The 144,179-nt window shown below is 45.3% G+C and overlaps 3 protein-coding genes and 2 long non-coding RNA genes across 16 annotated transcripts; 3 read left to right on the top strand and 2 right to left on the bottom strand.

The window, feature by feature from the left end:
- The first annotated feature begins 21,062 nt into the window (after window positions 1–21,062).
- Window positions 21,063–22,034, top strand: LOC123057802 (uncharacterized). Its single transcript, XR_006426968.1, has 2 exons — window positions 21,063–21,210; window positions 21,331–22,034. It is a non-coding gene; the product is annotated as an uncharacterized lncRNA (long non-coding RNA).
- Window positions 22,035–59,325: 37,291 nt separating this feature from the next.
- On the top strand, window positions 59,326–60,147 carry LOC123057801 (uncharacterized). The gene is made up of 2 exons (XR_006426966.1): window positions 59,326–59,633; window positions 59,906–60,147. It is a non-coding gene; the product is annotated as an uncharacterized lncRNA (long non-coding RNA).
- A 14,627-nt stretch (window positions 60,148–74,774) lies between these two features.
- LOC123060112 (probable chromatin-remodeling complex ATPase chain) lies at window positions 74,775–82,916 on the bottom strand. Its single transcript, XM_044482679.1, has 26 exons — window positions 82,578–82,916; window positions 81,982–82,113; window positions 81,753–81,856; window positions 80,902–81,017; window positions 79,872–79,969; window positions 79,561–79,740; window positions 79,258–79,479; window positions 78,991–79,125; window positions 78,627–78,909; window positions 78,464–78,537; window positions 78,095–78,315; window positions 77,928–78,015; window positions 77,758–77,851; window positions 77,475–77,663; window positions 77,355–77,386; window positions 77,186–77,265; window positions 77,023–77,112; window positions 76,849–76,918; window positions 76,665–76,707; window positions 76,517–76,575; window positions 76,267–76,432; window positions 75,920–76,098; window positions 75,629–75,844; window positions 75,404–75,541; window positions 75,199–75,312; window positions 74,775–75,093 (listed from the first exon to the last, which is right to left on the bottom strand). Exons 1-26 carry the CDS (start codon window positions 82,818–82,820, stop codon window positions 75,073–75,075), a joined length of 3,387 nt encoding a protein of 1,128 aa, XP_044338614.1. The 5' UTR covers window positions 82,821–82,916; the 3' UTR covers window positions 74,775–75,072.
- Window positions 82,917–85,825: 2,909 nt separating this feature from the next.
- LOC123060110 (putative disease resistance protein RGA4) lies at window positions 85,826–92,095 on the bottom strand. 12 transcript variants are annotated; one of them, XR_006427786.1, is made up of 8 exons: window positions 91,744–92,093; window positions 91,188–91,263; window positions 90,975–91,091; window positions 90,693–90,888; window positions 88,598–90,281; window positions 87,163–88,351; window positions 86,712–86,774; window positions 85,826–86,399 (listed from the first exon to the last, which is right to left on the bottom strand). XR_006427786.1 is itself a non-coding variant. In XM_044482678.1 (6 exons), exon 5 carries the CDS (start codon window positions 90,230–90,232, stop codon window positions 87,182–87,184), a length of 3,051 nt encoding a protein of 1,016 aa, XP_044338613.1. In that variant the 5' UTR covers window positions 90,233–90,281; window positions 90,693–90,888; window positions 90,975–91,091; window positions 91,188–91,263; window positions 91,744–92,092; the 3' UTR covers window positions 85,826–86,399; window positions 87,163–87,181. The 12 variants fall into 12 exon arrangements, 1 of the variants encoding a protein (XP_044338613.1); XR_006427785.1 differs by having other exon boundaries at window positions 87,163–89,625; window positions 89,719–90,281; window positions 91,744–92,092; XR_006427780.1 differs by having other exon boundaries at window positions 87,163–90,281; window positions 90,693–90,902; window positions 91,744–92,092.
- A 16,361-nt stretch (window positions 92,096–108,456) lies between these two features.
- LOC123057800 (adenylyl-sulfate kinase 3) lies at window positions 108,457–116,791 on the top strand. Its single transcript, XM_044480689.1, has 7 exons — window positions 108,457–108,745; window positions 115,415–115,555; window positions 115,643–115,792; window positions 115,886–116,004; window positions 116,095–116,179; window positions 116,248–116,294; window positions 116,439–116,791. The coding sequence occupies exons 1-7, from the start codon at window positions 108,541–108,543 to the stop codon at window positions 116,535–116,537; spliced, it is 846 nt and encodes a 281-aa protein (XP_044336624.1). The 5' UTR covers window positions 108,457–108,540; the 3' UTR covers window positions 116,538–116,791.
- Window positions 116,792–144,179: the final 27,388 nt, after the last annotated feature.

The following is a 144,179-nucleotide window of genomic DNA, read 5'->3' as shown; positions in this document are numbered from 1 at the left end:
GACACCTCCTAGTGGCACTTGGATGAAACCGTCAACGCGTGGTAGCAAAAAAGAACCGACGATAGTATTCCTAACCGAAACGCAATGGTCTCCCTCGCCATGCTCGTTTCTTGGGCCATTTGAAACGAGAGAAACGCTCATATTTTCCGCCACAAAAGCACGCTGCCGACGATTCTTCTTACCAACATTTTAGAAGATGCAAAACTTTAGGTGGCCGCCGGCGCAAAGAAACTAAGGAACATCATAGTGTTCAAGTAATTGCCATGTCGCATTTGTGAGTGCGTTGTAAAAATCTCTAAACTATTATCTCCCTTATTTAATTGAAGAGGCAAAACTTTTGTCTTCGTTTCAAAGAAAAAACCCGGTGATTTTGTCCCTCTACATATGAACGGTGTTTCTACGTAAAAGGTGATGTAATATGATGGTGGATTGTGTGAACAGAACAGTGGACCGTTTGTGCCTCGGTGGATCGAATCTATAGCGACTAGGATTTCATTTACCTTGCTACGTTATTCTTAACAGCGTTGCGTACAGGAATTAACAGCCCAAAGAAAGCTACTGCCATTTGGGTCAACGGGTGACTAAGGACGATGCACTGCTGACTACCCGACGATAATGACTAGTCTTGTGTACTTCCCCGTCCATAATGTTTTTTTTAGGGAATTCCCCGTCCATAATGAGGTGAGCATTGGTTTTGCGAAACTTTTAACAAAGTTTATGTAAAAAATGACCACATCTATAATACCAAGTACGTATATACTATTAACTTCGTTCTGGTTTATTCGTTCTCTTCGTATTTTGTATCAAAATTTAACCATATGTTAATGCATGTCATAAAAAATTATATCATTAGATTAATATTTGAACATAGTTTTCAATGACTATTTTTTGTGATATGCATTAATATTTTATTAATTAAATTCATTGTCAAAATTTGGCACAAAATACTAAACGGGCCAATAAACCAGGACGAATATATGAAAATGATATCCTTTAAAAATACTATGCTTTAATTTAAAAAGTACATAGTATACCCATAAAAAAGTACATAGTATATAAAAATGTATTTCATGTTGATAAAGTTTTCTATAAATATTTCAAGAGATTTCCGCCCAGCTTTATATATATAGCCCTAATGACCGAAGCATGAAAGGTGGTAGGAAAATCCCAGACAAGCAAGTCAAACGGCAAATACGACAACTGAACGAACGGCGAGAACGCCACCGACCTAGTTCAGGGGTTGGACATGGGTCCTCCTGGCCGGGGCTGGTTGCTTCTCGTGCATGCTCCGAGCCAGCTCCGACCATGTCGAGGCAGAGTTTCGTTGGTTGGTTGGGGTGGCATCCACGTGTTATGGTGTCGGTGATCGCTTTATCTTTGAATGCCGGGGCGGTGGCCCTAGACGGTGCGCTAGCTACCCGGTAGGCTCTTCGATGGGCTCCGTGATGGAGATGATGGCTTCACCTCTTGGCCGTGCGGGCGACAAGGAAAGTAGTGGTGGTGGCATCACCTGTCGTGTAAACTTGATCAAAGTTTATTAAATTTAACTTATTTTTTTAACACTACAGGGACATGGCTGAGGGTAGCGGCGGATGCCAGCACACAGGTGGGCAGGTAGACCAGATGGAGCAAGAAGGTGGACATTCTGCTGAAGGGGACCCCGCATCACCCATCTTGTTCAATATTATGGCTGATATGCTAGCTACTCTCATTGAGAGGGCCAAGTCAGTTGGTCAAATCACCGGGGTCATTCCTCATTTAGTAGAAGGAGGCCTATTAATTTTACAGTACGCGAACGACACTATTTTGTTTTTGGACCGCGACTTAGAAAAGGCTAGAAACCTCAAATTGCTGTTATGTGCTTTTAAGGATCTTTCCGGACTTAAGATTAATTTTCACAAGAGTGAACTCTTCTGCTTTGGCGAGGCCGCAGAAAACTCACAAGATTATGCTGAAATCTTTGGCTGTCAACTCGGACATTTTCCGATTCGCTATCTAGGTATCCCTATTCATTATCGGCGATTGACAATTGCTGAATGGAAGCATGTTGAAGAGAGACTGGAGAAACGGTTGGCTAGCTGGAAGGCCAAACTCTTGTCCTATGGGGGCCGATTAGTTTTGATCAACTCGGTCCTTACCAATATGGTTCTTTTCATGATATCATTCTTTCATCTGCCAAAAGGAGTGCTCCAATGTCTTGATTACTTTAGATCAAGATTTTTTTTGGCAGAGTGATAATGAAACCAAGAAATATCGTTTGGCTAGGTGGAATATATTATGCCGTCCTAAAAGCCAAGGGGGCCTTGGAATCCAGGATCTTGAGATCAAAAACATTGCATTGCTCAGCAAATGGGTATACAAATTACTCACTGAGAATGGTGTTTGGCAGGAAATCATTCATAATAAATACGTGGGCTCCAAAGCAATTTCCCAAGTCTACTGGAAACCGGGCGATTCACATTATTGGAGTGGGGTAATGAAAGCTAAAGAATTCTTTTTCCAATTTGGAATGTTCTTGGTTAGGGACAACTCCCAAATACGTTTCCGGGAAGACAACTGGCTCGGGACCACCCCATTAAACGTGCAATACCCAAACTTATATCGGATAGTTAGACATAAGTTTGTCACGATTAAGCAGGTGCTGGCAGTGGCGGAGCCAGGATTGGACCAAGCCCCGGGCCCAAAAAAAACGTTGCAAGGGAAAATCTTAACGTCCATAAGGCTTTTAGCTACCTCAAAAGATACCCCATATAAATTCTGGCTCTGTGCATGAAAATTTTATAATTTAAACTCGATGCTTAACAATACAACAAAATAGATAAAAACATGGTAAAAACTTCAAAGAATAGTACATGATAAAAGAGTACCAAATCAATGGTTTGCTTCATCAGTGCCTCGCATAACCTCATCAATGGTGGAAGAAGAGTCAAACACCTTCAAGGCATCGAAAGCAAAATATCATAAGAGAAGGCATAAACATCATGTGAAACAAACAATTACCGTTGATACATATTTAAAAACTTACCACTTTGACGAGGCATAAACATCAGTTGTTCCTGTTTATGGTGTTGATTCAGTTCCCTCGGCCGCTTGATGCCCTCCATCTGAAATAATAGGTCTAGACAGCCCCGTTGCAGACACCGGTGAAAAAAATATCTTCATCTTCTTTTTCTATAACTAGCAAAAGGGCCCGTGCGTTGCAATGGATATAAAATAAATAAAATTTGAATTGTTAGCACCTCCCTTCACTGTTGTGTAAAGTAAATCATCGACTTGCCGCTTGGGCCAGGATTGGAACACCCCTCTTTTTTTCTCCCGCATGAATGCTCACGAATTTCCTCAAAAGATGGTTCTGTCAGTTCAGTCATGACTGGCGAACCTTGGCGGCGCGGATCATACATTGCCTCGCCTCCTTCGGGGTCGCCTCCGACTCAATCTGTCCTGTGATAAGAAGCGGTAGAAAAGAAACATTATATGCTTAAGTTGCTCCGAATTCTTAAGTAGCTCTCAGGCATGTGACGAAAAATGGGATCTCTACCTCTACAAGCATGGCAGGAAGTTAAGTGCTAAAGCTCCACACTGCAGCTTGAACACAATACTAATTAAATCAAATCTAAGCTAGCTTTGTTGTCATACGCGCACTTGCAAAATTATGTACTTTATCAAAGAAACAAAATATACAACATGCAATGAGACTTGCATTATTATCAGATGTCATGCAATGACAGTGTACACATATACATACTATGTGTACGATCAAACTCGAAATTATTTTTTTGAAGAAAATAAAATAAGTACGTGTATTATATACACATACAAATATGATTAGGAGCTGCCTCAGGTGTTGCCACAAGCCAGTGGCCTCAGTTCGCACCATGCGTGGTCGTGCACCCGTTCCCAAATAGGTTGCATCGTGCGTCGCCACTCAGGCTGCCGTCCATGTACGTATGAACTAGGGGCGGAGCCAGAAATTTTGTGAAGCCCGGGCAAGTTTAAGCCTAAGTGTATAATCTGGAAATTTTGGGTGTTTGGCTCAAGTATTTTTTTTTCTTGATGCCGAGTTTTCTGTACGAGGCGAAAGAACCGGTTTTTGAAAATTCTCGATTTTTTGGCTTTTTTGCCTAAAAGCATTTAAATAAACTTTAAAACTCAAATTTATTTATAAGCGAAATATATAATATTTAACCATTTTTATACACAAATCTCTTTGCATTCTAGTGGTCAACACACGTCAATCCTTTCCCTAATACGTGGGTTTGACACCTCCGTAATCCTTTCCCTAATGCGCGGGCGTATGCTGGCAAGACGGGTAATTGATCATGCGACCTCGAAAGCACCTCCATCAGCCTAGGGGTTATTTTGTGTTAAGAGATGCATACGGATTTTATTTCACAGTACCTAAATGTGTAGCAAAAAAATCAGGTTCCAAAGAAATTTCAGGTAATCCATTGGTTTCCAAAAAATTTGACCAGTAAAAATAAACCTTGATTTGATTACAGAACATATAAAATAGCACCAAAATCCCATACCAATTCTAAACGAAGTGAAATTATGGACATAGTTATCATACAAATGTAATTTTCAATTGAAATAATATATAACCTCAATGACGAACTCCGCACGCTCTAACCTCAAAATTTAAATCCTAATACCAACCTCCAAAAGTTATCAATCTTACCTAATGAGTAATCATGAAGAAACAGACAAGCAGCCACTGGCCGATGATCTAACAAGCCGTTCCTGTGATGGATCAGCTCCGGCTCAGCCCATCGCCGGCCACACGCCCAGCCCAGGCTAGCCTCCATACGGCGCCATTCCGTCTCGGATCGAACCAGGGTGCCGCCGTCTCGAACAGAGGAACATGCAGGGTCGCGGGGAGGTGGAGCGATCGACCAACCATCCTCTTTTTTTTCCTAAGAAAAAGATCGTGGACCTTTTAGTCTGGAGTAAACAACAGCCGAACGGACTGCTTACTAGGCCATGGCCCAGTACGCCTCCCACGTCCGAGATGCCAAGTCTCGCATAATTACGGAAGAAAAAGAAGCCCATTAGCTGATCAGAAAACCAGCCCAACTGCCCGGGTAAAAGCACGATGCGTTGACGAGTTTTGCCAACGTAGCGGGGCCATCGTAGCCGGAGCGTACAGAGCGAGCCCGGGCAAGTGCCCAGCGTCGCCGGGCGCTGGCTCCGCCACTGGTATGAACCGTGCTGAGTGCATGCACACTGTGCTTTGCCTCCATGTATGGCCGTGCTCGTCCGCGCCATTGCTGGTTTTAGCCTCGCGGCCTGATGCCGCCGCCCACTATGTTGCTGGCTACCAATGGTCGCTGGCCTCTTCCGCGAGCTTCGGCGCCAACCTGGCCATCGCACATAGCAGTTTTTTTCCTTCATGATTCTTGCCCACAATTCCTTTTCTCTTAATTAGAGTACTGGATCATGCCATGCATGTTATTCCTTGGTTTCCACCATTGCTTACTGATACTTGCCCACTATCCCGGCCGTTTGATGTGATTTCAACTGTACGTTCCCTCCTTAACATGCATGGTTCCCGCAAAAAAAAACATGCATGGTATGTCCCACAATCTTTGTTGATTCCCAAGCTACTTGTTGGGACTATTTTATGCGAACCATATGAATTGGTGGAATTCAATGCAAAAAAGTGAGGTGGGAAATCGCTAAATTTACTCATCGAGATGCACCATGCAATTTCATAGTCGCAAATGAAATATAAATTTCTATAACTTGTTTAACGGAAGATAATCGGTCGCCCCAACATTTTTCACACACAAAAAATATATTTACCGTCTAATATATGAAAAATAAACATTGTAATATACTACAACACCGATTTGAAATCTTCTCATTTTAATCTCTGTCTTTTCTGCAACAGGTTGTTCCTCTGGTATCTATTTTATTCTAAATGGTAAACTCATTGAAGGTGATGAACATTCTGTATATATTATCAGTATGTACTGGTAAGAAAATTGTGTTTGGCACCTTCCCGTTCATCTCTATTCTATTCAAGGAGCGTGTGGCCTAGTCCTGAGCATACCTACTGTTTTCTAATAAATAAGAGCTACTATAAATGTGCATATAGCTAATTTGTATCCTACGGGTAAAGGCAAGACAAAGCAGGAAACAGCCTAGCTGACCTAACTAAGCAATCCTTCTGACAGCTTCAGGAGCTCGTTGGAGTTCACTCTATTCCCGTTTTACACGCAGAAGAATTCAGCGGAGCAAGCCAACCCCCACCTTGTTTCTTTTGTTCAGTGGTGGAGTTGTTGTACAGGAGGGAGGTGAAGAAGAGGGTCTTGGCCATGTAGTTAGCCACATATAAGTGCTCTGCCAGGATGATCCGGAAGGCATCAGTCAGAGGATGGGGAGGTGAAGATGTTGAGTGCTCTGCCAGGATGATCCGGAAGGCATGAGTCAGAGGATGGGGAGGTGAAGATGTTGAGGAAGTTGAGGTTGCCGTCCCCGACCGTAGCAAAAAAATCAGGTTCCAAAGAAATTTCAGGTAATCCATTGGTTTCCAAAAAATTTGACCAGTAAAAATAAACCTTGATTTGATTACAGAACATATAAAATAGCACCAAAATCCCATACCAATTCTAAACGAAGTGAAATTATGGACATAGTTATCATACAAATGTAATTTTCAATTGAAGTAATATATAACCTCAATGACGAACTCCGCACGCTCTAACCTCAAAGTTTAAATCCTAATACCAACCTCCAAAAGTTATCAATTTTACCTATGAGTAATCATGAAGAAACAGACAAGCAGCCACTGGCCGATGATCTAACAAGCCGTTCCTGTGATGGATCAGCTCCGGCTCAGCCCATCGCCGGCCACACGCCCAGCCCAGGCTAGCCTCCATACGCCGCCATTCCGTCTCTGATCGAACCAGGGTGCCGCCGTCTCGAACAGAGGAACATGCAGGGTCGCGGGGAGGTGGAGCGATCGACCAACCATCCTCTTTTTTTTCTAAGAAAAAGATCGTGGACCTTTTCGTCTCGAGTAAACAACAGCCGAACGGACTGCTTACTAGGCCATCGCCCAGTACGCCACCCACGTCCGAGATGACAAGTCTCGCATAATTACGGAAGAAAAAGAAGCCCATTAGCTGATCAGAAAACCAGCCCAACTGCCCGGGTAAAAGCATGATGCGTTGACGAGTTTTGCCAACGCAGCGGGGCCATCGTAGCTGGAGCGTATAGAGCGAGCCCGGGCAAGTGCCCAGCGTCGCCGGGCGCTGGCTCCGCCACTGGTATGAACCGTGCTGAGTGCATGCACACTGTGCTTTGCCTCCATGTATGGCCGTGCTCGTCCGCGCCGTTGCTGGTTTTAGCCTCGCGGCCTGATGCCGCCGCCCACTATGTTGCCGGCTACCAATGGTCGCTGGCCTCTTCCGCGAGCTTCGGCGCCAACCTGGCCATCGCACATAGCAGTTTTTTTTCCTTCATGATTCTTGCCCACAATTCCTTTTCTCTTAATTAGAGTACTGGATCATGCCATGCATGTTATTCCTTGGTTTCCACCATTGCTTACTGATACTTGCCCACTATCCCGGCCGTTTGATGTGATTTCAACTGTACGTTCCCTCCTTAACATGCATGGTTCCCGCAAAAAAAAACATGCATGGTATGTCCCACAATCTTTGTTGATTCCCAAGCTACTTGTTGGGACTATTTTATGCGAACCATATGAATTGGTGGAATTCAATGCAAAAAAGTGAGGTGGGAAATCACTAAATTTACTCATTGAGATGCACGATGCAATTTCATAGTCGCAAATGAAATATAAATTTCTATAACTTGTTTAACGGAAGATAATCGGTCGCCCCAACATTTTTCACACAAAAAATATATATTTACCGTCTAATATATGAAAAATAAACATTGTAATATACTACAACACCAATTTGAAATCTTCTCATTTTAATCTCTGTCTTTTCTGCAACAGGTTGTTCCTCTGGTATCTATTTTATTCTAAATGGTAAACTCATTGAAGGTGATGAACATTCTGTATATATTATCAGTATGTACTGGTATGAACATTGTGTTTGGCACCTTCCCGTTCATCTCTATTCTATTCAAGGAGCGTGTGGCCTAGTCCTGAGCATACCTACTGTTTTCTACTGTACCGACCGGACCGTGTACTGTAACAACACGAACAAGGCAAAGTAGAGTTTTTTTAAAAGCTCCAAATCTTTCTTTTAAAATGTGAACATTTCTCCAAAACACAAATCAAATTTCGATTTTCAAACATTTTTTAAAAAAGACAAACAAAAATTAGAAACCACAAAAGTATTTCGAATTTGTGAACGTTTTTTTTCGAAAAAGGGAACATTTTTTAAATTCCGAACAAATTTTGGAAGCCTGAACATTATTTGAAACTCCCCGAACAATTTTTGAACTTGTGAACAAATTTTGAAAACAAGAATTTTTTTAAAAATTGAAACCACAAACATTTTTTGAAATTGTAAACATTTTTGGAATTAGTGAACAAATTTCAAAATGAGAACATTTTTTGAAATTCTGAACGATATTTCTAATTTTCAAAAAAGTTCAAAAAGAAAAATTAAATTGAAAAAGAAAAAGAGAAAAGTGAAAAAGAAAACTAAAAACAAAAAAATTCGGAAATTCATTAACGTTATTTTGGAAATATCTAGAAAAGAAGCGAATACTTTTTAAAATTTCTGAACAAAATTTGAAAGCTGGAACGGTTTCAAAAAATAAGGAACATTTTTTGAAATTTCCAAACAAATTTGAAATGCGAACATTTTTTGAACGTAGGAACAAAATTTGAAAACAGGAACATTTTCCAAAATTTGAACTTTTTTTAGAATCTTGAATATTTCTGGAAAAAGAAAAATTAAATTGAAAAAAGAAAACGGAAAAAGAAAAAGGAAAAGAAAAACATGACTACAAAGAAATAGAAAAAAAGAAAAGAAAAGAAAAAACCATAGAAAGAAACAAAAAACCGGGTCAGGAAACCTTCTGGAAGGTTCCCAAAACCGGATGGGGTAGTGCCAACGCGATCTACTTAGATGGGCCGGCCCAGTCGTGTCGGTCGGCCGCTCGCCTGTGCGTTGCCCCGGCAACTTGCCTCAGCGAGCGGCAAATAGAAAATTCCCTGTTGCCGTACGTGCGTGGGTTTCTGGCAAAGCAGTTCATCAAGGCTTTGGGCCTTCTTCTATTTCATTGGGCAGCGCCCCGGGCCTGCAAAAAAATTCTATATAACTATAGGCTAGTAATTTTTCCACGCCCCGGGCCAGGGCCCTGGGTGCCCGGGGCCCAGCTCCGCCCCTGGGTGCTGGGCTAAGAAAACCCAGATATTTCTTTTCGTAGAACCCTCAGTGGACCTCGTTTGGCAGCATGGGATGATTTGCTAACCCGATTGGGAGCCATTCAACTGTCGGCTGAACCGGATATCTTTAAATGGAAACTGCATTAGAGTGGGAAGTTTTCGGTCAAATCCATGTACGATGCATTGGTTCATAACGAGGTTCCAATTAACAATAGAAAATTGTGGAAGCTGAAGATTCGTCTAAAAATGAAAATTTTCCTTTCATTTCTCAATAAAGGAGTTATCTTAACTAGGGACAATTTGGCACGACGAAACTGGCAAGGTTGCAAAAAATGTGTTTTCTGCCACCATGATGAGTCCATTAAGCACTTATTTTTTGGTTGCAAGTTTGCGCGATCTATGCATGCATGACGTATGCATGCATGATTTGCTCACCCAAGAGAAGTAATCTACAGCGTGACGCCGGCCGCCGCGCTGCGCCATCGTCTTGTGTCACAATGAAGCCACCTTTAATTAACATCCAATATAGTACTCTCGCAACCACGACCTTGACATATATGCATGTGTGCTAGTAGTGAGACGTCTCATTCGCATGCGAAAATGTAGGCGCGAGTGCGACTGAACAATAAAATATACATGTTCAGTTTTGCTAAGTCTTAGTTGACTAAGACTTTGTTACGTCACGGTCCATGCTATCTTCCTTTAATTTTATATGAAGATTCATACAAAATAAATTATTTTCAGTTTTTTCTTACATACTATGTCACTTGAGTGAGACTTTGTCGACTAAGATCTTAGCCACACCCATACATATTTGAATCACTTGAGTGAGACTTGGTCGACTGAGACCTTAGCCACCCCCATACATATTTGAATGGCTAGCTAGCTAGTTGTATACTATGCATGCATGCATGTGTATTCATTAAACCTTGACAGTGAGCCGAGAATGGCGGCGACGATGCTGCAGTAAGCGACCTCATGGCGTGCGAACACTGAACCCGTGGCGGCCGGCCGGTGAAGCCCGGCGTTGATGCCCACGAAGAGGGTGGCAGAGCTCAGCACCCACAGCGCGCGCGCGAGCTGCTCCGTGGACGCGCATGGATACACTAGCCGCGCGATTCGGCTTCTGCTGGCCTCCTCCAGCTCCAGGTTGGCTATGGAGGCGTCGTTGTTGTTGTTGCCATCGACTTCCAATTCCATTTCCAATACGACGGAGGAGGAGGCGGATATGGCCGGCTCAGCTCCGAGTATGGAGAGCGGAAGAGGGATGAGTCGGGAGGAGACCGAGAGTTAAGCGACGGGATGGACATTGAACATATAAAGACTGCTAGAGTACCCGCCCTCCCAGAGCCATCCCCGTTTCGAACGATTCCTGTACACTCGATCTGCCTCGCTGGCTCGTTTTTACATGGCTGTCAAAAATCCAGCCACTCGTTCATCTGCACGTTGTGTTCTCCTGCTTAAGTGAATGACTGGTGGGCCTCCTTTTCTCACGGGCCCAGTTCTGCGGTGTGTCTCGCGTGTACCCTACGTGCGAAAAGAGGGGATCCGCAGAGAGCGTGGGGATCGCACGGTAAAACCTAGCCACCAATCCCCTCGAGCCCTGCGTCCTCTCCTCTCCCTCCCCCCCCCTTCTCTCGCCGCCATTGCCCGTCGCTGGAGCCCTGCGTCCCCTCCTCTCCCTCCCCTCCACTTCTCTCGTCGCTGGAGCCCTGCGTCCCCTCCTCCTCCTCCCCTCCACTTTTCTCGTCGCCGTCGCGCATTGCTTTCTTCGCCCGACGGCGGCGGCGGCGGCGACCTGCACACCAAGGGCGATGGCGGTGGTGTTCGATCTGATACAGCGCCATGGAGAGAGGAAAGGAAAGAGAGGAGGGAGAAAGAAAGAGAAGAAAAAAGAGATGGAGGTGTGTTGGCTGACGGGAGAGGGTCATCGGCCTGGAAGGACGTGGACGGCAGCAGCTTGGACCAACGGCGTCCTGGCCGTGCCTTGCCGATGAGCGGCACGCATGGTGCAGCAGGCGGCAGTTAGGGCTGGACGTCCGAGTGAGCTTTTAGGCTCGGCTCTAAGCTCGCTCCAGCTCGGCCCGTTACAGCTCGGCCCGATAGGATAATTAGACGAGCCGAGCTATGAAATAGGCCTGACTCTCGAACGAGCCGAGCCGAGTTTCGCCCGGTCCAGCTCGCCCGTCGATCTACGCCGGCCTTCACCGCCCTGCTCCGACCGGGACTCCTGCATCACCCCGACTCGGCGGCCTCGCGCCATGCGGCGGCCAATCATAACTGCACTGCCGCCCGCCGCCGCCGGCTTCATCTCGGACTCCGTCGCCACCGCGCCTCCACCGAGCGGCGTCCCCGATCTCGCGCGCGATCGGATTGATCACCCGCCCGCCGCCGCGATCCAAATCAACTAAACCATAACCAGAGGATTAGAGAGATGTCTATCTAAGTGGGAGTTCTTAAGTAATATGATTAATTGAACTTAAATTTATCATGAACTTAGTACCTGATAGTATCTTGCTTATGTATGTTTGATTGTAGATAGATGGCCCGTGCTGTTGTTCCGTTGAATTTTAATGCGTTCCTTGAGAAAGCAAAGTTGAAAGATGATGGTAGCAATTACACGGACTGGGTCCGTAACTTGAGGATTATCCTCATTGCTGCCCAGAAGAATTACGTCCTGGAAGCACCGCTGGGTGCCAGGCCTGCTGCTGGAGCAACACCAGATGTTATGAACGTCTGGCAGAGCAAAGCTGATGACTACTTGATAGTTCAGTGTGCCATGCTTTACGGCTTAGAATCGGGACTTCAACGACGTTTTGAACGTCATGGAGCATATGAGATGTTCCAGGAGTTGAAGTTAATATTTCAAGCAAATGCCCGGATTGAGAGATATGAAGTCTCCAATAAGTTCTATAGCTGCAAGATGGAGGAGAACAGTTCTGTCAGTGAGCATATACTCAAAATGTCTGGGTATAATAATCACTTGATTCAGATGGGAGTTAATCTTCCAGATGATTGCGTCATTGACAGAATTCTCCAATCACTGCCACCAAGCTACAAGAGCTTCGTGATGAACTATAATATGCAAGGGATGAATAAGACTATTCCCGAGCTCTTCGCAATGCTGAAAGCTGCAGAGGTAGAAATCAAAAAGGAGCATCAAGTGTTGATGGTCAACAAGACCACTAGTTTCAAGAAAAAGGGCAAAGGGAAGAAGAAAGGGAACTTCAAGAAGAACAGCAAGCAAGTTGCTGCTCAAGAGAAGAAACCCAAGTCTGGACCTAAGCCTGAAACTGAGTGCTTCTACTGCAAGCAGACTGGTCACTGGAAGCGGAACTGCCCCAAGTATTTGGCGGATAAGAAGGATGGCAAGGTGAACAAAGGTATATGTGATATACATGTTATTGATGTGTACCTTACTAGAGCTCGCAGTAGCACCTGGGTATTTGATACTGTTCTGTTGCTAATATTTGCAACTCGAAACAGGGACTACGGATTAAGCGAACACTGGCAAAGGACGAGGTGACGATGCGCGTGGGAAATGGTTCCAAAGTCGATGTGATCGCGGTCGGCACGCTACCTCTACATCTACCTTCGGGATTAGTATTAGACCTAAATAATTGTTATTTGGTGCCAGCGTTGAGCATGAACATTATATTTGGATCTTGTTTGATGCGAGACGATTATTCATTTATATCAGAGAATAATGGTTGTTCTATTTATATGAGTAATATCTTTTATGGTGATGCACCCTTGAAGAGTGGTCTATTTTTGATGAATCTCGATAGTAGTCATACACATATTCATAATGTTGAAGCCAAAAGATGCAGAGTTGATAATGATAGTGCAACTTATTTGTGGCACTGCCGTTTAGGTCATATCGGTGTAAAGCGCATGAAGAAACTCCATACTGATGGACTTTTGGAACCACTTGATTATGAATCACTTGGTACTTCCGAACCGTGCCTCATGGGCAAGATGACTAAAACACCATTCTCCGGTACTATGGAGAGAGCAACAGATTTGTTGGAAATCATACATACAGATGTATGTGGTCCGATGAATATTGAGGCTCGTGGCGGATATCGTTATTTTCTCACCTTCACAGATGACTTAAGCAGATATGGGTATATCTACTTAATGAAACATAAGTCTGAAACATTTGAAAAGTTCAAAGAATTTCTGAGTGAAGTGGAAAATCATCGTAACAAGAAAATAAAGTTTCTACGATCTGATCGTGAGGAGAATATTTGAGTTACGAGTTTGGTGTACATTTGAAGCAATGCGGAATAGTTTCGCAACTCATGCCACCCGGAACACCACAGCGTAATGGTGTGTCCGAACGTCGTAATCGTACTTTACTTGATATGGTGCGATCCATGATGTCTCTTACTGATTTACCGCTATCGTTTTGGGGTTATGCTTTAGAGACGGCCGCATTCACGTTAAATAGGACACCATCAAAATCCATTGAGATGACACCTTATGAACTATGGTTTGGCAAGAAACCAAAGTTGTCATTTCTTAAAGTTTGGGGCTGCGATGCTTATGTGAAAAAGCTTCAACCTGATAAGCTCGAACCCAAATCGGAGAAATGTGTCTTCATAGGATACCCAAAGGAGACTGTTGGGTACACCTTCTATCACAGATTCGAAGGCAAGATATTCGTTGCTAAGAATGGATCCTTTCTAGAGAAGGATTTTCTCTCGAAAGAAGTGAGTGGGAGGAAAGTAAAACTTGATAAGGTAACTGTACCTGCTCCCTTATTGGAAAGTAGTTCATCACAAAAACCGGTTTCTGTGACACCTACACCAATTGGTGAGGAATTTAATGATGATGATCATGATATTTTAGATCAAGTTACTATTGAGCCTCGTAGATCAACCAGAGTAAGATCCGCACCAGAGTGGTATGGTAATCCTGTTCTGAAAATCATGCTACTAGATCATGATGAACCTACGGACTATGAAGAAGCGATGGTGAGCCCAGATTCCGCAAAATGGCTTGAAGCCAGGAAATCTGAGATGGGATCCATGTATGAGAACAAAGTATGGACTTTGGTTGACTTGCCCGATGATCGGCAAGCAATTGCGAATAAATGGATCTTCAAGAAGAATACTGACGCTGACGGTAATATTACTGTCTACAGAGCTCGACTTGTCGCAAAAGGTTTTCGACAAGTTCAAGGGGTTGACTACGATGAGACCTTCTCACCCGTAGCGATGCTTAAGTCTGTCCGAATCATGTTAGCAATTGCTGCATTTTATGATTATGAAATTTGGCAGATGGATGTCAAAACTGCATTCCTAAATGGATTTCTGGAAGAAGAGTTGTATATGATGCAACCGGAAGGTTTTGTCGATCCAAAGGGAGCTAACAAAGTGTGTAAGCTCCAGCGATCCATTTATGGACTGGTGCAAGCCTCTCGGAGTTGGAATAAACGCTTTGATAGTGTGATCAAAGCATTTGGTTTTATACAAACTTTCGGAGAAGCCTGTATTTACAAGAAAGTGAGTGGGAGCTCTGTAGCATTTCTGATATTATATGTGGATGACATATTACTAATTGGAAATGATATAGAATTTCTGGATAGCATAAAGGGATACTTGAATAAGAGTTTTTCTATGAAAGACCTCGGTGAAGCTGCTTACATATTGGGCATTAAGATCTATAGAGATAGATCAAGACGCTTAATTGGACTTTTACAAAGCACATACCTTGACAAGATTTTGAAGAAGTTCAAAATGGATCAAGCAAAGAAAGGGTTCTTGCCTGTGTTACAAGGTGTGAAGTTGAGTCAGACTCAATGCCCGACCACTGCAGAAGATAGAGAGAAAATGAAAGATGTTCCCTATGCTTCAGCCATAGGCTCTATCATGTATGCAATAATGTGTACCAGACCTGATGTGTGCCTTGCTATAAGTTTAGCAGGGAGGTACCAAAGTAATCCAGGAGTGGATCACTGGACAGCGGTCAAGAACATCCTGAAGTACCTAAAAAGGACTAAGGATATGTTTCTCGTATATGGAGGTGACAAAGAGCTCATCGTAAACGGTTACGTTGATGCAAGCTTTGACACTGATCCGGACGATTCTAAATCGCAAACCGGATACGTGTTTACATTAAACGGTGGAGCTGTTAGTTGGTGCAGTTCTAAACAAAGCGTCGTGGCGGGATCTACATGTGAAGCGGAGTACATAGCTGCTTCGGAAGCAGCAAACGAAGGAGTTTGGATGAAGGAGTTCATATCCGATCTAGGTGGCATACCTAGTGCATCGGGTCCAGTGAAAATCTTTTGTGACAACACTGGTGCAATTGCCTTGGCAAAGGAATCCAGATTTCACAAAAGAACCAAACACATCAAGAGACGCTTCAATTCCATCCGGGATCTAGTCCAGGTGGGAGACATAGAGATTTACAAGATACATACGGATCTGAATGTAGCAGACCCGTTGACTAAGTCTCTTCCACGAGCAAAACATGATCAGCACCAAGGCTCCATGGGTGTTAGAATCATTACTGTGTAATCTAGATTATTGACTCTAGTGCAAGTGGGAGACTGAAGGAAATATGCCCTAGAGGCAATAATAAAGATATTATTTATTTCCTTATATCATGATAAATGTTTATTATTCATGCTAGAATTGTATTAACCGGAAACATAATACATGTGTGAATACATAGACAAACAAAGTGTCACTAGTATGCCTCTACTTGACTAGCTCGTTAATCAAAGATGGTTATGTTTCCTAACCATAGACAAAGAGTTGTCATTTGATTAACAAGGATCACATCATTAGTTGAATGATCTGATTGACATGACCCATTCCATTAGCTTAGCACCCGATCGTTTAGTATGTTGATATTGCTTTCTTCATGACTTATACATGTTCCTATGACTATGAGATTATGTAACTCCCGTGTGCCGGAGGAACACTTTGTGTGCTACCAAACGTCACAACGTAACTGGGTGATTATAAAGGTGCTCTACAGGTGTCTCCAAAGGTACATGTTGGGTTGACGTATTTCGAGATTAGGATTTGTCACTCTGATCGTCGGAGAGGTATCTCTGGGCCCTCTCGGTAATGCACATCACTTAAGCCTTGCAAGCATTGCAACTAATGAGTTAGTTGCGGGATGATGTATTACGGAACGAGTAAAGAGACTTGCCGGTAACAAGATTGAACTAGGTATTGGATACCGACGATCGAATCTCGGGCAAGTAACATACCAATGACAAAGGGAACAACGTATGTTCTTATGCGGTCTGACCGATAAAGATCTTCGTAGAATATGTAGGAGCCAATATGGGCATCTAGGTCCCGCTGTTGGTTATTGACCGGAGACGTGTCTCGGTCATGTCTACATTGTTCTCGAACCGTAGGGTCCGCACGCTTAAAGTTACGATGACAGTTTCATTATGAGTTTATGTATTTTGATGTACCGAAGGTTGTTCGGAGTCCTGGATATGATCACGGACATAACGAGGAGTTCGAAATGGTCGAGACATAAAGATTGATATATTGGACGGCTATATTCGGACACCGGAAGTGTTCCGAGAAAGTTTCGGATAAAACCGGAGAACGGGGGGTTACCGGAACCCCCCGGGGGGTTAATGGGCCTCATGGGCCTAAAGTGGAGAAGAGGAAAGGCAGCCAGGGCAGGCCGCACGCCCCCTCTCCCTCTAGTCCGAATTGGACAAGGAGGGAGGGGCGCCCCCCCCCCTTTTTCCTTCCTCTCCTCTCCCCCTTCCTTCCCCCTCTCCTACTTGGACAAGGAAAGGGAGGGGAGTCCTACTCCCGGTAGGAGTACGACTCCTCCTGCGCGCCTCCTACTAGGGTCGGCCGCACCCCCCTTGGCTCCTTTATATACGGGGGCAAGGGGGCACCCTAGGACACACAAGTTGATCTTCGTGATTGTTCCTTAGCCGTGAGCGGTGCCCCCTTCCACGATATTACACCTCGATCATATTGTAGCGGTGCTTAGGCGAAGCCCTGCGACGGTTAAACATCAAGATCGTCACCACGCCGTCGTGCTAATAAAACTCCTCCCCGAAGCTTTGCTGGATCGGAGCCCGGGGTGCGTCATCGAGCTGTACGTGTGTCAAGACCTCGGAGGTGTTGGAGTAACGGTGCTTGGATCCGTTGTAGATGGACGTGGAGCTTATCACACCCGATTATCACGTGGTGTCTGGGCACGACGCACTTTGGCAACGGTGGATACTCAGGGAGAACACTTCTTGATAACTTAGTGAGAGATCATCTTATAATGCTATCGTCAATCAAAGCAAGATAAGATGCATAAAAGATAAACATCACATGCAATCAATATAAGTGATATGATATGGCCATCATCATCTTGTGCTTGTGATCTCCATCTCCGAAGCACCGTCATGATCACCATCGTCACCGGCGCGACACCTTGATCTCCATCGTAGCATCGTTGTCGTCTCGCCAATCTTATGCTTCTACGACTATCGCTACCGCTTAGTGATAAAGTAAAGCATTACAGGCCGATTGCATTGCATACAATAAAGCGACAACCATATGGCTCCTGCCAGTTGCCGATAACTCAGTTACAAAACATGATCATCCATTACAATAAAATTTAGCATCATGTCTTGACCATATCACATCACAACATGCCCTGCAAAAACAAGTTAGACGTCCTCTACTTTGTTTGTTGCAAGTTTTACGTGGCTGCTACGGGCTTAAGCAAGAACCAATCTTACCTACGCATCAAAACCACAACGATAGTTTGTCAAGTTGATGCCGTTTTAACCTTTGCAAGGACCGGGCGTAGCTACACTCGGTTCAACTAAAGTTGGAGAAACTGACACCCGCCAGCCACCTGTGTGCAAAGCACGGCGGTAGAACCAGTCTCGCGTAAGCGTACGCGTAATGTCGGTCCGGGCCGCTTCATCCAACAATATCGCCGAACCAAAGTATGACATGCTGGTAGGCTGTATGACTTATATCGCCCACAACTCACTTGTGTTCTACTCGTGCATATAACATCAATCCAGAAAACCTAGGCTCGGATGCCACTGTTGGGGAACGTAGTAATTTCAAAAAAATTCCTACGCACACGCAAGATCATGGTGATGCATAGCAACGAGAGGGGAGAGTGTTGTCTACATACCCTCGTAGACTGAAACGGAAGCTTTGATGCAACGTAGAGGAAGTAGTCGTATGTCTTCCCGGTCCAACCGATCCAAGCACCGTTACTCCGGCACCTCCGAGTTCTTCACACACGTACAGCTCGATGACGCACCCCGGGCTCCGATCCAGCAAAGCTTCGGGGAGGAGTTTTTGTCAGCACGACGGCGTGGTGATGATCTTGATGTTTAACCGTCGCAGGGCTTCGCCTAAGCACCGCTACAATATGATCGAGGTGTAATATCATGGAGGGGGGCACCGCACACGGCTAAGGAACGATCACGAAGATCAACTTGTGTGTCCTAGGGTGCACTCCTGCCCCCATATATAAAGGAGCCAAGGGGAGGGGCCGGCCGGCCAAGGAGAGGCGCGCCAGGGGGGAGTCCTACTCCCACCAGGAGTAGGACTCCCTTCTTTCCTAGTTGGAGAAGGAGAAGGGGGAAAGAGGAGGATGAGGGGAAGGAAAGGGGGGGCGCCGCCCCTCTTCCCTTGTCCTATTCGGACTAGGAAGGGGAGGGGCGCGCGGCCACCTCCTGCCTCCTTTTCTCTTCTCCCTCAAGGCCCATGTAGGCCCAATAACCCCCCGGGAGGGTTCCGGTAACCCCCGGTACTCCGGTAAAATGCTGATTTCACCCGGAACGATTCCGATGTCCAAATATAGGCTTCCAATATATCGATCTTTATGTCTCGACCATTTTGAAACTCCTCGTCATGTCCGTGATCACATCCGGGACTCTGAACAACCTTCGGTACATCAAAATACATAAACTCATAATGAAACTGTCATCGTAACTTTAAGCGTGCGGACCCTACGGTTCGAGAACAATGTAGACATGACCGAGACACGTCTTCGGTCAATAACCAATAGCGGGACCTGGATGCCCATATTGGCTCCTACATATTCTACGAAGATCTTTATCGGTCAGACCGCATAACTACATACGTTGTTCCCTTTGTCATCGGTATGTTACTTGCCCGAGATTCGATCGTCAGTATCCAATACCTAGTTCAATCTCGTTACTGGCAAGTCTCTTTACTCGTTCCGTAATACATCATCTGGCAACTAACTCATTAGTTGCAATGCTTGCAAGGCTTAAGTGATGTGCATTACCGAGAGGGCCCAGAGATACCTCTCCGACGATCGGAGTGACAAATCCTAATCTCGAAATACGTCAACCCAACATGTACCTTTGGAGACACCTGTAGAGCACCTTTATAATCACTCAGTTACGTTGTGACATTTGGTAGCACACAAAGTGTTCCTCCGGCACACGGGAGTTACATAATCTCATAGTCATAGGAACATGTATAAGTCATGACGAAAGCAATAGCAACATACTAAACGATCGGGTGCTAAGCTAATGGAATGGGTCATGTCAATCAGATCATTCAACTAATGATGTGATCCCGTTAATCAAATGACAACTCTTTGTCCATGGTTAGGAAACATAACCATCTTTGATTAACGAGCTAGTCAAGTAGAGGCATACTAGTGACACTCTGTTTGTTTATATATTCATACATGTATTATGTTTCCGGTTAATACAATTCTAGCATGAATAATAAACATTTATCATGATATAAGGAAATAAATAATAACTTTATTGTTGCCTCTAGGGCATATTTCCTTCATTATATACCTCAGAGAGTGATCCCTACCACCTCTAATTATCTCAACATGCATGCTTTCACATCATCAAAATTGCTGTAGCCATTAGATTTACTAGCTTGATTCACTAGAATCCGTGTGATGTATGCATGAGTCCTCTAAGTGGGTCTTAGATCACTACTTGCGTATCATCAAGCATAAGAAATGGCCCACCACAACATGCAAATATACATCGAATTGTAACAACCTCAACATGCAAACATGCACTAGAATGTCCATTCTACTATGCTACATATTTTACAATTATAAAATAATCAAACACAATAAATGATATGTATTTTCAGTTTGAAGTCTTAATTTTTACTTCAAATACTCACGTTCCATATAATGAAATCCCATTGAAATGTATTGCTAGACATTCCACAACAAAGCGCGGAGTATCGTCTAGTTTATTAGGCAGTTGAGCCACTCTGGTGTTTCCATTTCCTGATTTCTTTTGTTTACACTTCAGTTCCTCTCTTCTTTTTGGGATTGGGTGTCACATTGCAAAATAATAGGGGGGGGGGCGCTCCATACAACGCATTGGAAAATAACACTCACTATGTCTCTAGAACGTCTTATACTAGAGGATAGCCTGCACGTTGCAACGGGAATTGGTTGATTGAAATTTGCATCTATAACATGACAACCACAATTCAAAATACATTTTGACATATTATATTTGATAGTGTCTAGTTTAATATTTATGAATATAAAATTGAAAATATTTTCCCATCTCTACTCCTATAAAAAACTGAGTTGGTGGCGATGGTGTGCCTGCCTCCGGACCATCTCAACCATCGGATCTGAAACGAATGGCTTAGCTGACACTGAAGTTGCAACAAAGTTACCAGCAAATGCCACATGCATCCAGACCCTCTCGGACGTCTTTCTGACCCGCCGGTGCGCAGCATAGTACCCCCCTCCTCTTCTAGAATGTTAATGTCCCACCTCCCGAAGCTGTGGTAGGTCGCCATGCTCCTCAGCGTGGATCTGGGCTGTTGATAGCGCCCTCTTGAATCCCTGTAGCAGCAGTTGGTTCTACTACTGCAAGAATGGCGGACGAAGGTTTGGTAGTCCCGCAAAAAAAGGTTTGGTAGTGGTGTGATTGACCTACCCAACCTCTTGGCCCCCCTCGGCTATTCTTCATATCTGCGGTTGACTTCCCTTCCCATCTCGCCCTCTTCTCCAATTCTTCCCATCCTATGCAGGAATGGGCAGTGGAAAGATGGTTGGCTCGGTGGAAATTTGGCGGTCGGTGTGGGCGGCGCTGGTGCACTTGTTCGGCTTCGAAGGTTAAGACGCTGGTGCTGAGGCCTGCGGGTGGTACGAAGTGGATCCCCCGCAGATGCAGCACAAGGTAGAAGGTTCGTCGCCTGCGGCGGATGACTTGCGGCTCCCTCGATCTTTGGTGCGCTGGATCTTTCCAGAAAATACTCCCATATGTTGCCCTTTTTCTTCAGAATCCTTACCTGTTTGTTCTAAGCACATGGCTACCTTCCTAGAGAAAAGAGTAATGGATGGAGAATTCTGGCACACTCTCGACCTAGACGTAGAACCAAAACGCTGCCTTCCAGTCTCTGTATCCGCTGATATCTCAATCCTTTGGATCGTTTCTTTCTTCTTATGCAGTTCTCTGGAGCCGCTTATATTTTATTTTTAAAATCCTTCTAGTCAAGTATTGTCGCCATCAGATCATTCCTTTCTTCTTATGTTGTATTTTATTTTGTCTTGGCCTTATGGATATATATTCCTATTTTCAGTTTAGATTTCTCAGTTCTTTGCTGGAGATCATCCCAGGGAATCTGACTATTCTGTAGATTGGTGTTCGAGACCCTTTTACACACATTTTTATGGATTGTTGGTATAGCTATTTTGGTACCTTCTTATACTAATACATCACCTCCTTTTTATGTCTCCTTTTGATAATTGGGATGTCGCAGCCGATGCAAGATGACCAGAGGAACTGGTACATCTTGGTTTGGCCACTGGGTTAAATGCAACTAAGAAAAGTGAATATGTAGCACAAAACGAACTCGGAATGGGGGAGCGGAGTTAGTATGTGGGGGAAGGAGGGTGAACTATCAGAATATTTCTTGCTCCCGTTGCAATGCACGGGCAATTACCTAGTGCATGGTTAAATATTGCCGTGGGTCATTTTTATGCATTATTGCATGTTGTGTGGATCTTATCTTATTCATAATTCTGTGGTGAGGTGTCTTGCTTACATGTTAAAATAAATAAGTTACTGGGATGACTCTCTTAGATATAAGAATTTATGTACAGAGGCGGTAAATCTCAGCCGTATCTCATGACCTGTAGAAGAACCTGTTTTGTGCGTGTGAAATGGGGAGCAAAAATTTGTGGATCAGTGAAGATATGTTTGCCAGACAATTTGTGACACAGAGTATAATGTCGGAGTGCTTTATTCTCTGTGTTGACGCGTGTTGACTGGGACCAGACTAGAGGGCACAGGTACGCCGTACGCGTGCCGCCATGCGGGCCTGCAGGTGCCACAATTTGCTGCATGGATCCTCGGAGGAAAAGCGCGGGTTGTGTGGTTGGCGATCCAAGAAGAGCTAGCTATGGAGGGTGAAGATTCTGATCTTACGCTGTCATTAGCTGTTTGAAATGCAGGTTTAAGCTAATCAGCTAGGGGCTAAAAAGTACTAGTAGGAGTACTAAAAGAGCCAAGGACACCAAATTCCACAGCTGCTCGGAGTATTCAATTGTCATGGCTCAAGTGCTGCGCCCCAGCAAAGCCAAAGTGAACCAAAGTGTATGTAGCTTTAGCACATCATAATTATGATCCCCCAATAGGTTAAAATTAACTATCATGATTAGGTTCATACATTGATTAAGCTGCTGTTCTCCATCATGGCATAAGGGTCCATAACTCCTTTTGGCCACCAGAAAGCACTGCTGCCTTGGGATCCAGTTGTCTCTTACTAAGGCTGTTACCAACTTGCCAGATTATCCCTTCCTTGAGAAGCTCAAGCCCAAACTCAACCCCCCTTCACACAAGGGATGCATCACACAAGAGGGAAATAGAGACAACCACCAACATCAAGCGCTTCGAACCAAGCAAATGATAGAAGCATATGTGATGTTATCAGGAAATCTATGCCGCCGCCAAGGATTAAGTCCTTTACTTGGAGGGTTGCAAGTGGCTCCCTGACAACGAAGGAAAATAAGAAGAAACGAAAACTGGAAATCAGTGACGTCTACTCAATATGTGGTAGTGGTACAGAGAATGAATTTCATGCGGTGGTAGAATGCACAAACGCTCGGGCTTTATGTCGGGAATTAAGAGAGGTTTGGCACCTTCCATCTGAAAACGCCTTTAGATATACTAGAACAGACTGGCTGCAATGCTTGCTGGCACCCTGTTCGGAGGAGATTCGTCTTACAATTATGTTTATATTCAGGGCATGGTACCTTAGGAATAATGTTGTACACGAGGACAGTGAAGCGTCTTTGTCAGTGTCCAAAACTTTCCACTCAGGTATGTAGAGGAAATTCATCAAGCACTAGCGCTAGATGGGGACGACCAAGGAAAGGATGTTCCCATGCAAACAGATGTTGTTGATGCCCATCAGTGGTTGCCACCAAAATTAGGAGTCTGGAAGCTAAACACAGCTGCACCCTTTATTCAGGAGGCATGCCAAGCTAGTGCAGGTGTTGTGGTCAGGAATCATGTGGGGAGTGTTGCATGGTCAGTTTGCAAATGCATGCCGCGGTGCTAGGATGTTGTAGAGGCTGAAGCTATTGCGGTGCAGATTGGTTTGTCGAAACTAATGCGTATATATAGAGGCCCTCTCTGCATTTAGTTTGACTGCTCTCCAGTTATCTCACTGATGGATCCTAATGTTCGAAACAGGTATGCTTTATTTCCAACTGTTTCCTACATAAAAGACAAGATGGAGAACTTTCAACAGATCACGCTTATGCCCACTAAAAGGGACAACAACGAGTAAAGAGCATAAAACTACCACAATTCAGTCTAGAGTTCTAGAAAATGCCAATATTTTAAAAGTTTCAAAAATCAACCACAAAATTTGGTTTTTGATTCAAAAAACTACCATATTACACTGATGACCATGTTGTTAATTATAAGCATGATTATGACAGCTCGGGTCCACTTGACAGGTCTGACATGGCATAAAAGTTAACACCGTTAGCTTGCACCGTTAGTTTGGATGTTATGACAGCTAGAACCCACATGTCAATCACAATAAATATTTCCCTTGTAAATTTTTTCATCAATTCCCTGGTTCTCTTTGAATTTATAAACAAGTCCCTATATTTACACAACAAACCCTGCAATTATTTTTGAAGGATCCTTGAAAATTTCATTCCAATGCCTCCCACAGTTCATCCACCACCATGGTTATCACTTCCACATTTCATCCCCAACTCCTTCCTCCCCGACCATCTGCTAGATCTGGTCGTGGAGCAGTTCCTCCACTGTCATGGTTGTCGCTTGGCGAACCGCCGTGCATGCCATGGGAATCCACTGCTGCGCAATGTGGAGCCACCACCGTGTGTGCTATGTGGAGCCGTGTGAAGGAAATATGCCCTAGAGGCAATAATAAAGTTGTTATTTATATTTCCTTATATCATGATAAATGTTTATTATTCATACTAGAATTGTATTAACTGGAAACTTCATACATGTATGAATACATAGACAAAACAAAGTGTCCCTAGTATGCCTCTACTTGACTAGCTCGTTAATCAAAGATGGTTAAGTTTCCGGACCATGGACATGTGTTGTCATTTGATGAACGGGATCACATCATTAGGAGAATGGTGTGATGGACAAGACCCATCCCTTAGCTTAGCATAATGATCGTTAAGTTTTATTACCGTTGCTTTCTTCATGACTTATGCATATTCCTTTGACTATAAGATTATGCAACTCCCGAATACCAGAGGAACACCTTGTGTGCTATCAAACGTCACAACATAATTGAAAGATTATAAAGATTCTCTACAGGTGTCTCCGAAGGTGCTTGTTGGGTTGGCATAGATCAAGATTAGGATTTGTCACTCCGAGTATCGGAGAGGTATCTCTGGGCCATCTCGGTAATGCACATCACGATAAGCCTTGCAAGCAATGTGACTAATGAGTTAGTTGCGGGATGATGCATTACAGAAGGAATAAAGAGACTTGCCGATAACGAGATTGAACTAGGTATGAAGATACCGACGATCAAATCTCGGGCAAGTAACATACCGATGACAAAGGGAATGACGTATGTTGTCATTGCGGTTTGACCGACAAAGATCTTCGTAGAATATGTGGGAACCAATATGAGCATCCAGATTCCGCTGTTGGTTATTGATCGGAGATGTGTCTCGGTCATGTCTACATAGTTCTTGAACCCGTAGGGTCCGCACGTTTAACGTTCGATGATGATTTGTATTATGAGTTATGTGTTTTGGTGACCGAAGATTGTTCGGAGTCCCGGATGAGATCACGGACATGACGAGGAGTCTCGAAATGGTCGAGAGGTAAAGGTTGATATATTGTACGATGGTATTCGGACACCGGAATGGTTTCGGAGTGGTTCGGATATTTATCGGAACCTCGAGGGGTTACCGGAACCCCCCGGGGAAAGTAGTGGGCCAACATGGGCCATAGGGGAGAGAGAGGCAGCCCACAAGGGGTGCCCCTCATGGGTAGTCCGAATTGGAGAAGGGGAGGGGGCGCGACTTCCCTTTCCTTCTCCCTCTCCCTCTCCTTCCCCCTTTCCCCCTCCGGAAGAAGGAAGGGGGGCGACTAGGACTAGGAGTCCAAGTCGGTTCCCCCCCCCCCATGGCGCGCCCCTAGGGCCGGCCTCCTCCCTCTCCTCCTTTATATACGGGGGCAGGGGCACCCCAAAGCACATCAATTGTTCTCTTAGCCGTGTGCGGTGCCCCCCTCACGGTTTACTCCTCCGCTCATATTGTCGTAGTGCTTAGGCGAAGCCCTGCGCGGATCACATCACCATCACCGTCACCACGCCTGCTGACGAAACCCTCCCTCGACATGGCAATCTGTTTCAGAGAGAGAGAGAGAGAGAAGAGAGAAGAGAAGAGAATGCAGCTGCAGAACTCCGACATGAAGAGCTCCGGCGAGTCTACATCGGTGAGACTGGACCTAGTGATTCTTCTCTATGGAGTGAGCTGTATTTCTGGATCATAGCCTGTTTTTTGTGACGCTGGGGAAGAGGAACAGTGGCCTCATTTGGGCTCGTGAGAAAACAAACAGTAGAGAGAGAGAGAAGGCTGCCCGGACTCTCCTGCTACTAGAACACAAGACACGGTGCTAGCCTCCAGGGGCATGTGGTGTCACCCGTTCAGGGCGAGAAAAAAACGTAATCCAGAAATCAAAACCTTGCGCAGGATAAGGCTGGCCATAGCGGGGTAACATAAGTAGTGACATGCACTTGGGACTCGCAAACATGCTTATGTGGCAGGCAATTAAAGAAGAGAGAGATGGTTATAGTAACATAGGTAGATGCCGTAACATAATAAATGTTATACTACTATGTGTCATGCATGGCAATAAATGAGACTACCTATGATACTAGTATATGTTACTATGCACTATAGATGTAGTATCATAGACTAGTATCATATGCATGATATTAGTATATGATACTCCCCACTATGACCACCCTAATGCAAACTCGGAGCCTCGGACCACGGGGCCGCAGTGTCGTGCAGGATGCGGCAAGCTTTAACATCGACGACATAGTCTTTCCCCTGGCTTTCTACTCGCTGGCCGTGAGGACACAAGACTTGGTGTTGGCGGAGGTGGTGTCGATGGACGTGGTTGCAGAGGACGGAACAAAGCTCATGCTTCCTCGGTTTGTTCGCCGTCCTCCTAGTTCCTTCTGGATTTGTTTCAACATCCACGTTGCTGAACAAGTACAACAGGAGCGAGAAGAGGAAGAACCATAAAAGGAGCAAGATGAAGAAGAACATGACGAACACTTGGTGACTTGATGAGGATTCTTTAGGAGCTAATGGGGAAGAACAAGGCGTTTGTGGAGAAGAGATGGGGTAGGTGGGAGGATGGAGACCAGATGCATTGAATGCATGTAATTGGCCGCTGTTAATTGAGGTGGATAGGCCCTGGCTGCTGCACACAAGTGAGTACGGAACCACGTGGAATTAAAGACTGATATACACCAAAACAAATGAAAATACATGATGATAAGTTTGCAGTACGGTGTATCTAATATAGTGGTTGAGGATCCCAAGACAAATGGATAGATAGGATTCCAGTGGGGAGCTCGCCGTGTGTTCCTATGCACTTTCGCTCTCCTTATTAACTATTCGTCACTGTGAACAGATGAGAGGCAAGATGGAGTGATGCACCGTAGTGTTAATCCTCGTGTAGCTCTGCTTATATGGTATAGGTTACAGCCGGTAGTGCAGATCGTGCACTAGTGGGTTCGTGGTACAACGCGTGCGTACAGGTAGATGACCGGGTCAGCTATGACTAGCAGTTGGTCGTTGACACCCCGCCGCATTTTATGCGTTCGGTGGTCGGATGCACAGGCTGGACCGGAACTCTTCGAACGGCGTGCCCAATAGTGCAGATCGTGCACTATTGATATGTGGGGATGATCAATTTTTCTGACTATTAAACGGTGTGCCCGGCCCTCCAATCATGCACGGGAGTGGATTCAAGCAGGGGGACCCCCTCTCCCCCTCCTTTTTTCCTGGCGATTGACCCCTTGCATAAGATTCTGGACCTAGCCACGCGGAAAGGGCTCCTCCACATGCTTCACGGTCAGGGTGCCATCATGAGAACCTCCCTATATGCGGATGATGCGGCGGTCTTCGTGGCGCCAATCAAGAGGGACATTGACAATCTTGCTGCTATCTTGCGGGGCTTCGGTGACGTGATGGGCCTATGCATCAACTTCTAGAAAAGCTCGGTCGTACCAATTCATTGCAATCATCTTGATCTTGAGCACATCCTCACAAGTATGCCGGCGGCCCAAGCCCCCTTTCCGGTGAAATACTTAGGCCTTCCGCTTTCGGTGTGGCAGTTGAAGGTGGTGGACTTCCAATACCTTGTCGACAAGGCGGCCGGAAAACTCGTCACTTGGGAAGGTCAAAACATCACTCGGCGAACGACTCTTGTCAAGTCGGTCATTTCCTCCCAAGCGGTGTTCTTGATCACACCTCTCATCGTGCCCCCTAGCACGCTGGATAACCTCAACAAGATTGAGAGGGCTTTCCTTTGGTTGGGTGCGGAAAAGACCACGGAGCCAAATGTAAGGTCAACTGGAATGTGGTTTGCAGACTAAAGGAGTACGGTGGCCTTGGGGTGCTCAATACCGAAAAGTTCGCAAGGGCCTTGCGGTTACGATGGATATGGTTTGAATGGAAGGAGCCCAGAAAACTTTGGGTTGGACTTGGCAACCCCTGCACCGTGTAGAGGACCGTGAGTTTTTCTATGCATCTACGACTATCACCATCGGGGATGGCGCGAAAACGCCTTTTTGGGACTCCCCTTAGCTTCTTGGTCGCAAGCCCAAGGACATTGCACCGCTAATTTTTGATGCCTCGACAAGAAAGAATTGGAGGGTGCGTGAGGCTCTCAAGGGGAATGCTTGGATCTTCAAAATAAAGCAAGGCACCACTATCTCTGTCAACCACATCTTTGAATTCTTCAACCTTTGGATGCTCTTACATGACTTCCGCCTTGATATGCAAGCGAAAGATGATATCATTTGGAAGCATGCGAACGACATGATATATACGGCGAGCTCCACCTACAAGGCTTGGTTTCTAGGCTTGACCCTCTCCCCCCATGGACCGCATGGTTTGGAAGTCTTGGGCACCTCCGAAGGTTAAATTATTAGCTTGATTGACCTTGCAAGATAGGATTTGGACAGCCGATCGTCTGAAGAAGCGTGGTTGGCCAAACTGTGGCGTTTGCCCACTTTGCAAGAGGGAACATGAAACGGGGACACACCTCTTCTTCAAGTGTCGCTACACACTTAGACTTTGGAGATTGATCATAGAGAAGCTTCGACTTGCACACATGGACACCTCCTAGTGGCACTTGGATGAAACCGTCAATGCGTGGTAGCAAAAAAGAACCGACGATAATATTCCTAACCGAAACGCAATGGTCTCCCTCGCCATGCTCGTTTCTTGGGCCATTTGAAACGAGAGAAACGCTCATATTTTCCGCCACAAAAGCACGCTGCCGACGATTCTTCTTACCAACATTTTAGAAGATGCAAAACTTTAGGTGGCCGCCGGCGCAAAGAAACTAAGGAACATCATAGTGTTCAAGTAATTGCCATGTCGCATTTGTGAGTGCGTTGTAAAAATCTCTAAACTATTATCTCCCTTATTTAATTGAAGAGGCAAAACTTTTGTCTTCGTTTCAAAGAAAAAACCCGGTGATTTTGTCCCTCTACATATGAACGGTGTTTCTACGTAAAAGGTGATGTAATATGATGGTGGATTGTGTGAACAGAACAGTGGACCGTTTGTGCCTCGGTGGATCGAATCTATAGCGACTAGGATTTCATTTACCTTGCTACGTTATTCTTAACAGCGTTGCGTACAGGAATTAACAGCCCAAAGAAAGCTACTGCCATTTGGGTCAACGGGTGACTAAGGACGATGCACTGCTGACTACCCGACGATAATGACTAGTCTTGTGTACTTCCCCGTCCATAATGTTTTTTTTAGGGAATTCCCCGTCCATAATGAGGTGAGCATTGGTTTTGCGAAACTTTTAACAAAGTTTATGTAAAAAATGACCACATCTATAATACCAAGTACGTATATACTATTAACTTCGTTCTGGTTTATTCGTTCTCTTCGTATTTTGTATCAAAATTTAACCATATGTTAATGCATGTCATAAAAAATTATATCATTAGATTAATATTTGAACATAGTTTTCAATGACTATTTTTTGTGATATGCATTAATATTTTATTAATTAAATTCATTGTCAAAATTTGGCACAAAATACTAAACGGGCCAATAAACCAGGACGAATATATGAAAATGATATCCTTTAAAAATACTATGCTTTAATTTAAAAAGTACATAGTATACCCATAAAAAAGTACATAGTATATAAAAATGTATTTCATGTTGATAAAGTTTTCTATAAATATTTCAAGAGATTTCCGCCCAGCTTTATATATATAGCCCTAATGACCGAAGCATGAAAGGTGGTAGGAAAATCCCAGACAAGCAAGTCAAACGGCAAATACGACAACTGAACGAACGGCGAGAACGCCACCGACCTAGTTCAGGGGTTGGACATGGGTCCTCCTGGCCGGGGCTGGTTGCTTCTCGTGCATGCTCCGAGCCAGCTCCGACCATGTCGAGGCAGAGTTTCGTTGGTTGGTTGGGGTGGCATCCACGTGTTATGGTGTCGGTGATCGCTTTATCTTTGAATGCCGGGGCGGTGGCCCTAGACGGTGCGCTAGCTACCCGGTAGGCTCTTCGATGGGCTCCGTGATGGAGATGATGGCTTCACCTCTTGGTCGTGCGGGCGACAAGGAAAGTAGTGGTGGTGGCATCACCTGTCGTGTAAACTTGATCAAAGTTTATTAAATTTAACTTATTTTTTCAACACTACAGGGACATGGCTGAGGGTAGCGGCGGATGCCAGCACACAGGTGGGCAGGTAGACCAGATGGAGCAAGAAGGTGGACATTCTGCTGAAGGGGACCCCGCATCACCCATCTTGTTCAATATTATGGCTGATATGCTAGCTACTCTCATTGAGAGGGCCAAGTCAGTTGGTCAAATAACCGGGGTCATTCCTCATTTAGTAGAAGGAGGCCTATCAATTTTACAGTACGCGGACGACACTATTTTGTTTTTGGACCGCGACTTAGAAAAGGCTAGAAACCTCAAATTGCTGTTATGTGCTTTTGAGGATCTTTCCGGACTTAAGATTAATTTTCACAAGAGTGAACTCTTCTGCTTTGGCGAGGCCGCAGAAAACTTACAAGATTATGCTGAAATCTTTGGCTGTCAACTCGGACATTTTCCGATTCGCTATCTAGGTATCCCTATTCATTATCGGCGATTGACAATCGCTGAATGGAAGCATGTTGAAGAGAGACTGGAGAAACGGTTGGCTAGCTGGAAGGCCAAACTCTTGTCCTATGGGGGCCGATTAGTTTTGATCAACTCGGTCCTTACCAATATGGTTCTTTTCATGATATCATTCTTTCATCTGCCAAAAGGAGTGCTCCAACGTCTTGATTACTTTAGATCAAGATTTTTTTTGGCAGAGTGATAATGAAACCAAGAAATATCATTTGGCTAGGTGGAATATATTATGTCGTCCTAAAAGCCAAGGGGGCCTTGGAATCCAGGATCTTGAGATCAAAAACATTGCATTGCTCAGCAAATGGGTATACAAATTACTCACTGAGAATGGTGTTTGGCAGGAAATCATTCATAATAAATACGTGGGCTCCAAAGCAATTTCCCAAGTCTACTGGAAGCCGGGCCATTCACATTATTGGAGTGGGGTAATGAAAGCTAAAGAATTCTTTTTCCAATTTGGAACGTTCTCGGTTAGGGACAGCTCCCAAATACGTTTCCGGGAAGACAACTGGCTCGGGACCACCCCATTAAACGTGCAATACCCAAACTTATATCGGATAGTTAGACATAAGTTTGTCACGATTAAGCAGGTGCTGGCAGTGGCGGAGCCAGGATTGGACCAAGCCCCGGGCCCAAAAAAAACGTTGCAAGGGAAAATCTTAACGTCCATAAGGCTTTTAGCTACCTCAAAAGATACCCCATATAAAATCTGGCTCTGTGCATGAAAATTTTATAATTTAAAGTCGATGCTTAACAATACAACAAAATAGATAAAAACATGGTAAAAACTTCAAAGAATAGTACATGATAAAAGAGTACCAAATCAATGGTTTGCTTCATCAGTGCCTCGCATAACCTCATCAATGGTGGAAGAAGAGTCAAACACCTTCAAGGCATCGAAAGCAAAATATCATAAGAGAAGGCATAAACATCATGTGAAACAAACAATTACCGTTGATACATATTTAAAAACTTACCACTTCGACGAGGCATAAACATCAGTTGTTCCTGTTTATGGTGTTGATTCAGTTCCCTCGGCCGCTTGATGCCCTCCATCTGAAATAATAGGTCTAGACAGCCCCGTTGCAGACACCGGTGAAAAAAATATATTCATCTTCTTTTTCTATAACTAGCAAAAGGGCCCGTGCGATTGCAATGGATATAAAATAAATAAAATTTGAATTGTTAGCACCTCCCTTCACTGTTGTGTAAAGTAAATCATCGACTTGCCGCTTGGGCCAGGATTGGAACACCCCTCTTTTTTTCTCCCACATGAATGCTCACGAATTTCCTCAAAAGATGGTTCCGTCAGTTCAGTCATGACTGGCGAACCTTGGCGGCGCGGATCATACATTGCCTCGCCTCCTTCGGGGTCGCCTCCGACTCAATCTGTCCTGTGATAAGAAGCGGTAGAAAAGAAACATTATATGCTTAAGTTGCTCCGAATTCTTAAGTAGCTCTCAGGCATGTGACGAAAAATGGGATCTCTACCTCTACAAGCATGGCAGGAAGTTAAGTGCTAAAGCTCCACACTGCAGCTTGAACACAATACTAATTAAATCAAATCTAAGCTAGCTTTGTTGTCATACGCGCACTTGCAAATTATGTACTTTATCAAAGAAACAAAATATACAACATGCAATGAGACTTGCATTATTATCAGATGTCATGCAATGACAGTGTACACATATACATACTATGTGTACGATCAAACTCGAAATTATTTTTTTGAAGAAAATAAAATAAGTACGTGTATTATATACACATACAAATATGATTACGAGCTGCCTCAGGTGTTGCCACAAGCCAGTGGCCTCAGTTCGCACCATGCGTGGTCGTGCACCCGTTCCCAAATAGGTTGCATCGTGCGTCGCCACTCAGGCTGCCGTCCATGCACGTATGAACTAGGGGCGGAGCCAGAAATTTTGTGAAGCCCGGGCAAGTTTGAGCCTAAGTGTATAATCTGGAAATTTTGGGTGTTTGGCTCAAGTATTTTTTTTTTCTTGATGCCGAGTTTTCTGTACGAGGCGAAAGAACCGGTTTTTGAAAATTCTCAATTTTTTGGCTCTTTTGCCTAAAAGCATTTAAATAAACTTTAAAACTCAAATTTATTTATAAGCGAAATATATAATATTTAACCATTTTTATATACAAATCTCTTTGCATTCTAGTGGTCAACACACGTCAATCCTTTCCCTAATACGTGGGTTTGACACCTCCGTAATCCTTTCCCTAATGCGCGGGCGTATGCTGGCAAGACGGGTAATTGATCATGCGACCTCGAAAGCACCTCCATCAGCCTAGGGGTTATTTTGTGTTAAGAGATGCATACGGATTTTATTTCACAGTACCTAAATGTGTAGCAAAAAAAATCAGGTTCCAAAGAAATTTCAGGTAATCCATTGGTTTCCAAAAAATTTGACCAGTAAAAATAAACCTTGATTTGATTACAGAACATATAAAATAGCACCAAAATCCCATACCAATTCTAAACGAAGTGAAATTATGGACATAGTTATCATACAAATGTAATTTTCAATTGAAGTAATATATAACCTCAATGACGAACTCCGCACGCTCTAACCTCAAAATTTAAATCCTAATACCAACCTCCAAAAGTTATCAATCTTACCTAATGAGTAATCATGAAGAAACAGACAAGCAGCCACTGGCCGATGATCTAACAAGCCGTTCCTGTGATGGATCAGCTCCGGCTCAGCCCATCGCCGGCCACACGCCCAGCCCAGGCTAGCCTCCATACGCCACCATTCCGTCTCCGATCGAACCAGGGTGCCGCCGTCTCGAATAGAGGAACATGCGGGGTCGCGGGGAGGTGGAGCGATCGACCAACCATCCTCTTTTTTTTCTAAGAAAAAGATCGTGGACCTTTTCGTCTGGAGTAAACAACAGCCGAACGGACTGCTTACTAGGCCATGGCCCAGTACGCCTCCCACGTCCGAGATGCCAAGTCTCGCATAATTACGGAAGAAAAAGAAGCCCATTAGCTGATCAGAAAACCAGCCCAACTGCCCGGGTAAAAGCACGATGCATTGACGAGTTTTGCCAACGTAGCGGGGCCATCGTAGCTGGAGCGTACAGAGCGAGCCCGGGCAAGTGCCCAGCGTCGCCGGGCGCTGACTCCGCCACTGGTATGAACCGTGCTGAGTGCATGCACACTGTGCTTTGCCTCCATGTATGGCCGTGCTCGTCCGCGCCATTGCTGGTTTTAGCCTCGCGGCCTGATGCCGCCGCCCACTATGTTGCCGGCTACCAATGGTCGCTGGCCTCTTCCGCGAGCTTCGGCGCCAACCTGGCCATCGCACATAGCAGTTTTTTTCCTTCATGATTCTTGCCCACAATTCCTTTTCTCTTAATTAGAGTACTGGATCATGCCATGCATGTTATTCCTTGGTTTCCACCATTGCTTACTGATACTTGCCCACTATCCCGGCCGTTTGATGTGATTTCAACTGTACGTTCCCTCCTTAACATGCATGGTTCCCGCAAAAAAAAAACATGCATGGTATGTCCCACAATCTTTGTTGATTCCCAAGCTACTTGTTGGGACTATTTTATGCGAACCATATGAATTGGTGGAATTCAATGCAAAAAAGTGAGGTGGGAAATCACTAAATTTACTCATCGAGATGCACGATGCAATTTCATAGTCGCAAATGAAATATAAATTTCTATAACTTGTTTAACGGAAGATAATCGGTCGCCCCAACATTTTTCACACAAAAAAAATATATTTACCGTCTAATATATAAAAAATAAACATTGTAATATACTACAACACCGATTTGAAATCTTCTCATTTTAATCTCTGTCTTTTCTGCAACAGGTTGTTCCTCTGGTATCTATTTTATTCTAAATGGTAAACTCATTGAAGGTGATGAACATTCTGTATATATTATCAGTATGTACTGGTATGAACATTGTGTTTGGCACCTTCCCGTTCATCTCTATTCTATTCAAGGAGCGTGTGGCCTAGTCCTGAGCATACCTACTGTTTTCTAATAAATAAGAGCTACTATAAATGTGCATATAGCTAATTTGTATCCTACGGGTAAAGGCAAGACAAAGCAGGAAACAGCCTAGCTGACCTAACTAAGCAATCCTTCTGACAGCTTCAGGAGCTCGTTGGAGTTCACTCTATTCCCGTTTTACTCGAAAAAGTAGAGCAAAAAGATCTAAAAAACTCTACAAGAAATGTCTTTCCCGCAGAAGACTCTAACTCCTCATAGCATTACGTCAATCTGCAAATATCGAATGATGCTTCGACAGATTCAGTCATCCATTCAGGTTTGAAATCGGAGACAAGGAAAACTTCATAGAAGCGCCGCGGATCAATATAGAGATGCGAACCAATATCCTTTTCCTGGTGGGCTCTGAAGTACTCGTCTTTTGCGCAAGGCCTCGTGTCAAAAAACTTCCAACCACGTCCTCCTACCTCGCCCATTTGCGGAGATCATCTACATTTTGCTCCGTGTCGAGCTCCAGCCGGCCCAAACGTTTTCCTTCGGGAGGGCGTAAAATCGCTTTCTTTCTGTAGGGAGGACGGATGATTCAAGTAAGGGCTGAGAGCCTACATATCACTGAGATGGGCCAAGGAAGAAAAAGCACCTACTGTTCGTTAATTGAAATTCTCTTTGCTTAGCGCCCTTGTGTTTCGAATAGAAAAGCACTGGAGATATCTGTGGAACTGTTGTTTTTCTTAGGGCAAGCTAGCAGATAGAAGTAATCTATCTGGTTAGCCAGGCGAAGCATTTAGGGTTCAGTGCCTGGTTTCAAGTGTTCTTCTTCATCGTTTGGCACTTCACTTTTTGTTGAGTAATCCAATGGCCTAATGACACATGCACATCTTTTGGTGCTGTCGCCTTACTTAGTGACTAGCTCAAGTGCATTTGATCGCAAAAAAGACTGGCATTGGCTCCGGGTCAAATCTACAGGGGGCATGCAAATCAAATGTGAAAGAAAGGAAAACATTTCTGTTTCTTCTGCTTCAATGCCGTGATACACTCAGGATGTTTACGATACCTACCCATTAATTGCTCTAACTTCTCGTGGTTCACCCCTAGCTATGCCCGCTTCTATGAAATTCCAAATTCTGCTTGCAAGCTCATCGGAGCTAGGCAACTCTTTGTCAGTGATTTCATGCCTACCAAGCAGGTACACTCTAATGTATACACCCTTTAAGAAAAGAAATCCTTCTCGTATTCTGCTGCTTTTTGATTCATTTTATCCCAATAATAGCATAGACATCATATATTTTTTCTTGCAAGCTCAAGTGCTTGATTGTTGACAAATTCTTCTCTCAGCAGGGCACCTCAGGTACCTGTCTATAGTTTCCTGTCTTGAAGGGGGGCGACGCAGCTATTTTCTTTAACAACACGTCATTCAACGAAGTGTTTTCGTTATTTGGTCATCACTAAAAAGTTTCTAGTGATAAAGTGAGCCTATTATATTAAGTTTAGAGGATTCTCCTAACATGATGAGTTTAGTTTCTCACTTTTAAAGATCACTGGTGGCAATGGTACTTCCTTTTATGCAACAACTCCTGTATGTACCATTTGGTAATTGGAGTTTGATAAGACCATGGATCCTTATATACAAAACATACTTGGCCAACTAAGGCCCTGCAGTCCAATGTCCGATATATTATCGTCAGCTGAGGAGGTGTTTGGCAAGGGTGTGACCGTTGTTTTTGGGACAATGTTCAAGCAGGAGGCCATGAATCTGTCTAGTCTCGCCATGGGGGGTGAGTTTATCTCATTGCTCCTTCCTGGTGTAAAGCCGATCACTGAGGTTTATGTCTATCAAACCGAGCTCTTGAACCCAATGTTTGGAACATCAACGTCCCTCTCCAGTTGTAATCAGGATTTGATCTATCATGAAGTTTTAGCGCCACATAAGATCCACGGCATGTTATCTGTCGGTGCAGCGGCTTTGAGTTGTCGGAAAAAAAGCCAGGAGCTTAAGTAATTCCTCAGTTTAGTATAGGGTGTCCAGGGAGAGCTGCTGAAGGGAAGGTGGGCGAACCCACACGAGTGAAAACCCTACTTTATTAGTCATCAATGCGATTTCTCGCACTTTTTGATACCTCCGAGGGGGTACACTTTAAAGGCATGCAAAACGTGCCTTACAGTCATGTTGGAGGAGGCTAGGCGGTGAATGCAACGCTGGGAAGTTTTGTCCCGGTTCGAGAGGTTGAGCGAGCCAACCAATTCGATGTTTTGAATGGCCAAAGAATAGGTGTTTACTCCTCTTACCAATTGAGGTTTCGCACAACTTTTTGACTAGGGCTTCAAAAAGGTTGTAGTTTCACGAGGAGCCCATAAAGCGACTTGTTTTACCTATGGGATGTGAAGATTGGCTCTGTACCTGACACGGATTGATTTAAGAACAGTGATGAAAGAAATCAATTTATGAGAGACCATATTTCTGTTGTTTCGGTACAACTCAAGATCAGTTAAGGAAATAGGGAATAACAATAGTGAAAAGAATAGAAATAGCATGACCCTTGCTTGGGACTTCTTTCTTCTATCTCTATAGAGATGACCAGGAAGCAAATGAGAAAGGGACTTCTTTTTTACTACGGTCAAACTATGATCAAACTCTCTAATCTTACTTCCGTGTGAAAGACCGTCCTAGGCGTGAGTACAAATGTGTCGAGGCGTTCTAAGTGCCGTAGACGAATGCTTCTTGGCGGAATAAATGGTATGACACGACCTCTTTTTGCTCCATATAAACGAATTTGAAAAAGGAAGAAGGCTTTAGCTCCCTTCCATTGTCTTGGGTCGAAGATCAAGCGTGAACTTCTCCCTCATCTAAGGTTGGGTTGTGGATAACAGACTTCCCCTTGGGCCGGATCTTCCCAAGTATAACACGATCCATGAGCGATATCAATGCAGTGACAGTCCTTACTATTGAGTCCTGTGCTGGTAAGATGACAACGCTCTAAAAGGTTTGTTTAAGAAAGCAATCATATCCCGTCCCCAAGTGCGGTATGGACCCCAAAGAGTTATATAAGTAGGAAAATGGGAAGAATTGAGGCACCTACAGAAGTAATGGGTCAGCTTATGATTTTAGGCATGGTTACTGGAGGGATCGTCCCTACCTATCTGCGCAAGATCGGATCAGTATGGTTTTGAGAGGAAGGCTGGTGGCATACGAAGAGAGGGCGACAGAACATCTGCATTCCCTTTCTTTGATTGAGAGAAGGATAAAGCTGAAAAAAAGACTTGACTGAAATTCCATTCGCTTTTTTTCCTTCCTGAGATATGGAATGTCATTAAATTAAGTAGATGAGATGCCAAATATAGGCAGGAGTTATTTCCCAAGCAAAGCTTTGTGTTTCTGAAGGTAAAGAAAGACGGTAAAGCCCATTAAAAAGAGTGCCACGCAGAAGCACCTCCTGTGTCACTCGATCCAAACCCGACACATCTTTCTTTCTATACGAAATGAGTTCGACCTTTTTTTCAAAATAGAAACAGAAAAGAAATTTAGGAATAGTGCGGGTGCGACGGAACGAATCAAGTGAAACGAGTCCCCCTTATGACATTTTTTCATCCAAGTAAGGGCGCGTTGCATGGGATTCATCAACAAAGGGATAGGGATAAGGGGCCGCACGTCCAAGACAGCCTTTCATCTCAGTGCGCCATGGAACCCCCATCTTCCAATTCCTCTTACAGAGATTGTTGACTCACTTGCCTTATTTTGAGGAGACTTCCAAGCCAAAACAAGACAATGGGCAGTCACCAGATCTTCTTTATGGAGGTGGGACCGGGGACCTCCTCAGCAAGATCGCTGTACAGAATGCTTGCGCACAGTGGCCACACACACTTCTCCCTGACCTCCAAAAGCTCCCTATGACCCTTTGTACGGAGCATTCAAAGTTCCTCACGCTGTCAAGAAAGACTTTGATCTCGATTTGGGAGAGCAAACACAGCTTCACCATCCAGCCAAGTATCTTTATTGAATTGTGACCCTATCTAGCGCTTAAAAATCTTTCTTCTTTCTCATACTGCGAGTAATATCTCTACTACACTTTCCACTTTATGTTGATCAATTTGAGCATGAGCAGCTCGTTCAGGAGCAGCCGCCCGTGGAACTCTTGTTTTGAGGAAGCAATGAACATTGTTTTTTTCCATTCTCAATAAATGAGGAAGGAGGGGTGAGGTCCTCACTTGCGAGTGAGGCAAGGCTTTCTTTTAGAATACATCCTACCCGATTTTGGTTGACGATTGCGTTCTATTCCAATTATTCACTTGTTTTTCTTGTCACTGTGGCGAGACCAGATGAGAGAGAGAACTATTTTCCATTTCCAGACAGACCCCGAGCCGAGGTTGGAACAATTCTTTATTTTCTTGTTGGTTCCTTCTTTATTATTTATTCCAAGTTTTTCTCTTCCATTCGGTTCATTAGCTTTAGGAAAAATAGAAGCTGCGGAAATGCTCGCTTCTAAAAGGCTTAAAGGCTCTGATCAAGGCAATGAACATTTTGCACTTTGAAACTAATAAGAAAGGAATTCAAATCAGAGTTCAATACAGACTTTTTCTCTTTTAAGAAGGATGAAACTTTCCTTCCAATACGTGTGCGCTCTACCCGTCTCTATTTACATGTAGCCAACCCCCACCTTGTTTCTTTTGTTCAGTGGTGGAGTTGTTGTACAGGAGGGAGGTGAAGAAGAGGGTCTTGGCCATGTAGTTAGCCACATATAAGTGCTCTGCCACGACCTCCGAGGCTGGTGGTCAGCCCAGATGCCGGACGGCGGGGTGTCGAATCGTCCTGGTCACCACTGCTCTCTTCCTGGGGCTGGTTCACCGTCGTCCCTCGTCATCGAGGTTCTATTTTCAAGTGGCGGGGCTGGACTTCTGCGCGTGTGTTGGCCGCCTTCCTCGGCGTGCTCCTCGTTGTCCATACAGGTTGGCCTGGGGCTGGTCCGCCGTCGCTTCTCGCCGTCCAACAAGATCTTAATAATTCTTCAATTTGTTTCCACTGATTATGCTCTAGCCGTGCGTCATCTCTCATTCATTAGAAACTGCAGCCACCGGCATAATTTTCTTCGTCTGTCTGTTGATCCTCTAGTTAGCATGAATATTTGTAGGCAGCTCTCCAAGGTATATAAATTGTTGTAGTGTGATGAGAAAAAGCGAGGTGGTACTATTTCAATTGCCCGCCGAACCTTTTTGTACCACCTCATTACGACTGGCCAATTGGTTCCGGTTCGATCCCTGCCACAAGCTAGCTTTTTTGGAATTTTTTCTGCAGCCCACAATATGAGGCATGGACGGCCCAACCAAAAAATTGACACGTACCGCAGCCCATGCACTTATGACGAAAATCACCTATATGATGAAACCTTTTCCCTCAATCAAATATATAGTACCACCTCGGATAGCAAATCAATAATAAAAAAATAATATGGGTGCACGGATGAAAAACTTAGGGAAACACACCTTGTTTTATTAGTAGGTATAGATATATGAAATGAAATTGGCAATTACATCAATTTGGGTTCAACAATATCATAGATATATGACTGGATACAAAAGAACATGGTATAAATTTCAGTTCAGAGCACCTTGTACACTGATACAACTCATACAAATATAACATGGTACAAGTAGAAACTACTCCCTCTGTAAACTAATATAAGAGTGTTTAGATCACTAAAGTAATGATCTAAACGCTCTTATATTAGTTTACGGAGGGAGTAGAAAGCATCTAAGGGGAAAACAAGGAAAGCATCAAAGAAAATTACAAGCTGCCGCATAGCCGGCAATGAAGCAGCGCCACGCAGCGAACGACGAACAGGAGGGCGGTGGCGACAGGCGATCTACAGCCCGGGAGCAGAAGGTGGGTGGGCCGGGGGCAGAGCCACGGCGGACGGCGGCGCGGGCGCTGGAATCCCTGCTGCTGCTGGAGATCGATCGTGTGCCGTCCGCGTGCGTGCGACTCGGCGGGCGGCGGCCGCCGCCCGATCGTTTCGGCTCATGTGCCTCGTGCGTGCTGGATCGTGGGGTGCGCTGTTGCCGGAGAGGTCCTATGTGTCGCATTTTGTGGCAAATTGCCGCCATATCGCACAGGGGGCGCCACCGAGTGGGCCGGCCCATTAGCAGCACTGCAGCGAGCGAACAAACGCCCTGTAGCTAAAAAACTGAGCGCTCCGGTGGGGGATTGACATCGCGACCTCTGGCTACTAAATGCATCTCGCCAGCCACTCAAGCTGATGGCGCGCTGGTGATTGTTATACACCGAGAAAAGCTAAAAGCACTATGGGGAGGGGCAGATCAAACATCTACTGTACCGACCGGACCGTGTACTGTAACAACACGAACAAGGCAAAGTAGAGTTTTTTTACAAGCTCCAACTCTTTCTTTTAAAAATGTGAACATTTCTCCAAAACACAAATAAAATTTCGAATTTCAAACATTTTTTAAAAAACACAAACAAAAATTAGAAACCACAAAAGTATTTCGAATTTGTGAACGTTTTTTTTCGAAAAAGGGAACATTTTTTAAATTCCGAACAAATTTTGGAAGCCTGAACATTATTTGAAACTCCCCGAACAATTTTTGAACTTGTGAACAAATTTTGAAAACAAGAATTTTTAAAAAAACTAAAACCACAAACATTTTTTGAAATTGTAAACATTTTTGGAATTAGTGAACAAATTTCAAAATGAGAACATTTTTTGAAATTCTGAACGATATTTGTAATTTTCAAAAAAGTTCGAAAAGAAAAAAATTAAATTGAAAAAGAAAACTAAAAACAAAAAATTTCGGAAATTCATTAACGTTATTTTCGAAATATCTAGAAAAGAAGCGAATACTTTTTAAAATTTCTGAACAAAATTTGAAAGCAGGAACGTTTTCAAAAAATAAGGAACATTTTTTGAAATTTCCAAACAAATTTGAAATGCGAACATTTTTTTAACGTAGGAACAAAATTTGAAAACAGGAACATTTTCCAAAATTTGAACTTTTTTTAGAATCTTGAATATTTCTGGAAAAAGAAAAATTAAATTGAAAAAAAGAAAACGGAAAAAGAAAAGGAAAAAGAAAAACATGACCACAAAGAATTAGAAAAAAAGAAAAGAAAAGAAAAAACCATAGAAAGAAACAAAAAACCGGTTCAGGAAACCTTTTGGAAGGTTCCCAAAACCGGATGGGGTAGTGCCAAGGCGATCTACTTAGATGGGCCGGCCCAGTCGTGTCGGTCGGCCGCTCGCCTGTGCATTGCCCCGGCAACATGCCGCAGCGAGCGGCAAATAGGAAATTCCCTGTTGCCGTACGTGCGTGCGTTTCTGGCAAAGCAGTTCATCAAGGCTTTGGGCCTTCTTCTATTTCATTGGGCAGCGCCCCGGGCCTGCAAAAAAATTCTATATAACTATAGGCTAGTAATTTTTCCATCCCCGGGTCAGGGCCCTGAGTGCCCGGGGCCCAACTCCGCCCCTGGGTGCTGGGCTAAGAAAACCCAGATATTTCTTTTCGTAGAACCTTCAGTGGACCTCGTTTGGCAGCATGGGATGATTTGCTAACCCGATTGGGAGCCATTCAACTGTCGGCTGAACCGGATATCTTTAAATGGAAACTGCATTAGAGTGGGAAGTTTTCGGTCAAATCCATGTACGATGCATTGGTTCATAACGAGGTTCCAATTAACAATAGAAAATTGTGGAAACTGAAGATTCGTCTAAAAATGAAAATTTTCCTTTGATTTCTCAATAAAGGAGTTATCTTAACTAGGGACAATTTGGCACGACGAAACTGGCAAGGTTGCAAAAAATGTGTTTTCTGCCACCATGATGAGTTCATTAAGCACTTATTTTTTGGTTGCAAGTTTGCGCGATCTATGCATGCATGACGTATGCATGCATGACGTATGCATGCATGATTTGCTCACCCAAGAGAAGTAATCTACAGCGTGACGCCGGCCGCCGCGCTGCGCCATCGTCTTGTGTCACAATGAAGCCATCTTTAATTAACATCCAATATAGTACTCTCGCAACCACGACCTTGACATATATGCATGTGTGCTAGTAGTGAGACGTCTCGTTCGCACGCGAAAATGTAGGCGCGAGTGCGACTGAACAATAAAATATACATGTTCAGTTTTGCTAAGTCTTAGTTGACTAAGACTTTGTTACGTCACGGTCCATGCTATCTTCCTTTAATTTTATATGAAGATTCATACAAAATAAATTATTTTCAGTTTTTTCTTACATACTATGTCACTTGAGTGAGACTTTGTCGACTAAGATCTTAGCCACACCCATACATATTTGAATCACTTGAGTGAGACTTGGTCGACTGAGACCTTAGCCACCCCCATACATATTTGAATGGCTAGCTAGCTAGTTGTATACTATGCATGCATGCATGTGTATTCATTAAACCTTGACAGTGAGCCGAGAATGGCGGCGACGATGCTGCAGTAAGCGACCTCATGGCGTGCGAACACTGAACCCGTGGCAGCCGGCCGGTGAAGCCCGGCGTTGACGCCCACGAAGAGGGTGGCAGAGCTCAGCACCCACAGCGCGCGCGCGAGCTGCTCCGTGGACGCGCCTGGATACACTAGCCGCGCGATTCGGCTTCTGCTGGCCTCCTCCAGCTCCAGGTTGGCCATGGAGGCGTCGTTGTTGTTGTTGCCATCGACTTTCAATTCCATTTCCAATACGACGGAGGAGGAGGCGGACATGGCCGGCTCAGCTCCGAGTGTGGAGAGCGGAAGAGGGATGAGTCGGGAGGAGACCGAGAGTTAAGCGACGGGATGGACATTGAACATATAAAGACTGCTAGAGTACCCGCCCTCCCAGAGCCATCCCCGTTTCGAACGATTCCTGTACACTCGATCTGCCTCGTTGGCTCGTTTTTACATGGCTGTCAAAAAATCCAGCCACTCGTTCATCTGCACGTTGTGTTCTCCTGCTTAAGTGAATGACTGGTGGGCCTCCTTTTCTCACGGGCCCAGTTATGCGGTGTGTCTCGCGTGTACCCTACGTGCGAAAAGAGGGGATCCGCAGAGAGCGTGGGGATCGCACGGTAAAACCTAGCCACCAATCCCCTCGAGCCCTGCGTCCTCTCCTCTCCCTCCCCCCCTTCTCTCGCCGCCATCGCCCGTCGCTGGAGCCCTACGTCCCCTCCTCTCCCTCCCCTCCACTTCTCTCGTCGCTGGAGCCCTGCGTCCCCTCCTCCTCCTCCCCTCCACTTTTCTTGTCGCCGTCGCGCGTTGCTTTCTTCGCCCGACGGCGGCGGCGGCGGCGACCTGCACACCAAGGGCGATGGCGGTGGTGTTCGATCTGATACAGCGCCATGGAGAGAGGAAAGGAAAGAGAGGAGGGAGAAAGAAAGAGAAGAAAAAAGAGATGGAGGTGCGTTGGCTGACGGGAGAGGGTCATCGGCCTGGAAGGACGTGGACGGCAGCGGCTTGGACCAACGGCGTCCTGGCCGTGCCTTGCCGATGAGCGGCACGCATGGTGCAGCAGGCGGCAGTTAGGGCTGGACGTCCGAGCGAGCTTTTAGGCTCGGCTCGAAGCTCGCTCCAGCTCGGCCCGTTACAGCTCGGCCCGATAGGATAATTAGACGAGCCGAGCTATGAAAATAGGCCCGACTCTCGAACGAGCCGAGCCGAGTTTCGCCCGGTCCAGCTTGGTGACTCGTTGAGGCCCAGCCCAATCCCATCGGCCTCGCATCGCATTAGGTCACAACAAAGAGAGCACGCACGCAGCGCAGTTTCCTCACCCTTCTCCCTTTCTCCGCCCGGCGCCGCCACCCCTCTTCGCCGCGCCGCAAGCTGGACTCATGGGGCTCGGCATCGACGGCGATGGGCAATGCCGCCTTCCCTCACCACAACGGACGCAGGCGGACGCGTCTCCCCTGGTTTCTCGTTGAACGACACAGGCAGGTAAGCGATCTCCTCTCTCCTTGTAACGCCCCGATGCGACTATAACTCCCACGTGTCGAGGCACGACTTACAGACATAATCGCATTGAAGGCATATGTCGCAAGTTAGGCAATCTTCACAACATCCCATGTAATATGAATAATAAAGGGGAGAACATAGTTGGCTTACACTCGCCATGTCAATCAAGAACATAAATAACATTACATCATCCAAAACACTCATGGCCCGACTACGGCGCCAAAATAAAAGAGAACCCAACATGCGACACGGTCCCAATCACCCCCAACTGGGCACCACTACTGATCGTCAGGAAAAGAGACATAGTAACACTGAGATTCCTCGTCGAACTCCCACTTGAGCTCGTACTCGTCACCTGGAGCGGAATCACCTGGACCTGCATCTGGAGTTATAGTATCTGTGAGCCACGGGGACTCAGCAATCTCGCACCCTCGCGATCAAGACTATTTAAGCTTATAGGAAGGATAAGGCAGAAAAATATATGTGGAGCTGCAGCAAGCGACTAGCATATATGGTGGCTAACTTATTCGCAAAAGAGAGCGAGAAGAGGAGGCAAGGCACGAGCGAGAAACTAGAGAGCAACCTGCGCAAACATTACTCCAACACCGTGTCCACTTCCCGGACTCCGCCGAGAAGAGGCCATCACGGTAACACACTCAGTTGATGCATTTTAATTAATTAAGGTTCAAGTTATCTACAACCAGACATTAACAAATTCCCATCTGCCCATAACCGCGGGCACGGCTTTCGAAAGTTCAATCCCTACAAGGGAGTCCCAACTTAGCCCATGACAAGCTCTCACGGTCAACGAAGGAATAGACCTCCTCCCAAGACGTTACGATCAGACTCAGTATCTCGGTAACTCAAGACACTTCGACATGTTAAAACAAGACCAGCAACACCGCCCGAATGTGCCGACAAATCCCGATAGGAGCTGCACATATCTCTTTCTCAGGGCACACTCAGATGAGCCAGACATCGGGTAAGCCAGCCCAGAGTTGCCCCTGGTAGCCTCGGACAATGCTCGGTGGGACCAACACTCAGAGGAGCACTGGCCTGGGGGGTTAAAATAAGATGACCCTTGAGTCTGCAGAACCCAAGGGAAAGAAAAGGGGCTAGGTGGCGAATGGTAAAACCAATGTTGGGCACTGCTGGAAAAGCTTTAATCAAGGTGAAATATCAAGGGGTTCCCATTATAACCCAACCGCGTAAGGAACACAAAATCCGGGAACATAACACCGATATGACGGAAACTAGGGCGGCAAGAGTGGAACAAAACACTAGGCGAGAGGCCGAGCCTTCCACCCTTTACCAAGTATATAGATGCATTAAGATAACATAGCAATATAATGATATCCCAACAAGTAAATAAATGTTCCAACAAGGAACGGCCTCCAATCTTCACCTGCAACTAGCAACGCTATAAGAGGGGTTGAGCAAAGCGGTAACATAGCCAATCAACAGTTTGCTAGGACAAGGTGGGTTAGAGGTTTGACATGGCAATTGGGAGGCTGACAAGCAAATAGTAGGCATCGTAGCATTGGCATAGCAAAGAGCGAGCAAACTAGCATAACAAAGATAGTAGTGATTTCGAGGGTATGATCATCTTGCCTGCATAGTTTTCAGAGTTGACTAGATCCTCACAAGCAAACTCAACGGGCTCCTCAGTAGCGAACTCATCTCCCGGCTCTACCCAAACAAGACAAACAAGCAACAAGGATACAATCAACCACGTGCAAGACCAAGCAATATTATGAAATGATGATATGCTATGCGGGATGCGATGCGGGATGCAAAATGCAAGATATGACAGGAAATGCATGAACCTGGCCTCAACTTGGAATTCCAAGTGTGCCACTGGAAAGAGGGGATGGAATCGCGTGAAAACGATATAAAGATCATCGGAATCGGAGTTACGGTTTGGAAATGGCAAGCGTTCCAAAAATGACACCGGTCTGCGATTTACAGCAAGTAGGCATCTAAATGCAATGAGATGAACATGCTACAGCCACCAAACATGACAATAAAATGCATGGCAGGGATTCACACAAGATGCTTAACAAAAGACTAGCACTGAGCTACGGCCAATTCATCCATTAGGAGGTTCAAACAAGCATGGCAAAAACGCAAATGCAAAACAGATCTGAGACTTAGTGAAATTATCACTTGTCTGAAATTTCAGATCACGAAGCCCTCTTCGGAGCCGCAAAACGATATGATACATGACCTGATTATGACAAAGAAGAACATGGCATGGAGCTACTCAACAAGCTTAACAAAAGTCCCAAAGTGACCTGGGGCCAAAAAGGATCACAAAATATACTAACAAGCACACGAACATAGCTCAAACACAATCAGTTTTCAGACTTAGTGAAAACTGAGACATGCTGAAATATAACTCGCAAAGGCATGTAAACGAGCTCGATGCACTCACTACGGTGCAAGTCATGGTAAGGCAAGAATACATCCATTAAGAAGGCACAAAATGCTAGCTAGACATGGCAAGAACAATGGCATAGCATGCACAGATCAACTGCAATAACATCGGCAAAATCGCAAACGAGTTGACGATCTGTCTAGATTCACCACGAAGCAAAAGTAGAGCTCGATTGACTCAAGCTAGGGTGCTCCATAATTGCAAACAAAGACATGGATGGGTAGAGCATAACATGATTACCAACACTCCTTTATTGATCATCCTCAAAGAGGCACGGATCACTAGGAAATAAGCTGAACATATGGCATCATGAACTAACTAATCCCAGACTTAGTGAAAACAACTAAGTCTCTGAAAACAGATTTACCGGGTGCCTCACTTTGCAAGCTTGCACAAGTCACCACACACATCCTAAAAATGCATAGGTTGCACCTCTAGAAAGAAGACAAAATCCTTAACAAAACATATGAAAGACTCACAGGCATAGCATGCATACAATAATCATGGCAAAAATGACAAAAGTCTAAGATGAACTAGCAGATCTGACAATTAACTCACGGAGCCTCCTTCTAACAGCATTTTGGGCATCAAGATGAGCTCAAATGAAAATGATGCAATGGAATGAAATGATGTACTCGTCGAGTCGAACATTTTGATATACTATATGTCCAAAATGGAGCTACGGAGGATGCAAAGTTACAGCAGGTCAAAGTATGCATAAAAATTTAGGGGGAGAGGGGAAGAAGTCAACCCTTAGGGTTTCTCACATCCAGATCTGGATCGTGCACGCTTTTCGAGGAACACCGGAACACTGTTCACCACCGGAGCACGGACGTCGAGGTTCGCCGGCCGGAGACGGGGGAAGTCGCCGGCGAGGGAGAGGATGGCCGTGGCGGCGCGGCGCCCGGGCGGCAGCGGCGAGGCGACGGAGAGGCGGGGCGGCGGCGGCCGGAGTTGGCGGCGGCGAGGTCACGTGCGGTGGCGCGGTAGTGGCCCGTGGCGACGCCGGTCACCGGCGCTGGAGAGGGCGGCGGCGGATGAGGTAGGAGGCGGCGGGCGGATCGGGCCGCGCGGGGGCCCGACTTGGGCTCCGCGGGCCGGCGACTGTTGGCGGCGGAGGGCAACACGTGGCGCCCCGAGGTTGGGCGCGGGCGGCGGCGCGGCGTGTCCGGCGGCGGACGGACACGTCCGGCGCGGAGAGATCCCTTTTTTTTGCTAGGGTTTCGTGGGGAAGAGAGATCCGAAAACGAAGGGGTTCTATTTATAGGCATAAGTGAAGCTAGGAGAGTCCAAATGAGGTGCGGTTTTTGGCCACGTGATCGTGATCGAACGCTCTAGGACATGGAGCAGAGTTTGGTGGGTTTTGGGCCAAATTGGAGGGGTGTTGGGCTGCAACACACACGAGGCCTTTTTGGTCCCTCGGTTAATCGTTGGAGTACCGAACGAAGTCCAAATGGTACGAAACTTGACAGGCGGTCTACCGGTAGTAACCCAAGACCGCTTGGCAAGTCTCGGTCCAATCCAGAAATGTTTAATCCCCACACACAAAAGAAAGTTAGAAATGACCACCGGAGGAGAACGAAGCGCCGGAATGCAAAACGGACAACGGGGAAAATGCTCGAATGCATGAGACGAACACGTATGCGAATGCAATGCACATGATGACATGATATGAGATGCATGAAAACGAAAACGACACACGGAGACAAAGACCCGAACCCGAGAAAATAAATATAACTTAACACTGGAGACGGCAAGAGTTGGAGTACAAATAGGGAAAGTTATATCTGGGGCGTTACAACACTCCACCACTACGAAAAGATCTTGTCCCGAGATCTAGGACTGAAAGAACTCCGGGTACTCAGAACGGAGGTGATCCTCGCGTTCCCAGGTAGCTTCACGGTCGGAATGGTGTGACCACTTGACTTTGAGGAATTTGATTGACTTGTTGCGAGTCTTGCGTTCAGTCTCTTCAAGAATAGCAACTGGGTGCTCATGATAAGAGAGATCTTCTTGGAGCTCAATGTCCTCGAAGTTGACGGCGCGGTCAGGAGTCTTGAAGCACTTTCGAAGCTGAGAGACATGGAACACGTCATGAACATTTGCAAAGTTTGAAGGAAGCTCGAGTTGATAGGCGAGGTCGCCTCTCTTGCTGACAATCTTGAAAGGCCCCACGTATCTAGGGGCAAGCTTCCCTTTGATACCGAAGCGACGAGTACCTTTCATAGGAGAGACACGGAGGTAAACATGATCTCCGATCTCGAAAGCCAAATCATGGTGCTTACTATCATAGTAGCTTTTCTGGCGGGATTGGGCTGCTTTGAGGTTATCACGAATGACTTTGCACATTTCTTCTGCCTCTGAGATTAATTCATTACCCAAAAGCTGACGTTCACCGGTTTCAGACCAGTTGAGAGGGGTACGGCACTTCCTGCCATACAGAATTTCAAATGGGGCATTGCCCGAACTTGCTTGAAAACTATTGTTGTAGGAGAATTCAGCATAAGGAAGACAATCCTCCCACTTCATGCCGAAGGAGATCACACAAGCCCTGAGCATATCTTCAAGAATCTGGTTGACACGCTCGACTTGACCGCTTGTTTGAGGATGCAAAGCTATGTTGAAGCGGATGTTGGTGCCCATGGCCTTCTGAAAAGAATCCCAAAACTTGGAGGTAAAAATGCTGCCACGGTATGAAGATATCACTTGAGGTATACCGTGCAGAAAGACAATGCGAGAGGTATAGAGTTCCGCCAATTGAGCTGCAGTGATCGACTCTTTGATAGGCAGAAAGTGAGCCACTTTGGTGAGTTTGTCGATGACAACAAATATAGCATCATTGCCACGCTTGGACTTTGGAAACCCAGTCACGAAGTCCATTTCAATGTGGTCAAACTTCCATTCTGGAATGGCAAGAGGTTGGAGGAGACCAGCTGGCCTTTGGTGTTCTGCCTTCACTCTTCTGCAGACATCACATTCATTCACGAATTGAGCGATCTCGCGCTTCATTCGAGTCCACCAATAAGCTTGCTTGAGGTCCTGATACATCTTCGTGCTCCCAGGGTGGATGGAGAGGAGAGAATTGTGAGCCTCGTTCATGATCACTTTACGGAGGTCACCTTTGGGCACAACAATACGATCCTCGAAGAAGAGAGTGTCCTTGTCAGCAAGGCGGTAGCACTTGTACTTGGACTGACTCTTGGCAATCCCAATCTTCACCTTTTTCACCATAGCATCAAGAAGTTGGGCTTGGCGAATCTGGTCTTCTAAGGTAGGAGAGACTTGAAGGTTGGCGAGGAAACCTTGAGGGACAACTTGCAGATTAAGTTTGTGGAAAGCTTCACAAAGCTCGGGTTGATAAGGCTTAAGAATCAAACTGTTGCAGTAAGCCTTTCTGCTCAAAGCGTCAGCAATCACATTGGCCTTGCCTGGAGTATACTCGATACTCGGATTATACTCTTGAATCATTTCAACCCATCAAGTTTGCCTGAGGTTGAGATTAGGCTGAGTGAAGATGTACTTGAGACTCTTGTGATCAGTGAAAATGTCCACTTTTCTTCCCAATAGAAGATGTCTCCAAGTCAATAGAGCATGCACAACTGCCGCCAACTCGAGATCATGAGTGGGGTAGTTCTTCTCATTAGGCTTCAGCTGGCGAGAGGTATAAGCAACAACTTTCTTCTCTTGCATCAATATTGCGCCAAGACCTTGGAGAGAGGCATCACAAAAGACCTCGTATGGCTTGGATTCATCAGGTGGAGTCAGAACTGGAGCAGTGATCAACTTATCTTTCAAAGTGTTGAAAGCAATATCACACTCCGGAGACCAAACGTACTTGACGTGCTTCTGAAGAAGATTTGAGAGAGGCTTCGCGATCTTGGAAAAGTTTTCAACAAATCTTCGGCAATAGCTTGCGAGACCGAGAAAACTGCGGAGTTGTTTCACGTTCTGAGGAGGTTCCCAATTCACAATAGCAGACACCTTCTCAGGATTCACGGAAATGCCCTTGGCAGAGATGATATGACCAAGATAAAGAACCTCATCAAGCCAAAATTCACACTTGGAGAACTTGGCGTAGAATTGATGTTCCTTGAGCTTATCAAGAACCAAACGCAAATGCTTGGCATGATCTTCCTTGTTCTTCGAGAAAATCAGAATGTCGTCGAGATAGACCAAAACGAAGTCATTGGTGTAGGCATTGAAGATGAAGTTCATCATGCGAGAGAACGTCGGAGGAGCGTTGGCGAGGCCAAAAGACATGACGGTGTATTCATATGAACCAAAGCTTGTTCTGAATGTTGTCTTGAGAATATCTTCTTCACGAATGTGAATCTAGTGATAACCCATACGGAGATCAAGCTTGGAGAATACTTGGGCACCTTTGAGTTGTTCGAACAGCTCATTGATGTTGGGAAGTGGGTATTTGTTCTTGATGGTCTTCTTGTTCACTGGACGGTAATCAACACAAAGTCGGTCCGTTCCATCCTTCTTCTTCACAAAAAGAACACCACAACCCCATGGAGAAGAACTAGGCCGGATGAGACCCATTCTTTCTTGCTCATCGAGTTGCTTCTTCAGCTCCTTCAACTCTTCAGGTCCGAGCTTGTAAGGACGTTTGCACACAGGTTCCGTACCAGGCTCAAGTTCAATAACGAATTCAACTGGCCGGTGCGGAGGCATTCCTGGAAGCTCTTCTGGAAAGACGTCTTGATATTCGCAAACGACTGGAATTTTCGAAATAGCGTCCAATTCACCCTTCTCATTGAGAGAAAACAGACGGATAGTATCATCCCGAGCGGCAAAGACAATTACATCCTCAAACGAATGAGTCAAATCTGTCTGGCTGCACAATCAAGCTGAGCCTTGTGCTTAGAAAGCCAATCCATTCCGAGAATAAGATCAATATCCGAGTTACCAAGAACCACCGGAGAAGAGAGAAACTTGTAATCGCCCAATGTGATAGAAACATCTGGGGCAATAGCGCTTGCATTCATAAATTTACCCGGAGAAACAACAGATAACTGTCTAGGCAAATCTTGCAAAGGCAACTCATGCTTAGAAACAAATGGCCTCGAGATGAAACAATGCGATGCACCCATGTCAAAAAGAACTTTAGCAGGAACATCGTTAACAGGAAGGTTACCCATGATCACATCTGACGAGTCCTCTGCCTGAGCTGCATTCATCAAGTTGACCTTGGCGGACTTGGGGTTATGCTTGACCACAGCTGTACTTGCCGATCTGACAGGAGGAGGAGGAGGAAGACGCCTCTGGTTGAAACACTTGTTGGCATAGTGACCCTTCTGTTGGCACTTGTTGCACGTGACCTCTGAAAGCGGATGGTGATACGGAGCACTCGATCTTGGAGCTTGAGACGAAGTCTTGTTCTGAAAGCCAGGGTTGGGTGGGTGGGAAGAACCACTGCCACCTTTGCTCTTCTACTGGAACGGCTGACGGAACGGAGGAGGAGGAAGCCAAAACTGCTGCTGCTTGGCCACTTGAGTAGAGGAAGAAGGAGTAACATCTCTGACTCGCTTCCTGAAAGCATCACACCTCAACTGAGCAGCTTCTTGCTTCAGTGCCATGTTGTAGAACTCATCGTATCTCAAGGGCTCAAAGAGAACAAGAGCGAGCTGAATATCTTCTCTGAGACCACCCCTGAACTGATATATCATGCTCTTCTCATCAGGCACGTCCTGCAAAGCGGGCAAGCTTCTGAAACAATTTGTTGTAGTCATAGACAGACAAAGAGCCTTGCTTCAGATTGCGGAATTCCTCACGCTTTCTTTCAACCACGCTCTGCGGAATATGATGAGCTCGGAAATCTCGACGGAAATCATCCCAAGTGATAACACGTCCACCTCTGGAATCCTTGTACTGCTGGAACCATTCTGCAGCTTGATCTTTGAGTTGGAAGGAAGCGAACTTGACAAAGTCCTCAGGCCTGACGTTGCTGCACTTGAAATGCTTACACAGATCCACAAGCCAATCGTCAGCATCGGTTGCCTCAACACAATTGCTGAAAGTCTTTGGCCCGTTAGCAAGGAACTGGTTGAGTGTAGCAAAGTGACTCTGATTGCTGCCTTGATTCCCTTGACTGCCTTGATTGCGCTCTTGAAGAATTTGCATGATCAGCTGAGTGTTTGCATTGGTTGCGGCCATCACAGCTTGCCATGCCTCTGGAGGAGGTGGAGGTGGTGGCGGATCAGGATTCGGAGTCGTGCGCGTTGGAGGAGCCATCCTGAAGAGGGTGACCACCATTAGCACATTGAGAGATAATTATTGAAGTTGAATCCAACGGAATAAAAATTGCAACATATAGTCTTCACATCCGAACAAAATGAACGAATGCATTCCTCTTGAAATGGTCACATATCCATAAATTGAGAAGCCAGGTAGAATTAAGGTAGAGAAATAAATCAACAAGGTACGGATCAAGAACGAATAATCGGTAAGAAATCCCAATCTCAAACCAATATTTGTGGAAGAAGAACTAGAGCTACTAGAATTCCCACATATGAAACTCCCGAACCTTTTCGGTTATGCAATCAGGTGTTGGGGATACAGGGGAAGCATAATATCTCACCCAAACTAGCAAATCCTACATCCAGCTGTATCCATCCTTCAACACATAACCAAGAAAACTTCGGAAATCATCTACCTCAACCTTCGAAAAGCATCCGTTATACAAGTTATGGCGATACTCCCGAACTCCCGCTCCAGTACTGGGTGGCGTCGAGGTTATCTCACCAACGAACTGCATAAAAGAGATTTTAGATGTCGGCAAACATATCTCAAGTATTGCAGAATTGCAACGATAAAATTATGATGACAACACCTCAGAGCTCAACTCCCCGGGACACTTCCACTAAACCCCTGACAGGAGGCACCAAGACAGTATTCTCATCATAAGCCATCGGAACGATTCCAAGATACTCGCGTGATCCTAAAAAAATTAGTGAAATTTGAGATGAGAAGAGTCAAAACTCTATGTCAGGATGCCTTACCAAAGCGATGAGGAGACTGGGAAGTAAAAGAATTCCTAAGCTCTCTGATATATAATTCGTAAAGACTCAAAACATTTTTCTAGGCACAACTCGGCTGCTAAAAACGATCTAGCAATGGGGCTCCTAAGGTCGGGGAAGGCTCTGATACCAACTTGTAACGCCCCCGATGCGACTATAACTCCCACGTGTCGAGGCACGACTTAGAGACATAATCGCATTGAAGGCATATGTCGCAAGTTAGGCAATCTTCACAACATCCCATGTAATATGAATAATAAAGGGGAGAACATAGTTGGCTTACACTCGCCACGTCAATCAAGAACATAAATAACATTACATCATCCAAAACACTCATGGCCCGACTACAGCGCCAAAATAGAAGAGAACCCAACATGCGACACGGTCCCAATCACCCCCAACTGGGCACCACTACTGATTGTCAGGAAAAGAGACATAGTAACGCTGAGATTCCTCGTCGAACTCCCACTTGAGCTCGTACTCGTCACCTGGAGCGGAATCACCTGGACCTGCATCTGGAGTTATAGTACCTGTGAGCCACGGGGACTCAGCAATCTCGCACCCTCGCGATCAAGACTATTTAAGCTTATAGGAAGGATAAGGCAGAAAAATATATGTGGAGCTGCAGCAAGCGACTAGCATATATGGTGGCTAACTTATTCGCAAAAGAGAGCGAGAAGAGGAGGCAAGGCACGAGCGAGAAACTAGAGAGCAACCTGCGCAAACATTACTCCAACACCGTGTCCACTTCCCGGACTCCGCCGAGAAGAGGCCATCACGGTAACACACTCAGTTGATGCATTTTAATTAATTAAGGTTCAAGTTATCTACAACCGAACATTAACAAATTCCCATCTGCCCATAACCGCGGGCACGGCTTTCGAAAGTTCAATCCCTACAGGGGAGTCCCAACTTAGCCCATGACAAGCTCTCACGGTCAACGAAGGAATAGACCTCCTCCCAAGACGTTCCGATCAGACTCGGTATCTCGGTAACTCAAGACACTTCGACATGTTAAAACAAGACCAGCAACACCGCCCGAATGTGCCGACAAATCCCGATAGGAGCTGCACATATCTCTTTCTCAGGGCACACTCAGATGAGCCAGATGTCGGGTAAGCCAGCCCAGAGTTGCCCCTGGTAGCCTCGGACATCGCTCGGTGGGACCAACACTCAGAGGAGCACTGGCCCGGGGGGGTTAAAATAAGATGACCCTTGAGTCTGTAGAACCCAAGGGAAAGAAAAGGGGCTAGGTGGCGAATGGTAAACCAATGTTGGGCACTGCTGGAAAAGCTTTAATCAAGGCGAAATATCAAGGGGTTCCCATTATAACCCAACCGCGTAAGGAACGCAAAATCCGGGGACATAACACCGATATGACGGAAACTAGGGCGACAAGAGTGGAACAAAACACTAGGCGAGAGGTCGAGCCTTCCACCCTTTACCAAGTATATAGATGCATTAAGATAACATAGCAATATAATGATATCCTAACAAGTAAATAAATGTTTCAACAAGGAACGGCCTCCAATCTTCACCTGCAACTAGCAACGCTATAAGAGGGGCTGAGCAAAGCAGTAACATAGCCAATCAACGGTTTGCTAGGACAAGGTGGGTTAGAGGTTTGACATGGCAATTGGGAGACTGACAAGCAAATGGTAGGCATCGTAGCATTGGCATAGCAAAGAGCGAGCAAACTAGCATAGCAAAGATAATAGTGATTTCGAGGGTATGATCATCTTGCCTGCACAGTTGTCAGAGTTGACTGGATCCTCACAAGCAAACTCAACGGGCTCCTTGGTAGCGAACTCGTCTCCCGGCTCTACCCAAACAAGACAAACAAGCAACAAGGATACAATCAACCACGTGCAAGACCAAGCAATATGATGAAATGATGATATGCTATGCGGGATGCGATGCGGGATGCAAAATGCAAGATATGACAGGAAATGCATGAACCTGGCCTCAACTTGGAATTCCAAGTGTGCCACTAGAAAGAGGGGATGAAATCGCGTGAAAATGATATAAAGATCATCGGAATCGGAGTTACGGTTTGGAAATGGCAAGCGTTCCAAAAATGACACCGGTCTGCGATTTACAGCAAGTAGGCATCTAAATGCAATGAGATGAACATGCTACAGCCACCAAACATGACAACAAAATGCATGGCAGGGATGCACACAAGATGCTTAACAAAAGACTAGCACTGAGCTACGGCCAATTCATCCATTAGGAGGTTCAAACAAGCATGGCAAAAACGCAAATGCAAAACAGATCTCAGACTTAGTGAAATTATCACTTGTCTGAAATTTCAGATCACGAAGCCCTCTTCGGAGCAGCAAAACGACATGATAATGACCTGATTATGACAAAGAAGAACATGGCATGGAGATACTCAACAAGCTTAACAAAAGTCCCAAATTGACCTGGGGCCAAAAGGGATCACAAAATATACTAACAAGCACACGAACATAGCTCAAACACAATCAGTTTTCAGACTTAGTGAAAACTGAGACATGCTGAAATATAACTCGCGAAGGCATGTAAACGAGCTCGGTGCATTCACTACGATGCAAGTCATGGTAAGGCAAGCATACATTCATTAAGAAGGCATAAAATGCTAGCTAGACATGGCAAGAACAATGGCATAGCATGCACGGATCAACTACAATAACATCGGCAAAATCGCAAACGAGTTGACGATCTGCCTAGATTCACCATGAAGCAAAAGTAGAGCTCGATTGACTCAAGGTAGGGTGCTCCATAATTGCAACCAAAGACATGGATGGGTAGAGCATAACATGATTACCAAAACTCCTTTACTGATCATCCTCAAAAGAGGCACGGATCACTAGGAAATAAGCTGAACATATGGCATCATGAACTAACTAATCCCAGACTTAGTGAAAACAACTAAGTCTCTGAAAACAGATTTACTGGGTGCCTCACTTTGCAAGCTTGCACAAGTCACCACACATATCCTAAAAATGCATGGGTTGCTCCTCTAGAAAGAAGACAAAATCCTTAACAAAACATATGAAAGACTCACAGGCATAGCATGCACACAATAATCATGGCAAAAATGACAAAAGTCTAAGATGAACTAGCAGATCTGACAATTAACTCACGAAGCCTCCTTTTAACAGCATTTTGGGCATCAAGATGAGCTCAAATGAAAATGACGCAATGGAATGAAATGATGCACACGTCGAGGCGAATATTTTGATATACTATATGTCCAAAACGGAGCTACGGGTGCAAAGTTACAGCAGGTCAAAGTATGCATAAAAATTTAGAGGAAGACGGGGAAAAGTCAACCCTTAGGGTTTCTCAGATCCAGATCTGGATCGTGCACGCTTTTCGAGGAACAACGGAACACTGTTCACCACCGGAGCACGGACGTCGAGGTTCGCCGGCCGAAGACGGGGGAAGTCGCCGGCGAGGGAGAGGATGGCCGGGGCGGCGCGGGGCGGCGCGGCGCCCGGGCGGCAGCGGCGAGGCAGCGGAGAGGCGGGGCGGCGGCGGCCGGAGTTGGCGGCGGCGAGGTCGCGCGCGGTGGCGCGGTAGTGGCCCGTGGCGGCGCCGGCCACCGGCGCTGGAGAGGGCGGCGGCGGACGAGGTAGGAGGCGGCGGGCGGATCGGGCCGCGCGGGGGCCCGACTTGGGCTCCGCGGGCCGGCGTCTGTTGGCGGCGGAGGGCGACACGTGGCGCCCCGAGGTTGGGCGCGAGCGGCGGCGCGGCGTGTCCGGCGGCGGACGGACACGTCCGGCGCGGAGAGATCCCTTTTTTTTGCTAGGCTTTCGTGGGGAAGAGAGATCCGAAAACGAAGGGGTTCTATTTATAGGCATAAGTGGAGCTAGGAGAGTCCAAATGAGGTGCGGTTTTCGGCCACGCGATCTTGATCGAACGCTCTAGGACATGGAGCAGAGTTTGGTGGGTTTTGGGCCAAATTGGAGGGGTGTTGGGCTGCAACACACACGAGGCCTTTTCGGTCCCTCGGTTAACCGTTGGAGTACCGAATGAAGTCCAAATGGTACGAAACTTGACAGGCGGTCTACCGGTAGTAACCCAAGACCGCTTGGCAAGTCTCGGTCCAATCCGGAAATGTTTAATCCCACACACGAAAGAAAGCTAGAAATGACCACCAGAGGAGAACGAAGCGCCGGAATGCAAAATGGACAACGGGGAAAATGCTCGAATGCATGAGACGAACACGTATGCGAATGCAATGCACACGATGACATGATATGAGATGCATGAAAACGAAAACAACACACGGAGACAAAGACCCGAATCCAAGAACATAAATATAACTTAACACCGAAGACGGCAAGAGTTGGAGTACAAATAGGGAAAGTTATATCTGGGGCGTTACACTCCTTCCCATCCCTAGCCCTAGCTCCCTGCACCGGCGCGCACACACGCACGAATTTTATGGATGGATCATGGATGGATGGATGCTTGTGGTTGTCGGATGGAGAGTGCAGCTAGCTAGGAAAAGCGATGGATGAATGCTAGATGAATTTGATGGATGGATGCTTGTGCTCGTTGGCTGGAGAAGTGCCGCTAGCTAGGATGGATGCTGCACCAATTTATTAGATGGATGGATGAATTTATTTGTGTTGGATTGTGTAGACTGGTTATTATCTATTTAATTTTTTGTTGATGATTGACCATTTGTTCTTTGCTGATGTGTGAAAAGCCCCACTGTCGCAAGAATGGACAAGGAAAGGGAAAGGAGAGGAGGAGGAGAAGGAGAAAGAGAGGAGCTTGGTCTTCATTATGAAGACTAAGCCGCCTGCCCCAGGAAGCAGAAGGGGAAGGGCAAGGGCTGTGTCGCTGCCAAGGAAGCGGGCCAAGGAATTACGGCATTGTCCCGCTCGCCAAGTTGTTATTACGGGTAAAAAAAACTCCACCGCCTTGACATCTCGCTGACCCCGCCGACGCCAGCGTGTGTGCCACGATCGCCGCTGCCAACGGCTTCGCAAACGACTCCGAGAGGGAGACTACATCTTCACCGGTATGGTTGTGCCAAATATGTGTGTCCAAGCTCATGAATTTGCTGTTTTTGCTATCCAAAGGTTAAATATATGTGTGTCCAAGCTCATGTATGTGTTGGTTTTTGGTATCCAAAAGTCAAATATAAGATTGCACAGGCTCATGTATATGCTGGTTTTGGTATCCAAGAGTCAAATATATGTTTGTACAAGCTTATGGATGTGCTCTTCTTGCTATCAAAAAGTCAAATATATGCGTATCCAAGCTCATGTGTGTGCTGTTTTTCTGTGCTAGGCAATGGAGCATGATAAGCAAGGAGAGAAGGATTATGAAGAGGAAGAGAATGAGGAGGAAGAGGATGAGTAAGATACTCTGTTTGAGGAGGAAGATTCTCATTTTGATGTCAAAGCACTAAGTGTTATGCTATGCAGAATTGCATTGTTTGGCTGTCAATGTTCAATATTTTTGCCGTATAAAGTTCAAAGGAGGAGCTGTCCAAAATTCAAAAGCAATGATGCCCAATTCTTTCTTAGTCATATTTGTTCAATTTCTACACTTTTCATAGAAGAAAGCTTATTTTTCATCACTATGATCATTTTTTTAAACCATAGACTGCTAGATGTTACATTTTTAGTAATAGAAAGTGCTTTTTTTACAAATTATGGGTTTAATTGCTGTAGAAGATCAAAAATGGTCTGTAAAAACAGGTTCTGCTGCCTCCCAGATGTTATGGCGCTAGCTGGCTCACGAGCCGGCTCGGTCTGAGCTGAGCCATTGCAAAAAACGAGCCGAGCCGCCTAAAGTGAGCTCGTTGGCTGAGCGAGCCGAGCCGAGCTGAGCCGCTCCAGAGCGAGCCAAAGCCAGGCTCGGATGAAGCTCGGCTCGGCTCGGCTCGTGTCCAGCCCTAGCGGCAGTCACAGCTTTGTGAGCTTCAACCCCCCTCCCCCCTCTCTCTCCGTGACAGATTTGTTGGTGAGGTGTTCCGCGGTGAGGTATGAAGAGATGATGTCCCATCTTGTGCATAAAAATAGTTTTTCTTTCTTCATGTGATTATTTTGGGATCTAGCTCTATGCAGCCACTTTTCTAGATTAACTTCAGAAAATGGTGGCAGCAATTGATTGAATGGTTGAAGCAGTGGTCAAATTGGTTCATATGCTTTGAATAAAATTGTGTTCATACATCATGTTATGCACTTTGAATGAAACTGTGTTCAATATACTACGCGTGCAGCTACAGCAAGCTGAAGACGCGGCCCTCCATCAGCAGCAGCGACGAGCGGCAGTCAGCACGAGGTCGGGGTGGAGGGTCATGAGCACCAGCAGGCGCGTCGAGCGGCACCAGGAGGCACCATGGTCACTGTGGGAGCACGCCAAACCCGAAGGCCATCACCAGCCGCTGCTTAGGTGAGCAAATCCATTCTCCTATCAGATTAAGATATCTTTGGGTAGTCAAGGTAAATCTTTTATGCTTGAGGGTACCATAAACAGGCTATTGATTGAATGAAACTTGTGGATGGCTGCTATTGTGTTGTTTGATGTTTGGTTCAGAGGAAAAAATGCATTTATTTATATAAAAGGTACTTAGTAAAATTCTGTCTGATTTAATCATCACTCAGCTTTAGGATTATGTATCTCTGTACGTATAGATTTTCATGTTTACAGAAAAACCTGTATGTTAGAACAAGATGCCACAGTGAATTAATCTACATCAAGATAGCATCATGTTCTCATCAAAAAAAGGAATTAAAGTTTCAGCCATGATTGAGACCTGTTTCAAATGAAGTAATGCTAAAAGGAATAATTAATTGGATATATATGCAGCACACTGTGAGATCAGCGGTCAAGGCCACGTTCACGGCTTCGGGGGACGACCCACAGTCACCAAGGTGGCAGTGTCCGTGTAGGAGAGAGAGAAGATGAGGAAAGAGAGAGAGATGGAAGGAGAGGAGGGACAAAGAGAGGTCAGTGGAGAGGGAGGTGCAGTGCCGTGAGAAGAATACAATGGGGTGCGGTCTTCTGGAGGTGCATCAGGTCCATGCCAAGGGCCTCTCGGGCAGCGATTTCCTCGGTGAGTATTCCACTGCACCCACGCCTTCCGTTGAATCTGGGGAAGAGAATTCATCACCACCACCATGCATGTTCTTGGCTTGGCTTGGGTTCGTCTGCTGATGGAGATAGATTTGATTTTACCTATACTTGCAGGGAAGATAGACTCGTACGTGGTCGTGCAGTCCCGGAACCAGGAGCGCAAGGGCAGCACGGCCGGAGGTCAGTGCTTCCACAGCTCTCTGGTTTTTTATTTCGTTACCCATCTATGTTCAAAGTGACTGAAATGTATGCCTTGGTGTGCACTGTTCAGTTATGCAGGCAATTTCTTGCCATTGGCGCCATTATGGCCATTATTTCCAATGCAAGCGGAATAATATGCGGAAGTATGGAACCATTTATTTCCCCTTCTAATTAAGCATTGCGACGGTGAAACGTTAGCTATTGCTGATTCTAAACTTGGAAATGCTATAAAAGAGAAGCTGGTTAGTTAGGTTCCTTAGTTGCGTTGTTCATGTAGAATTCTTGATGCATTTGAGACGGTGGAAATGAGAGAAGCTGGGAGCGTAGCATTGACCGTGACTGTGATTGCTACAGGTAATATGTTAGGAGTTTCTCATGTTTATTCGCCACTTTTCAGTTTTCTAATTCTTTTTTTGTGCTGTCGGAGAGCTATTGTGTGTCAGACTGTTGTCATTAACATGGGACACGTTTATTATTTATTATGTTTGGGTCTAGAGTTCTATAAACAGATCGGATCGATGGGTGGTCAGATCATCTGGTACAACAGAATCAGTGAGCAATGAACATTCAGTCATGATAAAGTCTGGGCCATAGTAGCCTTGCCACGACATGAGCTGCGATGATGCCAAATTCCTCTTAATCAAAGCACCACTTTGGACTCAATGAACTAGGCACAGTACATCCATGTATTGCAGTCTCTGATGCAAGATGAGCCATAGATTGTAGCCAAGGCATCAACCATGTCTACATTTCCTCTGATACAATTTCACATTTGATTCGATGGTTTTACATCATGGTGCAGGCGTCCTTCACAAATCATTACCATGTTTATCGACAAATTGTTATTTGCGTTATTTCACTAGTAGAAAAAGGGTCAAACGTGAAGCACATTAGTGCCGGTTTGATTTTGGCCCGGTACTAATGATACCATTAGTGCGACTTCGAACGGATTTGCATTAATGTCGGTTCGTGTTGAACCTTTAGTACCGGTTCATGGCACGAACCGGTAATAAAGGGGTGGTGGCAGGCTGGCGTCAGGCCGGGGCCCCACGATCACCTTTAGTACCGGTTCGTGGCACGAACCGGTACTAAAGGTCTAACCTTTAGTACCGGTGCGTGTCATGAACCGGTACTAAAGGGGTATGACCTATAGTACCGGTTTGTGACACAAACCGGCATTATAGGGCAATTTTTAAACTCTACCCCCCCCCCCCTCTCTTCCCGGTGTGTCGCCATTTCAGTTCTGAAAAAATCAAAAGAAAATGATAAAAACTTTAAAAAATAAAATCCTTCAAGAGGTAGTTATATTACTACATCTACTAGTTAGGAAAATTTCAAAACTACAATTTGGACATGTTTTGCAAAAAGTGTAGGGAAAATGTAAAACAGCTATAACTTTTGCATACGATGTCGGAAAAAATGTATAATATATCAAAAAATTCAGCACGAAAATCCACATCCGATGGAGACCGCCTATGGCCTGTTTGAAATTTTTTAGAATCCTCAAATTCTAAAAGGAAAAAAAGATATGGTCAAATTTCAGTTTTTTAAAAAAAAAATTGGTTAAATCTGGTCAAACTACTTATTCAAGAAGTATTAATGTTACTACATAATTATTCAAGAATATTAGTGTTACATTAATGCCGGTTCATGTTGAATTTTGGTCAAATCTGGTCAAACTATGGTCAAACTGTGGTCAAACTATGGTCAAACTTATTCAAGAAATATTAGCGTTACTAAATAATTACTGTTTTTTAGAATAATAGTTTCAAATTTAAACGGTGAAATGTGTGACTTCATGCTCAAGCTAAACTCCTGATGGTTAATAGGATTGACATCTTACTATTGTTAGGAAAACAACAAGTGCAGACTCGGAAACGAAGGAGAATAGAACCCGAAAGTTAAGTGTGCTCGGGCTAGAGTAGTGAGAGCGATGGGTGACCGGTCGGGAAGTTAGATGATTTGGAATGAGTGATCCACATTTGAGCAGTTAAGAGAGGTGATTAGAGACTAAATAATCAAATAATTCAGAAAAATTAAAAATCGAAAAAAATTCAAATTTTTTTTCCAAAATTTTCAAAAAAAAAACCTTCAGTACCGTTACCAACCGGTACTAAAGGTCCCCCATACCAGGGCGCGAGCTCACGCCACGTGGTGGCACTTTAGCGCCGGTTCGTGCCGAACCGGTACTAGGGGTGGGGGGGGCCTTAGTGCCGGTTATGGTACCGGCACTAAAGGCCCTTACGAACCGGCGCTAAAGCTCCGTTTTCTACTAGTGTTTGTCTGAACCGGTAAAAAGCTAGAAATATCTTTCCATTACCATAAATGCATCCTACCTATTTATGTATTGGAGTTTTCTTTAGGCCATTGTACAAAATAGGCGCCAATGCAGTTATAGACAATACACTCGCAATGATGATTCTATCTTCTTTAATATCTACTTGATGATTTTGAAAGTTCAACTAGATATGTTCTGTGCACTGATTTTTGTAGACTGTTTAAATATATACCAGAAGTCAACTTCTAGAGTTCGAAGTTAATTGTATTTGCTCTGTTTTGGCAGCTCTAAGAGATAGACGGAGGTCTCAACTGGCTGGGAAGATTTGACAAGAGATGTGGAGATGGGGCACGAGGAGGGGAGGGTGAATCGGCCTGGAGGCCCCGGTTGTGGCGCAGCGCGACGAGGCAGGCGTGGGACTCGCGGTGGCGGGCGGCCTCGCCCTGGAGCTGGTCATGGCGGGCGGCCTCGGCCTCGTCCACACGGACATCTCCTGGTTGTCGAACCGGTTGAGGTTGCAGCTCTTCTCCGTATCAGTGTCACCGTCGTTTTTTCTTTTGCATGCGTCGCTTCAGCCGGCTTTGCTTTCCATGTCGTCGTGTTCTTCGATTTTCTTGTTCTCACTTCTCTTTATCTTGTTGCTGCAGGGTCATCCAACTTCTTGTTTATCAGGCTACTGTTTGATAAAATGTAAGATATTTCTTGCTCGTCTGCTGTTTGATAAAATGTCTCTGAGCTGAAATGTTTGTTCGTTGCTTCTTTCTCTTCCTGTCCAGGTTTCTTGACGTCCGGACCGGTCATACTTTTGCAAGGTTAGATGTGTTCTTATTGATGCACTTCATTGCTTCTTGCTACATTGCTCTGTTTGCTTTGTTTCATGGCCTACCACTTGTTCTTGTCTGGTGAGATTATGGTGCGCCTTGTCTTTTTCTAATGCCGTCAGCCTTTGTTTCCTTATTAGCCTGTTAAATTATGTATATGTGTTTAGTGTAAGCAAGCTGAGTGGGTTACGCAGGCTACTGTGTAAAATGTGCATGCATAACCGCCTGTAAAGGGGTCCAGTATATCATACAAAGAGCAGCAGCAAATGCTTATTATATTCCATTAAAACAGATTAGAAGATTGTTTAATTTGGGTAATTTTATTAATTGTTTTTTTCCCTCTTAACTGGCCGAACTGGCTTTATCCAAAAAAGAAAACGAGCAGGCTTGATTAGCTTAGAGAAGAGAATTTTTTAAAGCGCTGTGGTTATAGAGTTGTGCTTGGTTTGCTTCTTTTGGTCATTCTTGATATAAGCAATTGGGTAGCATTGCTGTTTACTCATATAAGGAATGGACTGCTGGGAATGAGTTTATTAGAGCCTACTGGAATGCACACCCTCTGTCCCTGTTTTCGTCTCTGTAGCTAAACTTGAGAATTGTACACTTTGGTATATAAAGTTAGTTGCTGAGTTGACATGCAGTTGTGAAAGTTAGAGCACATACATGCTTGATTTTACTTCCTTTAATACAGGGCATTCTATAATTACTAAGAACTGATTTGTTGAAGCGTGCCCCCTATTTTGTCCAGATAACTACTTCAGGTTAGGCGGGAGAAATAAAGAAGGTAACCATAGATATATTGTCTAGCATCACGAGGTTCAGGTTCCTGCTGTTGATCAACCGTTGCTTCGGTCGAGGTGGGTTATGCTTGATTATGTTCTTCTTTGTATTTTTGTTCATGGCCTACATTGGTGTTATCATCTATTCTGTTACAAAAATTTCAATGGCTTAGTTTCATGTCCCTGTATTACTTGAAGTACAACTAAGTACCTTCTGACAGGACAATAATGTATGTATTTACCTATGGTTATTGTTTCCTATAAGAAACATGATCATCTCACCTTGGTTTCCCCTGTATCTGACTTGGGACAGTTTTATGTGAGATTTGTTTTGCATTTTCTGTGTGTGTGGATGCTTAAGCTTAAGCTTTTGTTATTTGGTTCAGTTAGAGATTAAAGAAGACTGAAATTATGGGTTCGCAGCGAGGATTGTTGTGTCCAACCTGCACAAAAATGCCAAGAAGTCCTTCTCAGAGACGTAAGCCACGACACATGTTTCTGCCATGATTTCCTTCGGTTGGATTTCGTGGATTTAGGTGTTGAAAAATTATGGGCTGTGGATGCAGGATTAAGGACATGTACCTGCACTACAACGAGAGATCTGGGCTGCTCCTTTGTGGCTTTCAAACTTGAAATGTTTGTTTGGAAGTTAGTTTAGTTTTTTGTTATGGATTCACAGCTTTTCACATGTACCATCCTCTTAGATCTTTAGATTTCCAAAGAAACTAAATGAAGATATCGTGGTATGGTCTCAATAGTACAACTTAAAGCTTTCCATGCTTTATATTTTCTCTGAAATTTGCTCTTGAAGAATCATGTATCTATGTTAGATCCGATGAGAAAAGGCGGTTTCCAAGCAGAGGATGCGGGAGTGTTGGCCACATTTAATTTTTGACTTGAGTGTTTAAATATTCTCACCATACTTGGCTCCCTCTCGGCCTTTGCACCATTGGCGCAACGAGTCATCTAGTGTAAGGAAAGGATGGAGCTCTCCGTATCGGAGTCAAGCGGTATTGTGGCTTTGTGGGAGTCTGGAGGATAGAGGGAGCGTGCAATGAGTAGCACTAGTATTTGTAGCGACGAATAGAGATTCTTCAGTTTGCCTAACGAAGCAACACCAGCTAGTAGAGTACTTCACTAGAGTTATCGATATTAACTGCAAAAAACTGTCCATATCTATAGCTGGGAAAATGCGGTCGGTCCTCGTTAAGGCCCTGTTTGGTTCATAAGTCTTAAGACTTTTTTTAGTCTCAACTTATAAGTCTCAAGTCCCTAAAAAGTCACTACCTGTTTGGTTCTTGGAACTTATAAGTCCTATAAGACCATATTACAACTATAAGCTCTATAAGATTCTCCTTGAGAGTCTTATTTCATAAGTCCCAAATGTCCACTTTAAGTCCCTATAAGTCCCTCATGTTTGATTTAGATGGGACTTATAGGGACTTTTTAAAGACCCTAACCAATAAGTCCCTAGAAACAAACACTCTCTAAGTTGTGTCACCATCCTGGTTGAGTTGGACAACCAAAGATGCGGATCGACACGTCGTACCCAAGATTCTTGGCACGCTACTGGGATCTGTGAAGTGTAAAGCGTGAGAGGGTGGTGTATCGTTCATGGCCCCTCCCTTTCGGGGTGATTGTCGAGATCGAGTTCACTGAAAGGAAAATTTAGGACAATTTCGAACTATTTACTCCCTCCGTCCTCGTGTTAGATACATCCATTTGAGGAACAAACTTTTTTGGACAGAACAATTTCGAACTATTTACTCCCTCCGTCCTGGTGTTAAATACATCCATTTGAGGGACAAACTTTTTCGGGCAGAGAAAGTATAATTTACCGAGAGGGTGATTGCCAGGATCGAATTCACGGAAAGGATTCCCGCAAAAAAAAGAATTCACGGAAAGGAAATTTCAGGACAATTTCGACCTACTTAATTTACAGGGAGATGAATGATTGTTGAGGACAGTACCAAAAAGGTTTTCGCCCCGCTTTATATATAAAACAACAATCAACAGCACCCGGTACAAACGTACGCCCCCACAACACACACACATACATCCAAGGCAGGATACATAGGCGCCAAGCGCAGCAACAGCATCCCTAACACTACGCGAAGAGGTGAAACCACATATGGCAAACCGTGGGCTCCAAGGCAACGCCTTCAGGAAGGGGACGACACCAGAGCGCCGCCACTGCCCAATCCGAGGATCAGAGTTTTCCTTGGAGCAACACGATGGGCAATGAGAGCCGTGACGACGCCTTCAAGAAGGGAACAAGCTTCGCCGCTGCCGGTCCATCCAAAGATAGAGCAGGTTTTCACCCCGGCCACGATTCACCGCCGCCGAACGCCACAACCCAGCTACCACGCCGCCCACACAGCCATGGCAACCGTGCAGCACCAAGCCACGGGCTCTGCCCATGAGCACCGCGGACCCACCACCAGGGCCGTCGCCCCGGCATCCAAGACCTTGACACCACCTCACTTGAGATCCACCGCTACCCAACCAAAGACACGAGCGAAAAGGAGCCACCTTGCACACCCCTGGGCTGCCCCCAGTGCGGAGACCCAAAGGCCGGCCAAAACTGGCCTTCATCGCCCCGTCTTGCGGCACCGGGCGCGAAACGAGCATGGTCCTGCTGCCGGGCGCGAGACGAGCTCGGTCCTACTGCCGCGCGCGGGACAAGGTTAGTCCTGCTGCCAGGCACGAGACGAGCTCAGTCCTGCTGTCGGGTGCGAGACGAGTGATGGACCGCAGTTGGGGGAGGGCCAACCATCGTCGAAGATAGCGGACGGATGCCCGACGAGAAGGATCAAAGGTTGATACAGGCCGCACACCGACGAGCCGATGTTGGAGATGTCCAGCAGCCGTCGTAAACGACCCAGACCACCGCCATGAGCCACCACCACGCCGTGGCAGTCCAGATCCATGCCGGGAGCCCTAGGGGGAGCCCCGTGCCGCCCTACCGACCCGCACCACTGGATGAGGACAACCCAGTCGCAGCCGCAGCCGGCCACCCCACCATGGCACGCCCCCACTCTAGCCACCTCAAGCACCTAGGGGCCGTCGAAGACAACCGGGCCACGCCACCTCAGCCCGCACCGCCCGCCGGAAAGACTGAGCCAGATCCGGCTGGCATGCTCCGCCACCTCCAACGCTGCCACGGGGCAGAGAGCCGGAGCCGCCGATGGTCACCGCCCAGTAGAGGCTCAACCGGGCCTCCACCCACCTCCCGCGCCGCAGGCCGACCTCCAGGCCGCAAATCGGGCAGATATGGCCAAAGGCCGACCCACGCGCCGCCGCCACAGGAAATGGCCCCCACAGCCGCCGCACTTCGTCGGAGCCTCACCGCGATGCCGCACAACGGACCACCGTCGTCGTACCGCCCGACCCCACGGTAGCCAGGCGCTCCCGCCCAGGGAGCAGTCCCGCGCCTGCCCCGAGCCCGAGCGAGAGGGAACAGGACCCCGCCGCCACCCACGCCGGCTGGGCTTTGCTTAGCGGCGCCTCGGGGCGGCGGCGGAGGAGGGAGGGCCGGAAGGAGGAGCGAGGAGGCGGGGTGCTAGGGTTCGCCCGTGGGGACGACGCGGGGGGATAGAGCTGTGTCTTGAGGACAATACAAGAGTGGCATCAGTTCCAGTGGTGTCCAACCTATTTACATCCCTTCTGTATGGTCCATTCCACTAGACTGTAAATTTCACTCTGGCTCCTAACTAACAGTAAACTCATGACCAGAGATAATCTAGAGAAACGTCACGTGGGCAAGCCTTTACATTGTGTGTTCTTCTCTGAACCCGAACCAGAGGCAACAGACCAGCTGTTTTTCAAATGTGTGGTTGCTAGGAAAATTTGGCAAGCAGTTGCAAATATACGTTGATAAACCGTTAGGTGTAGATTTTATTTCTTTTGCTACACATAGTGGACTCCAAATGATAATCATGTTGCTTCCAATTTCTTTTGTGCTTGCATCCTTTGGCGCATTGGGAAAACTAGAAGTGAGCACATCTTTAATAATGCTATATATGGTCTGATGGCAAGCATATATGATTATATGGTGGATGATCACAGTTACTGTCAAAAAATGGAAAAATATGTTCAAGGAAAACAGAAAACAGTTTTCATTGGTTTTCTTTTATGTCCAACACATGTTAAATTATTTTCAGTACACATCAACATTTTTCGTATACATCAGAAAACAGTTTTCATATACACGTTAAACATTTTTTAAATACATGATTAACATTTTTTGAAAAACTTTTTCTATGTCTATTTTTTTCATACACATTATACATTTTAATAGACGTTTAACATTTTTTCAATACAAGATTAAAGAAAATGAATACATGATTAACATTTTTCTTAAAACTTTTTTCATAAACATCGTACATTTTTAGTACACGTTTAACATTTTTTCAATACAAGATTAAAAAAATGGATATATGGTCAACATTTTTCCCATTTACATTTAATATTTTTCAAATGTCTGATTTAACATTTTTCAGATACAATATTTTTTTTGAGTCTAAACATGCTTACTTTATTCACTCAATAATCATAGGGATACAATCGATGTCTGGCGGGTTTAAAAGCCACAGGTGGCGCCCGGACCCAAGACCAAAAGCATGCTTAGCAAGGTTATGTGCCTCGACATTTGTTTCTCTCCCTTCAAAGATGAAGGAACACTGCTGAAAAACGGTAACAGTCTCATTAATCTCCTTAACTATAGTAGCATACGATCCTCCTGTTCCATCCTGGATATCTCGAACAACGCCTTGGCAATCGGAAGCGATCACCACATTATCCAAATAGAGATCAGCAGCCAGCGCTAGTGCCTCACGGCATGCCACCGCTTCCAGAGTTGCTGGATCAGTCAGACCACAAAATTTCATGCAAGAGGCTCCCAGAAACGTACCTTCTGAATTTCTGCACACCGCTCTGACAGTTCTGTCGTTAAGATCTCTGGATACCGCACCATCAACTCTTATCTTTGCTACCCCAGGAGCCGGGGGGATCCACCGTGTACTTCTTCTAGTTGGTGTTGCTGCTGCTTGTCGTGGCGGCTGATATGGTTTGCACTCCTTCAGCTCACGGAGGTACTTCATAATGAAGCTATGTGTCGCCAAGCTACCCATGAGAATATCTTCAGATACAATATTTAAAAAATATTGATGCGACCAGGTACTCCATTTTTAGTTTTTCGGTGTGTTCACTAGGTCTGTATAAACACCTCGCGGGCGAGCCCACTCGCGAGTTAGCTTCAGCGAGAGACCGATCTAAGTCACCCGAAGCGAGGTATAGACGCGCCCGCTATTGTCTAACTTATTGCAAGATGTAGCTCCGGGTCACCTCTTGCCTGGTACTGTAGCTGCCACACTAGTTTTTTTTTGTGCTTTCCTTATCGGTTTTCTTTTGTTTTTCTCAGTTTTTCTATGAATTTCTTTTTCCCTTAGGTTTTTTGGTTTCTTTCTATAATTTTCACCAATTTTCTTTGTATTTTCCTTTTTACTTTCTTTAAACTTTTTCAATACATGTCTCCATTTTTCTGCACACATTGTAAACATTAGGAACATTTTTTGGTACACGTTTACCATTTTTCAAATACTTGATTAACTTTTTTTTAAATATACACTTTGATGTCTATTACTTTTCATACATGTTCTACATTTTTAGTGTATATATAAAACATATGTTTATACATGTTTAATATTTTTAAAATACATGAAGAATAATTCTTACAAGTAATTGTTTTGAATATATATTTTAATTTGTGTTGGAAAAAATCAACTAAATATTATAATATTTTTTAATGATACCAAAATTTTAAAAAACTATGCAAACATTATTTACATTGTATAAATATTTTTATGAAATGTTATGAACATATTATTGAAGGTCATGAACATTTGTTTAAAGGCAACATACATTTGGTGTTTTCTGATTTTTTTTATTTTTGTTCTTTCCTTTGTTTTTTATTTTCGCTTCTTCTTTCTTTTTCCTTTTTTAATTTTTTTCTTTTCTCTTTGTTTTTTTCTTTCTTGTTTTAATTATTTTCCTTTCTTTTTCTCCTTTCCTTTTCATTTCATGTACATCTTTCAAGGTCGTGAACAATTTTTGGAATTGTGAACATTTTCTCACTCATGAATATTTATTGGAATTCATGAACATTGTTTTTATACCATGAAGATTTTTTACAAATTCACGAACATTGTTAAATCCTAACCTTTTCCAATTCGTGAGATTTATTTACAAATTCGTAAATATTTTTACAAATTGTGAAAAATTGAATCAACGAGCATTTTTAAAAAATCATGATAAATTTTTTTTACTTCACGAATATATTTTTAAAATCTTGAAATTTTTGAATATGTGAACATTTTTTCAAAATCATTAACTTTTTAATCCTCAAATATTTTATGATTTCCGAATATTCTTCGAAATCATGAAACATTTTTTGAATTCACTAACATTTTATGATTTATCAAGTATTTTCTAGAAATTTGCGTTTAAAAAATTAAAATGTGTTTGGTATCCTTAATTATTTCAAAGAAAAAACAAAAACAAAAAAGGAGAAACAAAAGGCAAAAAAACGAAGTGAGAAAAACAGGGTACGTCCCACCCAGCACATGGGCCACCCAAAAGGGTGCCGAGGGGGGGCGGGGCGGGAATGTGTGTTTCACTTGTGTACAGCGCGAAATAGGAAGTCCCCTAAAATGCCTCGTCCTCCACTTTCTTTTGACCAGCAAATTTGTTTCCAACTCGCTAGCAATGACAACCACTAACCCCTTCCTTACCTTTCCAAAGAAAGGCTCTCTGAATCTTGTCAATCTAAACACCCATGGAGGGGGTCATTGACATCAAGGGAAAAGTCAGAATGGCCAACAACACGACTTAGACTAGGATTAAATGACTACTTTGGTACAGAAAACCAGTACACCATGGCCCAAATCTATCTCTTAATTTATCAATAAGCATTAAAAAATCTCTCGTCCCCTCAAAAAAATTTGAAAATTCTCTCTCTTTTTTGGAAAAAGACAGTTGAAACCCTCGGCCTCAGCATCAAAAGATGCACACGGCCATACTGAAAATTCTCTTTGCCAGTTTGACAGTTCAGCAAACTTCCGAATTCACCAATCAGATCCTCCTCACAAAAGATTGGGGAAATAGAGCATTTTTACATTGGTTGCACTTCAAACCCGAAGAACAACAAAATCGCTGTTGCTGAGAGATTTATGAGGTCAAATCCAGAGTCTGATGCAACATTTTGTAGCAACCGAAATCATAGGCTTAACATACTTTCTCTGTCAGTGACCACCACACTGCACCCATCAGTAGAGCCCTTCCTGGAAGAAAAGGACATGCCCTAGTTCATTTGAGGAAGGTGACTCTAGGAAACCCAGAGTATTTAATGTTCCTTTGATCTTGATGTAGTATTTTCTCCATTTTTCTCTTTTGAAATATTTATTTGGTACCATCTGGGTTCAGTCTCTATTTTCTTTCCATCTTTCCACTGTTTAACACTTCAATTTTGTAGTTTTTTTGGGTATTGGTGCATACATATGATTTGTGTTTTACTTTTGGGGATTTAGTCATGAGTTTATCACAGTCTGCTGCAGAGCCACAAGTAAGAAAGGAGGTAACAGTAAAACTGAAAGAGGTGCAAGCAACGCACGACAGTCTCCTGAATCTCACAAGTCCGATTTATAAGGTAAGGAAAGCTTGCCCACTCCTTAAAAACAGCTAAAGTATCCACCGTCAGCCAATTCATCATCATCAATGTTTCCTATTTTTAAAATCTTGAATTTTTGAATATGTGAACAATTTTTCAAAATCATGAACATTTTTTAATCCTCGAATATTTTATGATTTCCGAATATTCTTCGAAATCATGAAACATTTTTTGAATTCACTAACATTTTATGATTTCTCAATTGTTTTCTAAAAATTTGCATTTAAAAAATTGGAACTTGTTTGAAATCCTGAATTATTTTAAAGAAAAAACAAAAACATAAAAGGAGAAACAAAAGGCAAAAAGACGAAATAAGAAAAACAGGAGGCGTCCTGCCCAGCACATGGGCCGCCCAAAAGGGTAACGAGGGGGGGGGGGGGGGGGGGGGGGGGGTTGGAGGGGCAGGAGTGCGTGTTTCACATGTATACCGCGCGAAATAGGAAGTCCCCTAAAATTCCTCGTCCTCCACTTTCTTTGGGCCAGCAAATTTGTTTCCAACTCACTTGGCAATGACCACCACTAACCGCTTTGTTACCTTTCCAAAGAAAGGTTCCCCGAATCTTGTCAATCTAAACACCCATGGAGGGGGTCATGTGACATCAAGGGAAAAGTCAGAATGGCCAACAACACGACTTGGACTAGGATTAAACGACTACTTTGGTACAGAAAACCAGTACACCATGGCCCAAAACTATCTCTAAATTTATCAAGACAGTTGAAACCCCGGCCTATGCATCAAAAGATGCACACGGCCACACTGAAAATTCTCTTTGCCAGTTTGACAGTTCAGCAAACTTCCAAATTCCCCAATCAGATCCGATTGGGGAAATAGAGCATTTTCACATCGGTTGCACTTCAAACCCGAAGAACAACAAAAATCTACAGAAGAAGCTTAGCAGTAGCAACATCATTGTGTTTGGCTGCTAGAAAGACGATACATCATCTACGTATATGAACGATCGCTGCAGGATTGGAGTGTTTATTTGTGAAAGGATATAAAATCCCACACTCCTCGTCATTTCAAAAAGCTTGCATAAAGAGTCCATGATGATTATGAAAAGCATGGGCGAGAGGGCATCACCCTACCTAAGCATGGGCAAAACTGTGACGTAAAATGCCAATTAGAAGGAGCTATTTAGCCAAGTCTTGTGTTAGAAACTACTGTGAACTGGAGATGATTCATCTGGAGCTCACCGGCACTGAACATGGAAATGCAATGGAAGGCTTGCCAATTGTGTTAGAAACTACTGTGAACTGGAGATGATTCATCTGGAGCAAACTGAAATTCAATGCATTTCCTTTCTAAAACCAGTTTTGTAGCCGTTTGCATACCATCTTCATGCGCAAACACCAAAAGACCCGGCCAACATTCAATATTCAAACCGATCCTGATGCGCTCACTAGTCTACAGGTGGCGCCACAACACATGCATTAAACTTACTTGGACAGTGATTAACCTAACCGACGATATCGTCGACCATATATTACACTAAGATAAGAGGCTTTAAGCGCTGGAAGAAGCCGAGCCCTAAACATCTCCCAACAAGGCACCGTCAGATCACCCACGCTTACGCCTTCCCCTTCTTTCCCTGCAACATTGTTTTCAGCTTAGCTAGGTCAGTAAGCAGCAGCAGAATCATCTCTTCAGCTTGCGCTGGACTGACTGGCTGACAAAAAGGATTGCGTGGACATACCGAGCCCAGAAAGTCGTCCATAAGGGACTGCCGTCGCTTCTTGGATGAGGCCGCTGGAGCCGTCTCACCAGCTCGCTTTGTAGGTGTCATCTTCTGCTTTGTTGGCGTCTTATTCTGCATGACAAAGTAATGATCGCCAAGATTAGTAATGTCATAAGAAGAACAAAATCAAGACCAGTGATGTCCAACAATAAGAAACTGCTACCTTCTTGGATGGATTCGCTGGGGCCGTCTCGCCATCTGGAACCCTTGATGCAGCTTGCTTTGTTGGCGTCGTCTTCTGCTTTGTCGGCGTCGTCTTCTGCTTTGTCGGCGTCATCTTCTGCTTCGTTGGTGTCATCTTCTGCATGACAAAGGAATGATCACCAAGATTAGTGATGCTGTAAGAAGAACAAAATCAAGACCAGGATGTTCAACAATAAGAAACTACCTTAGCAAGCCTCTTCTCTTTCCGTGCCTGCCTCTCTCGCTCATCGTATTCTTGATTCTCTTTCTCAACTAGACGGACAAGCGTGTCACACCGCCTAGCCAGCTCTTGTGCACTTCTCGCCTTCACAAACCAATCGAATCGGAACAAGGGTGACTTGCGGAAGGCAGATCTAAGTTCATCCCACTTCCCGTAACCAAGCTTGTGTGCCATGCATAGCTGAAACATAACAGGTTGTTGTTATGATCATGTCACAAACTTGAAGCAGTATGCATAAGAAGGGAGAGGGCATACCATAAAACGGTCACATTCCTCGTTGTAGAACTTCCCTTTGTTTGTGCCATACTGAACTTTCAGCTCTAACCATGGGTTCTTATAGCGGTCCAACTTCTTCCCAATGGCTGTCATAATCTCATCCTTGCGAGTTATCCTTGCCTCACCCCTTTCGATGTTTTTGATAATTCTCTCATAATCTGATTAGACAGGGACAGACACACAGATTAGTCAGGGTGAACATTCATTTACAGTTGACCACTCACGCAAGCAAAACAGTCGGTTGTTGTTGAGGCAAGTTGCCTGATGAGGATTTACATAATGACCCTATATTTCATGATGTCTGATGAACTGACTCAATTGCTTACCACTCAGTTCCGTGTATCTCTCCTTGAAAACTTCAGCATATCGTTGAACCTCTTCTTCTGTTTTCCCTTCCATTTCAGAGGATATACCCTTTATGTCATTACGACCATATTTCTCACATGCACGAATAAATGTGTTGAAGTCTCTCTTAGTCCATGTTGCAAAACCCTAAATTTTGTATCATAGTAAACAAGAATGTCAGGAGAGTTAAAAAGATGATTGATGTTTCTTTCATATTGCATATAATCCTACCGCTTCCAATAACCGCTGCTTCTCCTCCAGCTCCTCTGCAGTAAAAGGCTCCACCTGATCTGAGTGTTGCAGAAGAATAATATCATTAGCATGGTGTAGTTAGATGCTGTAATGCACTTAGAGAAGCAAGAGTTAGCAGTACCAGTACCTTCATCTTCACCGTCAATGGTATCTTTTTTCTGGTTGGTTTGCTGCATTGTAAAGATATTATAAAGTTGGGCAACAATTACCAATGACAACTGGGAAACAATGGACTGGGTAGTGGGGCAAGCACAAAAGAAGCAAAAAAACGTTTAAGCTGTTCCTCAACATATATCTAGGTGAGAAATTACCACGAGGTGTCGGACTTCCTTTTCATACAACTCATTCAGTCTTTGACTGTTGAAGAACTGGAAATCATGCCTAACATAAACACATAAGCAGTGAGCAGGCAATACCAAGCAACAAGCAGGATTGATTTTTCTTTTAAGAAAATCAAAATAGATAGTAACACTGAAAGAACTTACAAAGTTGGCATTTTTGGAATCCGTAGTTCCTTGGGTTTAGCTGGTGCTGCTTGGCGAAGTGCTTGCTTGAAGTATTCAGACTCATTGTAACTACAACAAGTCAAAGTTAGGTAAATACAAGTAAACAGTACATAATGCAACACCCCAAATATGAGTGGCATACTTCCTTATCCTTTCTCTCCTAGGTAGCTCGACCACCAAATTCTCAGCAACAATTTTCTTAAAATCAGCCTCGTTTTCCTCCTTTAAGCAATCAAAAAGCAGAGTCAGTTGGTGCTTGACAAGACATTTAACTAAATTTCAAGTGCATGATCAAGTGAGCAGATCATTACCTTATCACCATCAAAATCATACAATTCAGCAGCTGCAGAGAAAAAAACGATTTGAGAAATATTAGTTAGGGGTGCATACTATCACCCATGTTACATTTAGAGAGAGAGAGAGGTGCATACTGTCATCCATTTTAAACTTAATGGCATCCTCTGTGAATTTTTTCATCTTTGCATCCAGCGCTGCTTTTGTCTCTTCTCCTTTAGCTATAATTCTGTCAACATCCTCATCTGTTATTGTGCTATCCTTGGAACTGAACACCATTTCCGCACCATATCTAACCATTTGCAATAAGTCATCCTTATTGACAGCTGCATAGAAAACAATAAGGTCAAACTATTACATATCCTACTTACAACAACAACATCTTCCAAAAGATAGCAATAACAGGCAGCAAAAACTCACTTTTCTGCCCTGACAATCGTCCTTGTTGAATAACCAAAGCATCCAATGCGAGCTTCTTGTATGCTCTCTCAATCACTTTTTCCTCAATGGTATACTGCAATTTAGTTTCATTGTTAGACACATACCTGCCAAAAGCAATATTTTGATATTCTCAACATAACTTAACAAACCTCGGTGCAAAATCGGAAAACTTGAACTTCTTTCTTTTGACCTATCCTATGCGCACGGTCTTGAGCTTGAAGATCAGCTTGTGGATTCCTGCAGATACATTAGAACCATAAAAAACATCAGATTCAACTTATAGATGTATAGTTTGCAGTCTAAAAAACCAGCTTACCAATCACTATCATAAAGAATCACAACATCAGCAGTGGCAAGGTTGATACCAAGTCCACCAGCCCTGGTTGAAAGCAAGAAAACAAACTTCTCACTTCCTGGTTTGTTAAATGCATCAATGGATGCATCACGATCTTGTCCACCTGTACTTCCATCTATTCGGCAAAACTGATACCCTCTGTATATAAGATAATCTTCCAAGATATCCAAAAGCCTGGTCATCTGCAGATAGTGATATGTCAAACAAAGCAAGGTACTTTGGGGGGAATCAATGAACTGTAACAAGGTGCATGTGTTTAGTAACTCACGTGTGACCATGATTTCCTAATATGCGATATTTAAATCTGTATGGTAAATGATAAATGATCACCTGTGAGAAAATAAGCACTCTGGAGTCACGGTCCTTTAATTTGGGCAGCAATTTATCTAAGAGCACCATTTTCCCTACAGTATATATCACAAGAGTTGTTATTAAGCAACCAAAGCAGGATTATAGAATTGCAACAACAAAATGGTCAGCATGAAAAACATACCTGCAGTCTCAATAAGATGGTCACCAGTTGTGTAAGGTGGGCCCGGTTCTGCCCCTTGGAATAAATATGGATGGTTGCAGCACTTCCGTAACTGCATGGCTATGTTAAGCAATCTTTTACGTTCACCACCAGCATTAATAACCTCCAAATCTTTCTGAAGCAGACCTCGATAGTAATGCTTTTGCATCTGAGACATCCCAACTTTAAGGATAATTTCTTTCTTTGGAGGTAAACCCTTTTCAACATCAGATTTAAGCCTCCGGAGAAGAAATGGGCGAAGAACCTTCAAAAAAATTACAAACATGAATTATAATGCTAATTCAAACATACTGGCACTCATTGAGCATGAGTGTTACATCCCTACCTTATGAAGCTGCTGAACAACCTCCTGTTGATCATTTTCACCAGTAATTTGGAACCACTCATCAAAGGTGTCTGCAGAACTAAATATCTCAGGCAGCAAGAAATTGAGTAGAGACCAAAGCTCATGGAGATTGTTCTGCAATACATTACATCGGTAAGTGATGAAACTGAAAATAAGATTGACGAATATAAAACAATATATTCAGTGGTTGCAATGCATGCTGTACATATATAATAAGAAGAAATAGCACTGCCAAAGGCAACCTACCTGGAGTGGAGTGCCTGTGATGAGTAGACGATAGTTAGTGCTAAAAAGCCTCATCGTCTTAGACAGAAGAGAGTTCTCATTTTTTATCCGATGAGCTTCATCAATAATAATGTAGCGCCAGCTGAAACGCTTCAATGAATTTTTTTCTTTGATTGCCATTTCAAAACTGGTCACACACACATCAAATTTTCCTGGCTGTAGCAATTTCTCCCTTATATGATTCTGATCAAACAGTAATAAAGTATAGTTAACATGCCAGCTGAAGTAACAATTATAGTTGAAAAGCAGGGATGTAAGACCAACCCTCTCTTCTGGATTTCCCAAGAATTTCACAGCACGCAAAATGGGACAAAAACGAGCAATTTCGTTCATCCAGTTACCAAGAGTAGACTTTGGCGCAACAACCATGTGAGGACCAGTTATTCCTCTGAATTCATGCAGATAGCCCATCAGTGAAATAGTTTGAAGAGTTTTCCCAAGACCCTGAGTAAATAAATGGCAAGACAAGGATAAGGTTAGTAACTTGCATTGAACATTACCACCATACTGAATGAATAAAATACTGAAAAGGTTTTAGCAACTAGCCTATTGTGTGGTTAACACATCAAATATACCATCTCATCAGCCAATATTCCATTAATGCCGTTTTCATACAGCCGTATGAGCCAATTAAGCCCAGCTAGTTGGTAATCTCGCATTTGTCCATTTATGCCTGCAAAGCAAACATAATAAGTGCGCAACCATTTGGTAGTTAACATATGCTAGACAAAATTGAAGATGTCATCCTATTAGAAAGGACTTTGGTGCCATTAGCTGATTTTAACAAGAACAGGGTCAGGTAGGGTCCGCATGTTTTTGACGATATGAAATAATTGGTGGAAATAAAACAAAAGATCCATCCATTATAAATAGTTCACATTTAGTTAGAAATCAAAATACAATAATGATTAAGTTTCATGTAACTAGAAGTCTAGAACTACAGATAATTTGGTCAACCTATCACAAAAAAAATATGTTCTTTTTACAAAACGGAAGTCTTTAGCCTACATTCACTCACAATATTTTAAACAAAATCATGTTCGAATCAACAGGCTAAGTTGCTAACCAACCCAGCCACTTGTAACACATGCTCATTTGTGCCTGTTAAAGTGAATACAGAGATTGCTACAAGTCAAAAAAACATGTTCTTATATGGATGCACAGCCCCAAGGGGAACTGAAGGGGGGTCTTCTATCCCCTAACTTCACCACATGAACCAAAACTTTAAAGTTCTAGTTGGCATGGTACATGAAGGTCTCTTAAAAGTGTAACTTCATGATGTTTAGTCTAAGTACAAGGAGTTCCACTCAAATAGATGCACTACTGATTTATAATTTATTTAGCAATCAAATATATGTTTGCTTGGTTTGGAAAACAATGTTGCTGATAATCAACTACAGAACAAAGTTGGTTCATTGCCATAATAAACTGTTCAGTTATGTGTTTTTTGAATGTATGTCATATTTCATTGTCATTTTGATCTTATGGAAAGAAATCCATGTAGCTAGCAAGAAAAGAGTAGCATATGTCGGCTTAAGTTGGTTATTAAGGTGAAGTGAAGTGTAATATAAATCAGCTATCAATGGTCAACAAGGAAAGGCTCACATGATGGCTGCACAAGCAAGTGTGTTCCGACTGAACTAGCAAGTGCATCTTCCTCCTCTTGGAGGTACTCTTCATCGTCCTCCTCTACTGCCCTCCTCTTTGACGCAGGGCGTCCCCTACAGTGTGACCCACATTAGCAACAAATAGAACAAAGGGACACAGGAATCTAGAAGTAAATGGGCTACACTCGCAGACCAGAATACAGAATAACAGGAGCGCCCACAACATTAAGCTAAAAGCTATTGCTAATTTACTATAACATAAAATAAACTGCCACAATTAACAGGCGTACTTAGAATCCAAAATAATCGCACAGCTAGAAATACAAATAAAAAGTAAATGGATTTCCTCACAAGAAGTGCACTCCTGGAAATTCCATACTATTAACCAGAAAAGGAGACAAGATTTTAGGTCGCCTTATCGTTCTGCAATATGATTGAAGATGGACTTTGACCCTGTACCACATGTGCATCTGCACTGCAGTCACTGTACAGTGACACGCTGCTGTTGCAACAACACCAGTGCAGTAGAGCTACATGCTGCTGCTGCTGCAGTGGTGGAGCTCAATGGGCAGAGGGACCGCAAGCTGCTGTTAGCAACCCTATGACTTAATGATAGTTATTAGGGAAGACAGGAAATGAGGATGGACAGAACCATATGTTTGGGGAGTGCAAATAGAAGTAGTGCTATGAGAGCAATTTTTTTCAATTTTCATTGATGTTTCAAATTAGATCGGTGCACATGTGGCTGCAATTTCTATTGGTCATCCAAGATGGGTGTTCATAGTAAAGTACTATATAGTGGCACTAACATAACCAAGGCTTTTAAAAAAGAACATAACCAAGAATCACCTTCCACGTGGCTTCTTCTCTTTAGTCTGGCTTCCTTCTGCAAAGTGGGCAAATATTTCTGTCTGCTGCAGTAGGTACTTCAATCGCCCTTTCCCTTTCTTGTTCTGTGATCAAACCAATGATGAGAATGCAGTACACACCAAAGAATGCGTATCAAATGCGCACATGATGCAAATCAATTGCAGAAGGGCATTTATATTCAGGGGGTGTCACAAAAGGAGAAACACACCATGTCAGCATCAATTGCAGCATTCTGGGTCTGTAATATCTCTCGGATCTTCTGCTTCTTCAGTTTCTGAAGTTGTTTGAGCCTGGCTCGTTCTTGCTTCCCTACCTCTGGAATTCCAGCAGGGTCTTCGGCCTGCAACGGAAACAGTTAGGCAGGCGCAAATAATGCGGATTTTACCAAAGCAAGTGAACTGATTAAGCTCAAGCACCATTGCAGCCACCTCTGCCATGCTTCTTGCTTTGCACAAGAATACAAAGACTGCAAGCATCCAGACAACTACTGCATTGCATTGTAAGGCATGGAAAGGGCCGCTTTTTTCAAAACAGTAGCTTCATTTCAGTCCAGATCTAAGGTATATTCAAACCTGGTAATGTCTCGAAATCATTATTACTACTGCTGCTGCTATATATTGTTAAAATTATGGTTTTATTTTATTTTTATTTTTATTTTTATTTGTACTAATATGCGGAAATGCTTGCAGATTATTGTTGCAGCCGGGACGGGATGCAGATAACTATGAACCAAACTAGTTATCAATGGACCCAAACCCTCTAAATCGAGCACCAAAACCCTCTAAATCTAGCCCCCACGCTCACCTCGTCGGCGTCGTCGGACTCCGGCTCCTCCTCCCCGCCGTCCTCCTCCTCCTCGTCGGCGCCCGCGCCGGTGGTGACGGCCTCGATCTCCTCCTCGTCGACCTCCTCCTCCGCGTCGCCCCCTCCCGCCTCCTCGCCGGATCCGGAGCCGCCGGCGTCGGACTGGTCCTGCTGCTCCTCGCCGGAGGAGGAGGACTCCTCCTCCTCCTCCTCCACGACGCGGCGCCTCGCCGGCCTCGCCATCGGGGCTGGGGCGGGGGCTGGGGTTAGGGTTTCTGGGCTGGGGGCGATGGGGATTCGAGGTGCCGGGCGATTTGGGGGGAGAAAGGGTGGGAGCAGAGGAGTGGTGTTCGCTTTTATTTATGTGGCGCCTGGAAATGGAAGCCCGTTCCCGCCGAATAGGCGGGACGCGTTTGAGGCTTCCCGCCTCTTTCTTTTGGGTTTGGGTTTGGGCCCGCCCGGCCGAGTAGAGATGGCTGGGCTCGGTAAAAAGACAGTTTTTTTACGTGTTTATCTGGAGAACGTTCCTTCGTTGGGGATGGATTGTCGGTGAACGCCCTACTTGCGATGCCGAAGTGACTAAAAATGCGGTGCGTATTTTAGGGGGAAATGATTTACACAGGCCTTTTCAATTTTGTGAACATTTTTAGAATTTGTGAACATTTTCCAAATCCATGAACATTTTTAAAATCTGTAAACAAAATCATGAACACTTTTGAATCCACAAACAATTTTTGGAATCGCGAACGTTTTTTCTCAATCTGTGAAAACAGTTTTTCAAATATGTGTACATTTTTTGAATTTGTCAACTTATTCAAATTCATGAACATTTTTTTAAAGTGTGATCATTTTTTCAGATTCATGAATCTTTTAGATTTTGTAAAATTCATAAAATATTCTAAACACATTTAGTTTTTTGATGTTGTGGAAAGAATTAATAGAAAACAAAACCCCACAAATCAAACATACGCTTTCTGTACAAGTGCTTGATCCAAAGTATTGGGCTAGCCTACCAACGCCCGCGCACATGAGCAAATCGCTCCCTTAACGGTCGCAGCATGGCACTATACCAACTCCCCTCGCAAATGGGGCCCTGTGCGGCGGCCGCACACACTATGCCCGAGCCTTGATAGCGGTCTCAGTCGTCGGACTATTGCATGGGCTCGGGCGAGGGCACCGATGCTGGCCTCAGCCATGGCCGCCGCCTCCTCCTCATGTCGTCGAGCTGCTCGGGCTGCACGACCGGTGGAGGCAGCTGACGGCTTAACCCAAATGAGCTCTTCCGCACGGTTTTGGCTTTTTTCTTTCTTGCAACAAACATTGCTTAGTTTTTCGCTTACGTGCAATTTTTCATGATAGAAAGACAATCCTGATTATCGGAGAAAAAGGCAAAATTACTGCTGCAAAATGCTTTCAAAAACAGCTTTCTTGAAGCATCATTTTTTCACCATGAGCTTTACGAATGTTTTTATCATATAAACAAACTCAATACCGATGTGAAACACTCAACATTGTTTATCACACACAAAAATTTTAATTTGTTTCCTATTTTCCCCTTGATTACCTATTCATCTGGTGCATGAAATCCATGTTATCTACTATGGTGGAAAGGTGAGGCAATGGCTCCAGGGGTGTCGTCGATGTGGAAGGTGGTGGGCGCGAAAAGAGGGCATCTGTGTGTGAGAACAGGGATCGACTCTGAAGAAAATTAGATTGAGCTTGGAGGGGCGCCCCTATGTATTGCAATAAGCGAGACGGTGGGAACCCTCACCGAAGGGTGGCGCCAATTGGGCCCGCCCAGCTGCACGGAAAAAGTAGCCTCATTTTTGTTTTTTTTTCTGTTTCGTGTTCTGCTTTTTTTACCTTTGTTTACACTTCGTAATATTCTAAATACATATATTTAAAAAATTACTCTACATAAAAACATTTGCAAACTGTTGACAAGCATTCAAAAAATATTAAATGTGTATAGAGAAAATGATAATCACGTATACGAAAAATGTATATAAAAATGTGTATGAAACAATTTGATCGTGTATTTAAAAAATGTTAATAAAGCATTTGAACTTTTTTGAACAAATGTTAATCACGCATTTGGAGAATGTTAAATGTGTATAGGAAAAATGGTGACCATGTATTAAAAAATAATGAAAAATTTTGATCATGTATATAGAAATGTTAATCAAGCATTTGAAAAAAATTGGAAAAGTATTTGAAAAATGTTAAGCAAGCATTTAAAAAATCCTACATGTGTATAGAAGACGAAAAATGATGGCATTTTTTTTATCATGTATATAAAAATGTTAATCAAGCATTTGAAAAAAAAAATTCACAAGTGTTTGAAAAATGTTAAGCAAGCATTTGAAAAATGTTAAATGTGTTTAGAAAAATGTTGATCATGCATTAAAAAATGTGAGATTATGTATAAAAATGTTAATCAAGTATTTGAAAAATGTTTAATATGCATATAAAAAATGTTGACCATTTATTAGAAAAATGTTAATCTTGTATTTGAAAAATGTTATGAAGCATTTGAAAAAATGTAATAGTGTGTATAGGAAAAATGTTGACCATGTATTAAAAGATTGTAATCTTGTTTTTGAAAAATGTTAATCAAGCATTTGAAAAATGTTTAAAATATGTATAGAAAAATGTTGACCATGTATTAAAAAATATTGAATATGTATTGGAAAAATGTTAGACATGTATTAGAAAAATATTGTTGACATATAGAAAACCAAAAGAATAAAGAAAACCAAAGAAGAAACAAAAAAAGAAAATGAACAATAAAACTGAAGAAACAAATGCAAAAAAGAATGAAAAAAGAGATGAAGAAATAAATGAGAAAAAGGAAATAAAAACCCGGAGAAAACATGCTCAAATCGCCTCAAGTAGGACGCGCCCTCCTCATCATGAATGGGACGCGGGCAGGGTGGCTAGCAGCGCCAATGACCATAGTGAGACTTCCTACCGGCTTGGAGGGGCCGGTATAAACCTTGGCATGGGTAGTCCAGGCCGACGACATGAGCCTCGGGCTAATTCTTGGGCCCGTACCCGAGCTCTAGTTTTTCGTTTTATAGAAACAGAAAAAGCTGAATACTTAAATTGGAGTATATTGTTATTTGAAAAAACAGGCTTAATACTCTCTCTAGGCTTTGTAGATGTTTCAGATAGTGTGCAAAACAGCACAATTTCACCTGTCTGAAACGACTTATAAAAGTGAACGGAGGGAGTAATACATTTGAACATTCAAAAATGAACAAGAATAATAAATATGCTCGGTCCAACTGTCATATTTAACTTGCTGATGACAAGTGACCAATGAAAAATGCTCAAACAGTAGATCACAAACTTAATTGCGTGCAGTGAAAAAAGAAGAACACTGCAAACTTATGGTGATTGCGGTTTGTCTTTTAGTGCAGCCGTTGATTAACCTTTGTCCTAAGCACAAGATGGATCATCCATGTGGGACCATCCATGCGTAAACAAATATTCCCTCTGTCCCCAGATAAGTGTGGCTGATTTAATACAAAGTTAGTACTACACAAAAGACACACCTCGCTTCAGTTTAATCACAGCCAGCAGTCTAAATAATCTAATATTCCGGTTGCAGAGAACAGAGCTTGCCCTTCATACTTGATGCTTTTTCCACAGACAGCTACTTCAAAGTGCGGCTGCGCGCCTCTGCCTTAGTCATCTTCTGCATTTCTGCTCTCCGCTGAGGTTCCCATCATTGACCTCCCGAAATTCATGCACACGTCGTGCCGTGTTCAGTCTGCAGCTCTGTCAGCTTAGCAGCATGGCCCATCCACCAACCACTTCCTGCAACAAACCAGGGTATAATTTACAATCCGACCCAAGTTCAGAAACGAACGAAACGAAACGCCAGTTCTATACTTCTATTTCAAGAAATTCAAGCATTCAAAGACAGGTTCAGTACAACAAAGGCCTCTGGCACCAAGTTCAGAAAGAAATAAAATGAAATAGGTTGGTTTCATCCAAAGAACGTCATGACACACATTTTAAGTACAGCAAAAGTCTCCGGCTCAAGTTCAGGAAGAAAACACAAGAGGAAATTCGATATAGTGCAGCCTGCCCAGCTTGCTACAGATCAAGGTATTTGCACATCCTTACCATTGACAGGCTTAGTATGTGTCACGTGCGTTTTGCCTGTCGAAGCGAGCTGTGGCACCGGTCCTGGCTGACACAGTTTTGCTCAGCATATTGTTTGAATTAGGGAACAAACAATATTCAGAAGTAGTTACAACAAGCAAATAAAAACAAGGCATCCATTACAAGAAATGTATTCCTGGGTTAATCAAAAGCAAGGACAATATGATGACAAACGTGTGGCAGTCCAGCATGAGCGTAGGGGGTACATCCATGTGGACATCTACAATCACAATAGATCCAAGCAATTCTGTTGCACAAGCATAATGGCCCAATATGTACTATTTATGCAGCTATCCAATATGATGAGGCAGAAAATTGTGTTGCAAGAAACTAAGAATACAAATTAATTGTGGTTCACACAATCAAAGACACAAAACAAAATGTGCAACCAGTATATATGCAGTGTTCATACCTTGTGCTTTCCTTGCCATCTAACCGGTAGATAGTGTGTAGACATCCAGGTCTTCGCCATGAAGTCGCTGGCGCTGGTTCTGAAGCCCAGGCACCCAACGGGAAGATATCTCCTGCATATCCTCGCCCAACCCCAGCTGCTGCAAATTGCCCAACCCCTCTACATGGCTTAAGTTTGGACAACCACGTACTTGTAGTTTTGACACTTCAGGGAGGTTGGAGACCTTCTCCATGCCTTCACAATCCTCAATCACAAGGAGCTCAAGCACTGGGAGGTCATTCACGGCCTTCAAGCTGTTCGCTCCAATTAACAAGAGCTCCTTTAAGCTGGCGGTGTCCTCGCCAAGCTGTCGCGGGAGAGCACTCAGCTTTGGGCAACCTTCGACTTTCAACTTCACCAAACGAGGCAGCAGTTGCAATCGTATAGATTGGGCATCACCGTTACGAATCTCATCACCACCATCGTCTCCTCCTTCATCAACAACATTTTCCACTTCCTTAAAAAAAGACCACTCCTCCCAGTTGGGCATATCCTTGACGAAGAACCATTCAAGTTTAGGGAAAGCAATGAACTCATTGCTTATGGGTTCACCCACCCTGTAGCCAACAAATTCAGGTCCAACCTTGGTAACTACATGTGCTCCATCAATTCTCAGAAACTTCAAGTTTGGTAGCTGTCCGACCGGTGGAAGATCCACGCATGATTGTAGATTTTTTAGGAACAAGTGTGTTACTGAAGACAAACAGGTGGTACCAAACCACGTGGGATACCTCTGACCAAAGAATCCAAAGATATAGAGGGTTTCCAAGTTGCATGGAGGTACTAGCAGCTCAAAGACCTTCTCAGCATTGCAAACATCTTCTGAATATGGTCCCTCTCCATGTGTGGTCCACTCTAGCACCAATTCTTTTAGATGTTTTTTGTCCTCCAGCACTACATTTGTATGAAAATGAGCCGTTCTTTCCAATTTAACAAGATTAAGATACATCATTTGCGGCAAAGAAGACAACTCTTCCAACTTCCACCCATCTTGTACATCAGCATTATCACTTATGTCGCCGACAAGAAATCCGCGTAATTCAGTGAGCAAATTTAACTCTCCTATCCCTTTTGGAACCTGATTTACTTTTGTACCAGTAAGACGAAGACATCGTAGATTGCACAATTGGGTCATCGCCGACGGAAGACTCTGCAGAGCATAACAATTTATCAAGCTCAATACTTGAAGGTTCTTTAGGGATCCAATGGATTCTGGAAGATGAGATATGCCCGTATGACCAAGATCAAGTAGGCGTAGATGGATCAATTTTCCTATATAATCTGGAATGTTTTGCACAATTGAGTAATTCAGGGCCAGAACACGAAGAAGTAGAAATCTCTTGAAGAATGTATCCTCAATTTTCCATGGACCATAAAAAGCAAGGAATGTCCTCACCTTAACTACCATGTTATCCATGCTAGTTAACACTAATTTATCCTTCTTATCGACAACAGAAAGGCGTTGCAATTTTGACATATTCTCACCCCTCAATGTTTCAGCGTCTCCAATAAAGCATTCGTCCCGTGATAATTTGCAAGCAAGCTGTCTTAAGAGGTCATGCATTCTGCATTGAGCCTGGTTAAAAATTGTGCCATCTGGTTGGAGGAGATTCCGATGGATTAGCTCATAGTAGTACTCTTCTGCTGTGTGTTCTAGTAGCTGGCCTTGTTGCTCCTCAATGAAGCCTTCAGCAATCCATAACTTTGTAACTACACCACGGTAAATGATAGAATCTTCAGTATACAAAGCACAGTAAAGGAAACACTGTTTCAGACGATGCGGTAACTCATCATAGCTTAGGTATAGAGTGCCTTCTATTTCATCAGAGAGCATCCCCTGGGAGCCAGAGTATTTGCCTAAAAACTTTCTCCACTCATTCTCGGTTAGATCTTTGCTTGCCAAAGCACTAGCAGTAACCTTAATTGCAAGAGGGAGGCGACCACATTTATCAACAATCTCCTTGCCTGTGTTTCTCAAATTATGCACTTCTTTCTCTTCGGCAATGTTCATGCTCTTCCAAAGTAGCTCCCATCCCACCTCTGCTGACATGAGATCAACTTGATGGGTATGTTGTATGCCTATTCTCATTGCAATTTGATCATCTCGCGTGGTTACCAATATTACTCCAGAATTTGTTGTATGGAATGGGGTTCTTAATAAATCCGTCCAGACATTGGGATGCCACACGTCATCTAAAACCAGAAAGAAACTCTTCCCTTCAAATGTTTCTGCAAGCTTTCTCTGCAGTTCTGCTATGGTTTCGCCTTGCTCATGATACACACCAATATTTCGAAGAACCTCTTTTAGAACAGTTATTTCATTGTAGTCCCGCGAAACACAAATCCATGCCTGTAGCTTGAAGCTTCCTTTTATTTTTTGGTCATTGAATATTTTCTGAGCTAGTGTTGTCTTACCAACTCCTCCTGTTCCAACAATAGCAAGCTTATAAGACTTATTTGCCTTGTGAGCAAGTGCTAAGTCTACCAACTTCTTGCTTGAATATATGATCTCCTTACCCACAAGGTTGGGCTCAACAAGGTTGGAACTTCTTATCAATTTGGTTGTTGGACCATTTCCAGTAGGCTGTGAACTACTGCTGAATGTTAAAAATGTTGTATCTTTCGAAATGTTCTCTATCCTTTTGTTCAGACTTCTAATCCGAACAGCAATATCGTGGGGTGACCCGATGTTACAAAAGCAAGAGGAAACTGAAAGTCCTTTATAGGAAGCTGATTTGCTTGATGATAATGGATGGTCAGGCAGTAGTTTGCTTCCTTTGCATCTAGCCATGTCCAAAATTTCATCAACATCATATATAACATCTCTCAGTTGACCAAGCCAATTGTTCACTGCAAGCTCTTTTGTCCTCCTTTTCTCAGCATCATATATACACCAACGTATTAGTTCTACCCGTCTCAACACTTCTGCAAGCTCTTCTTCCACCCCTAGGATTAGTATGGCCTCATCACTAATAATATTTTGCAACTTATTGGCACATGACCCAAGCAAAGATTCTAGTATGGTTGCCATTGCTCTGAGAAACTCAGCTCAGGAGGCCCACCAAAAACATCAGGTTGACCTGTTGGGGGATGGCAAAACTAAAGGGTGAAAACGAATTCACAAGGTAAACATGCTTTCAGAACCGAGACAAGTCTTAGAAGGCGTGAAAAATATCACTATTGAGTTGCTATTTACATTTTCAATAAATTTAGCATAATGAAGCTCTGAAACGTACAACATATTCAGCACCCTGAGTAGTGCCACATATTGTGGTCTAAAATCCTGAGTTGGCATTATATATTCTCATTTTTTGTGTTCTACAAATTTACATGTGCTTTATTTTTGTAAGTTAAAATGATTTATTGGTATATGTTTTCTCAGCTGAAGGGCCATCCCATGGCAGCTTCAAAACAGTGTACATACTGAACCAGAGAAAACGTTGCTTTAAGTGTTACATCTTAATCTATTAAACAGATAGATTAGTCTTTACCTTAGAAAGCAGTCTTCCAACAGGGAAAAAACCATCTACAGTAGGAATCAATATTGATGACCTTGAAGACACGGTTTGCTTCGATCAACCCATCACTGCTTTCAAGACCTCACAAGGTTGAGCGCAGGCCAGGATAAAAATAGAGAAGAGAAGAAAATCAATCAAATCACCAAGAATAAAACCATGCTGCCATCACCTGCAGTAGATCATCTAAAAAGTAGTGAACAAAAGCAGTGCCGCGATTATGGATCAAGGTGCAGACCATTGAGATGGAATATATACCTGAATACGGGTCAGTAACTAAACTGATAAGGCACTGATGAGCGTGCTGCAAGAGGAGAGAGGCACGGTGCGTGTTAGCACAGATCCACAAACTGTTTCCTATCTCCACCGGACCATCTGAATCTAGCTTCAGTTAGTGATCAGTGGACCAAGAGCAAAGGAACGAACACGCGTGCCGAGACAAAATTTCCTCAGAGTTGAGTAGATGCATACCGCGATCAACGGGAGAGAATAGGGCGAACAATATCTTCAAATTCTCTTCTTGAATTCCTGATGCCTTACCTGCCTACTGGATACAAGCAAGAGAGCACATAAAGCACTGGATGGATACCCAGAGAGACAACACTAGGTGGTAGAAACTAGTCCCCCTCCTCTGCTTCTCTAGTATAGAAAAAATGCAGGGTAAAACAAACAGCCTATTCAACAAAGGCGGCGAGCTGCGATGGTGAAAGAGACTGGCGAGCTGCTTAGTCTTGTGAAAGAGACTGGCGAGCTGCTTAGTATTAATTCATTGCTGTGTAGTAATTTAGTTGTAAGCATTCGTCACTGCCAACTGCCCAATGATGCATAGATTAGGCCAAGACAATCATACTTTTTTTTTGATAAAGGGGATCCTATTGACTTATGCCAGTCCTAATTTGAGTGTACAAATTGTTGTACCTAATGTGCCCACCTCATCATCTAGACAGATAGTGCAATCTTTCTTGCGCAGAGAAATCCTCCCGATGCATTATTAGTATTCAACAAAAAATTGTGTAGCTGAGGTTACCTGGCTGGCTGCGCCCTCTCCTGTTCCTGATCTCACCCTCATCCTGGCCCTCTGCTTCTCTCCAGCGACGGCGACGGCGTCGGCATGCGGGCAGTCGGAGCCCAGCCGCCACCCCGCCTCCTCTCCCTCCTCTCGGCCGCCACTCCGCCGAGCCGAGCCGCGACCCCGCCACGGCCACTCCTCTCGAGTCTCGAGCGCAAGCACGCCGACTCCCGGCCGCCATCCCGTCGCCTCCATCTCCCCTCGCCGGATCCCAGCGGGGCGACCTCGCCGACGTCCAGCTGTCCTTACCCCGTCGCCTTCTTGGTCCTGGGCTCCTTTTCCCTGGCCCGAGCTGCGCTGCACAGGCCAGCGTCCCGAAAAGGGTGCCTCTATAACTCGCTTCTTGTGAGCTCTAAAAATGCCGAGCGTGTTCTAAAAAAGGTTCATGCGCAAAAATAAAATCATCACGTATTTAAAAATTATTCAATAGTATGTATTTAAAAATTCTCCATTCTGTTTATAAAAAAATCATCTCATATTTTTAAAAATATTCATCAAAATTTTCAAAAATGTTCATCATGTTTAAAAAAAGTGTTAAAAGGGGAAATTCCAAAAACACAGGGAAGAGTGAAAAACATAAAAATAATAAATAGAAAAGATAAAAATAGTAGGAAAACGTAAACACAAAAAGAATAAAAATATGTTCACTTATGTACATTTCTAAATGTTCACGTATTTTGGGGCCAAAAAATATGTACTTTGGAAGATGTTCATCATGAAACAAAAACATTGTGCTGCACATTTTTTTAAAAACTGTTCATGTAAACATAAAATATATTCATGAACCTAAAAAATGCTCATGCCTTTCTAAGAAAATGTCTGTGTGATTTAAAAAGTGTTTGCACAATTATAGAAAATTGTTTATATTTTTTGAAAATGTTTATTCATTTATTGTAGCAAGAAACCAAAAATAAGGGAAACCAGTAAAGAAGCATAAAAAGAAAAGAGAAAATAGGAAGGAAATAAAAATGTCAGCAATTAGAGAAATAAAAAATAAAATTGCAAAAAACCTCAAAGAAAAGAAAATAATATTCTCTTCGTCCCAAAATAGGTGAATGTTGTATGAAGTCCGCGGCACCTATTTTGAAGCGGAGGGGAGTATGAAAAAACATGGTCCAAATTTTTTTTGTAGCAAACAACATTTGCCTTCTGCCGCTTGGTCCAAGAAAACCAACACATAAACTTTAGTTATAAAAATCAAATGAAAACACATCTTCCTTTTCGCTACTAGTTTGCATTGGGGCGCGGGCTTATATTACATACATTGGCATCACAATCAACTCAGGTCTACAATTTAAGATCGGACCGCCTAATTTTGACCGGGTCAACATTTTTTCATGCTCTCTTAATCGATTATTTTTAAACTATGTTTCTTAATTTTGAAGCTCTCCTATTCGACTGAGGTATTTAATTTTGGATTTGATTCATATTTTGATGCGTCAATGATTTTTCAAATCAATCGACAGCAACCGGCCTAAAAAATATATCAATCCCGTGCACCCTCTCACCACTTAGAAAAATACTCCCCAATTGTTGAGGTCTCATATAGTCAATTCAGGAATCCAATTTGAAATTGGGTTACCTGATTTTGACCGGGTCAACAATATTTTTTCTCTCAAGAAGCTCTCTCAATCATTTCTTTTAATTTACCATGCTTCCTAATTTTAAATCTCTTTCATTCGATTGAGGTATTTAATTTTGGGCTTGGTTCAGGATTTAGGCTGAATCAATAGTTTTTCGAATCAATCGGCAGCAGCCGACCTACAAAAATATATCAATCCCGGGCACCCACTCACCAGCTAGTAAAATAAAATATCAATATACGATATTGTAGCATAAATGTAGTATATGCAACCACCAACGCAAAAAAAATTGCATGTAAGTATGAGTTAACACAAAATCACACCTTGAAAGCCCCACCAAAACACCACATTATAAATAAATAAAAACATACCCCATCATCTTCCCCGCCCGTATTATATTTTTTTAAACATCGACACCGACCATACCAAATAAGTAAAATATAAAAACTAATTTCATAATGAATCTAATGACACCGATTATATTTGAAAGTGCGTTATATCGACTAGAGGGGGTGAATAGGCGATTTTTATGAAATTCTTCACCGAAGAATTTGCCGCTGAGAAAATTCCTTAGCGAAGAACTACTAGCAGCGGAATAAGCACTCAAAAGTAAACATAACAAAATACAAGCATAGTCATCATGATGAAATGAAGACAGGCACAGAGTACATGAAGCGTAAGCACAGGATAACACAGGATAAAGACAAATAGACTGAAGAAATTGAAAAAGTCTTCAGTCAAAGTCTTCAAACACAGATATGAACAAACACACAACACAGTTATGAGAAAATGAAAGAGTTGAGGGAATAGAACCAGTAAGCTTGGTGAAGACAATAATTTGGTAGATCAGTTCCAATTGTTATCTCAGTTGTATGTCTGGTTGGAGCGACTGAGTATTTAAACTCGAGGACACACAGTCCCGGACACCCAGTCCTGAGCACGCAGCTCAGGACACCAAGTCCTCACCGTATTCTCCTTGAGCTAAGGTCACACAGACCTCGCCCAATCACTCGTGGTAAGTGTTCAGGTGACTTCCGAACCTTCACAAAGTTGGTCACTCGGCGATTCACAATTCCTCTTGGATGCTCTAGACCATGACGCCTAACCGTCTGGAAGAGGCACAATCTTCAAAGGTAACAAGCGTCGGATCCACGCAGAATCAATCTCTTCAGTGATGCTCAATCACTTGGGGTTTGTAGGTGTTTGGGTTTTTGGTTTTTGGTTTTTCCTCACTTGATGATTTTCGCTCAAAGTCCTCAAAGGATGGGTTGCTCTCAAATGACAAGTGTCAGTTTCTCTCGGAGCAGTCAACCAGCTAGTGGTTGTAGGGGGCGGCTATTTATAGCCTAGGGAGCAGCCCGGCATGATAAGACATAAATGCCCTTCAATGATATGACCGTTAGGTGGATAGATATTTTGGAACAGCTGGCGCATAGCACAACAACGATCGGAATTTTGAGTAGCAAAATCCTCAGGGCTATCATGTTCCTCACTATGTAGGAAATCTGCACTGGCGAATTCATAACTCCTTAGTCAGAACAAATTCCTCAGAGACCAGAAGAACTTCATCTCTGTCACTGAAGAATATGACTGGGCTGTATGAGATTTCCAATGGCTTCACTCGAAGGGATTGGTAGGTGTAGGATTTTGTGTTGAGCATCACATGAAAAAAAATTCTTAGTATTTCCTCGACCCCCTTTAACAGTACGATGTTTCCTATGACTCAAGAAAGAGAAAATGAAACTACAAAAACAAAAGTCTTCACGCTTCATGTTCCTCGAATGAATACCAAGTCTTCACGGTCACACCAATTTCTTCACTTTCAAAGTCTTCAGAAAGTCTTCAGAAATCCAAAGTATTCAGTCGAAGAACTTCATTTTTAGTGGTCGACTTTCTCTGTAAATATCAAACTCCTCATAGACTTATAGACATGTGTACACTCACAAACGCATTAGTCCCTTAACCTATAAGTCTTCAATACACCAAAATCACTAAGGGGCACTAGATGCACTTACAATCTCCCCCTTTTTGGTGATTGATGACAATATATGTTAAGTTTTCAACGGGGATAAACATATGAAGTATAAATACTAATATTGAGGAATTTGATTGCAAGATATAGAAGAACTCCCCCTGAAGATGTGCATAGTAAGGAATTTGCTTTTGAAACAAAGCACACTTGAAGAGTTGAATCATGGAGATCTTCCCCTATATCTTGTAACTCATACACGCATTTGACATATAACAATGAAGAATTTGAAATACATGATGAAATATGATGACTGATGTAATTCAGCATGCGTACATTAGCATATATGAGGAATAAGCATGCACAAAAACATATCAAAAGTATCAGAGCACCATCGGGTTTAAGTTTACAACTCGATCCAATAAAGTCTCAGAAGAACGAGAGTTGTAACTTGAAAAAAATGCCCATATAGAAAGACCCGCTTGAAGACTAACTCAAAATTCTCCCCCTTTGTCATCAAATGACCAAAATGATCGAATATAAGGACTAACGCCCCTGAAGAATATCAAGTTGATGAAGGAGCGCCAGCGTTGTTGGGGTCATTTGTCGTAGTAGGGCCTGCCGCAGTGTCGTCCAAGTCTTCATTCTCATCAGTGTCGCGCGATGAAGAATATGAGCTGGCCACCAAGGAAGGAACCTTGACCTTCTTGCATTTCTTCGGTGGAGGTGCAGACCAGACAAAATCTTCCTTGAGACCCATTTTCTTTAGATTTTCTTCACCATACAGATGTGACAGTATTACCCAGGTGCGACCGAAGACTTCATGGAGGTAGTAATGGTTTTTCTTCACTTCATTGTGTGTAGCAGTCATGTTGTGAAGAAATGAATCAAACTGACGCTTAACCCATTTATGATTTCGATCCACCTTCTGGTGAAGACTAAGCAGAAGCTCACGATCAGTCATCACACAAGGAGCAGTGGCTTGAGGAGTAGACTTGGGTGCATTGGCAGAGTCATGTGTGGTAGAGTCATCATTGGTGGAATAAGAGGCAGCTTTGCGAAACTGTCCATCCAATGGACGAATGCCTTCATCTATAACAGTTGGTGCCTTGCCCTTTTTATCAACTAAGGAATAGGTCTGCTTAAGGACTTCAATCGGGGGCAAGTAGCTGAGGTGATTCTGAAAATCAACTTTGTAGTTGAGTGAAGACCTTGTCCCGAGGAATCTCATAATCCAAGGTGCATAAGGCTTCAGCTCAAATGGAGACAGTGCAACATTTGCCAGAGTCCTCATGAAGAAATCGTGATAATTGACAGGAATGCCATGAACAATGTTGAATACCAGATTCTTCATGATGCCAACAATTTTCTCATCAGATGAGTCGTGGCCTTTGATAGGACTCATTGTCCTCGTAAGAATACGATAGACAGTTCTGGGCACATAAAGTAATTCCTTCACGAGGAATTTGGTTCGTGGGGCCTGACCTGGCTTCAAAGGTTTCATCAGAATCTGCATGTAGTGATTTGTAAGCTCAGGTTCACTGTAGATGCAATGAGCTTCTTCAAGGGGAGGACTGAGTGGTAAGGCACGAAGCAATTCAGAAGCTGGTGTTGTGTAGTGAGTGTTTTCAGACATCCAGTCCAGCACCCATGAATTCACATCTTTAGAATCTCCCGTGATGTGCAGCATTGCATAGAATTGAAGAATCAGTTCTTCATTCCAATCACAGATGTCAGAGCAAAAGTTTAACAGTCCAGCGTCGTGAAGAACACTAAGGACTGGCACGAAACACGGCAAAGATTCCATATCCACGTGAGGAATGTGCTCATGGTATAAGATTTTCTCTTTGTTGAACAGCACTGAGGAATAGAAATTGGCTTGACTAGCAGTCTAGAAACGCCTCTTCCTAATGCGAGCAAAGTTATAAGGGTTGTAGTCTTCGAAGAAGACATGCTCGCCGAAGAAATCATCAGCCTTGAACTTTTGCTTGCGTGAGAATAGATTCTTTGGCTTGGGCAGAGGAGTGTCAGTGAGTTGCATCACGACCTCAGGAATCGCAATCTCAGGTTCTTCAGGCTGAGGAATTTCTGGTTCCTCTTCAGTGGCAGGCTGCGTCTTCAGATGTTCAGCAGCAGCAGTTTCTTCAGCACTAGTGGCTGGAATTTCCTCATGTATAGATGAAGTGTGGTGAGTTTCTTCAGAGCCCATTTGAACAGTTTGTGCAGGGGACTGAGGTATTTGCTGCAACGGTGTGAACATTGGAGAGTTTGGATGCAGACTTTCCCAGAATTCATCACTCATCATGGGTGTGGAGCAGCCAACGTCCACATCTTCATTTTCCATTTCTTCAACACCAGCCTCTTCAGTTGTGAACTAAGGCATAGGCGAGAAGATAACAGGTGTTGAAGAGATCTCATCCACTTCAATTTCTTCATCAATCTGCTCTGACGAAGCAGCAGAATGATTTTCTTCATCAGATCCGCTAGGGATCTCATATTCTTCACCAAAAGGAACAAGGTCCTTTGATGGCATGGTTGAGATTGGAACAACATCAATGGAATTAGCAAATGAACTGATCAAAGGCTTCATCTTCTTCGGAGCTGAAGAATCTGAAGTAGCTGATGTTTTCCTTTTCTTCACTGCTGCACGCTCTGCAGCCTTGGTTTTTTTCACATCTGATGCAGATGGAAGGATCGGAGTTGGTGTTGGCGCAGCAGGAGCAGAGGAATCTAGTTGATTTTCTTCAGGCACAACTAATGCAGTTGCCCTGATTTCTTCAGTTTTTTCAGGCGCACCACTAGTGGATGCCCTGGCAATTTCTTCAGCGGCTGGAATGCAGTCATCAGCCCTGGAACTCACATTTTCTTCAGCTGCCTGATTTTCATCAGTGGTGCTGTCATGTTCTTCAGTCGGCTGAGCAGATGCTTTAGCCTGACGAACTTCCTGTTGCGTTGGGGCTGCAACATTTGAGGTGAAGTTATCAGCGAGTCTCACAAAACGAATTTTGGCTCCAAGCCAATCAGCATGGTATGCGTCAAATTCATCATTGAGTTTCTTGATCTCAGATTGAGTAGTGACAAGTTATTCAGTTGTCATAGAGACAACGTTTTTCTTCAGATATCGCTCCTTCTTGTATTGCGCTTTCTTGATCTGCCTGGCCTTCTCAAATTTCCATTTTTCTTCTTGAATGAAGTGAGTCAGCATGTGACTTTGGCCAGGAGTCAGATTGAAGTCAGACATGGGAGTGTTGGGGTCCTTGTGCCAAATGTCAATGTATTCAAGGATCAACTTGGGATCCAAAAGTAGTGGCACATCTGTTCCCTTGGCTCTAGCGGCCCTGACTTGCCTATCTCTGATGATTTCAGCAAGTTCATCATCATCAGGTTTGTCTTCTTCAGACGGCACTTGAAAGGCGACCTGCTTCTTCTGAGGACTAGGGCGAGGGCCTCGTCCAGCAGTGGCCTTTGTCTTCAGTAGAGAGGGTCCCGTTGAAGAATTTGGTGCAGCTGAGGAACTAGCTAAGACACCTGAGGCAATGGAGATGCCAGTAGTCCTTTGGCACGTGGCGAGATGCACAGGTGCAGAAGACTTTGTCGGAGCGGCCGAAGACTTTGGCGGAGGAGCTGAGGACTTTTGAGGAGCAGGAGCAGCATGAGGAATTTGCCGTGAGGGCTTTGAGGATTCTGGCCATGAGGGCATTGCTAAGGAACTTGGCCTTGAGGGCACTGTTTGTGAAGCACTTGGCTTGCGCGCAGGCTTCTTTGACATAGCCTTCTTCGGCTTGACAACAGAGGCAGCAGCAGAGTCTTCATTGAATTTCCTCACTGCTTCTCTGGCTTGCTTAGCCAACTTGGCTTGGCGCTTGGCCCATTCATCAGGATAGTCCTCACCACGCTTGAGGCTGGTGGGATCAGCTATTTGGCCAGGTGCCAATGGAGGTCTTGGGCATGGAGTATTGAGTACGAATTTCTTCATGTATTTGGGAGTGACATATCTGTACTCCCTACACTCTCTTGCCTATCTCCTCTCTATCTTCTGAATGCGCACCTTGCACTGATTTTTTGTCTTCCTCAGGAGGTGTGCAGTACCCAGCATATATATCATCCGGGATCTCAAACGCTGTGTTGACCTCAACTCTCTTTCCTCCTTTCTGTGGCTTCTTACCGTCGGCCATTTTCTTCAGTTGAGAAATTTGAACAATTGAATTCTCTGAAGAAGTATGCAACTTTTCTTCGAGGAACGCTGCAAATGAGTTAAGTTGATGAGAACCTAGTGATTCAGTAGCTGACATGAGTACCTGTGAACAAAGTATAGTTGCGAGGAATTTGGAGAGGTCATATGCATTCTCAGAAGGTTTTGTAAAAACAACAAGTTTGAGGAATTTGACCAGATGAGTCTTGAAGAATTTCACTAAGTGTTCTTTGTCTTAGGTTCTAGAGATGTGTAGATCAAAAATCCACACATTTGAGGAATCTTGAAGAAAAACATAGCTTAGAGAAACGAATCAAGAGCAGATGATATGAGAGGTGTTTTAGTGTGTGAAGATATGAAGAAAAACACCTTTGAAGATTTTGTAGATAATCATTAGAATCAACGAGGGTAGCAAAAGTAACTTTTAATTACCCTGGATGAAGAACACGATGAATAGTGAGGTGGAGAGGTGAAATTCATCTGTGTAGATCTTCCACGCCCTAACTCGGCGGAGAAAGATGGCTACAGCAGCGATGGAGTGAAGATTTCCACGGCCGGCGCGAGTACGGCGGCGACGAGGTCGAGGCAGTGAAGTTCTTCCTCACCAACGACGATGAAGTAGCGGCGGTGCTAGGGTTTGAGAAGCTCAAGCTGGAGAGAGGTCGAGCGGAGTAAAAGAAGTGAGGAAGGGGAAGAGGGGTATTTATAGCCACGCTGAAAAACTATTTGCCCGAAATTGGACGAACGTGCCCCTGACCCTTCTCATTCGCATGACATGTGTCACCCACGTACTGAGAGGTGGAGATCGTGTACGATCGTGGGTAAATGGATAAGTGTATCGTGGGATGCGGAACGGTTTGAGCGGCAAAGCCGAAAATTTAGATAAGATAGGTTTTAAAATTTCGTTCGCAATTTCTTCAGCTGACAAGGACACAGTGAAGATTTTAAACGAGTTTCAAATAGAACGCACATGAAGAATTTGTGAACAGATTGGGTTGAGTTTAGCATAGAGGGGGAAGGGTCCGATCACATTCACTTAGCAGAAAAACCAACTTGAAGAATTAGCAATAAGTGAATGCTGTAGAGAACATAAACTAATATATATATATATAGCCAATGAAGAAAAATGACGGAAACAGTGAAGACAATGCAAAGTTGAAGAATATGAATAACTGAGGAATTCCAACTTTTGGTGGTGGTGTGACCCACCATATAAGAATGATGATTTCAGACACCGCATACAATTATTGTAGGGTTCTGAGAATCAATTCTTCATTAATTTCTTCACACTAAGAGTGTTATTCTTCATTGATTTGAAGAAAAACGTTTCTTCATGTGTTGCACATCTAAGTCATCAATTTTGCATAAGTGTTAGGATGAGTGTCCTTTTTAAAGAACATTTGAAGATTCTAGGATATTTAGCTCACACCGCAACTTGCTAAATCTCTTCTCATCCAAGGGCTTTGTGAAGATATCGGCTAGCTGTTCTTCAGTCTTCACATGCTCAATAGAAATGTCGCCCTTCAACACATGATCACGAAGAAAATGATGACAAATCTGAATATGCTTAGTCTTCGAGTGCTGAACTGGGTTGTGAGCAATCTTGATGGCACTCTCATTGTCACAGAAGAGAGGCACATTTTTCATGTTGACGCCGTAGTCCTTGAGAGTTTGCTTCATCCATAGCAATTGAGCACAGCAAGAACCAGCGGCAATGTACTCAGCTTCAGTAGTAGATAGTGATACGCAGTTCTGTTTCTTCGAGGACCAACAAACCAAAGATCGTATGAGGAAATGACATATACCGGATGTTGACTTGCGGTCCACACGATCACCAGCATAGTCAGAGTCAGAATATCCAATGAGATAAAAAACCGAGCCCTTGGGGTACCATAATTCAAGTGTTGGTGTGTGAGCTAGATATCGAAGAATATGCTTCACAACCTTATGGTGCGATTCCTTCGATGTAGCTTGAAATCGGGCATACATGCAAACACTAAGCATTATATCTGGCCTAGATGCACATAAGTACAATAAAGAAAAATCATGGAGCGGTATACCTTATGATCGAAGTCAATACCATTTTCATCAGTGCACAGATGGCCATTTGTGGGCATAGGAATTTTGACGCCTTTGCAATCTTGCATGCCGAATTTCCTCAGTACATCCTTGAGGTATTTCTCCTGCGATATGAATATGCCATTGCGTTGTTGACGAATTTGAAGACCTAAGAAGAATTTCAACTCTCCCATCATAGACATTTGATATTCTTCACTCATTATATATGCAAATTCATCACTATAACGTTGGTCAGTACAACCAAAGATAATATCATCAACATATATTTGGCACACAAACAATTCACCATCATAAGATTTAGTGAAAAGAGTAGGGTCGAGTGAACCGGGTTTGAAGCCTTTCTTCATGAAGAATTCCTTCAAGGTATCATACCATGCCCGAGGGGTCTGCTTGAGGCCATAGAGGGCCTTGTTGAGTCTGAAGACTTTGTCAGGATTCTTTGGATCTTCAAAACCTGGGGGTTGAGCAACATATATTTCTTCCTCAAGCTTACCATTGAGGAATGCACTTTTCACATCCATTTGATATAAAGTGATATCATGATGGTTAGCATAAGCAAGTAATATGCGAATAGCCTCAAGTCTAGCAACAGGTGCAAAAGTTTCATCGAAGTCAATTCCTTCAACCTGTGTGTAGCCTTGAGCTACGAGCCGTGCCTTATTCCTCACCACAAGGCTATTTTTATCTTGCTTGTTGCGGTAGATCCACTTTGTGCCAATGATATTGTGCTTGCGAGGATCTGGACGTTTGACCAGTTCCCAGACATTGTTGAGCTCGAACTGATGTAATTCTTCTTGCATGGCCTGAATCCACTCAGGCTCCAGAAATGCTTCATCTACCTTAGTGGGCTTTGTGATAGAGACAAAGGCATAGTGCCCACAAAAGTTAGATAAATGTGAAGCTTTTGAGCGTGTGAGAGGACCTGGTGCTTTGATGTCATTGATGATCTTTTCAACTTGCACTTGTTTTGCAATCCGAGGATGAGCTGGTTGTCGTTGAGGAATTTGATCAACATTCTCTTCAGCACCATTTTTTTCAGGTGCATTAGCTCGATGTTCTTCATGTTCTGGAATGAATTCTTTAGCAGATTCTTCAGTAGGAATGACATCCTCGGTAGCCTTGAACTTGATAGTTTCCTCAGGTGCTGGTTCATTTATCACAGTAGTTAGGTGCTCTCTTTGCAAGCCATTAGTTTCAACAACCTTGTGAAGAATGTTGTTGAAGACTCTGTAGGTGTGCGAGTCCTTTCTGTAACCAAGCATAAAACTTTCATGTGCTTTCGGTGCAAATTTTGAGTTGTGATGAGGATCTCTAATCCAACATTTAGCACCGAAGACTTTGACAATCTCATACATGCTATGCGGGAATTATTACAATTTGACAATCTCATACACGAAATTTCTAATTGAGAAGTACTCCTTTCAAGGATCACCCTTCTAAAATTGCGATAAGTGGCATGCGCAACCGGGAGTTTTTCCTGTTTTCATAGATCTGCTTATTCAAAATGTTTTATCTTTTAAACCGTGCGGTTCAAATCTCAAAACATTTTCGTCGTTGGATTCCTCGTGTTGAGATCTTCAAAACAAGACCCCCATGTTGATAGATTTTGACGAACTTTTATTTTCATGAAAAAACTGGACAAAAATCGAACGGAAAAACCACACCCGAAGCACGTTTTTTTCCTTTCCGAAGCCGTTTCTGAGAGGTACAGACGTGCCTCTCCAGGAAACAAAATAATAATAAAGAAACCACATTTTTTCGTTTTCGAGAGGCACGCCCTTGCCTTTCGGGCAAGCTAAAAAAAAAGAATACATTTTTTTTCTCATTTTCGAAAGACGCAGCCGTGCTTCTCGTGGAAAAAAACGATGCCTCTCGAGGAAGCAAAACTTTTTTTTCACAGAAGCAAAAAAACACATTTTTTTCCGTTTCTGTGAGGCGCGGCCGTACTTTTTGCGGAAGCAAAAAGAAACAAGAAAATGCGTTTATTCATGCATTTTTTCGATAAGCTAAGAAAGACCGATAAAAAATCGAAAAGCCAAAAAATCACAGAAAAACCATCTAAAAAGCCAAAAATGCGTGCGGAAAATAAAATAAAAACAAAATACAGACGGAGCGCCCAAAGCGCGACACGTGACGACGACCGAGTGGCGTGCTCTCAGCCCACCCTTGGGGATGCTCCGAAACGAGTGCTCCTCAATTAGTTGCTCTTCCCTATGCACGCCCACTAATGCCTCTTTTGGTTCATATGATACGATTATCATAGGAATAGGAATCTTGTAAGAAATGAGATGACATGTATCTCAAATCCTATGAGTAGCAATAGGAAACAAGATGTCATTTGGTTGACACCAACGGAATTTTTTCATTGAGTCTAGGCTTTTTTTTTATTTTCCTATAAAATATGGAGGATAGGAACCAATCCTATGTAAAAATAGGAATCCATTCCTATGAACCAAAGAGCTCTAAAGGAAAAAATCCTATAAGAATCCTATCCTCTAGAATTCCTATGAAATTCCTCTAAACCAAAGAAGGCCTAAAACAGTAAACGGGCAGGGACAACAATAAACAGGCCGGAACAACTAACACATGACATGAGCTTACATCAGGTGAATGCGACCATAACATAACTCAGCTAGATGAGTTCTAGGCACCCCTATATATTATTGTCCCCATCAAAATTCTTGTCTTAAATTTGTCTAGATCTTCATGACCAGGTCATCCACACAGGTTTAGCCATACAAGTTACACACGCAAAACCTCAGGCCCATGGGGAACCAACCTGTGGTTGGATGGTTAGAGGGACAGTGATATTTTCAGCCCACCAGGGTTCAAGTCCTGGTGCTCGCATTTATTTTCTGGATTTATTTCAGGATTTCCGGCGATGCGCTCTCTATGGTGACTTCATAAATTTCAAGATGATATGCTGGCTCAGTATCTCGGTGATGCTCATAGGGGTAGGCTGTGCGTGTGTGCGTTCATAGAAATGAATGTATGCGTGTATGTATGAGCGCTTAAGTCTATTTACTGATGTTCAGAAAAAAAAACCTCAAACCCTTGTTCAGAAACAAAATAATACGAAATCCATCACTTCCATTCCAAGAATATAATCATGCCAGAACGAAAGCCACCGGCAGTTCCCAAACAAACCACCACGAGGGCCAACCGCACGCTCGGAAAAGTTGGATCGCTCGAGGCGATCAAGGAGGAGCTCTAGTCCGAACTACGTGTCACTCACTTTTTTCGCAAGCTGAAATAGGCTTCGATTCTCTGGATCCTTACATCGTAGCCCCTCAATTCAGCTCCACCTTCAACATGACTCCATGGTAGATGATCAATCCACCCTCACGCCCCGTCGACTTCAAGCTCCGTGTGTACATTGTCTTGAATCAATCCCGCGCCATAGTCTTGCCGAAGTCACACAGGCACTCAGGCCTGTGCCACGTGTTTCCACGCCCAGAAGTCGGTCACCATCAGCATCACGCTCCTACGTCGTCGTCGCCGATCCCACCATCATCTTCTATACCAACCGACTTGCGTCGATCCGTCAGACTGCCTAGTCCGACCCAGCCGAACTCGTTCGACTGTACGACACGCTCGAGGCTCCCAAATCGTCTTCCGCGAATTTTCATCCATCACATGATAATTCCATCTCAGTTGACATGACTTCCCACAACGCCTTCAAGCATCTCTGTTGTGCCAACAAATGTTTCACCTTTGTCTGCCATAACTCAAGGTTTTCAGTCCCGTCGAACTTCTCCACCTCAAACCTGATATCCGTTGGCGCCATGGTTCTTCGTATGGTTGACCCTGCGAAAAAATAACCAAGCTTCCCGTGCGATGCCCAAGTATTGGTGTACGCATACAGAACCAGATTGATCCATGTACTACTAGTCTTTGCTTCACGTGGTGGCTCGGCTCCCTTGCACAAAACTCCAATGCTAGCTTTGCTTTGCCTTGTCCTTGCCTTCCAATGGATGCGTATCATCAATGGATTTTTTTCTTTCCGATTTGGACCTGGCTGCCTCTCTTTCCGAGTCGTACGGGAGGACTCGGTCCTCTTCTTTTTTGTCAAAACAAATCTCTAATACGCTGCACATACGAGCACCTTGGCAATTCCGTATGGAACAAGTCTCCCATACGAGCACTCCCAGCCCGGCCTACTACCAGATCACCATGGCCCTGACGTGGCTTCACCTCGGGTCCCTGTTTCCGCTCTCGGCCTCAGGCCACGCAGCCTGCTGCCTTAGAACCAGCGCCGCACCAGCGGCTTGGCTGACAGCTACAGCCGCACCACCGTGCGCCCAACGAGGCCGCTTCCAGGCGCCGCACTACGATATGGGTGCCGCTTGCTCGATTCAACGCCGTCGACTCTTATTCCGATTGCTTCTTCAAATCTGGTCGAGAACCACGCCGCTGCCGGCTGCATCTCAAACTTATATTTCGTCCCGATCAATAATTCTAATAATTCACAGTCTCCGAATAACCTAGCTCATGATACCACTTGTTAGAATAAATCCGAGACATACCGTCAATCATCCAAGGACCAAGCAATCACATGAGCACGACACCGAAATTTGTTAACGAGGTTCACCGATATGGCTACATCCCCGGGGCTTGACTATGGGCGCTCCTTCCCGTGACACCGTCACAATATCGCACCCTGGCGACCCGGGCGCCGGCACACGCCGCCGGCTCCCCCTTGCGCGTCTGTGCTATTATGTTGGCATAGGTTACATCATGTGTCTACCCCCGCTATATATGAGAGGCCTAGGATACAAGTGTCCTATTAGGACACGACTCCACATCCTATGTAAACACAATACAACTCCTAGTTCAACTGTAACCTACCCTGTACACAATATTCGACACAACTCTAACAAATGCAAGCCACCACTAGTGAAACTCATTAAGAAATAGAAAATAAACACTCTAGCACACATACATCTTTACTTTTTACTCAACTTTTGACACCAAAACCACACTTTTTCTCCCCAAGCACCCGTCTCCTGCAGGGGATCTCGCCTCCTGCAGAGGATCCCACTTTCCGATCCTACATGACATGCGAGGCATCATCCTGGGGATATCTATTCTACATACCCTGACAAGTTTAGGCCATTAGGAGGACTCAGAAGGCCGTTTCCACTGCCTGCCGCTGCAAGGCTGTGCCGGCGGCGTTCCTGCTACACGTCCACACCATCTACGTGCTGCCCTTCTTCCTCGGTCATATTTTAACTGCCGGAGACCCCAAGGTGCAACCATGGGCTACAGTCAAGGTTAGTCCCTAAGTTTCTACATAAGAGGTGTTCTAATCTCGAGTTTAAGATCCTATTATGTTAATCCTAAAGGATTATTTCTAACACAAGGGACCTGGGCCAACAGCCAGAAAAGTGCAACTTGGCCATGACAAGTGTTTGTAGCACTACAGTAGTGGACCGTGAGTCGCCACTTTGTATGCCCCAATTAGGTTGCCAAAGTTGCATCAATAATAGATTGATGGGTACGTGATCCATATGCTCATGGGTTCTTGCTAGAACTGATTTAGTTAAGCTGCTTTCACAACAACTAACACGATATCATCTAATTTATTTGGTGCCCTAAGCTTTATCTAATTGTGATTGAGGTGTCCAACTACTGTGGCTCTTGAGTTGAGCAGCATCTGGCAGGCATTTGGCATGTACTACGTGGTTATGTGGTTGCTGACTGGGAGCTCACACAGCCTACAAAGTAGAGAAAAATGATGAACTCACGCGCTATTACTTACCGACACATAAGCTAGCTACATACGTCGACCGGAACTCAGGTTCGTTGAATCTGGTCTATTAGTTAACTTTGGGCAGGAACACCTCCATGGGGAATAATTCTTGTCCACTTAATGGCATTTCCCTCGTATATAAGGCTTCGGGCTTCCCAAATATTGTCCTGGGAGAACTTGGGAAAGGAGTCATGGCTTTATAGCTGATACTTGTCCTTCAAATGAAGGAAAATGTACACTTTTTCTTGAGAATCACCTTGTTTTTTGTAAAGTAGAAAAAAATGCACACTCAATTTATATGCACAAGCAAAACTTGCATACCAATTTCTCGATTGTAAGCTTACATATATCATAGGGCACGCAAAAAATTGCGCATGTAAAATTGAGTTAATAGATCGTGTTCGGTCATAGAATAAAATAAAAATCAAGGAATCGGCAAGAGCAATGCCTTTTCATTTAGACGAAATAGAGGGTTAATGTACATAGGTGTCATGTTTTGCAAGCAGCAGCGAAGCTTTAGCAAGAATTAAGAGAAAGCTAAATGAGTCTTAGGAAGAGCCGAGGGGGCTAATTGAGGTTAATATGTCTTGAAAGGCAAGAGCCGCCATCTCAATGCATGTAAGGCGGATCCCGTTGAAAAATTGGACGGTTAGGTTCCTTCCAAATGTTCTCGATCAGGAAGTCAGACCACAATGATGAGGGTGGGTTTCTCTCTTTTTTCTTTTGTGTAAACAAAGGATAAGTGAGCCCCACGTGTCATAAACATCTAACTTAACGGAGTCAACTTTTTATGCCATGTCAGCCTTGGCGAGTAAGCCACGACTGTCATAATCCGGGTCAGATTTAATCAAAACGATCATCAATATTTTTTAATACAAAAACCAAATTTTTGGTAGGTATATGAGAAAAAAGATAGTTATATGTGACATTTTTTTTAAATTATTTGGATTGCTTACCACATGTGTCACGTGGTAGTTATACGTGACTCTAACCCGGTATGTGGTAGTTCTCTGCAATTTACTCACTGGCGCAAGAATCTGCTATATATAGACGTTTCCGTTCCAACGTCCTACAAAATTGCAAATCATCTAGCAGCCCCCCTTCTTGTCAAATTTCTGCCACAACGGAAGGCATGTGTGTATAGCACGCATCTGTCACCTAGTACCACGCGGAACGCACCATGCTAGCGAAGGCTGTTCCTCGCCCCTGCTCCGGCGCTGGCCGCCATGGCGCGCCAGCGGCGAGGCTGCGGTCTGTCGGCGTCGCCGGAGGTCCGAGGAGAGGAGGAGCCGGTGGCAGGCTCGTGGCGGCGGACGCAGGGGAGAGGATGCCGGTGGTGGCTGTGGCTGCCGGGAAGCAGCCCTTCAATGGAGCAGCCATGGCAGGTGACTTAGTAATTGATTGCGAGTCTTCTTCCTTCTCGTTGTAGTTAATACTACCATTTAAACATATTGCCATTTGTTTTTTTTTTCGAAAAGGGGCTCCCCGGCCTCTGCATCAAAACGATGCATACGGCCATCTTATTAAAAAAGACAAAAGTGCCAACAAGGTTCCACAGTCTCCAGATAAACCAAAAGGAAAAAAGAGAAATGCAGCTCACACAGAGTTCCAAGCGGCTAGATATACAGACTAGCCCAAAACAGATGCCACAACCGGCTGGCTAACAATAGATAGGGAAACTAATTGCCTATCCTATTACATGACCGCCATCCAAACCGGTTGAAGATATCCCGAGCGACCATCTCTCAATGGATAGATCCAGTAACCAAATGCTCCCTGGCCTCCATCGAAGTGAGTAGCGACCATGAACGGATCAGTGCCGTAGCTCGGAAAATAACCTGCAAAAAATGAATCCGTGATGTTCTGTTAAAAACCAAATCATTTCTGCAATTCCAGATAGTCCATAACAAAGCGCAAACTCCAACCCGAATATGTCTTGTGAGAACAGGCCCAACCCCATGAAGCCATGTCCCAAATAAAGCAAAGACAGAAGTCGGTGGAGGAAGATTAAAAGCAATATGAATCGTCCGCCAAAGAACTCTAGCCAACGGGCAATCAAAGAATAAATGCTTAATCGTCTCATCCCGATCACAGAAACTACACCTAGTAGGACCTGTCCAATTGCGTTTAATCAAGTTGTCCTTTGTTAAAATAACTTGTTTATGGACAAACCACATAAACACTTTTATTTTTAAAGGCACCTTGACAGCCCAAACAAACTTAGAAGTTGGAATATCAGTCGAATTAATAACATCAATATACATTGATTTAACTGTAAATACTCCAGATCTAGTCAACTTCCAACGCAATACATCGGGTCGGTGAGAAAGTTGAACCTCCATTAGTCTCCTTACTAGATGAAGCCATTCTTCCCAACGATTGCCCGCTAGCGACCGTCGAAACTGAATATTAAGGGGGATAGATTGGAATATCGTTGCCACGAACACCTCACGTCGTTGAGCAATCCGATATAAAGACGGATATTGAATGGCTAAAGGTGATTCACCAAGCCAAGTATCCTCCCAGAAACGGGTACTTGTACCGTTTCCAATAACAAATCTCGTCCTATTGAACATAGATTGTTTGACTTTCATTAGTCCTTTCCAGAAAGGCGAATCAGTCGGCCTGACTGCGACCTGGGACAATGTTTTAGTTTGGAGGTACTTGTTGCGGAGGATCTGCGCCCACATGGCCTCAGTCCCGGAGGACAACTTCCACAACCACTTACTAAGAAGACATCTGTTCTTGACTTCAAGATTTTCAATACCGAGACCCCCTTGGTCTTTCGGTCTACAGATGATGTCCCATTTAGCAAGCCGGTATTTTCTTTTAAGTTCATCACCCTGCCAAAAGAAGCGCGACCGATAGAAGTCCAGTCTTTCCTAACACCAACTGGGACCTCAAAGAAAGATAAGAGAAACATAGGCATACTCGTGAGCACCGAATTAATCAAAATCAACCGGCCTCCGTATGACATGAGCTTACCCTTCCAACAGCTCAGTTTTTTCTCAAATCGATCCTCGATGCACTTCCATTCTCTGTTTGTTAGCCTACGATGGTGAATCGGGATACCAAGGTAAGAGAAGGGTAAACTCCCCAACTCGCACCCAAACAACTGCCTATAAGACTCCTGGTCGTCTTTGGCTCTACCAAAGCAGAACAATTCGCTCTTATGGAAGTTAATCTTTAACCCGGTCAATTGTTCAAACAGGCATAACACAAGCTTCATATTTCTCGCCTTGGCCAAATCATGCTCCATAAAGATGATTGTATTATCGGCGTACTGAAGGATGGAAACACCTCCCTCCACAAGATGAGGAACCAACCCACCCACTTGACCATTTTCCTTAGCCCGGCCTATCAAAATTGCTAACATATCCACCACAATGTTAAACAGGATAGGGGACATCGGATCTCCTTGTCTTAGGCCTTTATGTGTCTGGAAATAATGACCTATGTCGTCATTCACTTTAATTCCCACACTCCCTTTTTGCGTAAATGATTCGACCTGTCGGCGCCAGGCTTCATCAAAACCTTTCATACGCAATGCCTGTTGGAGGAATGGCCACTTAACTTATCGTACGCTTTTTCGAAATCCACCTTAAAAATTACTCCATCTAATTTTTTGGAATGGATTTCATGGAGCGTTTCATGAAGGACAACCACCCCTTCAAGGATGTTCCTGTCCGGCATGAAAGCAGTTTGGGATTGCTGCACCACAGATTGCGCAATCTGTGTGAGCCTATTAGTTCCGACCTTGGTGAAGATTTTGAAACTAACATTAAGGAGGCAGATCGGCCTGAACTGCTCAATCCTCGCAGCATCCGTTTTCTTCGGAAGCAAGGTGATAGTTCCAAAATTCAAGTGAAATAATTGAAGCTGTCCAGAGAATAGATCATGAAACATAGGTAGTAAATCCCCCTTAATAATGTGCCAACACTTTTTATAAAACTCAGCCGGGAACCCATCCGGACCGGGAGCCTTATTGTTTTTCATTTGTGCAATAGCCTCAAACACCTCCTTTTCTGAGAACGGGGCAGCCAGGATATCATTATCAGCAGCAGTCAATTGAGGCACGTCCTCAACCCTGGACTCATCGAGGGACACACAATTGGCCTCCGGCGGTCCAAATAGCTGTCTATAGTATTCGGTAATATAGGTTTTGAGATTATCCTGCCCTAGAATAGTACCCTCATCCTGCTCTAGCTGAAAGATCCGCTTCTTTCTGTGTTTACCATTAGCAATGAGGTGGAAGAATTGAGTATTCGCGTCCCCTTGGACTACCTTGCGGACCTTGGCACGCAAAGCCCACTTCAATTCTTCTTCGCGGAGAAGTTCTTTCAGCCTCTTCTCCGCCTCATTTTTAACTTGGAGCTCGGTAGGCAATAACAGCGCAGATTCAGCTTTTACGTCCAATGCCTGTATAAGAGAGAGGAGTCTATCCTTCTCAACCTTATACACCCCACTTAGATGCTTAGCCCAACCCCGTAAGAAGCTTCTCAAATGCCTAATTTTATTCTGCCAGCGCTCGACCGCCGTCCTTCCTCCAACACCCTTAGCCCACTCCCTGGCTATGATGTCTAAGAATCCCTCGCGTTCGAACCAGGCCATCTCAAAAGAGAATGTGTTTTTGTTTCCTATATGGTTCAGCTCCCCTGAGTCCACGAACAAAGGTGTGTGATCAGAGATTCCCCGCGTGAGAGCTTGCACCGTAACAAGAGGGAACTTTTGTTCCCACTCCACGCTGGCGAGAACCCGATCAAGCTTCTCATATGTCGGGTTTGGCAGAGCATTAGCCCAGGTAAACTGTCTACCAGTGAGCTCTATCTCCCTTAGATCTAAGCTTTCAATAATAGTATTGAACATAAACGACCACCTGCCGTCGAAGTTATCATTGTTTTTCTCCTCTCTCCTTCTAATGATATTGAAATCACCCCCGACCAAAATCGGAAGCTGTTCGGACCCACATATCCGAACCAGATCCGCCAGAAACTCCGGTTTAAGCTCGGGTTGGGCGGCACCATAGACCGCTACCAACGCCCAGTTGAACCCATCAACTTTAGACCTAACTCGAAACTTTACCGCGAAATCACCCATTACTACACTCCGGACTTCAAGGGCATCACATCTCACACCCAGTAAGATGCCCCCCGATCGACCTCGTGGCGGGAGGCAATGCCAATCAAACTCAAGACCACCCACAAGAGAGGAAAGAAACTGCGGCGCAAAATTATCTCGACCGGTTTCCGACAGAGCAACAAAATCTAACCGATGTTCCAGAGAAGCTTCAGCAAGAAACCTCCTTTTAGCCAAGTCTTTCAGACCTCTGCTATTCCAAAAGATTCCTTTCATAGTTCATCATGGAATTTTTTAGCAGTCCGAATCCTAGCACTCCTACGAACAGCAGAGTCGGGATAAATTTTTCGTTTCCACTTACACCTTAGCTTGGGGTGCTCCTTCACCCGGTCCTCATAACCGGGCTGAACGGAATTGCTATCTGCATCATCTAAGGGCACATCCTCGCCCTCCGACTCCTGATTAGAAGGTGCTAGGTCCGCACATAGATTATTTAATACTTTTATCCCTAACTCCTCAATTTCCTCAACATTCATGGGCTTGACTGCAGCAAGATGACTAATAGTCTCTAAGGCCCGCTCCGCCTCTAAATCTAACATATCATTCACCGAGTTGGATATTTCAATATCATTAGCGCCAAGAGAAACTCCTAATTGGTTTGCATTATTAACAATCTCCTCAGGAGCAAAATGCAATAAAGAATTAGATATGTTAACGGACATACCAGTATATATCGCAGCATCGTGAAGCTTGGCCGCCCTCATAGCGCACCGCTGCTGCATATCGTCCACCCATTTGTTAATACATCTTCTTTTGACAACGCCGGGAGAAATCTTCTAGTATTGTGTTGTATAACCAAAATGTCACCTTTTCCATATAGTGGCTATTGCCTAGGGAAGTATATATGGTTTTGGATAGAAACTAGAAAAACAAGCGGAATTAGAAAAATGATGCGAGCCTTCTTCTTCTGTTCTTCTTCTCATAACATAAAGTAAAAATTAAAAATCATATGAACTAGTTTTTCTAAAGGAGGGTGATGCATGCATCTATTTTTATTAATTATTCATCAAGACCTTACAAAGTAATACATCAATAAGTCTAAATCCACCATCGGCAACTGTCGCTACTCCTAGTCAGTTGATGAAGGGTGCAGATTGTCGGGGTTACATACCTAGACATCACATCAAAGCCCAACGTCTAAAGCCGGAGTAGCCAACCAAGCCGAATTGCCGAGTCTGATGACACACCGGTCCGCCACACCCTCAGCGGACACCGCATGCACACACTGCAGAGGCTGTCACCATCGTCTTCCATCGATCCATCTTCAGAGCAGGTACTGATGCATCGACCTTGCCGGGCCTGTAGTTCACGCCACTACGGCGCCAGACAACGCCACCTCTCTACACGCGTCCATCATCACGCAGCCGTCGCTGAGACCCTATAACGGCACGCCGCCGAGACTCCACATCGTTGATGGGTCACAGGAAACGCCGCTCCACCGCAGAAGCCATCCATTGGTCCCTCGAGTCTATGCACATCTCCAAAAATGACCCCCCCCCAGAGGATGGTACCACACAAGATAACCGTCGTCATACGAATTGTTAGCATTGAAAAGTTAAAACTTCCAGTACAAGTAACTAAAATCATTTCTATTCCCAAAGTAAAATTATGCCACACATACTTCCGTTATTGTAAAACTAGTGCATGGATCACTGGCGCTGAAATATATTTTTTGAATCAGATTTTTTATTACTTGAATCATAAATGAGTGCTTCCAAATAATTGCTTGGACGTACTAACTGGCGGCGAAGAGATAAACGTGGAAATTCGATGCTTACAACTACTCCTCTGGTTCTTTTTACTCTGCATATAAGATTTACGTCAAAGTTCGTTAAGTTCGACCAAGTTTATATTAAAATATAGCAACATCTAATGACATTTTTCTATATGTTGGTCAAATTTCACAAATTGCATGATGCATCTAATGACATTTTTCTATAATCTTGGTCAAACTTTGTGAAATTTGACCTGCCGACAAAGCTTACATGCAGAGTAAAAAGAAACAGAAGGATTATCATTCAATCCTTTTCTGTTCAGGGAAAAGGAAAATCATTCAATCCATTTTATGAGTCCCTAGCTGACTTTTCAGATATATTTCTCACCATGTGCAACAAATGGTGCATTAACATATTTGTGGATTCCCAATCCTCAAAACCAACCCCACCAACTTGGTCTCTGATTCAATTCATTTTATTATGAGCAACAACCTCCATGTACGGACGAGAACGATTTGGGTGAATATGACAGAATAGCAGCTGAGTTTGGCTTGTCAGTAATCCTCTGTTTGACTATACATAGTGTAACAGTTTCTCGGTGGGGCTTGCAAAAAGGGAGCCAAAAAAGTTAATTTAAAGGACAGGGGTTTATTTGGAATTTTAATGCAGTTCAAAAATGCTGCTCGCTGGTATAAAACTAAGACAAATAACCCCTGTCAATTTTCGAACATGTCTCAAGTTTTTTTAAAACAGCACATGGTGCTGCGAGGAACGGTTGATGCTGACAAAACCATAGTTTGTTGATACTAACATAGAGAACTTCAAGAAGAAAATGGAAAAGTTGATATACTATTAAGACAGCACATGGTTCTGTGTGGACTGGTTGGTGCTGACAAAATCATAGTTTGCTGATACTGTCTGGAACTGGGACCCTCAAATGGGATGCTCACCTCAATGACATGTCCATGCAACCAAACATTTTCAGTTTTATCATGTCTCCTGTTTTACAAGCTTTAGCACTCCTCTTCTCTTTATGGAGTCAATCATAGCAGAGTGTATGGATCAGCACCTTTCTTAGATCTTCAGTTATGAGAAATCACAATCCTGGAACACTATACGCCAAATGTGATTATCTTTGGCAGCATTATACAATACATGATTTATCCTTTCAAGACCCTTACCTTACAAGCCTGAAATTACCAGGTATCGACAAGCTTGTGACCTCAACTGTTGGGAAATCGACAAACATTCTTTGGCATGACTGTCCAATAGCTCAGTTTGAGAGGCAGAAACTGCTAAATCAGAAGGGTTGTGTTGTGTGGATAACAGGGTTAAGTGGTTCAGGTATTTACGAGCTGATCAAGCCATCATAGTCATACACTAAACTGTGGAGCCTCTATTATATTTGTAAGATCTCAACATATACTTCAGGGAAAAGCACACTAGCATGCGCGCTAAGTCGCGAGCTGCACTCCAGAGGTCATCTGACCTACATTCTAGACGGTGACAATCTAAGGCATGGGTTAAACCGAGACCTCTGTTTCGAAGCAAAGGACCGTGCTGAAAATATACGCAGAGTAGGTATGTTTTGTCCGTTCAAAGATCCCAGTATTGTGGTCGTTTTTTGCCTTGCAGTTATACCATTTCTAAATGTGTTCATGTCCAACTTTTCAGGAGAAGTAGCAAAGCTGTTTGCAGATGCTGGTCTGATCTGCATTGCTAGCTTGATATCACCCTACAGAAGTGAACGCAGCGCTTGCCGTAAATTACTGCACAATTCTACATTCATTGAGGTATATTTTCACACACTGTAGAATTCCTTCAAACCATCTGGTCGATCTTATTATCAAGGTAACCGGCATAGAAAAGTGTATTTTCTGTAGGTGTTTTTGAATGTCCCACTTGAAGTTTGTGAAGCCAGGGATCCAAAAGGCTTGTACAAGCTTGCCCGTGCAGGAAAAATCAAAGGTAAATGAACCAACTGACCATCATCTTTATTATGTTTTAGCAAATCTTACTTTGTAAATCATCCGCAGGGTTTACTGGAATTGATGATCCTTATGAACCACCTTCTGACTGCGAGGTTAGCAAGCGCAAATATTTGAACACCCAAATATTATTAAAAGCAACATAGTTGTATTATTACCAACTGCTCTGTAAGAGGTTCCTAGTTCAATAATGATGGGTGTTCATTTCGCTGAGTGAGCCCTTTAACTGCTCCTTGCAGATAGTGATACAGTGCAAAGCTGGTGACTGCGCCACGCCTAAATCGATGGCTGATCAAGTTGTGTCATATCTCGAAGCAAATGAGTTCTTACAGGATTAGAGACGTATGCTATGGACAAAAAAACATTCTGAAATTGGATCGCCAAGGGATGTGAAATATGAGGTACTCCCTCTGTCCCATAATATAAGAGTGTTTTTTACACTATTGTAATGTCAAAAACGTTCTTATATTATGGGACGGAGGAAGTAGTGTTTATGTCTAAAAAGAGTGATAATAGCATGGAAACATATTAACATAAAGATCGAATCTGTACATCACTATAATAAATTGAAATGTTTTGACGCAACAAAAATGACTCGTGTGGCTGTGTGCATTGATCGATGGGACGAGGATGGGTACCCACCTGCATTTTGTACAGTTCTAAACACACACAAGAAAAACTATTTCTTTCTTGAAGCCACCCTGAAAATATACCCAACCTGATTAGCACCGTTAGATTGGCCATTAGCAATTTAATATGACTGAGGGCACTCCACCCGCATAGGAATATTTCACCCGTTGTGTCCCACTGATCCCACCAATTGCGCTAATCCCTCCATATCAAAAGTTCCCTAACCCAGCGCCCCATCGGAGGCACGCACGCCGCCCCATTGATTCATCGCTAATCGCCCCTCCGCTCCGCTTGCCCTCCACGCCCACGTAACGCATCCTTTATCGGAGTAATCGGAGGTCGCCGCTCCTCCCTGTTCTGTTCAGGAGCTCGCCGGAAGCACGCCGTTGGTTCTCGAGGTCTTTGAACAGAGCCAAAACAACACGCACCAATGGCCACTGCTCACTAGCATAACCAGCAGCACGTGGGTGCCGCTTCGTAGCCGACGACCAATAGAGGTGAGCCACACGTCCGCCTGATTGCCGGATCTACCTTTCTCGCCGCTCCCTGGGTTGGACGATGACGATGCTATCGGCTTTGCTCGGCGTCGTGTCTCCTCTTGAGAACATCGTCCTGAAGATAGACTCGGTCAGAGGGACTCAGTGCTCGTGTAGGTGGTTGACGACGGCTTGTCTAGCATCTCCGTGAGAGGAGCAGAGGCACCCTCCACATGCAAGTGTGTCAGGCAAGTTATGCCGGCCAACCTCGCAGGATTGAAGCAGCATATGTTTGCTCTATCGGACATAGCGTTCCTCTTTGATGTCATTGAGTTTTGCGGATATGCTTGTGGCAGCTTGGATTGATACACCGGTTTTCATGTGCACTTTCGCAGCGAAGAAAGCGCTCGAGCGCCCGGCCTGGCGTGTTTTGGGGTGTTGGTCTTTTGATGTGTTGTATGTATTGTGGTGCTTTAGGCCTAGTCTTGTTAGGCGCTACTTAGGTTTTCGCCCGTTTTCCCTCGATAAACCAAGCAACCCCGTTTCATTTCTTTTTTTAGCACTCGTCTTATACAATGCATTTCTCCTCTGGTGGTGTTATTTGTAATACCTTCTGATCAACGAATTTGGCAGCTCTTCTGCCAACATTCAAAAAAAAAGGAGATTTGGTCTTGACTGCGCCGTTGGGTTTCTCTCTCGATCTCCCGTTCATGTGAATTTTTTTCTATGTTTCCCACCAGGACAGTCTGATGTGAGCGAGTTTGTTGCCTGATCCGTGTGTCAAACAAGCATCTATACTCGTGTTTCTCTTTGGGATGTGTGTAAACAACACTCTGTACTCTCGACCCCCTCCTGCCTCCATCCCAGGGCGATCGGGAGGGGGGGATCAAATCCTGCCGCCGGCGTTGACCACGATGGCGGCAGCGCCTGGTGCCAGTGGCGCTAGGGCAGGACGATGTGGTGGTAACCCAAGAAGCGACTGGGGCGCCTCGGGTAGGGTGCTTCGCATGATGACCAGGGCGGCTTCCTGGCCATGTAGCGGCTACAGCAGCCCCATGGCTGGCGGGATTCTCCAGTGGGTTCCTTGGCTCTACGATGGGCGGTGGCAATGGCCATGGATCTGGCATCTCGACCAGATCCGTTGTCGATCCTTCACGTGGATGGTCAGTGGCACGATGAGGGCTCCGATGAGGGGATGAAGGATCTCCGCGGGAGTACCGACGACGCCATACATCTTCATGACGAGGCTCCGTGCAGTTCCAGCCAGCCGCGAGATCGGGACGACGCGCCTTCCATGATCGGGACAGAGACATGCAGGATGGTGTTGTTGTCTCACGCCGTAGTAGCTCCAGGGTTGTGGTTGATGTGGAAGGCGTTGGACGTGAAAAGAGGGCATCTGTATGTGAGAAGAGGGATTGACTAGGGAAAAAATTAGATGGAGCTTGAAGGGACCGGTATAAACCTTGGCCGTCTATGTGGTGCCAACGTGATGCTGTGCTGCCGTGCTGCTTTGGTGCTCTGGTCGATGGGCATAGGCGTTGGCATCGGATCGGCCTGAGCGGGATGGGGACACGCGGATCTGATCAAGCTGCGGCTACCTTACAGGAGATGATTGTGCGCGCTCACGCGTTGGCTGCCTCGCGTGCAAGGCATTTGCTCGTCAGATTTGATCCATCCAATCCAGCCCTTGTTCAGATCTAGATGGCATGTTGGCGGTGATCTAGACTCGGTCGGCCGGGTGGTGGTGCGTGTAGACTGTTGCAGGATGCAGCGTCCTCCTGCGGCTCCATGACAACTGTGGTCAATAAAAGATCTCCGTGAGGATTTATCTCTCCAGATCCGGTGGTTGACTCCAGTGATGAGATGCAAACTATGGGTAAAGACTTGACGTAGAGGAATGACTGTTCAGCGGCGGTGATCGCACATCGCATGTAGCTGCTGGGATAGCGAAAAGTGGTGGTGACAACACATGAAAGACTTCAATGGTGGTGCTATGTGCACCGGTCTTGAGCTCCGTGGCGAAAGCCTAGGTATGACCTATGTTGGTTCCTGGCAATGGCGATGTTTTTTATGTCGTTACCTTGTTAAAGGCATTGCTCGGACATACTCAGGCTATTTCTTCAGGGTGAAAACCTTGATTCTGCCTTCATGGTTGGATCCGGCGATGTCAGCGCTTAAGCGTCGTCACCTTCCTGAAGGCGTTGTTGTTGAAGAGTCTCGTCGTCCGTGTGATGTCATAAGATGGTTGGTGCGGATATGGTCATTGCTATAGTTTGCCGACTGTGGATCTGATCGCTTTGGGCCTTTTTTCTTTTTCTTTTTTTACTTCGCCTATGCATAGTTTTGGTCTTATACAACTTTGTTATTGCCGGCGTGTTTGTGTGTGTTGGTGTTGGCTGTATGCATTCTAACTATGCAGAGGCCGGATGTGTGCTCATAGTGTTTGTATTCTCTTGATGCTCCATTTTAAGCCAATAAAATTCATCCTTTATCGAAAAAATAAGGAGGTAATAGCATCCTAGATACCCTAACTTGCATAGAATGTGACGATTTAGTCCTAAACTTGTAAATCTTGACTCCACCATATCCCAACTTGCACCTCATGTGATGATTTAGTCCCAGGCCAGTGAGAACTCGACAATTGGCAATCAGGTGGCTAGACCGGTCAGCGCACACACTTTTGCACAAAATCCCCTGCCATTTCCTTTAATCAACCCGCACTCACCTCCACCTGAATTTGCGGTGGCATTGATCAATCAAAACGGTCTTTGCCGTGGTGGGCGGAGCAAATCATTCTTGCATGCATGCGTGCATGCACGCATGCCTCGATCGATCGTGGTCGTTGAGTGGAGTTGTACGAGAGAGTACGCTGTTTCGGAATTCTCGGATGATTGATGAGTGGATTCAAAGCTGGAATCATATTACCATTTCTTTCGATAGAAAAAACAGAAACAGAAAGGAAGCCATGCACAATGCACATTGCACGGGCCTGCGTATTGGTGACCAGTACAGTACCGCTGTCCGCTGACCACTGACGGCTCGAGTGCCCGCGCCAACACAAGCTAGCTAGCTAGCTATAGCTGGAGTACTCCGGTATGATGACCGCGTAATTTCGATCGCCGATGAAATGCACGTACGTGCACGCCATGCATTGATGCTGAGTCTGGGAAGAAGACTCGAGCTAGATCTCGAGCGTACGCAACCAACTTCCGTGTAAACAACTTCATTACCGAATCGTTCGATCAAAAAATCACTCCCTCCGTTTTTATTAGCTCCACGTATTAGCTTTGACTGAAGTCAAACTTTATCAAATTTGACCAAGTTGAAAGTAACATATTTATGTGATGTGAAAATATATCTAATGATTAATCCAATGATATTTTTTTAGGTTCAATGATATATATATTTGAAGGTATATATGTTAATATATTTTTCCATAAACTTGTTGAAAGTCTATAAAGTTTGAATTTAGACAAATCTAATATGCAGAGTAAATAAAAATGGCGGGCGTAGGAAGAAAACACGGGAATATGATGCATGTCACGCAGCGTAATTTTCCTATTGCATCTTAAAAAATAAGTTGGAGTTAATAGAGAAAAAATATACTCCCCTAAAAACTTTTATAAGACATCTTAAGTCACTATTTGAAGCATAGGAATGCCGTTCTCAGTTATATAATTTTTTGCCAGGTGTAGCTCATATTTTATTAGATAAATTTATGATTATTTTTTTGACTCAAATGCGATGGTGGTGGTGGTGGTGGTGTGTGTGTGTGTGGGGGGGGGGGGGGGGGCTCTAAACCAGAAGAGAAGAAGTAATAAACAAAACTAAGATTTTGGACCGTCATAAGTTCACTTAGGCTAGACTAGTATTTTCTATAACTACTAATCGTGTACGTGCGTGAACTGAGCCTATATCAGATGGTTAGGTTCTTTGTAATGGAACTGATACATCAGTGTTCAAGTCCTAGACTTGGCACCGATAGCCGCATTTTACTGGATTTATTTCAGGCCTTTCGGCAATGTGCGTTCAGTGGGAAGCGATGTTCCCGTCGACTATGAGAACGTCTGTGACGACTTCATCAATCTCTATATATTGTATCGGCTCAGTATCTCGGAGGTACCCATGGTACCAGGGTATGTGCAGTGGCGAATCTAGAAGAAAGTAGAGGATGGACTTAAAGTTTACGCAAGCATATGTTGTTCGAACATGTGTTGGGTTGGCTGGCAAGTGGTTGGGCTGGTCATAGACTAATATTAAAACAAAATTTGAGTGTTTGTGAATATCTGCATTTGTACGGTGTTAAAAAACTAGGCCCGTACAACGTATGTCAATATTAGACAATATATTAAGTGTATTGTACATTACAAGATATAAATTGCATGTAATATTGGATAGGATATAATTACTTGGTTAAATTGATGTTGATATTAGACATGATATTAATTAGTAGAGGGTGGTAAACATGTTTATAATGCTAAATGTATGTTTAATGCTAACACCGAAGCATTGTACACGTTGGATAGATGCAGTTGAATGGGTGAAATTTGTTGAATTTCTATGACTTGTTCTTTTTATATTGACATGGATATAGAGAAAGAGAGGACAGAAGCAAGGAGTTATGCAGGTGAAAGAGCCTAGCAGAGGTTGGATGGCTCTGGCTCTGGCGACTCGCGCCCCCCCGACGGCGCGGGCTCCGCGGCCGCCCGGCCGTACCCTCCGCCATCCTCGCCCTCGCGCCCCGGCCCTCCGCCGGCGCCCGCCTCCCCCTCGCCAGCCTCCTCTGGTTCCCCGGCTCTGCGCTGGGCGGACGTGGCCGAGGCGGAGGATTTGGCGGCTGGCCGCCCCGTCGTTCGTCGGGCTCGGGTTCCCCCCAAGGCGCCGCCGCGGCCGACGCCTGACCTTGCCGGTGGCTCTTCCCCCAGGGGTGGGGGATCAGCCGCCCGTGGGTCGGGCCGCCGCCGCCCCCCCCCTCGGCCACCCCTCCGGCTCGGCCTCCACATGGCGGTCCCTCGCGAGCTGGGCTCCCCCCCGGCGGCGCCGCGCTGGCAGCTGGGGCGTTGCCGGCCGCGCCGACCGGGGTGCCGCCCGTGCCTCCTGGAGGTCTTCGCCCACCGCCGGCCTCCTCCAGGCCCCGCCTCCAAATGCCCCGGCCGGTCCGCCCTCTGCGCCCTCGCCGGCGTGCGCTTCGGCTTCTTCCGGGCGCAATCCTTACCGCCCATTCCTCCCCTCCGGCCGGCCCGCCGGCCCCCTCCCCCTCGGTCGCCCCTCCGGCCCGCCTCCCCCTCGCCGCCCCCGAACGCCCCCGCCGGCGACCGCCGCGGTGGTGCTAGGGGAAACCCTAGCGCCCCGGCTGGTAACCCCCGGGCGGTCGTTTCGGGCCGCGCTGGTGCTGGGCCGGCCCGCGGACCCGGCTCCTGGGCCCCTTCCTGGGCCGGTGGCGGCTGGAGCGGCCTGTGGGCTGGTGCCTGCGGTGACTCGGGCGGGCCGCCCCGGCAGGCCAGCTGGGCCCCGCCTGGCCCACCACGGCCCCCCACGCCAGTCACTTTGGCTCCCGCTAGGGTTGCCACGCCCTCCACTTCTCCCCACCCCCGCGCCGCCAGCTCTCGCCCCTGCCCCCTCGGTCGCCGCCCCGCTTCCTGACCGCCTCGCCGGCGTCACCGATCCCCCTCCGCCCCCGTTCCCCACCGCGCCTCCCATGCCGCGGGAATGTGGGGACGAGGCGGGTCGCCCCAAACGCCGGGCCGACGACCGCCGTGAACCTCCCCACCCCTCCCCCGATGGCCGCCGGCGCGAAGAGGACCTGCGGCAGCAGCTTTCCTCCCGGCCGGCGCGGCACTCGCCGGCGCGTGAGCCCCGCTCCCCCGCCCGCCCATCGCGCCGCTCCCCGGCTCGTGACGACCGCCGCTCCCGGTCCCCATCGCGCTGCTCCACTCCGCAGGGGGCCCCCCGTGACCGTGACCGCGGCCGGTCCCCGGCTCGGGAGACTCGGCCGCCCCCTCGGCGCCGGTCTCCCTCGCCGGCCCGGCGCCGCGACCGGTCTCCCTCGCCGCCTCGACCGCTCCCCTCCAACGCCGAAGCCGACGCCACCTCCAGCCGCTACCAGCCCCCCCCCCCCGCTCTCAGGCTGCGTTCCCGCCGTCCAAGGGTGGTAACGGCAACCGGGGACGCCCCGGATCCAAGAAGAAGAAGAAGAAGGGGCCCCCGCGCCCTCAAGCCACCACCGCCTCCGCTCCTGTGGCTCCTCCCCCGGGTGCCGCCGCCGCGGCCGGGGCTCAGCCGTGCTTCAACTGCGGCCTCTCAGGCCACTTCCAGGTGGCATGCCCCAACCCACCCTCGTGCTACTTGTGCAAGGAGTCCGGGCACCCCGCGATTCTCTGCCCGGATCGCCCGGTCTCGGAGGAGCTCATGATCTACGGGCACGACATCGAGGACTTGGCTTTCTTCCACATCGAGGTGCCCGAGCTCGCCCCACCGTCCCCCTCGCTGCTGGCTGTGGTGACGGTGATGGGCGACGCTGTCGCCACCCCGGAGCTGATTGAGGCTGAGCTCAACCACCTGTGCCGTTGCTCGTGGGACTGGCAGGTGACCCCCACGGCCCCCAGCTCCTTCTCCGTGGTGTTCCCAGACGCGATGAGCATGGGCTTCTGCACTCGCAGCAACAACATCACCCTGGCGCTCAACGACATCGTGATGAACATCGCTGAGCCACAGTGGGATCCCAGAGCCGTCGCCACCCTGGACACGGCTTGGCTCCTCATCTCTGGCCTCCCCGATGTGGCCCGGTCCGAGCGGACCATCCGCAGTATGTCCAAGATCCTGGGCAGGGTGGTGGTGGTGGATGAGCTCTCCCTGCGCAAGGAGGAGGAGGTGCGGGTTAAGGTGAAATGCCTGGACTCCTCCAAACTCCACGTCACGATCCGGGTCTTCTTCAACGATGATGGCTACGACCTCAAGATCCGCCCCGAGCCCCCGTCCCACGTCGGCCGTCCTCGCCTCTCGGCGGGCAGTCTCCTGGGAGGGGGCCCTGCGGCTGATGACGACACCCACCACCGCCGCTCGCGCTCCTCCCGCTTCGATGATCCTGCCGAGGAGGATGAGTCGGAGCACTCTCGCTCCCCGTCTCGGGACTCCCCCAACCCTCCCGCGGGTAGGGGTGGGTCGGGGCCGGGGCGCTCTCGGGTGACGGCTACCGATCTTGCGGTGGCCCTCCGCCTGGCCACCCCTCTGGCTCCCTCCCCGTCGGTGTCGGAGTCCTCCGGCGTCATCTCCAGCGTGAGCCTCCTCGTCGCCCCGCCCTCGTCCCCCCGCTCCCCCGACGCCACCTCGGCTCGCCGCCCTGCGACACCAGGGGCCGAGCCCACCCCCGCCGGCTCGGACCCCCTGCTGTCCCCCGCGGCTGGTGATGCTATGGTGCCCGTCGCCCCCCCACCATCAGGAGCAGCGGTGGGGGAGTCCCTGGGGTCACCCGCCCCCCTCCCCGCGTTGGGGCCGGCCTGCCTCACCCCCGCCTCGCCGGCTTCCCCGGCCGCCTTGCTGACGGTGGACGTCGCCTCCCCGGCCTCCGCGCACCCCCCTCTGACGGTGGCGTACACCAGGAGACCCCGGTCCTCCTCCACGCCGGTGACGTCCTCCCGCCGCAGCGCCCGCCTGGAGGCGTCACGGCCGGGCGACTCTCCTGCTCCTTCCGTCGCCGAGCGGGCGGAGCTCCGCGCCGCGGTGCGGAACCTTGAGTCAGGTGTGGATCCCGTCCCTCCCAGTTCTTCTCGTTGCTCCTTTTCTGCTCTCGAGGCCGCTCCCCTTGGCCACCTTGCTGAGGTGGCCAACGACTCGGCCATTGTCTTCAGGGGGGAGGTTGGGCCCCCTTTAGATCAGATTGAGGCCATCAGGGCTCGGGAGATCCTCGACGGCAGGCTGGCCGAGTCTCGTGCCCGCCTGCTTCGGCCTCCAGCTCCGACCCCTCTGGTGGCCGACGGGATCATCCGTGGTCGCACTCGGTCTCGCACGGCCGCCCTTCGCGCGCAAAGCACCTCTCGTGTCTTGGGGTCAAGCAGCCCCCCGATGGGGGTTTAGATGAGGGCCCTTTTCTAGAACCTCCGCGGCTTCGGCCATGACGGCCGTCGCCGCCAGCTCATCGAGTACATCCGGGACGAACATATTGACATCATTGCCATCCAAGAAACCCTTAGAGTCGAGTTCACCCTACAGGAGCTGGAACATCTGAGCCCCCACCTCTTCGCGTGGCACTGGCTCCCTTCTAGCGGGACCTCAGGCCACTCGGGTGGCATCCTTCTTGGGGTTAAGGATGCCACTTTCGAGGTGGGCGGCATGGATAGAGGGGAGTTTTTCGTTAGCATGAAGATCTTTGAGCGGGCTTTGAACTTCAAATGGGAGGTCATTGCGGTCTACGGTCCGGCTGACCACCGCCGCTCCCCGGCCTTCCTTGCCGAGTTGCAGCTGAAGATCTCCAACTCCCCACATCCTGTTTTGGTGGGGGGCGACTTCAACCTCATCCGTTCGCCGGACGAGAAGAATAATTCCCGGGTTAATTTCCCCCGGATGCAGCTTTTCAATGATTGGATCGCGGAGCTGGGGCTCCGTGAGCTTGACCGGACTGGTGCCAGATTTACTTGGACCAACCGGCAAACTATTCCGACACAATCCGTGCTGGATCGTGTCCTAGTTTCCCCGGAGTGGGAATTGCGATGCCCCCTGGCATCGCTCCGGGCGGTCACCCGGATTGGTTCCGACCATGTCCCCCTTCTCCTCTCCACGGTTGATGAGCGCCCTCCCTCCCCGCCGCGGTTCCGGTTCGAGAGCTTCTGGCTCAACCAGGCGGGCTTCCGGGAGGCCGTCATCGCCCGCTGGATCTTCGCCAGGTCGGCACCCCATCGCGCCATGTCCGCGGTCGATACTTGGCACTTTTGTGCCAAGTTAGCCCGCCAGTTCATGAAGGGTTGGGGGGCTAATCTTGGCCGGGACCTGAGAGAGCGCAAGAATTCCATCCTTGTGGCGATTCAAGCCTTGGATGCGCGCGCGGACTCGACCGGGCTCTCCTCGGATGAGTGGCTGCTGCGCTACGACCTAGAGGACCAGCTATCCCTCATCTACTCGGACGAGGAGGCCTACTGGCGCCTACGGGGCACCCAGAGATGGGTGCTTCAGGGCGACGCAAACACCGCCTACTTCCAGGCGGTTGCGAACGGCCGGCGCCGTCGCAACTCCATCCACTGCCTGTGGGATGGAGATGCGCAGTTAGTGCAGCCCGCGGCCATCCGCCTCCATGTGGATGGCTTCTATAGGGCCTTATTTACCCCCACCCCGCGTGGTGGGGCTAGCCTTGCCCCCGACATTTGGTCGGGGGCGCTTGGAGTCTCGGCTGCAGCCAATGCGGCCTTGGTTGCTCCTTTCAGTGAGGACGAGGTCCTCGCTGCCATTAGGGGGATGAACCCCTCCTCGGCCCCGGGACCTGATGGTTTACCTGTAGCTTTCTTCAAGACGTTCTGGCCTGCCATCAAGCATGAGGTCATGGCTCTCTTTGAGGAATTCTACTCTGGTACCATGGATTTGGGGCGCCTTAACTATGGTGTGGTGACCCTCATCCCCAAGGTCCCGGGTGCCGCCGATATCCGCCAGTTCCGCCCCATCATAGTTATTAATGTGATCTTTAGGATTTTGGCGAAGGGGTACGCCAATAGGGTGACCCTCCTTGCGGACACTATTACCCACCCGAACCAATCCGCCTTCATTCAAGGCCGATTTATCCTGGATGGGGTGTTGGTGTTCCACGAAGTGCTCCACGAGGTTCGTCTGAAGCGCCACAGGGCGGTCTTCCTTAAGCTGGACTTCCACAAAGCCTATGACATGGTCCACTGGCCGTTCCTGAGGGAAGTCCTGCTTCGCAAGGGCTTTGACGATCGGTGGGTGACCCGCGTCATGCAGCTCGTCTCCTGCGGCCGGACTGCGGTGAACATCAACGGCGAGATTGGACCCTTCTTCCCTACCCTTTGTGGGGTTCGGCAGGGGGACCCCTTCTCGCCGTTCTTGTTCAACATGGTTGTCGATGCCCTGGCCGCCATCCTAGTTAAGGCCACGGCTGCGGGGCATATTCGAGGCTTGGTCCCGCACCTTGTTGGAGGGGGAGGGGTGACCCTTCTCCAATACGCGGATGACACCATTATTATGACGGAGGGATCCGCCCTCGAGATTTCCAACCTGAAGTTCCTCCTTCTGTGCTTCCAGCAAATGTCGGGCCTGACCATCAACTTTGACAAGAGCGAAGTGATGGTGCTCGGCTACCCCGATGAGGACGCTCAGTCCATTGCCGATCGGCTTAACTGCCGGCTGGGATCTTTTCCCACGACCTATCTGGGGATCCCCATTAGCGACTCGCGCCTCACCGTGGCGGACCTCCGCCCCACGGTGACCCGTATGCAGCACCGAGTTGAGCCCTGGAAAGGGCGTTGGCTGTCGAAGGCGGCACGTGTGATCCTTATCAACTCGTCGCTTGCCAGCCTTCTGTGGTTCCTCATGAGCTTTTACAGCCTTCATGAAACCCTTCATCAGGAGATCGCCAAGTACCAGGCCAGATTTTTCTGGGCTGGCGAGGCAGGCAGACAGAAATATCACATGGTCAGCTGGCCAGACATCTGCAAACCCAAAGACCAGGGTGGCCTTGGGATTTTGTCCTCTCGGCGCATGAACATCGCCCTCCTCACCCGCTGGCTATGGCGCATTGCCAATGGGGAGGGAGGCCTTTGGTTGACTATCATTCGGAACAAGTACCTGCGTGGCCAGCCTCTGGCGTTCTGCCAGTGCTCGGGCGGTTCCCAGTTTTGGCAGGCAATCGTCCAGCTGCTTCCAGTCCTGAGGATAGGCACCTCCATCTCGGTGGGCTCTGGCGCCTCGACCTTGTTTTGGCTTGATAGGTGGCTCGGGGACTCCCCCCTGGCCGCCCGGTTCCCCATCCTCTTCGACATTGTAGTTGACCCTCGGGTCTCGGTCGAGGCGGCCCTTATTGACTTAGGGCGCCTCGCGTTTCGTCGTCCTTTTGGCCCTGCCGAGGTGGCTGCTTGGGATGTCCTCCTCCAGGACATCGCCCTGTTGCCTATGGACGTGGCTGACTCTCCGGATGCCATCTCCTGGCGTCTGGATTCCTCAGGCCGCTTCTCCACCAAGTCCCTTTACGCGGCTATTGCCCCATCTGTTGCCCCGGAGCCATTCGGCCTTATCTGGGACATCCGCCTCCCACTTAAGATCCGGATCTTCTTGTGGCAATGGATTCGGGCCGCCTACCGTCCGGCGTGGAGGTCCTCAAGCGCCATGGGCCTGGGGATGGGATGTGCCCCCTATGTGACACGGCGGAGGATGCCAATCACATCTTCTTCTCCTGTTGCACGGCACAGTTCCTATGGGCGTGTTTTCGCGAAACGGTTGGGGGACAGTGGTGTAATAACAACTTCCCCAACTTGCTTGCGGAAATCCAGGCCACCCCTCCACGCTACAGACATATTAGATGGCTGTGCGTTGGGGTGCTGGCTTGGACGTTGTGGACGGTTCGCAATAAGCTTGTCATTCAGAAGGTGCCTCTTCGACGTGCGACTGACTCCATCTTCAAAATGTGTGGTTACTTGCAGCTCTGGCGGCCGCTTAGCCGCCCTCCGGACCGGGATGCCATCGACAGACTCCTCTCCGACCTTCGTTCGTTGGCCTTCCGCCTGGCTCCGCCGCTCCCGCCGCCTCCCCCGGAGCCCGACTAGAGGCGTCTCTCTCCCGGCGTGTGTGCCGCTTTTTGTGTGTGTGTTGGGCTTGTTGAGCTGTGCCCTCAGCACTAACCCTTGTTGCTTGTTTGTTCCTGGACTGTGTGTGTGTGTGTGAACCTTGGTGGTGTGAACCTTGTGGATGTTGGCTTTGGCATTGGCTTTATCTATAAAGCGGGGCGTGAGCCTTTTTCGGTAACATGGATATAGAAGTACCGTCCCGAGGCAGATGACGTTTTTTTGTTGTTGCTACAATCAAAATATTTGGGTGTTGGTCGGAGCTATATTTTAGCTTTTTTTAGCACCTTTGTTGCTCATGTCATTAACAAGATAAGCATCTATCCTGGGTTGAGTTATGCGGTCGGCACTGTCCATTGCAGTGGTACGTGGCTCTGGCTATGTGTGCACACCCAAATCCTCACCGGCAACGTGCGTGACAAGCCTGCATCTTTCGGGCCTTTTCGCCAGATCCAAAGGAACAAGAGTCGATCATCGGAGCAGATTTTGGATGTACGTACGCCGATGCACATTTGTCCGCTAAACATCCCGGCTAGCTTACTTGCACCACGCCACTCTACTACGTCAACATGTACAATCGGAGTGAGAGTGGACCACAGCTGTGTGCTCATACATGCAAATTAACAACTCACCGTATGGCGAATCAACCTATGGTTGAGTTGGTTAGGTGGACAGTGGTATCCTCAACCCATCAGGGTTCAAATCCTGGTGCTCGCATTATTTCTGAATTTATTTCAGAATTTTCGGCGATGCGCTTTCAGTGGGAGGAGACGTTCCCGTCGACGACGAGGTGCCTACGGTGACTTCGTAAATCTCAAGATGATATGCCGGCTCAGTCTCTTGGAGGTGCTCATAAAGGTAGGGTGTGTATATGAGCGCTTGTGTGTGTACTGATACTAAAAAACAACTCACCGTATGGTTATAGCTTAATTTCGACGCACCATGACCAGGCGGCTCCTTCCTACGTGGCGTGCATGGGGCCAACGCAGGACATCTGCGTGAGTGACTAGTCACACGTGTGTATAGTACACACACTCACTCTTCGAAAAAATGTGTGACGTTATTTTGCTTACGTGGACGACAGCAAACTACCCCCCGGCCTCTTCTAGAATGCTCTCACTCACTGAAAGCACCTTGGGCTTTGGCTAGCACGAAGCGAGAGGAGCAGTGAAGCGCCAACAACCACCTTCCGGTCGCCGCCATTTCTTCTACTGCAGTTTCTCGTCGCGTCGCGCCGGGTGTTTGGTGGTGGATTGTTTTCTGCAAAAGTACGTGTTGATTAAAGGAAACGACAGGTGGTTTTGTGCAAAAGTGCGTGCGCTGACTTGTCCAGCCACCTGGCTGCCAATTGTCGAGTTCTCATTGGTCTGGGACTAAATCATCACATGAGGTGCAAGTTGGGGTATGATGGAGTCAAATTTTACAAGTTTAAGACTAAATCGTCACATTCTGTGTAAGTTAGGGTACCTCGGGTGCTATTACCATTGGCATGGGCAGTCCGGGCTCACAACGTGAGCCTGAAAGGCTAATTGTTGGGCCCCTAACCATGGGTCCCCTGTCGTCTATCTCATTGACCGGATTTGAAAGGGGCTAGACCATGTGAGTTTTCTTTTTGTTTGCTTAGGGAATTTAAAAACAAAATTGAGCCAAACTTTTCAAAAGATTCCCCTCCAGTTGCTTCGAAGTAGGGGTTTTGAATAGACGAGAAAGAGTGAGGGATACAGGCAAGAAAAATTGAGATGGAAAAGCACACAAAAAATATTCTTATTTAAAGGCATATGAAAATAAGAAAAATGTCTATCTCCCCGAGTGTCACGGTCGGCAAACATACAGCCCTGGAGCTTTGGCCCGATGTTATGCCAAGCGCCGTCTGTTTAACGAGCCGAGCGTCCCCATAATTTGCCTCGGCGTACAGAAAACGCTCCGCATTCCGACAGCTAGCGAACACAACTAAAGCTCATGAATTGACTAGTCCGCGGTGTCTATATAACAGAATAATTTATGGTTGAGATGCACACTAGTACTACTGTAGTAGGGAAGATGCCCCGGCCAGGTCATCGCCCGTTTATGTGGCAACGTTTGCAGGCAAATCGCAAGTTTCATTAATGCATACAGGACGAAAGACCATACGTACTTCCAGAGCTACGGACGAGACCATACGTATAGCTTTCTGGCCATCCTAGAAGAGGACGAACGGTACACCCTAGCTGCACTGTATTTCTTGTTAGTACTGCTGTCCTCTTGCGTTTGTCAGCACTTCAATAACAACGTGGGCTACGGGGAGCTGGTTTCCTCAGCTCGGCTTTAGCTTTGGCGCTCTTGTGCGTGCTCTTTGTCTCTTGTTCCGGCGTCCTCATGTGGATGCTGTTGTTTCCCATGGCGTGGTTTGCTAACTCTGACGCTCTCGCAGACTCGCACATGCGCTACCATCATCCTTTCACCTCAAGGAGAGAGAGATCTAAGTACTACTCCACTGTATATAAGAGCTAGCCTACGGCGTACCAACTACCAACCAACCTACTGCTACTATAGATCAGAAGGACGAGCATAGCTAGCTACCTAGCTTAGCTTTGGGAGCCAATTACCGATCGAATGCAAATGTCTGAAGGTAAGCAGTAAATAAAAGATCTATGTTTTTCTTCAATGGAGATAGTGCATTTCGATTATTATTACATAGAGAAATGTGTAATTTATATTTGAGCACCGATAGTTTTATGATTCTATTTTTCTTAGATTTAAACACCGACATTTTTTCCAAAAAAAATATATTTTTAGAATTGAACACTCTATTTCCGTCTGAGGGGAAGTGACTTCTGTCCAAGTGTAGCATCATGTTGATGGATCTTACTATCTTTCTTTTCTCTTTGGTTTCCGTGAAAAAAATCCAATCGGGAAGGGGCAGATGGCTTTTGAAAGGACCAGGCAATCTTTGCTTCAGTAGACCTTTAGTCTAAGATAAGTCTACAGTACCTTCATCAACTCAATCCGATGGATGATGAATGTTATCCCTCGAGTCGACAAATAAACTTTGTTTATATGCTTTAATTGAAAAATAGAAACTTTTTATGATATATGATCTGGAATTACATGCCTCGTTTAACCTAGTGAAACTGCAAGTAAAACACTACCATGCATGAATAATATTTGCAATCGAAATCAAACTCTCTTCTGGTTGTTCTTTTTTGCCATAAGACGTATGTATGAGTTGGGTATATGATATACACTTTCTAATTCTGTCATGTGCACCATGCATTAGCCTCACACGAAGACTAGAATAGTAGAATGCCTAATCTTTTACGTGCTCGTAAACTTGGATGAGACTAATTCTTGAAGCTTTTAAAGTTCAGGCCTTTGCGCTCCCCGCGGAACTCACAAAAAAAAATTAGAACATTTTTTTTCATACCCGCAACTGCAAGAGATTATATTAGGTCAAATGGGATTCTACACCCTGTAGTTTCTTGGTTCAGTGCCAGTGACTTAATATCTAGAATATTTCCTGACTGAGAAATTGATCCATATTATATTTTGTACCATACGAGCTAGTTAGTATGTCCTACTTTTGAACGATCTTGTTGGCAAGATTAAACTCTAGTTCCTCTTTCGAACTAATGCTCTGATCCCTGAGCATGCATATACTTTCCCTTTTTACACTGGTGGAAAAAGGGCCTTTGGTCGCGGTTCGCAACTGCCATTAGTCGCGGTTGCGCAACCGCGACCGAACGGGCGCGACTAAAGGCCTCCCCCCCTTTAGTCGCGGTTGCTTAAGAACCGCGACTAAAGGCCCGTCCACGTGGGTGCCAGGTGGCCGTCGGGGCGGAGGACCTTTAGTCGCGGTTCTTCTGGCCAACCGCGACTAAAGGCCGCCGCAGGTTTAGGGTTTTAGCCCCCCCCCCTTAAACCTGTTTTCTGTTTAATTTGTATTGTTTTATTTCTTTTGTGCTTTATTTTAATTTTGAAGGAGTTTCATATATTCTACGGTACTACATACATGCATATGAATGTACAATTTCAAATAAATTTAAAATTAGAACCAAAAAGAATTCAAGAGGAATATACAATATATATTCAATATCATCGGATGACCATATACAATTTTGAACAAGTTTCCATACATGATTTAATGCATATAAAGTTCTACGTCCTCGTAATAGTGTTCTCCTTTAGGATGGAGGACTTCCCTGCTGAACCATCCAGCTAGTTCCTCTTGAAGTGGTCGGAAGCGAGCTTCTGGACTAAGCATCCACCGGAGGTTATTCCTCTGAGCATTGGTATCACTCGGAACCCGCTCAGAGGTGTATCTCCGGATCATCTCACAGACATAGTATCCACATAGATTGGTCTCCGGTGGCTGAATATCCCCAGCATTCTTAGCCTTTAACATTTTGAATTCTAGCTCTTTTTTGAATTCACCGACCTTTGTATCTACGAACCGTCTCCAAACCCTACGAGGCAAAGAAAATTAAATGAACAAGAGAGTTATTAATTAGTTACTTGATATTAGGAAATGAACGAAATAGGCCGATCGATATAGAGCGCAAATGAATGAAAATAATTACTTCTGCAGCATTCTTCTCATGCCGCCCCAAAGCTTTGGATCCATATTCACAGAGTCGTGGACGAGACATTCTGAGGTGTTAACTTTAATTACTAGCAGAATCCAGTGGAACCTGCGGACACGATACATGCACAGTACGTCATGCATAACTCATCGATTAGCCGGCCACATACCATGCATGGAGTAAACAAAAGAGAATGTGCTCAAGACAGAAACACTCACTCAAAATGGTAAGGAAATAGAATATCACTTTTGAGTTCCTGCTTTGTAAGAAACTGCCACAGGTCTGCCTCCACGTCGGCGGGGTGACGCTCCAACACATGTCCATTAACGATGTGTGGGTCAATGAACCCAACATCATGGATGTTCCTTACTCTGCATTCCTTAATCTTCATTCTGCATGTATAATAGCGGACACAACAATATAGTTAGGACATATATATAGTGCAGGCAATATGAACGAGATGGGGTAGAAATTAATAAATCACTTACAGAACGTAGCAACTGATGATAGATTTATCGAGCTCGCGCAGATTGAAAAGCTGGAACAATTCACTCAGTTCAATTTGTACATAGTAATGTTTGAAGTGATGCTCATGTCTAACTTCCGCATAAATATATTCTTTGGCGTTTTTATTTTTTATGTAACCCTTGTACCATTTCAGCAGACCTTTCATTTGTGGAGGTAGATCCTTTTCCTGCGCAGGCTCGACGAGAGGCCCATTCTTGACATATGTAATTACTACCTCCTTCACTGGCGCCTCATCAAGGCCTAACAGTTCACGAAGAGTAATACCTAAGTTGGCCGCTTGTTCTCTGGCACTCGTTACAGTCAATCCCTGTGCTGCCGCAGCTTGTATGATCTCGGGGGCATCCGGACAGAAGGCTTCCACTATAAGCGGGGCAATCGATTGTTTACTTTGTTCCCCGAGCTGGGCAACTTGTTTCCCGCTTTTTTTACTTTCGGCCTTCTCCCGCTCTTTGTTCTCCTTGAACATGAGTGCCTGCCTGCGAAGTTCACGTGCATAGTCGTTAGGCAGATTCTTCGCGGCTTGGGACGGTGTGCTCAAAAATGACTTAGCCCACTTCTTTTGCTCATCAGAAAATACTGGCTTGGGCTCGGGCTCTCTTTTCTTCTTGCAGTCCGCCTTCCATTTCTCCAAATCAGCAGCCGCGGCCGCGTCGACTTCCTCGGCACTACGTTCCCAAGGCCTTGTGGGGAGAGGCTTCAGTGATGGCTCCGGTACCTTTGTGGTCTTAGGTACATAAGGGTCCGGGTTAATAATCCAGGACTGCTTCTGCTTCTTTGCCGGAGGTGGATTGGGGGGCGGCGTCTGATCACCCGCCGGACGAGGACTGGGGGGCGGCGGCTGATCACCCGCCGGACGTTGTGGACTGGGGGGCGGCGTCGGCTGACGTGACGGAGGTGTAGGTGAACCGCCACCACCACCACCACCACCACCACCGCCACCGCCACCACCACCACCGTAGGGGGGTGGACTTGTTGTCCTTGGCGCCTCGCCTGGAAACTTGATAAACTTCTTTTGCCATAGAATGAAATGGCGCTTGACATCTCCAAGTCTTTTCTCCCCTTCAGGTGTAGCAATGTCAATCTCCAGGTCCTCAAACCCTTGGACTATGTCCTCCACCGTGACACGAGCATAGCCATCTTGAATGGGGTTGTTGTGGTGGAGTGCTCCAGGTAAACATGGTAAAGCACTGCCGATGGCTACCTTCATGGACATGTTCCCGATAGGATAATACAGATGACATTCTTTCATCTCCTTTATATCGTCCACGGGGTAGCGAGGAGGCTCCGGTGAAGTAATTTCGACCACCAGAGGCTCCGGTGCAGTAATTTCGACCACCAGAGGCTCCGGTGCAGTAATTTCGATCGTCGGTGCATCTGCACCAGCCGGTGGGGCCTCCGTGGAAGCCACGCTGCTTCTCCGCTGCTGGCTTCCGAGATCCGCTGGATGATCTTCATGCTGCACCCGAGCTGCATCTCTTTCGGCTACTAGTACACTCATGGTTTTCTTCATCACATCCATTTCCGATGCCAACCGCGCCACAACATCTGCTTCCCGATCCATCTTTCTCTTACGGCTTCTGTAACCGTACGGGTCATCGTTCTGGGGGAACCCTATTTTCCACGGAATGTGCCCCATGCCTCGTACACGTCCTCCGTGTTCAGGATTCCCGAGGGCTTTTGTCAGCGCGTCGTTCTCTCTGTTGAACTTGATCTTCCCCTGTTGAGCATCCCTCATTGCGTTAATAAGGGCTTGGGTGGGTTTAATTAATTTGCCCCGGTAAACACACTCCCCTGTCTCCGGGTTCAGCGTTCCCCCATGCCCGTACCACCAGCTTTTGGCCCTTGGGTCCCATCCCTCCGTACCTGGACGGATTCCTCGCGCCCTCAGCTCGTTCTCCATCTTCTCCAACCTAGGCACCCAAATGCGATACCCTCCTGGCCCCATAACATGATTGTACTCCTTCTTAGCCGCATTTTCCTTATTTTTTTCGATATTTGAATGAACTGCTCCGATTTCTTTTGCTTCACAAATTCTGGCCAATCATGTTTCAGTTTCTCATATTGTCCTTTGAAATCCGGAGTCTTGTTCTGCTTGACAAAGTCATGGGCTAGATTTTGCTTGAATTTCCGGAATGCGTCGGCCATCTTATGAAGAGCGAACTGTTTGACTAGCCTCCTCCTCTCCTTGTTTTCCTCAATCTTGTTACCCTCCTCATCGAATTTGTTGTATTCCGGAGGTAGAACGAAATGTTCCATAAGCTTCTTGAAGCAATCTTTTTTTGTTCTCTTATCGACAAAAGTGAAACCATCAATTCGTGCCTTCTTTGGCTCATTCCACTCCTGGACGGTGATCGAGACGTTGTCTCTAACAATGGCTCCGCATTGGCTGACAAACTTGGTGGCGTTCTTGCGGGGCTCCAGCGGCCTGCCGGTTGCACTGTCGACAACCTCGATGGTGCATGTTTCTCCTTGTTTCATCGTCTTGGTTGCGCCACGCTTTGACGACGTACTCGATTGTTTCGACGATCCGGCCGAGGGCTAAAATAAGAAAGAGAGTCGCGCGCGTTAGTACACACATATTTATTCAAATCAGTTAGTTTGTATCACCAGAGGCTCAATGTATATATATACCTCGGCGCCGGAGGTGGTTGCTACTTCCATTTGAAGATCGTCGTTTATCGACGTTTGTTCGGCATCATCTTGCTGACGGCGCCCTTCATCTTCACCGTCAAGGTTCAGATAAGAAGAGATATCATCTTCTTCTTCTCCGGTCGGCACATATAGAATATCGCCGTTTATGATGCCGAACATATGTGCTTCACCGTCCGGATCATAGTTGTCCATAATCGGGTCAGCTCTATCGTCCGCCATTATGTCAGTCCTGAAAACATGTAGTAAAAACAAATTAATTAAGTGAAGAAGGGGGGCGGTGGCGGTGGCGGTGGCGAAAGGGCGGTGGCAAAAGGAGGGGGCGAGGAAGGGGTGGGAGAGGGTGTCGCGGTAGAGCGCGAGACGGGGCGGCAGACGACGGCGTCACGGAGAGGGAGGAAATTCCAATTTGTCATGTCGCGAACCCAAAATGGGCCGGCCCAGGTGAGCTACGTCCTGTGAGACGCGTCGACTTTTTGATGCAAAGAGCGTCACACAGGGCTGGATATGGCCGAGCCTGGGTCTTAGCCGGGCTGCAGTTGCAGCCTCCGCGGCTGTACTGCTGCTAATGCACCGGCCCGTTGTAGCCGACGCCGAAACAGTGATTAGGATACGTTGGAATTTCCTATATGACGCTGTCTGCGTCAAACTGTCGAGCGAACGCACCTACGAGCGACCAGAGCGAACGATTTGGGTCGGCCCATCACGTAAATCCTTCACGTCCGGTTTTAGGAACCTTCCGAGGGTTCCCAACCCTTTTTTTATTTTCATTTCTTTTCCTTTCTTTTTCTGTTTCGTTTTTCTTTTCTTTTTTTGTTTATTGTTCTTTTTCTTTTTCTTTTTAAAAAATGTTCTCCTTTTAAAAAATGTTCTATTTTTCAAAAATGTTCATATTTTCAAAAAATGTTCGATTTTCACAAATTTGTTCGTGTTTTCAAATTTTGTTCCGGAGTTTCAGAAAATTGTTTGTGTTTTCAATTTTTTTTGCCGGCTGTAGCCAACTATCCATTCGTCCTGCAAGGAAGGGGAACAGGGGACGAGGTGGGAGAAGCTCACGGCGAGGAGGGACTCCTTGGCGGAGAGGCGCTCCGTCTCGCGGGCGTAGCTGGCAGCGGGCTCCCACGCCTGCGCGTACACGTCGTCCCGCCGGGGACGGACGGGCGGCGGCCTGGATGAGCAGCGGGACAGACGGGCGGCGGCCCGGATGAGCAGCGCGGCGGCCGGGGTCGGACAGGCGGCGGCCTGGATGAGCAGCACGGCGGCCGGGACGGACGGTCGGCGGCCCGGATGAGCAGCGCGGTGGGCGAGGGCGACGGCGGGCGGCGTCGAGGGCGAGGGCGACGGCGGGCGGCGTCGAGGGCGCGGCAGAGACGAACAGGCGGGAATCGGAGAAGACGAGAATCGGACCTCGTATTTATAGCCCCCCCCTTAGTCGCGGTTGGCGGACCCGCGACTAAGGTACCTTAGTCGCGGTTGCCTGCCCAACCGCGACTAAAGGGTTTTAGGCGGGTTTTTTGCGTTCCCGCGCCCCCACCTTTAGTCGCGGTTGGTCTGGCCAACCGCGACTAAAGGGTACCCTTTAGTCGCGGGTCTCGTCGCCAACCGCGACTAAAGGCCGCCGCAGGTTTAGGGTTTTAGCCCCCCCCCCCAAACCTGTTTTCTGTTTAATTTGTATTGTTTTCTTTTTAATTTGTATTGCTTTCTGTTTAATTTGTATTGTTTTCTTTTTAATTTGTATTGTTTTCTGTTTAATTTCATGTATCATCAGTGGTATCTCGAATCATTCGAAAATGGACACCAAACACATCACGGGTAATATAATTCACATGATCCATTCAACAAAGTTTGGTACAATAAATTATTACACATCATTTCTTCCCTTGTGTCCCTGCTTGCTTACGATTGTGCCGTATCCATGGAGCATCCTCATCATTTAACTTAATGCTTGGGTCGGTGTTCACTTTGAAGGGCGGAATTTCAGCAAACATATTATAATCTTCTGACATGTCTGTCTTGTCCTCCACTCCCACGATGTTTCTTTTCCCTGAAAGAACAATGTGGCGCTTTGGATCATCGCATGATGTACTGATCGTTTTCTTATCTTTCCGTTTCCTCGGTTTGCTACTCATGTCCTTCACATAGAAAACCTGAGCGACATCTTTCGCTAGGACGAATGGTTCGTCAAGGTAACCAAGATTGTTGAAATCCACCATTGTCATTCCGTATTGCTGGTCCACCTTTACCCCACCTCCTGTTAGCTTGAACCATTTGCACCGGAACAAAGGGACCTTAAAGGAGGGTCCATAGTCAAGTTCCCATATCTCCTCTATGTAACCATAATATGTGACCTTTTGCCCATTCTCGGTTGCTGCATCAAAGCGGACACCACTGTTTTGGTTGGTGCTCTTTTTATCTTGGGCGATCGTGTAAAATGTATTCCCATTTATCTCGTACCCTTGGAAAGTCGTTATAGTCGAAGATGGTGTCTTGGCCAACATGTACAGCTGATCTACAACATCATTGTCATTCATTAAATGTTTTCTCAACCAACTGCCGAAAGTCTCCATGTGGGCCTTCCTAATCCAGGATTCAGGCTTCCCCGGGTTGTCCGAGCGTAAAATATTCTTGTGTTTCTCAAAGTACGGAGCCACCAAGCTGGAATTGGTCAGTACAGTGTGGTGTGCTTCAGTCAGAGAATGGCCGTCCATACATATCGTTGATTTCCTTCCGATCGTGCCTTTTCCACTTAGTCTCCCCTCGTGCCGCGATCGAGGAAGACCAATCGGCTTAAGGTCAGGAACAAAGTCAACACAAAACTCAATTACCTCCTCATTTCCATAGCCCTTGGCGATGCTTCCTTCTGGCCTAGCACGGTTACGAACATATTTCTTTAATACTCCCATGAACCTCTCGAAGGGGAACATATTGTGTAGAAATACAGGACCGAGAACGAAAATCTCTTCGACTAGGTGAACCAGGAGGTGCGTCACAATATTGAAGAAGGATGGCGGGAACACCAACTCGAAACTGACAAGGCATTGGATCACATCGTTCTGTAACCGTGGTAGAACTTCTGGATTGATTACCTTCTGAGAGATTGCATTGAGGAATGCACATAGCTTCACAATGGCTACTCGAACATTTTCCGGCCGGAGCCCCCTCAAAGCAATCGGAAGCAATTGCGTCATAATCACGTGGCAGTCGTGAGACTTCAGGTTTTGGAACTTTTTCTCCGCCATGTTTATTATTCCCTTTATATTGGACGAGAATCCAGACGGGACCTTCATACTGCTCAGGCATTCAAAAAAGATGACCTTCTCTTCTTTGGTCAGAGCGTAGCTGGCACGACCTTGAAACCATTCCGGATGCCGGTCATCAGGGTCTTTCAAACGTTGCTGGTCCTGCCGTGCTTCCTTTGTATCATTTGTCTTCCCATACACGCCCAAGAAGCTTAGGAGGTTCACGCAAATATTCTTCGTAACGTGCATCACGTCGATTGTAGAGCGGACATCTAGGACTTTCCAATATTCTAGCTCCCAGAATATAGATTTCTTCTTCCACATGGCTGCGTGCCCGTCAGCTCCCTTCGGAACTGATTGTCCGCCAGGACCCTTTCCAAAGATGACTTTCAAATCCTTGACCATATCAAATACCTCAGCACCAGTGCGTTCCACAGGCTTCGGCCGGTGATCTGCCTTGCCGTTGTAATGCTTGCCTTTCTTTCTTACTGGATGAATTTTCGGAAGAAATCGACGATGCCCAAGGTACACGTTCTTCTTACAATTTGGCAAATGTACACTTTCAGTCTCATGTAAGCAGTGCGTGCATGCATTGTATCCCTTATTTGACAGTCCCGAAAGGTTACTAAGAGCAGGCCAATCGTTGATGGTTACGAAAAGCAACGCTCGTAGGTCAAATTCCTCTTGTTTGTGCTCATCCCACACACGGACACCACCCCACAGCTGTAAAAGTTCATCAACTAATGGCCTTAGGTACACATCGATGTTGTTGCCGGGTTGCTTCGGACCTTGGATGAGCACTGGCATCATAATGAACTTCCGCTTCATGCACAACCAAGGAGGAAGGTTGTAGATGCATAGAGTCACGGGCCAGGTGCTATGGCTGGAGCTCTGCTCGCCAAAAGGATTCATGCCATCCGTACTTAGAGCAAATCTTATGTTCCTTGCGTCAGCTGCAAAATCTTTGAACCATCTATCGATCTTTCTCCATTGCGTTCCATCTGCGGTGTGTCTCAACTCCCCGTCCGACTTACGGTCCTCTTTGTGCCATCGCAACAACTTGGCATGCTCTTTGTTCCTGAACAGACGTTTCAACCGTGGTATTATAGGAGCATACCACATCACCTTGGCGGGAACCCTCTTCCTGGGTTTCTGGCCCTCAACATCGTCACCAGGGTCATCGCCTCTGATCTTATAACGCAATGCAGTGCATATCGGGCATTCATTCAAATTCTCGTATTCACCGCGGTAGAGGATGCAGTCGTTGATGCATGCATGTATCTTCAGAACCTCTAAACCTAGAGGGCAGACAACCTTCTTTGCTTCGTACGTACTGGCGGGCAACTCGTTATCCTTTGGAAACATATTCTTGAACATTTTCAGCAAGTTTTCAAATGCCGAGTCAGCTACACCTGCCTCTGCCTTCCATTTCAGCAAATCCAGTGTGCAGCCCAGCTTTTTCAGACCATCATCGCATCCGGGGTACAGCGCCTTTCTGTGATCCTCTAACATGCGATCCAAATTCTCCCTCTCCTTTTCAGTTTCGCAGCGTCTCCGTGCATCAGCAATGGTCCGACCAAGATCATCAACGGGATCATCACGTGCCTCTTCTTCACCTTCCCCTTCACCTTCAGCATCCTCCATGAAAGTATCACCGAAATGAGCAAGATAGCTTTCATCGATGAAATCATCCCCTTCTTCATCTTCTTCCATTATAACCCCTCTTTCTCCATGCTTGGTCCAACAATTATAGCTTGGCATGAAACCGTGCCGAAGCAGATGCATGTGAACATCTCTTGAGGAAGAGTAACCCTTCTGATTCTTACAGATAACACATGGACAGATAACAAAACCCCCCTGCTTGTTCGCATTAGCCACTACGAGGAAATCTTTCAAACCCGTAGTGAACTCGCCGGAGAGTCGGTTACCGTACATCCATTGCCGATTCATTTGCATTATTATAATATAAAATATATAATTAACCATCATGCATTTGTTAAACTAACTAGCTACAAACAATATAAATTAAACAATGAACTGCACACATGCATATTTTATCAATGACACATCAAAGGTTCATCAAGTTGCTAACCGCGATCGAGGAGTGTGGCTCCAACACTTCATGTCATGTTTGTTTCATACTCTTGGGGCATTTCATCAAACACCTTATGTGCATAAGAGGAACCAAAAGCAAACCTACACCCACTTGTGAAGAGAATGGCTCCAAATGGCTAAGTGTTGGCTGCTGGATGGGTATATATAGGGGAGGGGCTTTAGTTGCGGTTGGCCTGGCAAACCGTGACTAAAGGTGCCCGAAGGCCTTTAGTCGCGGTTGTCCTGGCCAACCGCGACTAAAGACCCTCACGTGCGCCAGCTGGCCACCGAGCGCCCTGGGCCCAGGCCTTTGGTCGCGGTTCACCTCCAGAACCGCGACTAAAGGTCCCATTAGTCGCGGTTCCTACAGCTTCGCGACTTATGGGGCTGGACGGAAGCCTGTTTTTCCACCAGTGTTACCAGGCTGCTGTCAAACATATAACACTTCGAGTACCATTTTTTCAAATAGTATTGCAAGATTTGGCCACTCTACAGAACAAGCAATCTATGTTTCAGTATACCCATATTGTAAAATAAGAGTACAACACCTTCATACAATATGTCCAATAAATGATGAACATTATTCCTCGAGTAGACCAATGAACGTTATTTACAAATACAAAATAAAAACTAGAAATTATGTATAATACTTATGGTCATGTTAAGCTTGTGCCTCCTATCATGTAGCGAAACTGTAAGTACTAAACTAGCGTATCAAATCTACAATAGAACTCTCTTCAACTAGTTCTGACCTTTAGAATTCTGTGTGAGCCTACGCTATGCAATGCACAGTTCTTTTATGTGAATTAGACTCATCTAATGACTAACACTTATTTTTTTTTGCATCCTAGTCAACTTGGTTGAGATTAATTCTTGAGGCCTCAAAGGTTCAAATGTTTGCATTCCCCATTAGACACACTACTTAAAAGAAAAAAAAATAGAACTTTCTAATTTTCGTTCCCTCAAGAGATTTGGTCAAATGTTATACAATGCTCTGTTCTTTTATGTGGATTATCCTGCCTTGATGACTAACACATTTATTTTTGCGTCCTAGTCAACTTGTTGAGATTAATTCCTGAGGATTAAAAAGTTCAGACGTTTGCATTCCCCATCGAACTCAGTTTTTTTCTTTCTATTTCTAGTTTCCTTGAGAAATTTGGCAAATGTACTTCTTCAACCCGTGGTATCTTCGTTCAGTGCCAACGATTTATTATCTTGAATATTCCTGTTTGTCAGAAGTTTATCCATACCATATGTGGTATCATAGATAATGGCATTGACAGTTACTTAAAATCTGATAGAACTGATGATGAATCTTTATGTTGTAACTATACTTTTTTAATTATTATTTGTCATGAGGTAAGACCTCCAACACAAATAAAATATATTAAGTAAGGCATTAGCATGGTACTGATAATATCCCAAGCCAAGATTCAATATGTTGCAATGTATTAGTTCTAGGAAGAAAAGTATCACACAAAATTAAGAACATAGTATTTCCAAGATTTAAATGGCACACAGTTCTATTTTTTGTCGCATATTTCATCAAGAAATGTTCTTTTGATTTTTCACAGATTTCATACCCCTCACCCATTGAACAATTTAATTTGATCACAAAAATATTCACATGCATATAAGTTAAAATCGTTACATGTAATACTAATCCTCAATCTGTGCACTTGAACGGGCTAGTTAAGTCTCATAATTTCTAATAAGTTATTTTGTAAATGCATATTGGAACTTCATTTGATACCAGTAAAGTAGATACTAAATTAACTTATTACCATATGTTTAAGAAAATGCAACCAAAAATTGCATTTGGAATAATTATGATGTGAAAATGGAGAAGACAAACTTAGTCAACATGTCTACACTCCTGATTTGCTCAAAAACAATGCAACAAGTAATGGAGCATGAAACGCGGAAAATTTGTAAATTGCAATAGGTAGATATCTTTATTTGACAAACAAATATATAGATGTTATCATGTATTTATAAAAAAAGGTAACACTGGTTGGACCAATATAC

This window comes from Triticum aestivum, chromosome 3A, assembly GCF_018294505.1.
Source record: "Triticum aestivum cultivar Chinese Spring chromosome 3A, IWGSC CS RefSeq v2.1, whole genome shotgun sequence".
Taxonomy (NCBI): Eukaryota; Viridiplantae; Streptophyta; class Magnoliopsida; order Poales; family Poaceae; genus Triticum; species Triticum aestivum.
This window is presented reverse-complemented; position numbering and strand designations above follow the sequence as displayed.

Coding starts and splice junctions, on each gene's coding strand:
- LOC123060112 (XM_044482679.1), bottom strand. CDS start 82,820: ATGGCGAGGCCGGCGAGGCGCCGCGTCGTGGAGGAGGAGGAGGAGGAG. Junction 79,480..79,560: donor TGGGAAATCCAGAAGAGAGG/GTTGGTCTTACA, acceptor CTGTTTGATCAG/AATCATATAAGGGAGAAATT. Junction 77,852..77,927: donor TTTTCCGATTTTGCACCGAG/GTTTGTTAAGTT, acceptor ACTAAATTGCAG/TATACCATTGAGGAAAAAGT.
- LOC123060110 (XM_044482678.1), bottom strand. CDS start 90,232: ATGGCAACCATACTAGAATCTTTGCTTGGGTCATGTGCCAATAAGTTG.
- LOC123057800 (XM_044480689.1), top strand. CDS start 108,541: ATGCTAGCGAAGGCTGTTCCTCGCCCCTGCTCCGGCGCTGGCCGCCAT. Junction 108,746..115,414: donor CAATGGAGCAGCCATGGCAG/GTGACTTAGTAA, acceptor TGAAATTACCAG/GTATCGACAAGCTTGTGACC. Junction 116,180..116,247: donor CCGTGCAGGAAAAATCAAAG/GTAAATGAACCA, acceptor AATCATCCGCAG/GGTTTACTGGAATTGATGAT.